Source organism: Xenopus tropicalis, chromosome 1 (genome assembly GCF_000004195.4).
Source record: "Xenopus tropicalis strain Nigerian chromosome 1, UCB_Xtro_10.0, whole genome shotgun sequence".
In the NCBI taxonomy this organism is placed as follows: Eukaryota; Metazoa; Chordata; class Amphibia; order Anura; family Pipidae; genus Xenopus; species Xenopus tropicalis.
In genome coordinates, this window is record NC_030677.2 from 174,061,392 (window position 1) to 174,205,570 (window position 144,179).

Below are 144,179 nucleotides of genomic sequence, written 5' to 3' on the forward strand. Positions count from 1 at the left end.
AGGGTTAAAATGACAGTATTATCAAAGAAATATATTCATCAAGTCTGTAAAGTCACATAAGTGATAAATATAATATAAATATTTATATTAAAAAAAAATAGATACGGCTACTTTTTCTAGTTGCATAGGTGATAATTGTATTCTTCCTTCTTCCGACTACAGGACATTACTGTCTATTACCAAAAAAAGAGGCTCAATCTCAAGAAATCCATTATAGCAATAGTCTGTAGTGTCTGCACCTTTATTACTTAAAGAAAACAGAATAATAATATTGAGAAAACTGGGCGCAATAAGAAATAATATGGAGCCAAGGCTGCCATCATCATAGTGTATTTTTCCTACTCTTATATTAAAGGGGTGGCTCACCTTTGAATTAACTTTTAGTATGTTATAGAATGGCTATTCTAAGCAACTTTTAATTGGCCTTCATTTGTTCTTTTTTATAGTTTTTGAATTATTTACCTTTTCTTCTGACTGTTTCCAGCTTTCAAATGGCGGTTTTACTATCACTTTCCCAGAGCAATTTGCCCAAGTCCCATATGTAATGATCCAACTTGTGTTTTCCACTGGGTGTCATTTTAACATCCCACTATTCCATACAAATAGCATATGGCACAGCATTTTTAACATCTTAAGTGCATGATATGTTATATCAATTATCGGCACATTTACCACCATAATTGCATTTCTTTTAGCGTGTTGCATGTCATTCATGTTAAACATTACATTGCCATTCTAGTCAAAAATTACAATTTCAATGTATATTTATGCAGGTTACATGTAATAAAGTACTTATATGATAAATGTATGTACCAGAAAAAATACTTCACGCAGTGCTGTCAGTCATGTAATGAGGACAGGCCTATAGAAGAGATACTGTCATACAATTCTGGGAAAGGTATTTTAATAAAGCTACTATCTCCACAAAATGTAACTGTTAAAGAGATAACCAGTTATTACAATCGTGCAGTAAAACATGTTAGTTATGTTCATTTATCACATGAATTAAATACCAATACATTGGGAAGAGAAGGAATCTGTGAGCAATGTCTGAGCCTGCACTGTCTTCCCGTGAAGTTCTCTAAAATGGTGCGGCCCAGTCAATGCACTCTCATGGTCTCTCTAACCTACAGCTTGCCCAATGAGGGTATATGCCTACTAGTGAGACAACACTGCTAGATCCAAAAAGGAAACAATGGCTGCCACTATGGCTTCTCATGGTAAAAATACTGCTGTGTTTATACCTCTTCATCCAGAACATGAAGGCAATTATTAGCCAAATAAACAGCTTGGGGAGTCCTGCCAGTCATTACACCCAGTTCCACACTAGAAATTAACAAGATTTAACCTGCAAATCAAGACATTTTGAGAAATGTCATGTTAGTACATCCACTTCTCAACATCTTCTTATGAACTAGGGAAATCTTCCCAGAAAATGAACAAATACAGAACAGTTTTTTTCTTACTTTTATTCTATGAAATACCATGTTAGTTGAGCTAGGAAGATCATTTTTAGATAAAAATCCATACTTCAAGAGAATTTCCCGAAGTTTCCTTATCTGAGCGAGAAAACTCTGAAGAGTTTTAATCAACCAAGCACACGGTAAAGAAAAAAATATAATAAAGATGAAAAAAAATATCAATTTCTCTTTTACACCACCTACCCTTTAATAAATCTGCCCCAAAGTCTTAATATACTAGAGTGTCATACAGTTATGCCCTAGTGCATATTCATTGGCCAAAACATGTGCTTCCTTTACAGAGGCCACTGGTGCCCTGACTTTTTATTACTACTTTAGTTCTTAAAGGACATGTAAAGCCTACATTTGCCTACAATGTATATCAGTTGGGCACGTCTCCCCCACCCAAATGGCATCATTTGTACTGTATATATACCCTCCGTTTGCCGGCACCATCACATTTTCCTAAAGCAAATAGCAGCTTTCACCATGTGGCCATTTTTCCTCTGATACATAATCAGATACATTTAAATCTGCAAACAGCCTACACACACACAGGCCCTTATTCAGCATACATTTCATCAAGAATACAGGCTCACACAGGCACAACTGTCCCTGATAAAAGTTCTGCTTTGTTTGAGCACTGTAATAGTATAGCTGAGCTCAGGAGAGGGGGTTAGGACAAAGAAAGTGAAGCAGACAGCTAGAGCTGAGTTTCTATGGAAACCAGCAATGCCATCTCTTCACTGGCTGCTAGACTGGGGGTGTGTTTAGTTATCTGAGCTTAGAACAACTGAGCATGCCCACAAGCCAACAGCCAAAGCAAATTCCTGAGGGAGGGGGCCAAGTGGGTTACAGGAAGGGAGGGAAATCTGAGTAATTAAGGGGATGCTGCAGCCTTACTATTAACAACCAGAGTGGCAGGTATTGAAAGATTTCAAAGAGACTGTTAACTGGAGTTTGGAATGGAGGTTCTTCCTGCTCTCCCTCCATTCACTCCAGGGACCTATTCATTTGGCTTTTCCCAAGCCAGTAACTTACACACAGCATCACCTGCTGCAAAACCAGCCATTTTGCTGGTGCTACTTGTATCCCACCTTCAACACTGGTGGAAAATACACCAAATAATGATCTTTTCCCATTGCATCTCTCACAATATACATTTGAATAATTTTAATTATTCTGTAATCCTAAACCAATCATTAAGTTTCAACCCCAACCCCTCAAAATAAGCACAGCAGTAATGTTAACAAGACTTTCCATATTGGTATAAATCACTTTTCACATTATTTTGAATTGGTAGTAATGCAGAAAATGATTTGTATGCAAAGATGCTTATTTTTTTTTTTTTCAAACAATCATAAATCTGCCTCCATGTTTCACCCACTACTCCTCGGCCCACTAACAGGACTCACTCAACTGTCTGAACTAGATCACTGTCAACTAAGATACAGACATGTATGTTATACATGCACCTTATTCTTATACAGGTATGGGATCCCTTATCCGGAAACCCGTTATCCAGAAAGTTCCGAATTACGGAAAGCCTGTCTCCCATAGACTCCATTTTAATCAAATAATTCAGAATTGTAAACGGATTTCCTTTTTCTCTGTAATAATAAAACAGTACCTTGTAATTGATCCCAACTAAGATATAATTAATCATTATTGGAGGCAAAACAATCCTGTTAGGTTTAATTAACTGTTTATTGATTTTTTAGTAGACTTAAGGTATGGAGATCCAAATTACGGAAAGACCCCTTATCCAGAATACTCTTGGTCCCGAGCATTCTGGATAATGGGTCCTATACCTGTACCTGCACAGGACCACTTAAACTAACTGCTTACAAGCAGAAGCAATTTATTATGTCCTTAGCAGAGCTTTCAACAAACCCCATGTCATGCAGGAGATAATGATCCACTCCAGGCCTTTTTGAGACCTTATTTTGTGTTATAATTTAATGTGAAGAGGAATACTGGCGTACAAAACCAGGACTGGATCATTATCTCCTTCATGACATGGGACTGGTTGATGGCTCTGCCTTAGTCAATGGCAAACACCGCTACTGTATTACTTTAAAATAACTACAGGTATAGGATCTTTTACCCAGAATTGTTTGGAAATACATAACAGAAATTTTCTGAAAAATGTATTTTCCAGGAAAAGATATTTTTGTAATATGAATGATCATACTTTACGTTTACTAAATACTAATGTAAACAGTAAACCCAGTAGGATTGTTTTGCCACCAATGTGGATTCATGCAGCTCAGTAACCATCAAGTACAGGGTACGGTTTTATTATTACAGAGAGAAAAGAATTGTTTAAAAAAAATTTGGATTATTTGCTTTAAACGGACTCATTAGGAGATTCCCATAATTTCGGGATAACGGGTTTCCAGATAAGGGAAAGGGATAAGGTTACTATTTTTAGGTGCTGGATGAATCTTTTTAATGTTACTAGGTTCTTTAAAAATTTGATTCTGAATTTTAATGGCAATAGCCTTTTTTTTCTACCATATAAAATGAATATTTTACATTTTGCTAGAAACATTTGTTGCTTTAATATATTGCTGTACATGGAAACTTTTAATTTCACTGCAGCTGGCATTTCGGCTTGATGCAGCGTCTCCCTTGCTTCAGGAAACATTCCCTCCTTTTGAGCATAATAAAAAGAAACCTATATTTGCTGGCCCAGCAGGATATTTGTTTGTCTGCTGAACACAAAATATCCATTACAAGGTAAATAGACTAATGTTCTACTTTTCTCTCAAACCGGGTTGTTTTACTCAAGAGAAATAGAGAAGAAGGAAGAAAACACATCAAACTAATTCTCAGTAAATACCATGAATGCTCTTTCAGGGGGAAGCTAAATTAAGGAGACCAGATAATCATTTCTCAAAGAAGATGAAGCCGAATCTGCAGAGGAACAGAGCAGCTTTGTTAGGATATGCATAGTGATCTTATTGCCTGCCTGTCTGCTTGGTATAAATGCTTTTAGCCCTTATCTATTGCTGGCTACTCACATTTTGCCCGGTATCACAGGAATCACAAACTAATGCTTACTTCTTGTAGCTCTTCCCATCTGGTGTAATGTGAGTAAAACCTTAGCTCAGGGTGTGTGCAGGATACATACCCTGAGCTTAATTAGCAATTAGTAAACTCAGTATGTTTGAGGCTCTTAGGCTGATGCCACACGTGGCGTTTTTACGCTGTGTTTTTTCTAATTCTCTCAGCGGCTGAAAAACGCCCGATATCATCATCCATAGAAATAACTTGAAAAGACTCGAGGCAAACCACACAAAGCGTAAATACGCTAGAAAACGCCTTAGCACGGATTTTTCAAGCGTTGGCTGAAATACGCCAGTATTTGCAAAGCAAGCTATTCCTATGTATACACAAAGGCAGCTGCCAGACCTAGCTGAAATACGCTGCATTTTTTACTATTTTGCACTATTAGCACCATGGAAACGGGATTTGCTACGTCACCAGTTCTAGGCTGAAAAACGCCATAGTCAGGGGCTGTGTGGCTTGTGCGGCGTTTTTAGGCTGAAAAAAACGCAGCGTAAAAACGCCACGTGTGGCATCAGCCTTAGGGCTCTCTCCAGTATTTAGGGATCTCTTCCGTAAGAGCCCTTAAACACGTATGCTTTTTTATTAACTTAGAACCGTGTTCTGTGCATAAGAAACACATATATTGTATCTATATGTAACTAAGTGCATTTTTTGTAATATTTTAAAGCAGCTTTTTATTCTATTTTATTTTAAACACATCAAGTGCAAGAAAGTGGAACACGTTGCTTTTAAACAACTGCAATGAAATGTGAATGCAATAGAACACAACTATTACTGCTCATGAGTACAACCAGGCAAAAGATAATGGAAACAATTAGCTGATGCTTTTTGGTGCACATAAACCTGCGCCTCAAACTCACATCAAATGTACAAAAAAAAATCCTGTGTGTGAAAACCTTTAAGGCTCTTGCACACATGCGCTTTGCCTTCGTTCTCCCACCTGGGAGCGCAGGATGAACTGCAGCCCATTCTTTCCTATCAGACTGTATTCAAAATAAGAGCTGTGTTTTGTCCTGCAGTAGAAACCCAGGAGATATCCACCGCTGAAATGCCCATGTATGAGAGTCCTTATAGTGTTGGTTTCCCTGTCTTTGTATGTTAAAGGAATACTGTCATGGGAAAAACGTTTTTTTTTTTTTTTTTTTTTTCCAAAACACATCAGTTTTTAGAGCTTCTCCAGCAGAATCCTGCATTGAAATCCATTTTTCAACATGAACAGATTTCTTTTATATTTAATTTGAAATTTCACATGGGGCTAGCCATATTCTTCATTTCCCAGGGTGCCTCAGCCATGTGACCTGTGCTCTGATAAACTTCAGTCACACGTTACTCTTCTATACAATTTTTAGTGAAGCAGCACCCTTAATCTAAACTGAAACAAGCCTAACTTTCATTTGGAGCATATGATATGGTTATGGTAAGATATTATGTTACAATATATGTTTATTCTATATGATGATAGGATTAAAAAACATGATTTTGGGTGGCCTATTCTAACAATGGTCTTCATTATTTATTTATTTTTTTTATAGTTTATGAACTACTTGCCTTCTTATAACTCTTTGCAGCTTTCACTGACCCCGACACCCAAAAATCTATTGCTTGATGAGGCTGCAGTTTTATTGTTACTTTTTATAATTTGCTTTTCTATGCAAGTCCTCTCCTGTTCATATACCAGCCTCTTGTTCAAATTGCTCCCTGGTTGCTAAGGTAATTTGGATCCTAACAACCAGATAGCTGCTGAAACTCCAAACAGGAAAGGCACAAAAAGTGAATAAAAAAAATAAAGACCAATTGCAGATTGTCTCAGAATATTACTTTCTACATACTAAAAGTTAACTCAAAACCCCTTTAATGATTTGATATCAAATGGTTAGGACATGATACAATTATGCCATGATTATATTATATGATCATTATGATACATTATATGATTAGGTTGAAATTATTATATATTTGATGATATAATAATGTACCATGATAAATGTATTTTATTATAGGATTATATTATATGATTATGATATGATTGATATATTATAAGTTGTTTTATGAATATGATTTGACAGATTTTTTTTTCTACCTGCATATGGATTTAATTGATTAACCATAATTTTAAAATCCTAACAAAAATTCTGGTAGGTAGACTAGCTGAAATCTCGTCTAATATTATTTAATCTTTTGCTAAAAAAATAAGATTCCTTGTTCCATAATTAGTTTAAATGCAGAATGTCTCCTTGGATTATGTTTTTGAACGTTGTTAAGGTATTGGGATAGAAGGTTCCATTATTGATTTGCAAAATGAAATGTATTCTACTCCACAGACCAAAATAATAAGGAGGAGAACAATATCCTGGTTTTAATCTTTCCAGAAGAAATAGGCAGGGTTGCCACTTGATATTTAACCATTTGTGACTTATTTCAAAGGAATTAAAATAAATGGGAAAACCCAAAAGTGTTTAGCTTTCGCAGATCTGCTTTTTATTGTTTCAAACCAAAGTATCGAGGGTATTTTTAGACTGTTCATTTTCTACAGCATATTTTCAGGCTATATTATTATTACTACTAAAAGAGAAGTTCTTTTTTTGACTCGATTTCTAAAAGTTGTTAATCGCTCTTAATATTAAGATGCCATCAGGGGTTTTAACAGGAAAGTTTAATAGGCCTGATAATGTTATCGTCGTTCTGTAAAAATCATTTCCTGCGCATTTTCATTTTAAGACTGGCATAAGTAAATTATAATTTTTGCAAAAGTTAAAAATCATGAACAAAATCTCTACAATCGGGATGGTACAAATGTGGTACATTTATTTCAAGGAATACAACATGAGTACTGCAGATATATTAGTGGTCCATTGTAGCAAAACAGCAATAATTGTACATAAGAAACAAATGACATTTTTATGAAAATACCAATATAAAGATATATGTTAGTTTAAAAATGACTGTGTAACTGCACCTTGGACAATAAATAAAACGCCTAATTGCAGGTGTATTTCATAGTATTGAAAGGCTGATACTCATTGCTTTCATGCTGCCTGTGAAACTATATGTAAGTTATTAAAATTATTAGTTATCTGCCATATATTTTCTGGAAGAAGCACCTATTTCCAGTGTAACAGTATGTTTTCAGTTTTAAAATATATTATTTTTATTAACAAAACAATATAGAGTTATAAAAAAAAAAAAAAAAAAAAAAATACATAAAAAAAATCTCTAACCATATAACGAAATTCTAACTCTTACTTTGGCAAAATGTAAAAGAAAAAGATGAAAGTGGGGGTGCGTGGAGAACACTGCCTGCTTGAAAACATACAGAATGTGTAGCAGTATTTGTAAAACTATTGCCAATAGAGCTAAACACTACACTCTTTCCCTTGACAACTCATTAGCTGCACCATCGCCATCCACAAACACTTAATATCTTAAGTAGGATCTCCCATGATTCGGCAGTCAGCCTTCCTATACAGAACTCTGCAGCTATTGCTTTGTGGCACTGATATGCTAACTAACCATAACCACTCTCCAGCTCACATGTGCAATACATATATCTCACTGTTTTGTGTGATTTTTCTATAACACAAGGGCCACACACCAACAATGGGTTGAATAGAATTCACAACTCAGGCCCATGGCACACCCATAGGGGCACATTTACTAATCCATGAATGTCCGAAAAGGGTCCGAATGCATTTTTTTTCGTAATGATCAGTACTTTGCGACTTTTTCGCGAATTGTTGCGACTTTTTCGAGCTCTCAATACGAAAGTTGCAACAATTCGCAAAAGTTGTAATGGCTATTAAAAAGTCGCAACAATTCCTGAAAGTCATAATGGCAATGAAAAAGTCGCGACAATTCCCGAAAGTCATAATGGCAATGAAAAAGTTGCGACAATTCACAAAAGTCATAATGGCAATGAAAAAGTCGCGACAATTCACAAAAGTCATAATGGCAATGAAAAAGTCGCGACAATTCACGAAATTTGTATTGGCTATGAAAAAGTTGCGACAATTCGGGCAAGTCGAAATGGTTACGAAAAAGTCGCAAAAAATACGAAAAAGTCGCAAAATGTTCGTTTTACAATCCAAATTTTTCTCATTCGGATTCGGATTCGTGGATTAGTAAATCAGCCCCATAGAGTAACTAATGTGCAACAAAAAAAATAGTAGGTGCAAACTGTGGCGAAAAAGGAAGATTCTGATTTCACAAAAGCCCAATAATATAGTCAGTCATACCAGAATTGTTTATACAATACAAAAATTTGCAACACTTACAGACCAAATGAAACATTGTCCCTCATATTTGCAAATACAGTCAAACCTGATTTAACATCCCCTCATTTTACTTTTTTTATTTGCAATTCCTACATTTTCTAATGCATTTCGATGGAAACATTTCCATCTAATTTTTTATCAATTTATATCAATTTTACAGGTAAAATGCTTTTACTTCCCCCCCATTCTATGGTTTCACACATTTTACACTTTCTGTCCGCAAAAAATGTAAAATAAAGGTTTAATTGTAAATGTCTGGACAGCTTGGCTACACCTGGGTGTGGAATATGCTTGAAATGGCTCATATATGGCTGGTCCGTAACATTTTTACCCTAATTGCTTGGGTCCAATATTTGTGTGAGTAAAATGCTCAAACGGAATGTGCCAGATTCTGCTTAAATATTTACATTTATATTTACAAATTCTCTGTTGGGGTTATGTAATAAAAGACACTTTGGGGGTTATCAATGTTTATCAACCTTTGAGTTGAGTCTTTTGAGCTACATTTCATGAACTTGAATTATGGTTTAAAAAACTCATAATTTTGATAACTATTAAGCAAACTTGAATGTAAATATTTGGCATCTGAAAGCTTGCAAGGTCACGTAGAAATCAATAGGTTGTCCTAGCTAAAAGTTAAACTATTTAGTCTATTCAAGTTATTTGAATTTTCAAGCTTTTCCACCCATTTTAAACGATGAGTAAAATACAAAAGGTATTCAAGTTCTTTTTCACAGTTTAATTTGATCATGGTTTTTTTTCAATCTGATTATACAATAAATAAGTTTATTCAAAGTAGAATTTTTTTTTTACACAAATATGAATGATAAATAACCCCCTAGGTTTGCCCAGGTGCAGTAACCTATAGCAACCAATCAGCAGGCCACCTGTTTAAAAGCAACCTTGATTTCTACAGGTTACTGCACCTGGGCAAACTTAGTGCCTTTTATTCCATTTGAATATATGTCATTTCAGAATTAAGTGCTATTCTAATCTACAGAGTGGGATCACTCTTTGTAACTTCAAATTTGAAATTTCTTAGAATGTTGTGGTTTGTTTAAACTAAATGTTGATGCAGAAGTAGGCTAGATGTTTACCAGCCCAAGGCAACCACAGGCCTTTAGCAGGGAAGATCTGTGCCCCCAAAGATGCCCCAGTAGCTCCCCATCTTCTTTTCTGCTGATTCCCTGCACATGCTCTGTACTGCTGTCACTTACTGAGCTTAGGGGCCCACTCACAATATACTGTATATATAGAATAGAAATGTCACAATATAAGGCTGATTAGTAATTAATTCAGATTCTCATTACATGGCAGCTCTGAAACCAGTGTAACTTTTATCAAAATATAACTATCAGCCCTGTAGCATCAGCTTCTTTAAAAGGCAAACCTCATTTTCTGCTTGTGAAGACCTCTTTAGGCTTAACCGTTGACCAGAGCAGATTGAGCATGTGCAGTGCCACAGACACTCCTAACAGAATCCAAAATGGGGAGCTCCTTTGTAGGCCTGGATCATTATAGACGTTGAACCTTTTGGCTGGTGCAGTTAGTTCAATATATAAAATACATTCATTTTTTTGAATTAAGTTCTGCTTTAACAGTGGCATTATCAGCCCAAAAGTACACATTTGTACTTAAAGTATTTAAATAACAAAGAGGAAATTCACTTTCAGCAATCCAAACTTTAAAATTATATATCATGATAGAACACATTCTATTATACTGTAAGAAAATCAGTCCCTATAGCCTAAAGCAAATTCTTTTTAAATATTTCTGCAGGGCACAGAAGCCACAAAGTATAATTCAAGTAGCAATTAATAGAGTGGCATGAAACGTAGGGATATAAAACTGTCAGAACTCCAAATGTTGCAGGGCTATACCTGTCAGTATTTGAACATCAGTGGAGCTGAAAATATGCTTGTGACATATGGCGAGTCAAGGTTTGCCTGTTCCTGGGCTATTATACTGGCAGCGTGGGACATACACAGAAGGCAGAAAAAAGTGTCATTTAGAAAGGTCATAAGTAGCTTGTGCCCTGATACAGGCTCTCTACATCCCAAAGGAAAGGTTTATACAAAGTAATAGGGCAATTTTCTAGTAATGGGCAGTTAAGGAAAAGATAATGTGTGCACAAAATACTCAAGTAATAGGTCTCTACCAACCCAGAGGGACCCCAATGCTGCTGTGGTGATTAAAAACTGAAGATGCTAAATGGGAAAAAAGCTAAAATACAGTCTCTGCTTGTATTAAAGAATATTATATAATATTCACATAAAATAAGCACTTTAATATATGCCAAGTGCTGTACAATTCAAATATTTAATAACCTCTACACTCAAGTAGAGGTGAGGTAACTAAGGGTTAATGTAACACCTGGGATAAGCCCCTTGACCAAAAATAAACAAACAAACCCCATACAAACTCCCCCAAACTATGATGTTTAAAATCATGTTTGTTATGTGAAAAAGTATGCTTGTGTTCAAGCAGATCTGCTTTTCATATTTGTAGTTCTTCCACTTCTTGCCTAGTCATTCATGTTTGGGCTTTTCCTGTATGTAACCCTTTTCTTACAAGTAATCTGGCCAGGATAACAGTGCTTTGGGAAAGGGTGCTTTTCCTGTAACATAAGTTTAAACCCCTAAATGAAGGTTCTATGTTGTGGCAGTAGGTCACTTCCCCTGCTGATGATGTAGCACCTATATTGTTGGCAGGAAAAGGGTTAAACTATTTTCTGAAACTGTCAGGAAATGGTAACAACTACTTTCCCCTGATTTCCTAATGCCAATCTATGTAACAATTAATAAAAAAGGCAAAAACAACATTTTTCTATTCAATACAGAGCAACATTCCATTGCTTGTGTTCTATGATGCAGGGCCGAAAATCGAAGCTATTTTGTAAATGGAAGTAATGGAAAAAACCTTTATAGCAAAAGCATTTATATAAAGATATATTGCGCAACAAAGCCAAGAATCAATATTTTTGCAACATCATCCTTTGGTGAAACAAAAAAAAGCATATGGCCTATCCCTAGCAGCATTATATTCACAAACCTAATTATACACGGAAGCATTTCATGGCAGACACTAACTATAACTCAGCATTTCCTCGTGGCAAATTATCTTCCTTGGGCTTGATAAAAAAAAAAAAATACACATTTGCTTTATAAAAAAAAAAAAAAAAATTACAAAAAGTGCACATCAGATCTGGGAATATCACAAATAGTTTTTTAAAATTAATTTACAAATAATGCATAGTACAGTACACACTGTGTCACAGGTTAATAAAGGCAATAAAACAAGGGCATTAAGTTGCTTTTATTTTGAGACTTTTGTGTTATTTGAAGTAATGCTTGTATTGATTTTTTTTTTCTTTTGTGACTGCAGAACCAGGAAGTCTCAGAGAAATTACTCAATTACGGAAATTACTGTTCAAGACTTCCCAAACTTAAAAAAATAAAACTTGCCTCCTAAAACCTGTCAAAATGCCAAGTCAATTGGAAGTATAATTTCAACATTTCATGCAAGTTTGATATTCAAAGGTTTAACAATGCAACAACATCACAAAGGATTTGTTGTCTTATTCTGTTACTTGAAAATACAAATATATATAAAATGCCCTTTAGACTCAAAAATGTGCATTAGAGTAAAATGTGTTGGTTTTACCATACTGCGCAAATGCAAGCCTAGGGCTCCAAGTCCAGTGATTACCACTGTCTGGTGAGAAAGGTATATTAAATATACAAAAGATATTAGAGAGAGAACACTAGAAAGGTATCTGTAACAGTTCAGGAGCACTACAGTGAACTTAAGCACTGGTAGGAAATCAATGACACAACCAGACACTGGTGCCAATGGAGTGCTACATAATTAGAACTACAGGACTAATAACATGTCATTTGGAATATCTGCACATGAAACAGAGTTTTAGCTGCTAACACCTAACACTACACAAAAACTAGAGTTGGGTTTTGGATTTGCCAAATCTGAGCACCTTGTGCAGATTTCAAGTAGCTTTCAAGTCTAACTGAATTGTGCGAAGAACCATATGCCAAACTGTCTGCGGCACTTGACTCTAGAAGGTGGCAATTTTTTTTTTTGAATGATTCAATTTTTTAGGGTATTTTGATCATATCTGAATATGCAAATCACAGTATTTGAGTGAATATTTTGTGGAGGATTTAGTATTGACCAAATCTTAAAATGATGGATTTGGCATATCCACATTAACAACATGTGTTTGCAGTAAAAAAAAGTCAGGTTGAATTCCATAAACAAAAAAAAAAACAAAAAAAACATAAGTAAATGTGAAGATGAATGATTAAACACTACAAACTCAGATGCATGTTTATGGTTTTGTGCACAAAAATGATTATTATAAAAATATATCTCTCTGTAAATCTGCTGATAACCAATGACACAATCAACAGGTCTTAGGGCAAAAGTGTAATTAGAAAAAATAAAAACGTCAGGTTTAAGCAGTGCCTAATCTACAGACGGAATGGGCATTAGAACAAGGACTGTAACATGCAACACTTGGCAAAACATTTCCATAATTAGGAATAAAATGGTTAGTTGTGGGCCAGATTCAGTACTAAGGTTTGCTCTACTGGCGTTAATGGCTTACCTTGAGCCACCCTCCCAATTCGAAAGCTTTTATTCCCATTCTGGTCTTTAACACTATCGACATGCACTTTCCTTATTCATTATATATAGCGGTTGTTGTTCTAAAGAGGGAGATACTACACTGCAGGTCTGTGACAGCATTCACAGATAAAAGGTCATAGATTAATATATACAATATGTTGCTGTTCTGGAGGCTGCGCACACTTACTAAGGTTTCCTTAATGGTTAGGCTATACTTTACTCCTCTGCTAAGAAGACAGTAAGGCAGGAGAGTACCGTATATACTCGAGTATAAGCCGATCCGAATATAAGCCGAGGTACCTAATTTTACCTAAGAAAACTGGAAAAGGAGAAGAGGGTCAACAAAAACAATATGAGTACTACCCCACGCTCATTGCACATTGGCAAACTGGCAGCAGACCCAGTCCCGGAAGACACGTAAGGGGAAATAAGTATTGCAAGTGGGAGCCTAGGCCAGGGCACTGGAGGGTCTGGTTGCGGGTGGCCTAATTTGCACACAAAGGAGAGAGGGTGCTAGTCTGGAGGGACCCATGGCACCCGACTCGAGTATAAGCCGAGGGTGACTTTTTCAGCACATTTTGGGTGCTGAAAAACTAGGCTTATACTCGAGTATATACAGTAAATGGAATGGGGGTTAACCAACCAGAGTTCCTTCTTTAGGCTCTTTCACACAAACAAGGCAGACTTCATGGATATATCTAGTGCTCATGGCATACCATGAAGTATAGATAACAGTGAAGCAGCCAGGCAGGAACAAGAGGAAAGAAGTACTAGGCCAACCTAATCATTAGATGTGTATATTCTATGTTCTCATGCCAGTGAAAGCTTTAATTGAAAAAAAAAAAAAAAAGTTTACTACAGTTTTGAAGTAGAATGTTGAAGTATCAGCTCATAAATATCTGTAGCACTACTCACGTGTTCATTTAATTATTGGTCACTGATATGTCTTCTTTTATTACTGCTGAAGGTATGATGTAGGGCTTGGTAGCAGAGCAAAGACTCAATAGGTTGGGGCACTAATGTATAACAGCTCCATCTTACTCGATCACTGCCCCTTCCCCTATTGTGACAACAGTATTGTAACAAAATCCTCTTACAATAAGACAGTTGTGCAAATATAGTAAACATTTCAGTTCTTTTTTGTGGGTTTGTTTGTTAGATTTAAAGTAGGACATACTGTAAACATTGTTATAGATAAAATATATAAGACCAATTAAAACTGTACCCCCAGAATGAATAATTAAACAACAGAGTTTAAATCATATTAAAACTAAGTGGCCTATTAAGTAATCTTGCCAAACTGGAATATATATCAGTAAATATTGCTCTTTTACACCTTTTCCCTTGAGCCACCATTTAGTGATGGGCTGTGTGCTCCCTCAGAGATCAGCTGACAGGAAATGATGCAGCTCTAACTGTAACAGGAAGTAGTGTGGGAGCAAAAGGCAGAACTCTGTCCATTAATTGGCTGATGTGACCTAACATGTATGTGTGCCCTTGGCTTGTTTGTGTGAATCATATGATCCCAGGGGGCGGCCCTTAGTACTTAAAATGGCAATTTTCTATTTAGGACACTGAAATGGTGATGTAAATATTCTTTACTACAAACACTAAAATGGAGAAACACTCTCTAAGTAAGTGTTCTGTAATCATTTTTGATTGGAACCAAATTAAATCTTGTCACCAGCTTTGCCAAGATTTTCTTTAGAAGAATGCTTTAAATACTAATGAATACTAATTTATACTATTAAACACATTCTGTCTTGTCTGCCTAAAGTTTTGACCCACTTAAAACAGCATAACACATTTTTTCTCTTAGAAATAGTAAATGACAGAAGATTACAATAAAAATGTAAAAAAAAAAAAAAAAAAAAAAAAAATCTTTTAGTTCCTTTTGTTAAAATGAATTCAAATAACATAACATGGGATATAAAGGCCACAAGCGCTGTCTGATGCCTTTAAAGAGGCAGTATGAGCCTTTCTTCAACAGTTTAATGAATAGGGCTTGGGCTGAACTTGGCACCTATTGTTCTAATCACAAAAAATCTATGGGTTCCATTATTTACTGAGCTAAACAGGGCAGAGAGGGAGGTCAATCTACTCCAAGTTTGGTCTTTACTTGTGATCTAATTATCTCATTTGCAAACAGATAATCCTCCTAGATAATGGACTTCTGTTTATCTGGTAATTATCTACCGTAAGGACCAAACATGAAAAAACCTCAGTTTGCCTGTTTAAAGAAATATCAAAACAAAATATTTTTCCTGATTAAAACAATAGGCAAAAAGCATGTTTAGCACAATATCTATTCCTTAAGCTGATCCTGAAAAGCCTTTAAAATGCCCTAAATTATTCATTTTTGACAATACACCATTTTCAATCCAATTTTAAAAAAAATAATGTGTTGAATAAATGGTTTCTAAGTCGATGTATACAGGTCGCAGGTACTGTATTTTAAAAGTGCATTAAAGGGAACACAAACTGATAAGAGGGTAATGTCTAGTCACAGTGGTATTGTGAAACTGAATCTTGAGAGTTCATTCTCTTATTACAAAAGCAGGCAGGAAACCACAGTAGTTACATTAGTCAACATCAAACTATGGTCCATACTTATAGGACGGTGCAAAGGTTAAGCTTTCTTTATCCCCATCTCTGGAAACGGAAGATGGACAATGATAAATAATAGCACAATGTGCAGTACTGTTAGTGAACTAGTAAGCGGTTAAATGTTTGAAAACGTTGGGGATTATAGTGCATTACTTTGAAGGTTAGGGTGATATGTACAAAGTTTTTATATTGACATTGTTTAGTGAAGTCTCACAAGACATAAAAATGCTGCCATATGGTGGGGCCTTTTATGATATTTAATAATCAAGGCATATGCAGAAAAACTAAATATGGCAGCAAACAGAGTATTTGGTTAAGTCCCTGGGTGTAGGGAAAAACACACCAGAATAGGCTACTAGGATAAAAAAAAAAAAACAACGAAAGTCCATGACCGGTTACCACTATGTTATTTTCTTTTTGATTAAAGAAAGTTCTTTCTGCATTTCACTGAACTTTGGACGATTCTCTGGTTTGTATTCCCAACACTTTTGCATTATTCTGAACACTTCCTCAGGACAATTCTGTGGAGCAGACATTCGGTATCCTAAAAAAGGCAAGAAACATTCAGATTATATGGCATAACATACATTTTATAAAAACAATCTTAGTTTTATAAATACCTAACTTAAAAACTTCTGCTGGGTTCAAAAAAGCAAAAGTAACGCTAAACAACAAACTTGTAATGTTGGGCCACAAAAGAAAAAACCAGAATAGTGAGTAGAATTTTTAGTTTACAAAGGATTAGCCCAAAAACAAACCAATGTGCGTAAACTGTTTAAAAAGATTGCTGACAAACAGACCAAAAACCTTTAGGGTGATGTCCCACGGGGACTGAAATGCGTTTCCAATGGCAATAAAGTGAATCGCCAGTAGAAGTTGTGTGAAGATTCCTGCAGGAGGTAGGAATGGGGGCAACTTATCTCCCTGTGGGACATCACCATTAAGATATTACTCTGTTATGTATTTATTTTTTGTGTAAAATGTGGTAATTTGACAAGACTGGAAAAGAAAGCCAAATCATGCCATATAGTGGCTACAACTTCTCGTAGCAGAAAAGAAAAATCCCCTTGGATTCAATTCTTCTAGGATATCTATTTCCCAGATATATCTGGTATCAGTGGGTTACCTCACTTTTATGAGCTTGTGGGAAGTGTAATACAAGCTAAGTGTTTTTTTTTTATCTTGCAGAGGCCAAAATATCATTTACAAAATGTAACAATGTATTTACATATCTCTACATGCCAAGCGGTTTAGGCAATCATGTGTATATGTAGTAAAAAACTACTCAGAAGAAAAGCATTTATGTTTATGATGCTTTGACTTTTATCACCAATTCTGTGTCAATTTCTCAGCTGGCTTAAAAAAAGGAACCACTGTTTGGTTGCTATGGGTTACTGCCCAGGTGCAAAAAAGCCCAGGTGTAGTAGCCTATAACAACCAATCAAAAATAGCATTTACTGTAAAAGTAAACATCTTATTGGCTACCATGGGTTACTTTACTTCTTAGTACATTTGCAGGCAGTGCATATTGTTTGCATGAGCCATGTCAGCCATATAAAATACTTTTGCACATTATTATACATATTTGGGCTGTCTGAATTTCACGTGGCCTGAGAAATCATAAGCATATTGGGTATCAAACTATTTTCCCTCATAAAATGCCCCTAAACTGAAAGAACACAAAATGCAAGTGCTACTCCTGCATTAAATTTTTATGCCAGAAAATTAGCAAATAATGTTGATATATAAAAGTTGATACTTGCATTTAAAAGTTTATGTGATTAGGCAGCTGCTAAACCAAAGGCTTAAACTCACTCATAAAATGCTTCCGATAATTAAAGTAAATGGCAAATCTCATACAGCTTTCTATCAGAAGACACTTCTCTCAAGTTAAAGACATAATTTACTACCTATTTAATTTTACAATGCCACTATGACCAATGTTATGCCAACCCCTTGGGCAAATGTATTGTATTATGCTTTTTCAATAGACAATAGAGCACCTGCATAATCACAATATTAGGCAAAAAACTTTCCAAGGCAGACCTTTACCAATATAAAACTATGCAAGTCATCCACTTATAGCTGGAGATTGCAATAATGTTGCAAACCTATTAACTGATAGCAACCACCCCTCCAAAACTCATAGACCTCTTTACTCTATTCCCAAAATGCAAAACATTTTACACCAATTTGTTTAGGCCCTTGGCACCTCCTGCACCCCTAAACTCCTGGTGGGCCCAGGTGTGGGCCTTCCTGCTCCTGACCATTTGGCCTGTTTCATGGTTATTTCCTATTTCTGAATGGGAATAAAGAGGAGAAATAGATGGAAGAATAGATGCTAGCATGTAAATAAAATAGACTAGGAGAATAAAGAGGTTGGGCGAGGAAAGAAGGAAAAATAGGTGGAAAGCGGGCCTAGGGTCTAAAGTTTTTGGTGGGCCCCTGGGGTCCCAGTCCTACGCTGCCCTTGTAAGTTATGAATGTTACTTAACCCTTTTCCACTTGTTCACGTGCTTGCTGATTGGTCATTCCTGGGTACGGGCACACTCCTAAGCTGAATGTTTCCCAGAGAAGTATTCCAAAACTCCATACATCACTCTCCGAACTGTACCGGCCTTGAGAGGATTAAAGAAATTAATTAAAAAAATAAATTAACAGGTTTTAAGGTAAGATAGAAGGATGAAAAATTGTCATTTCTTAAAATTGACTGCCACCTTTATTACATTCATTTCTGATTTCTCTTTATGCTACTGAGACTAAATTTTTATTCATCTGTATATTTTTAACCAAACCTATAAGTTAAATATTAATATATTCTGTAGAGAAACTAAAAACACGCTGAAAACAGCATTGCTACCTATGAAATAATTCCAAATCCTATTTATTAAGTTCAGCAAAATAAACTATACTTACACTATATAAATTATTGAAATCACATTTCCTTTGTTCTTTAGGAATCCACAATTAGAGCACACGGACTGCGTCATTTTGTGGAAACCTATGTATGTATGTATGTATAACTTTATTTATAAAGTGCTACTTATGTATGCAGCGCTGTACAGTAGAATAGATTAATACAAACAGGGGGTTATTAAGATAATAATAAATAAATACAAAGTATAACAATAAATACAAAAAAAATACAAGATACAGTTGCAATAAGTTGAAAGTCAGACACAAGAGGATGGAGGTCCCTGCCCCGTAGAGCTTACAATCTATATCAAGGCAAGCTTTGCTTTATGCCAAAATGAATGGTATTTGTCAGAAAGGGGTACCTGACTCCCACACTATGTAATTAGAGAGAGTGAGGAGGGAGGAGACATGTGAGAGGAGCAGAGACATCTATGAAGGGCCGAAGTGAAGTGATTGCAGTGTCTGAGGCATGGAGATTTGTAAATGAGTTTATAACAAGTATCAATCTTTTAATTAAAAAAATAAAATCAGTTTCTTGCTTAATTTGAAAGGGACTTTTATTACAGTTTCTGGGTGAAAGTTAAGTAGCCACAAAAGCATAATATTAAAGTGCCTTAAAGAGCTCGCCATTAAAATCTCTTTAGGGGCAACCAAGAATAAGGGCTAAGGCTACAACCTGCCCACGTGCCATTATTCATAGGGGTCAATACGTAAATCTGGACCTTCCTTGTGCATTTAATCACCCTATATTGTCACAGAGATTGAATTTAGCTTTCAGGTTTTTCTTTGGTTTACTAAACAAAATTGATAGCTAGTGCGACAGCTATTCGTATTTGCAGAATATTCCTTCCTTGCATGTTCTGCCTGTTACACGCATCCAACATTTTGTTTGCATGTAAATAACACTCACCACAGATATCTTCAAATGAAATATAGTAATTACATCTAGCTTTAAATCATTTGTATACCTGCTATTCATAGAGAAAAACCATTTTTAGCACTAAATAAAAAATGGTGCCATTTGTAAATATGTTTCACAAAATTAATTTACTTTTGTATTAAAGGATATGAATTTTAATTATGTTAAAATGTATGACTGTGGGGAAATATATAATGATCCCAACTGCAATTTAAAAACAAATAATTTGTCTGTTGGATTTGACTTTAAAGGGGAACTATCATGAAACTAAAAATGTAGGACCTGTTATCCAGAATGCTTGGGACCCAGGGATTTCCAGATAAGGGATCTTTCCACAATTTGGATCTCCTACCTTAAGTCTGCTAATAAAATTATTTAAACAGTAATTAAAGCCAATATGATTGTTTTGCCTCCAATAAGGATTATGTATATCTTAGTTGCGATCAAGTACAAGGTACTGTTTTATTATTACAGAGAAAAAGGGAATCATTTAACCATGAAATAAACCCAATATGACTGTTCTGCCCCCAATAAGGGGTAATTATATCTTAGTTGGGATCAAGTACAGGTACTGTTTTATTATTACAGAGAAAAGGGAATCATTTAACCATGAAATAAACCCAATAGGGCTGTTCTGCCCCCAATAAGGGGTAATTATATCTTAGTTGGGATCAAGTACAGGTACTTTTTTATTATTACAGAGAAAAGGGAATCATTTAACCATGAAATAAACCCAATAGGGCTGTTCTGCCCCCAATAAGGGGTAATTATATCTTAGTTGGGATCAAGTACAGGTACTGTTTTATTATTACAGAGAAAAAGGAAATCATTTAAAAAAAATTGAATTATTTCTTAATAATGGCGTCTATGGGAGATGGCCTTTCCGTAATTCAAAACTTTCTGGATAACGGGTTTCTGGATAAGGGATCCTACACCTGTATAGACTTCATCTCATGGAAATAAAGACTTGAATCCTGCATATTCAGGCAGATTGCTTAAATGGAATTTTGTCATGGGAATGTATATTCTTTACAAAACACATTAGTTAATAGAGCTTCTCGAACAGAATCCTGCATTGAAATCTTATTTTCAAAAGAACAAACATTTTTCAAAATTTAATTTTGAAATCTCACATAGGGCTAGATATATTCTTAGTTTTCTAGGTACCCTGTGCTCTGATAAACTTCAGTCACACTTTACTGCTGAGCTGGAGTGATAACATCCCCTCCCTTTCCCACAGCAGCCAATCAGCAGAACAATGGGAAGGAAGCAAGATAGCAGCTACCTGACACCCGCATTGCTAAAAATGCTTCCATGCCCCGCTAGTGGTATATAAGAGAATAGCACTCAATAGTAAAAATCCAAGTCTGGCTCAGCCAAGTCATGGCAGTTCTATTGTGTAGCACTGGCTACTACTGAAAGCTCAGAATCAAGTACTTTGCACTGAGATTGCGCCTACACACCAAAAATTTAGCTAAAAATACATTTATTGGTTCAAGAATACAATTTTTAATGTTTAAATTATTTCCAATGTGAACAGTGTAATATAGTAGTAAAAACTTCACCATAAAAATCATGACAGAATCCCTTTAAATGAAAACGATATAATGACTAGTTAACCAACAGATAATAAGATATAAAAGTGACCTATTAAAGTATCTTATCAAACTGCAATATATATCAGTAAATATTGCCCTTTTACATTGTTTCCCTTGAGCCGTCATTTAGTGATGGGCTGTGTGCTCCCTTAGAGATCACCTGACAGGAAATAATGCAGCTCTAACTGTAACAGGAAGAAGTGGGGGAGTACAGGACCATTTATGAAATTCTATTTATCATAATAGTTCCCAATTAATTGTAGGTGGGTCATACAGAGAAATCTCTTTTGTTAGAGGAGGTCACCAAAAGAGCAGCCTTTTGCCAGATTTTCACATACAGTTAGTAAGCCAAATGGGGTTTATCCAACTGTTTGGCCCCCATGCCCCTGGCCATTGCAAAGCCATAAGAAGGCAGCATAAACGGTCCAATGGAGTCCTTGCATAATAGGATTTTTTTTAAACCTGCCTGTTAAATATGTGGCTGATCCATGGGAACATATTGATTAAAAAAAGCAGTCATTTAGAACTGTGTATGGGAAAAACTTGGATAGGAGTGGCTAAGACAGGACCCATTGTTAGCCTGTGTATGGCTAGCTTAAAGGAACAGTAACACAAAAAAAAAAAAAAAAATGTTTTAAAATAATTAAAATATAATGTACTGTTGCAATGCACTGGTAAAAGTTGCGTGTTTGCTTCAGAAAGACTACTATAGTTAATAGAAATAGATGCTGTGTAGCCATGGGGGCAGCCATTTCAATTGAAAAAAGGAGAAAAGGCACAGGTTACATAAGAAGATACCAGATAAACTGTGTAGAATACAATGGGAATCTGCTACTTATCTGTTATCTGCTTAGTAACCTGTGCCTTTTCTCCTTTTTTCAATTTAAATAGCTGCCCCCATGGCTACACAGCAGGGTATTTATATAAACTGCTGTAGTGTTTATGAAGAAAACACACAACTCGCGAGTCTTTTTCGGCGATTTGCGCGAAATCGCGCCGCCGCGTCTGCCATCCCGCTGGCGACTTACATGTTCGCCGGTGGGATGGCAGGGGTAGGCAACTCGGGGAGATTAGTCGCCCGCGAACAGGGAGTTAATCGCGGGCGACTAATCTCCCCCGTGTGCCAGAGCCCTTACCAGTGCAGGGCAATAGTATATAATATATTAATTATTTTTATACACTTTCATTTTTTGGTGTTACTGTTCCTTTAAAGAACAGTAACACCAAAAAATGAAAATGTATAAAAGTAATTCCAATATTATGTACTGCTGCCCTGCACTGGTAAAACTGGTGTGTTTGCCTCAGAAACATTACTATAGTTTGTATTAAAAATGCAGCTGTGTAGCCATGGGGGCAGCCATTCAAAGGAGAAAAGGCACAGGCACAAACAGATAACAGATAAAACACTACTGTATTCTACAGAGTTTATCTGTTATCTGCTACGTAGATATTGTTTATTCTTTTTCCAGCTTGAATGTGTGAAAAGTAATAAATGTATAAATTACACTAGATATGCATTGTTTTCTAGAGTCACTTGTGGATAGGTGACTGAAAACAATCAGCTTCTTAAAAAAAATACCTAAGGTGAAGTCTGTTACATTTATTAGAAAACAGCAAAAATAGATGTTTAAATCATAGAGCACATTTGAAACAGAACAGAATAGACTTTAACTTTACTTTATCTTTGAAAATAGAAGAAATATATGCAAAGCAATAGAACTGTCAAAGTAAAACTCAATGATACACAACAGCCCACTTTATAGATGGTTGTTAAGATTTTTTTTACTTAGGCCCACATATAAAATGTTTTAAATATATCTGATCATAAACTTTACTGGTCTCTACTCCAAGTTTAATTAATGTTGAAATGCAAAGATTAAACTATGTTTACTATGGAAAGGGAATTCAGTGCAGTAAATATGGTCCTGGGCCATTGGTTTCTGTAATCAAATTTTGTATGTTAATGTTAGGTCAAAATTAGCACTCACCAAGAAGCTAGACTAGGTAGTTAACAAGACATATTGTTTATAGTCTTTGCATGTAATCAATGGGAAAAAACCCAACTCACTGCCAAACTATTTTAAATATAAACGACAAGTTCTCGTACATCAAGCGTTCTTAAATCCATGTATATCTTTACATTCAAACTATAGTAGTATCTGTAAGAAGCGGCTGACTTTAAGATAACAATTATAAATGCAATGCTCACAAAATATGCCCAAGAAATAAGGGACAATTGTTTAAGATTTCTCTAAGCTCTGTTGTAGGCAGTCTTTAATGGATTTATAGATTATTTTGTTTTCAGAGCTTATATATGATTTGAAGAATAACAATCTATATTTATAAAGGTCACTGAACTAAACCATTAGTTTACAATAAATATGAAAAATATTTGAGATTAGTGGATTTAGTGTGCACTTATACTGAGTGCATGTTCCAGCTGTGATAAATAGTTATTTAGACTAATTTAACCATAATTAAGCCTCTTTAAAGTGCCAGTGGAAGTCACACTGGCTTTCTTATCTACTTATCAATTTCCCTGAGAACCAGGCATGCTATAATTCTACACTTCATTCATTTCATAAGTATATGCAATACTTAACTGTATTCTTAACATTGAAAAAAAGTGGGCAAAGAACACTGGAATGGTTTATTAGAATAATATGTTATCACAGAGATCAAAAATGCCACTTATTTGAAAAAGCTGTGATTAACGTATTTTATGATTTAATACTATATTACACTATTTACATTCTACCATTTAAAATGTTGTTCTTAAATGCATAAATGGATATTTTTAGTTGTAATATTGGTGTGTAGGCAGCCATTGTGCCTGAGTCTGAGCTTTCAGAAGGAGCCAGCGCTACTCATTAGAACTGCTTTCTAATTTTTTTTTCTCCTACTCCCATGTAACTGGGTAAGGGCCATGGTAGACAGGGAGAATAGTCGCCCACGACAAATCTCCCTTGTTGCAGGCGACTAATCTCCCCAATATGCCATCCCACCGGCTTGAATGTAAATTGCCGATGGGATGGAATATGTGGTGCCGCGATTTCCCGAAATTCGTCAGATTTGGATTTTTACTATTGAGTGCTGTTATCATATCGACCACTAGGTGGGGCATGGAGCATTGTTAGTGATACAGGTGTCAGGAAACTGTTATCTTGCTACTTTCCCATTATTCTGCTGGGTGGAGGGAGGATATGATATCACTTCACCTTGCAGTGCAGCAGTAATGGGTGACTGAAGTGTATCACAAGTCACATGGCTGAGGGCACCTGGAAAACTAAGAATATGGTAGCCCCACATCACAAAATGGATTTTAATTCAAGATTCTGCTGGAGTAGCACTATTAATTAATGTAAATAAAAAAGTTAAATGGATGACAAAACATGTTGGAGAATTTGAATAGTGCCCATCGACAGAATATCAATGATCTCAGTCTTCAAAACCATCAACCTCTTCACTGGCAAATATCCCAGTGGAAACTACCATTCTGTCCTCCCTACTACTCTAGAGCAGAACTGGAGCAGACCAGAAATGTTTTTTCTGGATTGGGTCCATTATCTATATCACATCTGTGGGCGCAGGTATTATAGTTATGATGTCATACTCAAAAGACAATGCAACGTTTTAATGAACCATAAAAACATCTGACCCATGGGCTTCTTATTGGGCTGCCCTGTGACAGATATGCCTTCTACACATGCTTGCATCACAATTTATTAAATAAATGTTACCCTGAAACAAAATTATACATTTCTTGAATAAAAACCCAAAGTCCAAATAATGCATGAGTAATTGGTAAATTGCGTGTGTGTTCGGTTTATCAAATGTCTATCCGTGAAAATTTAGAATTCCCAAAACCAATGGCCTTTAATTTTAACACTAAAAGGCAGATATATTACATTGATATTTTCCCCCGTTTTTCTGAATTTAACTTTTTAGCGATAAAAATTGTATATTTAGTTAATTACTTTAAAACATTATTATTTATCAAGTGTAAAAGCCACAAAAACCCTATTATAAAACCTTGCCACCAAAACTGGCAATGTAATGTAGAAATCAATAGTAGCTGTCTTTATCAAACTGTAAAACCTTTAAGGTTTTAGGGAATTTCAAGGTTTTTGTATTCTTATTTGTTCCTTATCTTTATTGTTTGTCCTTTTTATATTTAGGTTTTTTAGTAAATGAGTAGGCAATTCATGCTTTTTTTTTTTTTTTTCTTTTTAAAGGAACAGTAACACTAAAAAATGAAAGAGCTTTAAAGCAATAAAAATATAATGCACTGTTGCCCTGCACTGGTAAAACTGGTGTGTTTGCTACAGTAACACTACTATAATTTATATAATAAGCTGCTGTGTAGCCACGGGGGCAGCCATTCAAGCTGGAAAAAAGGAGAAAAGGCACAGGTTACATAGCAGATAACAGATAAGTTCTGTAGAATACAATAGTGTTTTATCTGTTATCTGCTATGTGCCTGTGCCTTTTCTCCTTTGAATGGCTGCCTCCATGGCTACATAGCAGCTTATTTATATAAATTATAGTAGGCTTTCTGAAGTAAACACACAACTTTTACCAGTGCAGGGCAGCAGCACATTATATTTTAGTTACTTTTATACACTTTCATTTTTTGGTGTAACTGTTCCTTTAAAGAAATGAGTTTAGTTGTGGTAGAAAAAAAAACCATGAAAATTACACAAATACAAATTTTAATAAATACACCATGTATTGTTTATGCGGGCCTGTATCAAATACATCTGCATTCACTTTGCTGCTACCCCTTGCAGGCATATATTCAACAGGCTTCTTTTAAATCAGCCCATTCTGTTTCCATGGTTTGGTTTTTAGCACCATGTGGATAATACATTCAAATTCAGTACTCAGTGACTACTAATACCATTCAGTGGCCTTAAAAGAAAACATTCAGTATGCATTCTGAGAGCGTGCTGCTTGGAGTACTTTTAAAAGTATAATTTTAAATTCCTTACCATAGTTGAGAGCCTCTGGGGCAGTCCATTTAATTGGGATCTGCTTTAAACCAGAAGATGAATATATTCCATCATCCTCTTGACGAGACATGCCAAAGTCACTGATTTTCAAAACATTATTCTCACCTACCAGGCAGTTGCGTGCTGCTAGGTCCCTAGGAAAAACAGAAGAGTGCCAGGGAAGAATTGCATTTACTCTGATTAGCAGATGCACAGACACAAGTAATTCTACAGATTGTGATATTTACCCTGTAGCAAAAAGCATTTTGTTTCACAAAATACATATTATGTAGTAGAAGAAAAAAATATGCAAACTTTACATCTTGCCTCGAAGGAACTTCTACATTACCAGTAATTTTTATGTTTCACTTGTAAACATCTTTTACAGTAAAACAACTTTTTAGAGTGTCTAAAATATGAATCTAAGCAGCAGTAAGAAATGCTGCTATTTGGGGACATCTGTCTGTAAGTTATCATTAGATAAAGGAAAACTAAACCTCCACAATAAATACTTAACCAACAGATTGTTTATATTATATTAAGTGGCCTATTAAAGTATTTCACCAAACTGGAATATATATCTCAGTAAATATTGCCCTTGAGCCTTCTTTTTGTGATGGTCTGTGCGCTTCTTCAGAGATCACCTGACAGAAAATAAGCTTTAACTGTAACAGGAAGTAGCGCTGGAGTAAAAGACAGAACTTTGTCCATTAATTGGATTATGTGACCTAACATGTATGTGTGCCTTGGTTTCTTTATGTGCACTGTGAATCGTGTAATCCCAGGGGCAGCCCATAATACTTAAAATGGCAATTGTCTATTTAGGATCAGCCAATGGCACATAATACTATTTTACTCAGCATCCTGGAACACTGGACCTTTTTTTTTCTCAAACACAAATCATTTCATCAGTTTTCCTAAAAGCCCAGTGAGTGTAATTTATTACAGGGGCATTAGAATTTATAAGGAGTTTCAGTCCTGCTGCCAGTAAGTGGCTAACATATGGCTAATGTTGTGGATTAATTCCCCACATACATGCATATCCAAAACAACAAACCCAAGTATGATAAAATGATATGACCCAACATTTATTTGTGTGAATCGCAGGATTCTAAGAGGTGGCCCTTTATTCTTAAAATGGTTTTCTATTTAGGATTACCCAATGGCACATACTACAGGTATGGGACCCGTTATCCAGAAAGCTTGGGACCTGGGGTTTTTCTGTAATTTGGATTTCCTACCTTAAATCTGCTAAAAAAAATAATTTAAACATTAATTAAACCCAATATGATTGCTTTGCCTCCAATAAGGATTAATCATATCTTAGTTGGGATCAAGTACAAGGTACTGTTTTATTATTACAGGGAAAAAGGAAATAATTTTTAAAAATGTGAATTAGATTAAAATGGAGTCTATGGGAGATGACCTTCCTGTAATTTGGAACTTTCTGCATAATGGGTTTCCAGATAAGGAGTTCGATACCTGTACTAAAAAAAGCATATTTAAAAAAAAAACCAAAAAAAACAACAAAGTATATTTTCATGAAAATAGTTTAGCAGGGTTTTTCTTATGAGTTGTTTATACAATATATATATTTTTATAGAGACGTACGTTATTTAGGGCTATAGTTTTTCTTTATTATGTCATCATCTGAGAAAAAGGGCTGGGAGTGAGCAGTCTGTCTAGGTAGTAAGAAAAGGAACTGGTGCAGCCACAAGAACTTGGGGGGGAAAAAAAGGCTAAAAAGTGTTAAATATTTACTCATATTGGTTTGAGGTGCTGAGATACTTCAGAAAAAGCAGGTTTCTGTTCTGGTTTCAGAAGAATGAATGTTAATTTGTATATGATGTATAAAATGATAAAAAACAGGTCCTGTTTTGCTGAAACCTCCTGCAGTGAATAAATTACAGACACAGACCAAGTTACACCGGGTGTCACTGTCTTTTCCTATAGAAAAGTTATTGCCACTTCGGTCAGTCTCCTATATTAACATTTTTCCAATTATAAAATGCAATTATTTTGGCCTTTAACTAGAACTAGTCATTTGACAGATCTAAAATGTGTAAGAAACACAATATCCCCCTTTGAGATATTTTGAATGCAAAAATTTACTACTACTATTTCCAATACCAAACAATTTAAGTCATTTGCCTTTATAAAACAGAGAATAAGAGAGCTCATATCCACAGATGCAGGGGGACACTTCATTTATTTCCATGCTTTATTTATGATCTATGGGAATATAAAAATGATAAGCTTCTCCTACTTCACAATTTATGACTGCAAGCCTATTTCACCAATCAACATTTCTTGAAGGTAGAACGTATTTAATCTCACTTGTTTAATATGGTATTGCGCAGTGACTGAAATAATGCCTCTATGTATGGGAATACTTCAACTGTACAAATGATTATGAAGATTAGAGGCTCATCCTTTTTAAAATGGCAATAAGCAGAGCCAAAGAACCAAATGTAATTAGATATTTTAGTAGCCAGCATATATTTGAAAGGAAATGGATGGATTCTGTGCCATTTTTTTAATGAAAGTTCACACTAATTCACAGTATTACATAAAGATAATAGGCAATACATTTAAACTGCATTACAAGTTTGGAGAATATATTTACATTATTCTCTACTGCATTATACAGTATCTTATGCTCACAAGTCAGCCAGTTAAACAATAAAGCTATTTTTAGGTCCTGGGTTATATATGCTTTGTGATCATGTTTTCATCTCTGGCACTGCTACAGACTCCCTTCCATTTTCAGCACCATCATTAATTATTCTTAAGAATGCTTCTTGTTCTTTCTCTTCCAGGTTGTAAATATAAAATATGTCTCAGCGCCATCTGACTACTTATCACTTAGACATACTAATTACACATCGACTGCTTTCACTGAGAAACACAAAAACATACACTATACGCATTTTTAACACACACAGAAAGGATGCTTAATGGATAAATCAATTAAGGTTGACTGATGGCTGTCATAGAATATAATTTTTTAAAAATGTCCCAAAAATGCTAAACACCAAAGCTAATGATAATCCCCTGCAATAAGGGATTGTCTGCCTCGGTAACATGCCTGTAATTACAGTAAAGGCCTTCTTCCTAAAATGATGGTTAAAACCTTTCTCTCCACTTCCAGTGAGTGTTTTATTGGCACCTGTAAATTCTGGAGATTACATTTAGGCTAAAGACATATGGGGCGACTCCAAGTATTTTGTTAACCAAGTAAAGAATAGTCCTGTAGGCAGAGGAATTTGCCCCCATTCACTTGTTTGCCAGCCCCTTGTAAATGTGGCTGTTTTCATATAATTTTCAAGTTTCTCTGTGCTTTTTTTTTTTTTTTAAATAAGTTTTCTGCTTCTTACTCAGTGTAGTTCAACCAATACTTTTTTCGTATAAAACAAAATGCATCAGTCCCTTGAAAGGTTTATCCTTTTATGAATTTTTTTTTTTTTTGTAACTTGTATTTTATTAAGGTTCAATACACACAGAGCATAAAGTATTCGCAGTTTTGTACATTATGATGATGCATATAAAAGGGAAGAAATATCAGACATTTCAGGCACATACATTGCATTTGTTATACTTTCCTTATGAGCATTTTCTAGTTTATCAAAATTATTTAAGCCATGTTAAGCATAGTTTAACAATGATATGTATGTTTTCGCTAAGTTGCAACGTTACCTGAGAGTAGTTACTGGACGTTATCGTGTGCGAATTATGCGTGTGAAGGAGAATTATTCTCAATGAGAGTTGGTATTGATACACTAACTTACTTAACTTAAAAGTAAAAAAGAAAATGAAAATGAGTAATATAGGTCAAAAGGTTGTGACCATATGCCTTATTATGTGCACAGAGTTGGTTGGATGTACTTGTTTATTGGATTATACTTGAGCTGGTGGGAACAATTCCCATGGGGTCCAGACCTTGAATCTTTTTATGAATTTTAACATTGCATTCGCCATAACTGTAGGCAGCTGGAATTATATGGCAACCTTGATGAATGACTATGATTTATCCATGCTTAGGTCTAATATATTATGCAAAATAAAGTATAGCACAGCAGCTGCTTTGAGTTTACATTCTTAGAAAAGTTAAATTTGTCATTCATAAAACAAAGCTGTCTCTCTGTAAGTTGTGTGATTTAAAATTTTTATTCTTTAACCAATTTCACTTGTGATACATACTATGTACTATGTGTGTATGTATATGATCAAGTCCCTGCCCCCAGCCAACACAAATATACATTCTGTGATGGCAATAAAATATTTAGTGGCATACCCGAAATGTTTGGATACTGAATCAAAACCTCCAGAAAGACACCGTGGCAACACATCAAAAATTTTAAATTCCACTTGAGGCCCAGCGACTGGAAAGAGCCTGACCTACAGTATATTCATTCAACTACAACACAGTATTTTTTACATCTGGAATTCAATACAGGCACATTTTTATCAGGCAAGCCATTTAAATATATCTTTACTAAACTTTACTTTTAGCTTAGCAAATTCATGTTAATGGCAAAACAGTAGTAATTTATAATGTATTTTAGTAGCCTTAAAAAGTGCTGCTTCAGGTTTCAAGCCTTTTGATGACAGATTCCACAATTGTAGCTGTCTGGTGAGCATTCACTCACTTTGTGCCTATCTGAACATTGGGGACACAACCATTGCTTCCCAACAAGGCTAGCAGCATCCATTAGAACAGTACCAGGAAGATGCAACAAAGGCACTATTAGTGACCTACAGGGCTGTATTGGTTCCTGTATATTACTTGATTTTGTATACTTATTTAACTTATGAATACTCTTGCTAAAAACAGGACTATTCAAGTCCAACTATTAATAACAACAGTATTCGTATAAATAAAAAAAAAAAAAAAAGAGACATTAGATTTAACCAAAAGTATAATGTTGTCAACCACATCCCCCCTCGAGTATGTAATTTATGTTCCTGTCATACAACTGCCTCCACTGTATTGAGAAACACAAAACAAAACTGGGAATACAACACCTGATCATTTTATCTTTAAATAACCACAAGAAATTCAATTTCATTCCTGTCTCAGCAAATTTCCTTTCAGCAGCCAAGAAAGCTTGGCTTAGGAAAAGCAACTTTTAATATCCTTCAGAAATATATTTCACATACAAAACAATATTAGCCCATGTACTACTACTCCATATGACAAAGGCTTTGGACACTACAGTTACAAGGATATAACCCTACTTATTCATTTTAACTTAAAAAAAACTAAATAAAATAGTAATTTCAATAGGTATAGGAAAGCAGGCATTTTAATATGGTATAATCTGCACAGGTATGTGCTTAACGTTTTGAAAACAACAAATGCCCTTACTTTTTCAATAAAGGTTTGGTAAGATAACATTGGATCAAAGCCCAGGACTTGGTAGCCTTATAGGTTTAGACCAGTGATCCCCAACCAGTGGCTCGCAAACAACATGTTGCTCACCCATTTTCAAATCTTTGGCTCAGAGGCAAAATTTGGAAGCAATTTTACTTCCTCTTACAGGTTAGCAGTCCACATGGGGCTACCAAATAGCTAATCACAGCCCTTATTTGGTATCTCCAAAGAACTATTTTCATGCTTGTGAGAAAATTCATATTTATACGCAAGATAAACTAAAGAAATGTAAATTATATTAAATCCTTTGCTCATATCTAACTAGGGTACTAGTTGCACAGAAGTTGTGTGGGCAGCCTTGCTTTACTCCCCAAGTCCAAAATATAATTATACTTAAAGAAGAAGGAAAGGCTGTCACTTGGGGGTGCCAAAATGTTAGGCACCCCCAAGTGACTTAGATCGCTTACCTTCTACCCCGGGCTGGTGCCCCTGTATGGAGAAAACAGCACCAGCCCGGGGTAGCAGCGATCGCTTCCTCCTTCCTCTCTCGCTGCGCGCGAATGCGCAGTAGAGTGAAAAGCCGAACTTTAACAGAGAAGTCGGCTTTTTCACTCTACTGCGCATGCGCCGGACTCGGAGTCTAGGGGAAACGAAGGCGGAAGGAGGAAGCGAATCGCCCCAGGTGCCCCGGGCTGGTGCGGTTTTCTCCTAATAGGGGCACCAGCCCTGGGTACGAGGTAAGCGATTCAAGTCACTTGGGGGTGCTTAACATTTTAGCACCCCCAAGTGACTTAGCCTTTCCTTCCCCTTTAAAATACTGTATACTGCTGAGCTGTATGTGTGAGCTAGGGAAGAGATGGATGTAAATGACAATGTTAATTCTTGCATTATAAGTTGGAAATATTTAAACAATAAAATTATGAAACAGGTTTAATATTTGAGTCTACCATAAAGGAGAACAAAAGCTTAACTACAGAAGTAGGGAAGAAATGTTTTACATTATGTTTTGCGTTTCTGTACCAGCCCAAAGCAACCCCAGCCCTTTAGCAGGGAAGGTCTGTGCTTCCAAAGATGCCCCAGTAGCTCCCCATCTTCTTCCCTGCTGATTCCCTGCACATGCTCTGTGCTGCTGTCACTTACTCATCTTAGGGACCCACTCACAATATACTGTATATATAGAATTTAAATGTCACAGTATAAAGGTAATTATTAAGTGTTATAGATTGTTAGTACATGCCAGCTCTAAAAACCAGTGCAATTAGCATCAGAATTTAATAATTAACCCTGTAGCATCAGGTTCTATGACAGACAAGGCTTATTTTATGCGACAACCCATAAGCTTAGCTTCTCAACAGCTGCCCAATTGCACTAAGCATGAATGTCACTGACACTGCTAACAAAATACAGTACGGTGACCCCCTGTGACAATACTTAAAAGTCCTGGATCATTACCTATATAGCCTTTAGGCTGGTGCAATATGTTCAATATATAAAATATGGACTTTCTAGCCATATTCATCTTTAGGGTCTAGTTCTCCTTTAATCATACTCAGTGGCAGTGAGACTGTAGTACAGAGCTGTGGGATATGTTGGCGCTTTATAAATAAATGTTAATGTAATTAGTAAGGACTGAAATTTTAGGAATGGAGACAGTTATCTTTACACACACTCCTCCACTATAATGATAACAAGGCAATGCACTTGAAGTAAGCAAACTATGGTTTTATTAAAGTACCAACATTTCAGTCTCCTTTGAGGACTATAGAACTATATTTTCCTCATTTTTTAAGTCCTGTGAGTGCATTGCCTTTTTTTTCTTCTTCTGTACATGTTCTCTTGCAGTTTGTACCCAGGCAATGTATCCTGAAGTGAGAGTGCAACTAATTTTCATTTTATATACATACAGACATATAGCATTGCTAAATACCCTTCCCACACATATGGTAAAGACATTTTGGATAAAGGAGAGCTTAAAATGCTACCCAAATATGGGTGACTAGAGGAACAACTCAACTAGAGTTGAAGTGGGCATAAAAAGAACTGTGCAATCCTATATTCAAGCTCTGCCATTTTTTTCTGCAAAGCAGCACAGGCTTCAGGACACACGAGTCAAGCTGAATTATGTCTGAGATATATAATTTCATTAATTTTGCAATAAATATATCTACTTGGCCAGTTCTAGTTCTCTCTCTGCCACTTATTCATGCTTGGAGTTTCTTTGCTATTACTTCAGTATTCTCATTAAATAATAATTTACAATTGCTGTCAGCACAAATAAAAGATTATGTAATGACAGTCGCTATCAACTACAAATAATATAAGATGAATATTACACATTTATGAGTTTCCCATTATTATACTCAGGAAACATTGAGCGAGGAAGCACCAGGAGACAAAACACACTGTACTGGAATACAAATTAGCATTGCCATGGTGATAAAAAGATTTTCTTTCATCAAATTTTATTACACCCTTAATACTCATGAACTTATTCGTAGAAAAAAAAAGAAAAAAAACATAACAGGTTAACAAAACAAAAATGTTTTAACAGTTATGAAACACCATAAAAGTAAATCTGCCAAATACATAAGTAACAAATTGCATATAAAGAGACATCTTAAATCTTTGAGGCCTGGACTATATAACTAAAGTACTGATTGCATTACAACAAATACCAATGTAGTTTATCTTTTAAAAAAGTAATACTCAACTACAAAGTGGTGGACAAAATAAAAACCTAGTAAAGCACCCAACAAGAAGCAGAGTGACTGGGTTAAAGATGCTCTGAAGAGAAAGTCCTAACCTTTAGTAACAGGAAAATGACCTTTCTTCATAAAGAGGCTTCAGAGTTATTTGAGGGACGAACAAGGTGAAAGTTTCAAAACTATGAAATAATTTTTAATTTTGTGAGTGTAAAAGCTCTGTAGCAAGTTTATCCTGGTGTTAATCCCTGTTAATAAATTATATATATATATATATATGGTGACTCCTTTTCACATCCACACCGAGGGAAACGCTTCCAAATACGATACAGATTGACTTGCCTATCTGAGTACGTTGTTTATTGTATTTCTTGTCCATGTGGACTGTATTACATTGGGAAATGCATTACTCCATTTCGGCTGCGGATGAACAATCATAGATCGACTATACGGTCGGCACTCACCACGGGTAAAGCGGATACCCCTCTAGCGAGACATTTCATGTTGATGAAACATCCACTTCCCACACTCCGGGCGATTTTGATTGATCATGTACCAATAATGCCTAGGGGTGGTGATCGAGCCAAAAGATTGTTACAAAAAGAGGCAAGATGGATACATATGCTGGACACCATAGCCCCTCGGGGGCTAAATGAAATGCAATCATTATCATGTTTTTTGTGAGGCGTATCGGGTTCCTTAAGATTTCTCATGAATTATGTGATGGCTCAAATAAGAGCATCTTATTGAAATATATTTGCTTTGATCATGAGATGTTTTTGACCTTTAGAGATTGTCGTAACTATCAGGGTTTCCTTTTAGTAGGGGTTTGCGAATGGCAGATGGTTGCGAGGGGACTTTGAATACTATAGGTAATCCAGCGGGGATTTATAAGCTTAGATCCCTTGATATAAAATTATTTTTATCTTATTTTGGCTGGAAAGCTCTTTCTCCTCTGGGTAGCCCCTGACTAATTATGATGCTTATGTGATTGTGAAACTCTTGAATATTTACGTATAACCTCTCTTTGTTTTAATCACTATTTATCTTAATCACTATTTATTCACTTTTTAATCATGTTTTTTATTAATATGAGGGAAACACTATGATAGATAGGTATATAAATTAGCACTGTTATCTCCCCTTTAAATGGGAGGGCATGAATTTAGATATATTATCATGCTTAATTGGGTATGTATAATGATTGGTTGTATGCACTATTTAAACACCGTGGTCACTTCTGGGTACTATCCTGACGACGGTCACTTGTGGATCGAAACGCGTCGATGTGAGTGTGGAGCAATAAAACTATTTTGATATTTTTGAACAATTGGAGCCGTGAGTGCTTTCTGCTGCAGCAATGTGAATATTTTTGGTGAGCACCCGGCGCGTGGTTTGCGATTGGTGAGTGCCGTCATTGGAATAGATATATATAGATATATATATATATATATATATATATATGTTTTCCAACTGAGCCGCACTCCAAAAGCTTAAAACTTAGCTTTTATTAAAGCGTCATTAAAAAAATACAATGGCCATTCAAAGCAGTATAACAATTATACAGTCTGTTATGCCACATCTACGCGACGTTTCGAGGGTATCTCACCCCCTTTCTCAAGCGTACCTCGTGGCTAAGCATAATCAATCATTCGTACAATCTGTTACTTCCTTGTATAGCTGAATGCAGGAAGTGACGTGACGGGTCGCCATGGAGACAGAATACACAATGTATTCGATCTACACGGAAGCCGGCACATCAGTTCTGCATATTACACAGATAATGAAAACTTATCAATGTAAGGAACTGTCAAAATACCAAACAGTAGTACCTAGACACACATGTTATTAGAATAAAGCTTGGCAAAAACGATATATTAGAGGCTGGGCATAGAATTTAAATGCTACCTAATTATTCATTATTGGCCTAAACATTTTTATAAAGAAATAATAAGAAAAATAAAGAATGAAGCAATGAAACATTGGAAATATAAAGATGTTACAAAGATATTACAAAAATAAATGTAAATCAAAATCCCTATTTAACCCATTTGGGGCCAGTGTATTTAAACGGTGAATCCATTCTACTTCAGTTTTTTTAAGAAGTTTAACCCGATCTCCACCTCTCCTAGGAACAGGGACATGTTGTATGACCCAATACCTCAGATCATCAGATGTATGTCCTAATTCCAAACAGGGTCTAGATACTGGGAGAATCCTGTTACCAGTGTTTACCGTTGATCTGTGTTGTGAAAACCTATCCTTTACTTTTTGAATCGTTTCTCCAATATAAATTAAATTACATGGACAAACTAACATGTAGACCACAAAATTGGTGTCACATGTATGATGTCCACGTATCTTATATGATCTTCCTGTACAGGGGTCAGTGAATTGTGGTCCTATCAATACAAAACGACATTGAGTGCAACCTTTGCATCTATACATGCCTTCTCTAGGTGAACCTAGGAAAGTAAGTTTTCGTGGTACAGGAGGGACCTCAGCTCTTATCAATCTACCTCCTATAGAATTGCCCCTGCGATAAGACATCATAGGAGCGTGTTGAAATGTTTCAATGGAGGGATATGACTCCCTTAATAAATGCCAGTGCTTCTGCAAAATAGACTGTAACCGGCCACTTTATGCATGATATTGGGAAACAAATGTCATCCGTTGTATAGATTTGCATTTCTTTAATTGACCAATCCCCCCCATGTCCACTTACTTTAGATAGCCCTTCTTGAAGAATATGTTTAGGGTAACCCATATTTGTTAAATTTTTTATCCATTTTTCCTAGGTCCTCTGTAACAATATCTGGATCGTTAGCTATCCTACAAACCCGTGAAAATTGACTAATGGGAATAGATTTTTTAACAGATATAGGGTGAAAACTATCAAACCTTAACAACTGGTTACGGTCAGTGGGTTTTGTATATATGCGTGTAAAGAATTTTTGTTCACTCCTACTTATCTCTACATCCAAAAAGACTATTTTGTGGATATCAGTTGTCATTGTAAATTGAATATCTGGATGGGCCCCATTTATCTGATCACGGAAGACGGACAGGGACTCCAGGTCACCCCGCCATAGGAGAAACACGTCATCGATGTACCTCCACCATGCAACACAATGCATAGCGTAAAGTACATTATGATAGACGTGTTCCTCCTCAAACCAACTCATAAATGAGTTGGCATAGGCTGGGGCGACCTTAGAGCCCATGGCCGTCCCCCGTATCTGCAGATAAGACCTGTCCCGAAACTTCTCATCAAAAGCATCTTTACCGCCATAATCCCTTCAATATGAGGTATAGATGTATAGAGGCTGGTGACATCAAAGGTCACCAACCACACCTCCCCAGTCAGTTCACCTACATTAGACAATTTTTGTAGGAAATCATGAGTATCCCGTATATATGAACGTGTCTTCTGAACTAAAGGACTAAGTATTTTATCTAGGACCTCAGCCATATTACTGGTTAGTGAACCCACTCCAGCTACTATAGGTCTACCCGGTGGATTGACAGGGTCCTTATGTATTTTAGGTAGTACATATATAACAGGTATTATAGGGAAATCTATCCACATATATTGTGATGTAGACATAGTGATTACCTTAGATTGGACTGCATTTTTTAATAGGAGATCCAACTCCCGTTTAAAGGACTCAGTTGGATCACCTCTCAACGGAATATAAACTCCAACATCCCCCAATTGGCGTTCAATTTCAGTGACATATTTGTCCGTGTCCATAACAACTATCGCTCCCCCCTTATCAGAGGGCTTGATAGTTATATATATATATATATATATATATATATATATATATATATATATATATATATATATATATATATATATATAACTATTTATCCTGCCTGCTCTCAGATGTAGGGTAGAGCTCACTAAACCTTTCAGTTATTGGTTCTTTTTGCACGTAAAGCTTATATGTCCAACGTACATGCCCATTTATTTTTCAGCACTGCGGAATATAATGCCCCAATAATAATATATTATTAGCAGAAGCAAAGGGATGTTGTACAATGGCTGAAAAACCTGATTATGCACCTTAAAGGGATTTTGTCATGATTTTTAAGGTGTACGTTTTATTCCTAAATTACACTGTTTACATAGAAAATAATTCATACTACCATTTAAAATTTTATTCTTGAACCAACATTTTTTTTGTAATATTGGTGTGTAGGCAGCCGTCTGCCTGATAATTAGCTTTCAAAATGAGCCAGCACTACACAATAGAACTGCTTTCAGATCAGCTATTGTTTCTGCAGCTCAATATACTTTCAATAGTACCCAAGTCACATAATAGCAAAACAGGGATTGTCCTGCTTGGGTGCTATACTTGTGTCTACCACTAGCATGATTAACAATGCAATTTTTTAACAAAAAATCTTTATAATGCTGAAATCTTCCCCAGCCCTCAGGAAGCCTGCCTTTTTAAAGGAGACATATACAATAATTTTTAACTTTATCTTAAAATGCAGCTAACACTGTAAAATTGAATAAAACAAAGTTTATTTTCTACCTACTGTTCAAGAAGGCTGTTTAATCCCTGCAGAAACGCTGAAGCCCCTCCCATTCACAGGGCTTCCGGCCAGAAGAAAGTGTCTGTCTTTAGCTAGGGCCGCCGGCCCTAGCTTCTTTCCCATAGAGACACTGCAGCCACTGAGAGGAGTGGGCGTGAGACGTGGGCGGCGACTTTGGTGACATCATGTCGCCGCCCACGTCAGTCACGCTGGAGTCCTTCTCAGTTGTGCAGCTCCTGGCCCGCCCAGCCCTCCTGACTAGCAGCTCAGTTCACAGCGTCTGTGAAGCAGTTCAGTTCGCTGCGATCCTGCAAAGTAAGGTAGTCTTGTAATCTGTAATCTCTTCATTAAAAAAAAAAAAATTACCAAATAAAAAAAAATGTTATTTATATTAAAGGAGTCAAATCTGTTTATTCTATAAACTGTACCTAATGATAAAAAATATGTTTTTTGCTTGCAACTTGTACTTTGACACCTAAACTGGGTTTTTTGGCATTTTCTCCTGCAACAACTCCCTGCACCCAATCCTACAGTGTCCCTGCCCATCAATATTACGTTCTGCAATCGCCGAGTTTTTTACATGCAACTCCCTGCAACTTATACTTTGACACCTAAACTGGGTTTTTTTGGCATTTTCTCCTGCAACAACTCCCTGCCCATCAATATTACGTTCTGCAATCGCAGAGTTTTTTTACATGCAACTCCCTGCAACTTGTACTTTGACACCCAATCCTACAGTGTCCCTGCCCATCAATATTACGTTCTGCAATCGCTATGAGGGTTTTTTACACGCAACTCCCTGCAACTTGTACTTTGACACCTAAACTGGCTTTTTTTGGTATTTTCTCCTGCAACTCCTCCAAAAGTAAAGCTCAGGCAGCAGCACAGGACAGCTATGTGAAGACTGGTAACAGATACAGGCAGGGAGGTGGGAGGGGTTTCCCTGCTACAGCAGAGTTCAGCCTGTCAGTCAGTGCTGTGACCATTTCCTGTGGGAGAATGAAGAGACACTCCCACCTCTCATTTCAGCTTAGCTTCAGAAGAGTGAAGATCTCTCTGCAGCTCTGATATAAAAACGATTTTAGGAGATAAAATGCATTCAAATCGTTTTTTTTTCTGCAAGATTTCATTGATTGAAGAAAGATGTCCCTGCCCCGTAGATTGTAAGCTCTACGGGGCAGGGACCTCCTTCCTACTGTGTCTCATGGCACTTGAAATGTCTCCTTTAAAGGGTAAGGGGGTCTGGGGTGTCATAAATCATTGCCACTCATATTTAATGTATTTGGGACTGAAATTACCAATGCATCTTACCGTGTTTAATGTATTTGTGGTTTACCCACTCCCTAAAATTCAGGACAGTACCAGCAGTGCTATTAGCCAATGGAGGCACTATCAGTTCTGGCAGCTAAATCCTTCAGCAGAGGTGTCAGAGAGCTGCTACCTTGTTACCTGCCTATTGTTCAGCTGATCAGCAGTTGGGGTGGAAATGAAGGGGGTTGATATCACTCCAACCAGCAGTGCTGTGGTAAAGAGGGACTGAAGGTTAGCAGAGTACAAGTCATGGCGCCCTGGGAAATGAACAACATGGCTAGCCCCACGTAAAATTTTAAAATTAAATATAAAAAAAAATTTGTTTGCACTTTTAAAAATTGATTTCAATGCAGGATTTTGCTGGAGAAGCTCTATTAACTTATGCATTTGGAAAAAACAAACAAACCATGTTTTCTCATGACAGTATTCCTTTAAAAAGGTGCATAAGCATCATCTGAGCAACCACAACCACTGGGAGCCTTCCTGAACAGTGTGCAAAGCTGGTACAGGTATAGGACCCATTATCCAGATGCTTGGGACCAAGGGTATTTCGGATAAGGGGTCTTTCTGTAATTTGGATCTCCATACCTTAAGTCTACTAAAAAAATCAATAAACCATTAATTAAACCCAATAGGTTTGTTTTGCATCCAATAAGGATTATTTATATCTTAGTTGGGATCAATTACAAGGTACTGTTTTATTACTACAGAGAAAAAGGAAATCAGTTTTAAAATTCTGAATTATTTGATTAAAATGGAGTCTACGGGAGACAGGCTTTTCGTAATTCGGAGCTTTCTGGATAATGGGTTTCTGGATAAGGGATCCCATACCTGTACATATGCACATTTTTTTTTTAGATTTATCAAATACACATAAAACGGTGTAAATATACAAAAAATTGATAATAATGGGTTTCATTGCCTTGGAGTTAAATATATGAATAATTGTGCAATGCATTGCGTATCACACTTAAGAACCATAGTCATTATGCAAGGCGTAATTCCAAATTTTATCAAGTGGAAAGAAAAAACATATTCCAGCAACAGCCAGGTCTGCACACAGGTGTATTAAACAACGCTGCTTAAATGATCAGTCATTTTGGTATAAAGTAAGTAAATAGTGTTTAGCTACAATTTCTGCAGAAGCTGTTGTGAAGCGATTAGTTGGACATATGAGAAATGTACTACAAGCTAAAGGTCAAATTACAGAGGCAACCTAATTTTCTTCTTAGTGTTGGTCTATAGGATCAATCACACCACACAGTGACAGGAGTCAGAATTTAGCCACTGAAGAGAAAAATCCGCTTTCTGTCGATACAACTAAGCATGAAAAGAACTGATAGTGAAGATCAAAAGGGTCAAACATGTCCACAAGCTGCAAGTATAAGAGTATTTTTCAAAGCTGGAAAGGTATGTTATAAGTTGCTATTATGGGACAATTATGGGTAGGGGAAAATGAACTTAGTTTGAAAAAATTTACTATTCTCTGCCGCATCAGAAATAAGAAAATCTATTAAATTCCATAACACTGCTAACAGGCAACACCCTCATCTCTCCATTTATAACGCAATACATACAACACAATACAGAAATTCTATTTCTAATAAAAAGGAGTCATCCATAGTTGCAGTTTGTGAAAAATTAATCAAAGTTACATTTCTAATTAATTTAGTTCTTCAGCTCAAGGTAATATATTATGTATTAATTATTCTTTAATTATATAATGTGGACTTAAAGGAAAACTATACCCCCAAACAATGTGGGTCTCTATAAAAATATATTGCATAAACAGCTCATATGTAAACCCCTGCTTTATTTGAGCTAAATAAACTAAATAGAAAATTGTCATTTTAAGAATTAAGGGCCGTCTTCTGGGATCATAGGATTCACAGTGCACACAAACAAGCCAAGACACACATACACGCTAGGCCATATCAGCCAATTGATGGAGAGAGTTCTGTCTTTTGCTTCCACACTTCTTCCTGTTACAGTTAGAGCTGCATTATTTCTGGTCATGTGATCTCTGAGGGAGCACCCAGCCCATCACTAAATGGCGGCTCAAGGGAAAGGATGTAAAAAGGCAATATTTACGGATATATATGTTCCAGTTTGGCGAGATTCTTTAATAGGTCACTTAACATAATATAAACTCTGTTGATTAATTATTTATTCTGGGGGTATAGTTTTCCTTTAAAGGCTAAGTTAGCATTTTATTTTAAAATCCCCTAAACTTACTCTAAGCAGTCTCCAGAACAACATACCTTTTTCCCTGCATGTAGATTTATTTTGTCTACAAGCAGCTGAACTGCAGCTCTTTTACCAACTTCCTTGTCTAGCATGAAGCCCTGCCCTCTTTTGCTTTCTGAGCACTGCTTCCCTATTTCTGACTATAAAGACCTTAAAGAGGTGCCTACTGCGCATGCTCACTGCCTCTGCCCCATTTTCAGAAAGAAAAGAGGGTGGAGCTTCATGCTAGACAAGGAAGTAAGCAATAGAGCTGCAGTTCAGCCGCTTGTAAGAGAAACAAAATAAATCTATATGCAGGAAGAAAGGTATGTTATTCTGAGGACTGTACAGAGTAATTTTTTTATTATAAAAATGGGGACAATGCAGAAATTCCATGCAGATAAAACCCCAGCCAAAATCAAACCCAAGACTCCAGTGTTGTGATGAAAGAACATTTTGCCCGTATAGTTCTTCACTCTAAGCTTTTCAGCATATTAGACAAAAAGAATCACTAATTATGTTTATTGCCACAGTACCGAGCATACAACAATCACATATACTGCCAAATCTATCTGCTCACACTCCAATTTTAAACATTTCTGTAACAAATGTTATTCTAAAGGTACCTTTTACATACAAGACTGTGGTCTGAACAGGAGTTTATTATAAGAAGAAATGCCACTGGCACTCGACTGATTAAACTCAAAAGTATTAAAATTTCTCATACTGCTGTAAGAAATATGTTTAATTTAGAAACTCTGAATAAAATGTAGCTTAGCATAATCTCTGAATAACAGGAAAAAGACCCTTAAACATAGGTACACTATCAATTTTCCCTAAAGTAATAGCGTGTATAAGATTCCAGCATGGAGCAGAGGAAGAAAATGTTCTAGTGAAGTAGACTTGCAAGGTCAATTAAAGAGAGGATTCAAGAGATCTACTAGCAATTGTCAAAGAATATATCACATATACATGGGCAAGTATGAGATCAATAATCTGGAAATCCATTATCCAGAAAGCTCCAACTTACTGGAAGGTCACTTCCAACAAACTCTATTTTAAGCAAATAATATTAATTTAAAAATAATTTTCATTTTCTTTGTAATATTACATTAGTAGCTTGTACTAAATCCTAATTAAACTGCAAGAATCCATATTGGTGGCAAAAAATCCTATTGGGTTTATTTAATATTTAAATTGTTTTTAGCATAGTTTAGGTATTGTGATCCAAATTATGGAAACATTACTTGAAGGAAAAAAACCCAGATCCTAGGCATTCTGGATAATAGATTTTATAACTGTTTTATAGCCCCCATAATTTGAATACAGTTTGAGATTTTCGCTTGGTACTACAAATTATTTATTTCCATTAATATAAAAGAAGACAAAGTTAAAAAAAAAAGAAATTGCAACAGTAAAACAGATGTCAGTGGCACATTGTCAGACATATTGACAGGTGCTTCGGTGATAACAGTCTAACAGCCAGTAATCCAGAAGGAAAAAAAAAAATCATAGTTGTGCTCTATACAATTTAAGTTTAATATGTAAATCCATGTTGAATATTTTTTAAAAAATTATTTTACAAACAGAAGATTATATAATAGATACCCTTTCATGCACTGTAAGATAACACTGTAGGGCACATGTACGGCCACAAGTGCAGTGAGCAAAGTGCAATTTATTTTGAGTGCAAATGCCAAGTTTTTTTCCCCACAATGCAGTGCCCATTGATAATGGGTGCAAAGGGAACCCTGGGGCTACCTCCTGGTTTGGAACTGGATGGAAATCCAGGGCTCCCCTGCTTCAACAGACACAGCAGTGCTTGGTTCAGAATGGAAGACAGGAAGGACTCCAAGGCGCCAAGCACAAACATACAGAATAACAAGGAGCTCATTTTGATGCAAGTGCCATCAATAAAGGTGGTTTTATGTGCAACTGACTGTGGGGAAACTGTGGGGACTGCAACTCCTCTTGCAGACAGACACGAGCCTTTGTTACCCAGAGAGGAAAGTGATTGTGATTGTGATTCTGGGGAAACCACCAAAGGAACATTATAAAGGTAGTAATGTTTTCAGTCATAATCACGGTGAAAACAAATATCTGACAAATACATTTAGTGTCAAATAATCAACTTCAAACACAAGTGGCATTATAGATTATAAATAGGTTGGCAGAGGTAAAAAGGTAGCAGTAGTCTAGTCATTGCCGATGGCTTTATGTAATGTAAAGGAGAAGGAAAGTTAAAATCACTGAGCATGCCAAAGCTTATGGTCAAAAGACATTCTTATGTATTAAAATAGTATTGTTGATTCTGAAAGAAAAATGGGCCTGGCATGGCTGGCTAGATGCTGCCTGATATCTGTGTTTCAATACTGAACTAAGGACAGCACCCAGCACAAATAGATTAAGAAACAAATAAAAAGTGAAGACTGTATCCCTCCCTCCCTCCAACATACCTGTGAATGCAATTTTTAGATTCCAAGTAGGCCATCCCAGAAGCTGCATCAAAGGAAAATTTTGCAAGCTGCTTGGTTTTCATATCATCCTTCTTTTTTCTTAAGAAAGACAGGAAATCACCACCTAAAATACCAGAGATATAGGTTATAGGTTGGTAGGTTACATGGTGACTCAGAGGTTAGTGCTACAGTTCAGAATTTGATTACAACCAGAACACTCTTTGGATGGAGTCTGTTCTCTCTGGGTCTGGGTCCTTTCTCTGGTTGCTCCTGTTTACAAACTGCAAAGTACAACATTTCCTAATAAAATAGCTGCATTAATATAACTGAGACTTTATATTGTAAGTTCCACCCTGGCAGATACTTATGCAAATGAGGGCCACGGGGGAGGGGAATTTACATATAATTCTTTTTACATATGAAGTAGCTGCATTTTTTTTAAACCAACCCCTAAATTGTTAGTTAAATGTACATAAAATATTAGCTATAGCTTTCTGTTTAAAGCTAGAAGAAAGTAGGTTTGCTTTTAAAAAATACCCAAGATGATGATATAATAAATATCAGGTGTTGGGTGCCTGGTCCTTGTATGATTAAATATGAGTATATGATGGAAACCTCAGTGGTGTATTGATTGGTAATGAGTAAAGAGCAAATAGCAGTGGATGAGTTCGGAAGACATCAAGCAGTATAAAGCATCTGGTGAGCGAGGGAATGCATGCAGACTGTGCACGGATAACATAAAGGAACTAAGCACTGAAACTTTATGGAGCTGCGGGGGGGGGGGGGGGGGGGTTGAATTATAAAGTAGCACCAGCAACAATCTTCACCAAGACAAGTAGCATTACAAACAACCTTTTTTGAAGGTGGTCAGATTTAGGTGACTAATTGTTTGGGGTTGGGGGGGTAATAAAGGGTAAAACACTGACGGATTCTTGGACGCATCAAGTTTTATTAAAATCCATGGACTACTAGATGAATGACATTTATGGGCAGCTTTAAGCTTTATAAGGCCTTGAGGTTTAAGTTTCTCGATTTTAGAAACGGCGCGTACAAGCCAAAGCAATTGATTTCTACAAACCTAAACCTAAAGGGTAACATGTCTGCCCTTTACTATTAGTATAAACCAAAACAAATTTCACCAGCCGAAACCATATGTTCATCAAGGATCAAATGAACTCAACTGAGGAGCCCTTTATCATCTTTAATGGCGGCATTCTGCTTTCACAAACCAACAACATGCTCCTCTACAAGATTTGGGTGCTTCTCTGGCATCTGAAATATGTCACCGGAGCATATACCCCATATGCCATGAACATAAGGGTTTAGAGTGGGAATGAAATAATAAATTAGAAGGCAAAATATTGCTGGCTTTTCAAGCACAAGAAAGTAATATTATAAAGCTACAGTTTTACTTATCGTCACATTACAACATATTAATAGCTAAGAAGCTCTTATGCAATCGCTGTGCCTACATCATTAAGATTAGATATACTTTGTTACACGCTGTGTTAAATGAATGTTTGAAAGACTTTCTATAAGAAAGTTACATTAGGCTTCCCCTATAAAGGTATAGCTTATGTCTGACAATAAACAAGATAATGCGAGGTTATTAAACAGATTTAAGAGCAGGCTGGCTGAGCTTCAGCAGACCCGGCATATTAAGCTGGAGTGTTTATAAGAAGGATTTGCATTTTAATCGTCATCATCTCGACTTTTTATCCAATGTGCCAGCCCTAGAATTAAACTTCCTGAAGAAAACAGGCTCTCTGAGGTAATGACCTTAATGTGTTTCTTTGCTTAACGGCAGCTCCTGGAATGTTACACCTGCTTCTCCCCAAGCTATAGCTCAGAAGTTTTATAGTTGCTGTATTTCCTACAGTGGGCAGATAATTTAATGCGAAGATTAAAACACTGAATTCTTTTTTTTTTTTTTATTTTCCAGGTGCTTTAAAATACATCAAAAACAAAGTTGAACCCTTAGTGCTCTCACAAGATCTTAGCAATGTATTAAAGCAGTGGCTTCCCAAATGCTCATTACCATACGTCAATAATGGATTATTACATTGCAAATGCTCACGTATTTTATGGATTCTTTATCGTGTTCACGTGATGTTATATATAAGATACCGTAAATGAGTGGGATACGGGAAGGAGAAAGATCATTTAAAGCTTAATTAGCCTTCAGTAACACTTCACATGGGAATATAATCCACCAAAGTCAAAACCGTAATGGTGATAATATCCTAAAGGTTTACTAGAAATTACTTGTTGTCAGACCTTGCTTGACTGTTACAGACTACAGGTATAGGACCCATTATCCAGAATGCTCGGGACCAAGGGTATTCCGGATAAGGGGTCTTTCCGTAATTTGGATCTCAATACCTTAAATCTACTAAAAAATCAAAACATTAAACCCAATAGGATTGTTTTGCATCCAATAAGGATTATTTATATCTTAGTTGGGATCAATTACAAGGTACTGTTTTATTTCTACATAGAAAAAGGATATCAGTTTTAAAATTCTGAATTATTTGATTAAAATGGAGTCTATGGGAGACTGGCTTTCCGTAATTCGGAGCTTTCTGGATAACAGGTCCGATACCTGTACTAAGAGGTAACTCAGGTATAGCCCTTTTTACCCCTCCCTATTTGCTATGCATAAAGGAAAATAAAGAAATTAAAAAAACAAAAAAAAACAAATGGCGATAACATTTAAACCATAGTTATCCCAAACTTGACACCATACCTGTCACTTTCCTTCTTAATGAATGTAACATGTGATATCTATGACAGGGATAAACCTTTTAACAATACATGCCAAGATGGAAAGTTCAACAAAATGAATTAATACCTTATATATTCGAGTATAAGTCAAGGTACCTAATTTTACCTAAGAAAACTGGAAAAACTTATTGACTCGAGTATAAGCCTAGGGTGGGAAATGCAGCAGCTACTGCTAAGTTTTAATAATCAAACTAAATACCTATAAAATTACATTAATTGAGGCATCAGTGGGGTATATGTTTTTCAATATATATTTCAAAGAAAAACAGTAAACTAGCTCTGTAAGCAGAGAAGAGGGTCAACAAAAATAATATGAGTACTACCCCACGCTCATTGCACATTGGCAAACTGGCAGCTGACCCAGTCCCGGAGGAGATGTAAGGGGAAATAAGTATTGCTAGTGGAAGCCTAGGCCAGGGCACTGGAGGGTCTGGTTGCTGGTGGCCTAATTTGCACACAAAGGAGAGAGGGTGCTAGCCTAGAGGGACCCATGGCACCCGACTCGAGTATATGCCGAGGGTGACTTTTTCAGCACATTTTGGGTGCTGAAAAACTAGGCTTATACTCGAGTATATACAGTAATTGGTGGCTACTGGCACGATTGCAATGTAACAACTGTGTTAGTAAATAACCCCCCTCTTTTCTCAGTAGTACAATACTTGAGTCTCACAAAGCTGGTAGCTCATAGAAGAGCAGCTGGTCAGAAACATGACACTGAATTTTTACGAGTAATAATACAAGGTTCAGATGTAAAACATGGTTCCGAATAAGCTGTAGAAAAAATTTTTAGACCAAAGAAACATTTTTTTAGTTGCTATATTTTTTCTGCACATTTACCATGTCATTTTTGAAGATTTTATACTAGTACAAATAAAAAGAAAAGGGGATTTAACCTTACCTACATGCAACACAGGCCTAGCAGAAATAGCAAGACGCTGCTACAAGAATACAAAGTTCCTCCTTCAGAAAAGACAACAGGGGAAACCAAACCTCTAAACCTAAACTAAAATCTACTTTTATCATCTATAACATCAAAACATATGAAATCCTCTTCTAAGAGCTGTTTCATGAATAACATTTTTAGGTCAATATCAAAAAGGGGCATAATGACATTACTGTAATGTAGTGTATCATCTCAAGGGCAATGCAAAAAGCACAATTATTAGCTAGGTAATCTGCCAGAAGGCTCTAAACCCCTGTAACAGACAAATTAAAGAAAATAACTCTCGTTTTGCAGGATTAATGTGTGTTTGGCATCTGTATAAGTGGGCAGCTCAAGCTATTTCATCCTCATTTGTTGAGGGATATTAGGCACTAAATGAAACATCAGAACACCCAAACCACACTCGACACATTATTCCAGTGCTTGAAAAATACTTCTATAACTCCTATTGTTCTAGTTTAAATAACAAAGCAATAAAAAAAAGAAAGAAATGCTGCAAGTACATACAAACAATGTATGATTTTCTAGAGCTATGAAAAAAATAAGCAGTATGATTTATCTATTGGAGGTAACAGTATTGCTAAGATGGGGGTAGTTATACTGGATCACTGTAGTTATGTCGGGTTGAAAAACCCAACATACTGTTCTTCGACATAGTCTTCTGCTTTTTCTTCTTATTCTTAGCGCCCCCCATTTTCTAAAGCTACTCCTCCTACAGTTTTAGGGGTACAACGCCCAAACTCCCCACACTTCTTCGCCCTATAGCGGAGCAGGTTACTTGTGCTTATCTAAGTGATCCTGTCCCCTGTCTTTTTGTGGCGCTGCTCCCAACACCCCAATTTTCCCATTGACTTTGACAGGGAAGATTTTCAAACTGCTGCCACTCTTACAGCTTTCAAGCTACACCCCAAACTCACCTAACAATCATGGGGTCACCCCGAATTAAACAGCGACATTTGTTTGATGACCCCAAAGTGGGGGGGCCAAAACAGCCAAACAAATTTCACCCATTGACTTTAATGGGTGACTTTAAATTGAAACTGCTGCCAATCTTACAGCTTAGAGGCTACACTCCCCAAACTTGAATCACATCGTCACGGGGTCAGCCTGAATAAAAATATGATGATTATTGGATGCCCAAAAGTAGGCAGAGCTGTGAACAGCCAATCAGATTTTACCTATTTACATGGCGGAAATTCAACCTGCTGCCATTCTCACAGTAATAACACCGGGGTCCCCAAACTTTGCAGAGTTAGACACCAGGTAACTGCAGTTCAAGGTTAGAAAAAGTGGGTGGAGCTATCAACAGCCAATCAGATTTTACCTATTGACTTTCAATGGAGAACTTCAACCTGCTGCCATTCTCACAACACCAGGGTCACTAGGGGGACTGCATTTTTAGGTTTTGAAAAGTGAGTGGAGCCACCAACAGCCAATCAGACTTCACCTATTGAATTTTTTTGGTTTAAATTTAAAATGCTGCCTTTCTCACACTATTTATGTCAGGGTTCCCAACTTTGCACAGTCAGTCACTGGCTGACCATGTATTCAGGGTTAGAAAAAGTGGGTGGAGCCACAAACAGCCAATCCATTTCCACCCATTAAATTTCATTGGTTTATATTTAAACTGATGCCACTATTTAAGAATTAATTCCAGGGTTGTTAAACTTTCCAAAGTTAGTCACTCACTGGGTATTTGCGGTTCAAAGTTAGAAATAGTGGGCGGAGCCACCAGCAGTCAATCACATTTCATCTATTTACTTTCAATGGTAAAGTGTAAAATGCTGTCAGTCTGACAATTTTTATGCCCCCAAAAGTTGCAACGTTGGTCACTGGGGGACTGAAGTTCAAAAATAGGAAAAGTGGGTTGGGCCACTAACAGCCAATCAGATTTCATCAATTAACTATTACTCCTAGGGTCTCTAAACTTTGCAAAGTTAGTCACTTGGTAACTGCAGTTCCAGGTTGACTTTCAATGGGGAAATTTAAATTGCTGCCATTCAGACACTATTAAAACCAGGGCCCCCAAACTTTTCACAATGAGTTTTACTATATAACTGTGGTCCAAGGCTAGAAAAAGTGAGCCTAGCCAACAACAGATAATTCAGTTTTAATTCAGTATAGGTATAGGACCCATTATAATGCTCGGGACCAAGGGTATTCCGGATAAGGGGTCTTTCCGTAATTTGGATCTCCATACCTTAAGTCTACTAAAAAATCAATAAAACATTAATAAAACCCAACAGGATTGTTTTGCATCCAATAAGGATTAATTATATCTTGGTTGGAATGAGTTACAAGGTACTGTTTTATTATTACAGAGAAAAAGGATATCAGTTTTAAAATTCTGAATTATTTGATTAAAATGGAGTCTATGGGAGACGGGCTTTCCGTAATTCGGAGCTTTCTGGATGGGTTTCCGGATAAGGGATCCCATATCTGTATATAAATATGTAAAAAAAAAAATGCTGTTGCACACTAGGAAAATTTTATCAAAAAAAGATGCTCATTTTCTTTGGATCAACTTTTCGGTCATCACCCGGGATCTTTATCTTGATTAAGGTCCTGGGTGAGGATCCAAATAAAATGAGCATTTTTTTTTTTATAAAATTTTCCTAGTGTGCATCAGCATTTTTTTACATATTTACAGTATATTATCGCTCTGATTTGCATCCAGGTTGTAACTCCTATAAGTGTACAAAATGCAGTTTGTGGGGGAATTTATTTGAATTTACCATATGCTTTGGCCTTCCAGTTTAAAGCATGCTCCTTGCTTGTGTGTTGCTTGAAACTCACTTTTTTACTTTTGTGGGTTTTTGATCTAACAAGTCAAAAACTCTGGTATGATCAAGGGGTAGGATTTTTCTCTGTAATAATAAAATCTTGTACTTGAAGGTAACTAAACTACGTGAATCCATATTGGTGGAAAAAAACAATCCTAATGGGTTCAAAGATTTTTAGCAGCCTTGAGGTATTAACCAAATATCCCTTATCCAGAAAACATTTGGTCCTGAGCATTCTAAATAATAGATACAATACCCACCGAGGAATTAGATAAAAATAGACAACAGGGATGATTGACTTACTTGGTCAACTTGAATATACCGCTATATACAGACAACCAGGGTTTTATTTAAAGGAGAAAAAAGGTAGTATCACTGGGCTGTAGGAAATGTTAGGCACAGTGATTAGTCAGAGCTTCTGCTAGTAGAAAACTGCACCTGCTGTGGTACTTCTATGTGAGCACCACAGAGCTATGTTCGCTTCTTCCTTCTTGCCATTAGATGACCATGTGCAGTAGAGTGAATAGCCAAAAAGTCAGCCTTTTCACTTTACTACACATATGGCAGTAAATTTAAATTTCCTACTTCTTTAAATGAAAGGGGGTTTTCTCAGCTTTTTGTACAGAATGTACTTTATATTGTCAATGGGTGAGTAGACAATTTCTTCTTCTGTTGATATCCGACTGTCATAGAAAACCAGAAATTGATAGTACATATAACCATAGAAATTATTTGACACACTACACTTGCACAGGAACATCATGATATTTTTCCCCCCACAAACTGATATGCTGTAGAAATCTTTTATGTTATTAAAACAAGGAATTATTATTTCTGCAAGATTCTTTAAGTTATTGCAAATAAAACCTACGTAAAACAGGCTTAAACATTATTAGTTCCAGTACCAATTTGCACTAGCTTCAGGCAAATGCCATAGGTTGGCTACAGAACAAGTGTGATTTAGTATGGAATTTTTAATAAGGCATCTACCAGAAACAGCAGAAATCTTGTTAAAATCAACTACAAAATGTTCATTTTATAAATAATGTTACAACCCTTTTAAGTCCTCTAGTAGACGTAAGACAGAAAATGTGGTAACAGACTCAGATAAATCGGTAGAAGTACAGAATAAAGTGGAAAACACCCTTTTGCTTTACAACATTTCTGTCAGAAAGAATTCAGTTCAATTTCTTTTTTTTTTTATTTAAAGTTTTAATGAAGATTAAACCAATTCATTTTGAAGCACAGCTGAACAGCTGACACTGTTAACATTAATAATTTATCAATATAGGAAGCATCATCTGATAGATATAATCTATCACCTATATTGTGGAATATTGTAATAGCTACTCGTACTTATCTGCTATATGAATACTAAACTTAGAAAACAAGGACAATACATTCCATAGGAGTTGCAAATGCGATATTTACCTGGCACAAGTTCCATGACTATATAAATGGGTTGCCTTTGGGTACATACTCCAATAAGCTTAACAATATTCGCATGGTCATATTGCTTCAGTATTCTGCAAGGAAACAAACCCAATATGCAATTTGCGTTATTAAGGAAGATCTTAAGAGTATTGTCAATTTAAAAGTGCAAAACCAATATTTTTAAACAAAACCAAACAGAAGCATTTACTTTTAAACATATTTAAAAAGACAATCGCACTGTGTACATTGTATTTTTTAAAGTTGTAATATTGGTGAGTAGGCAGCTGTGCCGGATTCTTAGCTTCCACATTAGGCAAAGAGGACATTAAGTAGTATCCCATAGAAAATACTACCACTGGCCACAATTCCCTATATATAATTGCAGCTGCGGCCTATGTCTAAATTTGTCTGGAAGAAAACAAAATGTAATTTGTTTCACAGAACCTGAGATTTTGGGTGCTTTTCATCATTCCCCATCAGTTTGAAAAACATTACCATCAACATAAGTCTTATTGCTGGAAATGGTCAGGGTGTAGTACAAAAATCATTATGGAAGACCTTCAAATGCAGAATTCTACATGTAACACTTTTTGTTGCTGATGTCAGTGCCATAGATAAGTGTCCACTAATGCAACATCAATTAAAAGCAAGCAAACCATGCAATAATAATGGGGGGGAGGGGAAGCAAGTCAAACACTAGGCTGTATAAGAGCTATGGATTTGTAGTAGAAAGCAGATTTTGCATATATTAGTATTATTGCTTACCTTGCTTCAGATAAAAACTTTATTTTCAGTTCCTGAGGAAGATCTTCTTTACATGTTTTCACAGCAACTGGTGTTTTATCCTTCAGAGTACCCTTATACACTTCGCCAAAATTGCCCTACGTTACAAAAAAAGAAAGGTTTAAGAATTAATGAGCTCTAATATTATAATATTTGCTTGAATCTATAGGCTAAATGTGCAGATATCAGGTCCAGTAACCCACATTACATATAACTTACAGAGTATCATATCAATTAATGACTCCGTAAAATGGAAACCACCTGTTACCATTGGTAAAGGTAGTTTTTAAGTCATATTGAGAATTAACATCATATTGAGAATTCTAAGGTCAAAAACCACCTGTATCAGTGGTGACACACAACTGGAGGCTGCCAATTACATTTTGGGTATAAAACTGCTTCAAGTGGCATTACCCAAACTTTCATCTGATTTTGACTCTGTTGAACTCTACTTGTATAATATGAATGACAAGGATCCAAGCATGCAACAGCTCTTGATTTACAATACTGTGCTGGAGTTAGTTGTGCAGTTAGCAGTGTGAGGGTTCCCAGAGGATGGCTTATACAGCCTCAGGCTAAGAATTATGCTGGATACAAAATTCTACATTTTTAAATGACCTATAAAAGCATTTAGGAATTAATAAAAGCTGTGATTGCTGACTTAAAAGCTGTATGTATAGTAAGACTAATAATGTTCTTTTCCGTTTGGAATTGTGGCTTTAAATTCAACCAAGTCATTTTTCTTCTTGCTCCAAATATATTTTGTATCCCTTGGCAATAGCTGACCCACTGCTGAATTACATAACGACAGAACAAATGATACAAATTTGTTCTGCCTCGTCATACTCTATTACTTACTTTTCCTAACAATTCTCCAAGGGTAACATCTTCATGATTCAGAATCCACTTTTTATCCTAAAATAACAAACATTAAAATATGAGTTACTAAAAAAAAAAAATCACTTCTGAAAAGATACCATTCAAACAGATAACAAAATACATAAAGTTCCATTCCTGATATATTACTGAAATAGCATATAAAAGCTGCATAACACTGGGGCACAACAGGATATTAAATTCTACATCACTGCAATGCACAGTGAAGCACAGCTAAGCCTGAGATACGAGAGCATGTATTTCTTGGCAAAGCACAGCATGTATGGCTTTATAATGATCCAGATATGATATCTTTGCTTTTCGATTTGTAAAACTGCTTACATGATAATGAAAACAGGAGATGCATTTAAAAGTGTTGTACCTTTCATAAATCAAGTTTAAACATTATATTGAACACAATCTTCATTTTATGATAAAAGAAGCTAATATTAATTTTATTTTTAAGAAAAAAAAAAGGCATGGATGACTCCAATATATTAACTTGAACATGTAGGGGGTGCAAATTTACCAGTAACAGATATATTTTCTCATTTCCTAGACATCTACATAGAGTTTACCTATAGGGGAAATGAATAATGCATTAAGGATATCAGATAGAATTGGTATATCTTAGGGCAAAAAAAAAAATCATACAATATACATGCACTAATGAAACACAGTACAGGTAATACTGAGAGATGCTGCTTTTGTTCAGTGGATTGTGAATAACTGGAAATACTGACACAGTTTTAAATCTCACATGGCCTTTTAAAAAGGTGCCAAGTAACTAAAATGTTATATTTAAATGACTTGAAAATATGAATAGGACATGTCTATGCTTCTAAAGACCCAGATGGCAAATGAAACTGTCCATCTTTCTGCTTCAAGTCACTCAACTGCTCTTCCCTGCCTTCTCCCTTCAAGGTAACCATATATCCTGCCTCTCAGCTGCCCAGGGAGTGAGAGACTGGATCTTAACAATAGAAATAAAACAAGTACCCAAAATGATTCTATCCAACCTTTAAAAGCTGAAGGTGCTTTCTTAGTACAGTAAGTCCAGACAGCCATGGGTACAGAAAAACACAATACAGAATAACAGATCCTCTGAAGTAACAATTAGATAAAGTTATCATGTAAAGGTATCTTGACCAACTGGCAATCTGGGCAGCTAAGTGGCAGATGAGATTTAATGTGGATAAATGTAAGGTCATGCACCTGGGATGTAAAAATATGCAAGCCCCGTATACCCTTAATGGGACTGCACTAGGCAAATCCATAATGGAGAAGGACCTTGGAGTCCTTGTAGATAATAAACTTGGCTGTAGCAAGCAATGCCAGGCAGCAGCTGCAAGGGCAAACAAGGTTTAGAGCTGTATTAAAAGGGGTATAGATTCACGGGAGGAGGGGGTTATTCTTCCCCTTTACAGAGCGCTGGTAAGGCCCCATCTAGAATATGCTGTTCAGTTTTGGTCTCCAGTGCTCAAACGGGACATTATTGAGTTAGAGAGGGTCCAGAGAAGGGCAACTAAGTTGGTAAAGGGTATGGAAAGTCTCAGTTATGAAGAAAGACTGGCCAAGTTGGGTCTGTTTACACTGGAGAAGAGGCGCTTAAGAGGTGACATGATAACTATGTATAAATATATAAAGGGATCATATAATAACCTTTCTAATTTTTTATTTACCAGTAGGTCCTTCCAACCGACACGAGGGCACCCACTTCGTTTAGAAGAAGGGAGGTTCCATTTAAATATTCGGAAAGGATTTTTTACAGTGAGAGCTGTGAAGTTGTGGAATTCCCTCCCCGAATCAGTCGTACTGGCTGATACATTATATAACTTTAAGAAGGGGCTGGATGGATTCTTAGCAAGTGAGGGAATACAGGGTTATGGGAGATAGCTCTTAGTACTAGTTGATCCAGGGACTGGTCCGATTGCCATCTTGGAGTCAGGAAGGAATTTTTTCCCCTCTGCGGCAAATTAGAGAGGCTTCAGATGGGGTTTTTTGCCTTCCTCTGGATCAACTAGTAGTTAGGCAGGTTATATATAGGCATTATGGTTGAACTTGATGGACGTATGTCTTTTTTCAACCCAACTTACTATGCTACTTACTATGTTACTATGTATGGGACCCATTATCCAGAATGCTTGGGACCTGAGGTTTTCCAGATAAGGGATCTTTACGTAATTTGGATCTCATACCTTAAGTCTACTTAAAAAATTATTTAAACCATAATTTAACCCAATAAAATTGTTTGGCTATAGTAAGGATTAATTATATCTTAGTTGGGATCATGTACAAGGTACTGTTTTATTACTACAGAGAAGGAAACAATTTTTAAAAATGTGAATTATTTGATTAAAATGGAGTCTATTTGAGATGGCCTTTCAATAATTTGGAACTTTCTGGATAGTGGGTTTCCGGATAAGGGGTCCGATACCTGTATTATACATCAACGCAGGATAATCAGGGCCTACACCCTAAAAGATTATAAAAGAGATTATTGCCAATGTGACATTGATGTATTAGGGGATACAACCAGTGGGTGGGAAGGGAGTGCCTACTGTGCCCCCTTTCCTTATTTGGAAACCTGGTATCCAGAAAGTTCAGAATTATGTGAAGGCTACAACTCTATTTTAATTAAAATAACAATTCACATTCTTAATTTAAGTTTTTTGATCCCAACTAATGCCTTATTGAAGGAAAACCAATCCTATTGCAAAAATTACAGAAATGTCACCTTATGTGTGTGTGTATATATATATATATATATATATATATATATATATATATATATATATATATATATATATATATATATATATATATTATAATTTTTTTTTGTTACATTTAAAGATATGATGGAATACAGTTTAAAACACCCTGTTTTTGTAAGAGCTCAAATAAATTATATCTGGCCAAAAGTTTCTACAAATTTAAAACTACTTGTTTTTTTAGTTTAAAGACAGCAAACAGCTCCTTTAGAGAATTAGCCAGAATGTGCAAGGGAAAAGGGAAACGTTACACAAATTATTCCAAGTGAGGAACTGGCAACACTTTAAAGATATGTCCCAAAGAACATGCCTCGCAGGATCAGAATATAAAGTGCTGAGTTATCAGGGGCTAAATGGAAAGTGAGAGTAAAGCAAAGAAATGTCAGGCAAGGTTATTTTTAAAATTGTAACATTGAAAGAAGCAGCAGCAAAAAATGGTTTCTCTGAAGCTTGGCTGGTCGATTAAACTAGAAAATACCAAAAAAAAATGTCAAAAAATAAATAAATGAAATTTTTCAGACAAATTGCACATCATCCTTTCACCTCTGATACTTTATTAATGCATTTAATGGGAAATGTCCACTGGTGTTATCCAGCACATTAGAAATCTGGAACTGATATAACAAAAATATTTTCTGTGAACTAAAGAACATATACCAAAATGTTACCCTATAAGATGAAAGATAGAGTGGTGGCTGGTGTACCTTACAACATATTTGATGGATATTACTACTAAATAGCATTCATTCTCTTAAGGGGAAAACTGTGTAGATGGCTTCTTGCTTGACATTTAAAAGAAAATAAGAGCCATAGGGTAATTAGTATTAAGAATCCCAAAAGAGCTGCTAAGAATAAATTTGGGAAGCCGGACAAGTGCTAAATTGCACCAGTGCAGTAACCCACAGCAACCAATCTTTCACTTGTAGTAGTAGTTGTAGTAGACTGTTCACTGGTGCTGCTCAGCACTCCTTAGGATAGAAAGGCTTTCAACTCCTTAAAACTTCAATTTACTGGCACTGGTATCAGCTAAAAGCAGAGGGCAGTGTCAAAGGGTTAGTTCACCCTTACATAACTTTTAATATGATGTACACATTCATATTCTGGCACAAATTGCAATGGGTCTTCATGATCAGAGACACTAATTTGAACAGGAGAGGACCTACCTAATAAAAAAAAAAAATAATTAAAACTGTAGCCTCATAGGGTAATAGGCTGGCTGCAGGGATAAAAAAAAACACAAAACAAAAAAAATATACAATAATTTTGTGAGGATGTGTGTGTGACAAACTACTGGGGCAGCATAATATCGAGGAGCAGGCCGCAGGTTTGACAAGTACAGTCTGGATTTCTATCCCCCTATAAGAGGAATAAAAATAAAACAAAAAACCCACAGACGTAATTTGGCAGACTTGTAAAAAATACAACTAAATATTTTGTCAAAATTTTAAAAGAGTTCAAAGAAAATGCATCAATAGTCAGGAAAATAAAAAACCAAACAACTGAGACCGTTGATTAACACGGCTCACGTACCGCTAGCTCCATATCTGGCGTAGGTGGCATTGTGCTATGGGGTGGCATTTAAAAAAAAAAAAAGAAATTTACAAGCAAGCAAAGAAAAAAGTATTGTTTCCCTCAAATGAAGTGGGGAATTTTTTTTTGACAACAGGTGAATTTTAATCTTTTTATTGATTAGTTTTAATATTTTATGAATTTAAAACTATTTAGCTTTTCGTTTAGCATCTCTCTAGTTTGGAATTTCAGCAAATATCTGGTTACTAGGATCCAATTTCAGTGGTGTGCGGGAGAGACTGGAATACGAATTGGAGGAGAATAGAAAGACTTTAAAATTAACAAAATTGTAGCCTCACAGAGCAAAAGTTTTTGGTTGGAATAAATATGCACTTGTAACCGCTCTTTGATGCCAGTATTGTTTTCTGGAGAAGGGTGCCGATCAGGCCTGGACTGGCAATCTGTGGCTTCTGGCAGATGCCAGAGGGGCTGCTGTAAGATGCCATAGACAGTCACTATTTATTGGGCTGGTGGGGGCTGTTTGGGCCCATGTGTACTTGAAATTCCAGGGTCTATTTTGAACCCCAGTCCAGACCAGGTGCCGATCCCTCCTGCCACTGTAAACTGAGCCTGATTAGGTGTTTAACCAGCGTGTTCTGATGCAGTCTTCTTTAATATTAACTAACCTTTAAGCCATGACATATGACTCAACTGTTGGGAATACTTCTAAACTACAATATATCTGCCCCTCGCTGTAGCAGTCTCCTACAGAATACATGGACATCACATGGACATGTCATACATTTGACATGGCGCCAAGCATGGCTCACAGCAGCTGTTAACACACAACCTTACATATATAAATGGGTTACTAAAGGATGTGGACTTGACATGCCTTTGGTTTTAAACTGACAAAGATACAATACATTTGAAATAGTCCTCTTTACTTTCTAAAAAACAGAACATGTCACTCTGACAATATCAAAGGGCCCAGCAATAATCCCACATTTGTAAGGTGTCCCCTTAGCCTTCCAGTACTTTTGTAAGCTCTTTTGGGCAGGGCTCTCTTCACCTCTTGTATCGGTTATTGATTGCTTTATATGTTACTTTGTATGTCCAATGTATGAAACCCACTTATTGTACAGTGCTGCGGAATATGTTGGCGCTTTATAAATAAATGTTAATATTAAATAATAATATACCAATCCCCAATAGCTTCAGACTCAAGCAAGCTGTGATTGCCGTCAGCCTTGGAGGGTGGGGAAAAGAACTAATAGGCTGGAGGATGAACGTGAACAGTGCTGCAGCCTATCATTATACTGCCACACCCACAACCACGTGTGATGTCAATCACAGAGCTGTCAGAGATAAATAAGGGGATTAAGGAAGGCAGAGGACACCTTACTGGGCACGCTTAATGAAAACGGAAATGTGTTACTATCCCTTTAAAGGGATAGTGGTGGGTTCCAGATTTTAACCAGAACTATATCATATCCATATGCTATCTACATTAAATCATAATATGCTAAAACAAATCTCTGTCACTGCTGCGATTATATATACTTGCATATCTAGCTTCACTCACCATAATGATTTATCTGCATCACACATTAGTAAAACTAGAAATATTCTGGCATTCTGGCACGTGCAGCAAGAAAAAGCTTTAGGAACCGAAGCAACACAGCAAAAATTACCTGTAAGGCACCAGGGTAATGTACAATATTAGATGTACAATATTCCACTCACACAGGTATTTACAGGCTTAGAGCCCAGCCCACATAAATGGAAAGCAATATATGACAGATTGGGAGACAAGAATATAACAGTACACACTGGAAGCCAAGTCAAAATAAATGAAAGAGCAATGATGTTCTAAATTGTCTTGGCAGCAAGCAGCATGGGCATAAAATGCTATTTCTGACACAAGTAGGTTTTTTAGGCTTATTAAATTGCTATAAGTCAATCACGCAAACATTTTTCTTTAATTAAGCATTTAGTAATTTTGGCAGACATCAAAAAATGGACAGCACGGCAATTTCCCCTCATATAATTAACCACAAATCAAATTACTGTAGATGCTTAGTCACTGCAATAATTTTATCGCTCGTGACTGTTATTTTCTATGTTGCTGAGGCTTGCAGTCAGATTACTGATCTGCACAAATCCTTAAATTATCTTTATACACATTTCAGTGTAAGATGGAAGGCTGAAAAAGCCCATCAAGTTCAACCCCTCTATAACTCTTTAGAAGTTCACACTGAGGAAAGAAAAGCAAAAACCCCAGTCCATATGCACATTCATTTCCATAGGGGAAAAATATCATTGGTGACCCCAAAAAGGCAATGTAACAGCACCATCTATTAAAAAACGTTTGCTACCACTGATATAACTATAACTGAAGTATGCGTTCTGTGGCTAAGTGTCAATATACCTCTTCTTCACAGGCTTGTGACCGAGTTATGTGGCAACACTAATAAAGTAAGCAGCAGTAACCAGCTGTCCTGTGGGCTCCTTCCTATCAACACTGACTACATTAAACTACAAAAGGTAGAGGCAATTGTTATGATTTCTGCTGTTCTTCAAACACTGCTGCAACTCCAAGTTATTACATTATACCTGCTTTTCGATCTTTGTTCAATAAATAAGGTTTGTGCTGAACATACTTTTTGCTTATTGTTTTAATTATCTGGTCAATGCTGAAATGGAACATTACATTCTATTGCTTCTCATACAAGTTCTGTTCCTGTTCAAATAGAATCTAAACTACAGTATGTAAACAACCTTGATGGTGACTAATTATCTCACATAATTGTATATGAGTCTTTAGCAATAGTCCCTTCTAGATATCCAAAAATGCAGCAGTTCCCCAATGTCAGTCATGGGGCGCTGCCCTAAACCAAAGGCATTGCAGACAAAAATTAATCGGATGCAAGTCTCAGTAATGAAAGGGGTAGTTCACTATTAAACGGATATGGATGTCAGAGATTGTGTTTTTCTGAGAAAATTTGCTAATACAGGTATAGCATTTATCATACAGAATGCTAGGGACCTTAGGTTTTCTGGAGATCTTTCTGTAATTTGTATCACTAGACAAAGTCTGCTAAAATCATTTAAAACATTAAATAAACCCAATAGGATTGTTTTGCCACCAATAGGATTCATGTAGCTTAGTTACCAACAAGTACAAGGTACTGTTTTATCTATACAGAGATAGATGCCTTTTATATATTTTTAGTGTTTTGGTTTTTTTTTCCCCCTTTCTAGACTGATTCTGTAGACTGAAATGTAATGTAAGTATAAGATCAGTTATCCAGAAAACTCCAAATTATGGAAAGGTTATCTCCCATTTTAAGCAAATAATTCTAATTCTGTAAAAATTAAACAGTACCTTGTACTTGATCCCAACTAAGCTGCGTGAATCCATATTGGTGCATATTGGGTTTGTTTAACATTTAAATTATTTTTAGCAGACTTAAGGTATGGTGATCCAACATGCATAAAGATCCGTTATATGGAAAACCCCAGGTCCCGGGCATTCTGCATAATAGATCCAATACCTGTATGCAAATTCATGCCTCCCAACTGTCCAGATTTTAGAGGGACAGTTGCGATTTTTACAGCTCAGCGCGCAGTCGCAGTCCCAGATTCTTTCTGAAAAGTCCCTCCCTTCCCTTTGATCTCCTGCAGCGAACCTTCACTGAATGCTAAAAGATACAATGTTTCTCAAACTTAATTTAAAAAGTAGCTTTTGGCAGAGAGCCCAGAAAACATTACTTAGATACACTTAGATACAACTGTAACTAATAAGCTAACTAGGTCTCTTGGGAGAACTGAGACTTGCAGTTTAAAGGGCAATTTCACCTTTTTTTTAGCAAAACTGTTAACACATAAAACAAGACCTAAAAACCTATAACCTGCCAGCAAATTTTGTAAAATGGGAGTGGTATTTAGGGGGTGTGGTCGCAAAAATGGGTGTGGTCAAACAAATTCACCGTGCTACGTACACCATTTCTTTTTGTCCCTCTTTATATTTTTCAAGTGTTGGGAGGTATGCATATTGGGTGCTGTCTAAGCATCCGCTGTACAAAGTAATTTCAGTAAGATTTGGTGCCAGGGAAGGTAAAGAGCAACCAGGTTTTTATCTTGCAGAACAGTAGAAGATACAATAATATAATGATTCATAGTTTGTTGTCTTATATACACACTTATATACCCTGCTGAAGCACATGGCTGCATTCCAGCACTTAAAGGGTTTTCTCACAGAGAAAATAGCAGCAATTAAAGCACCCTATGTGAGGTTTTCCTAAACAAAATTGAATGCATCTCTTTGTCTGATATCCAGCATAATGTTTGTGGATGTATGGCACGGAGGATCAGCCCTGGTCAGCTCATGGCAGGTTCATGCCAAAAATTCTTACTGCCTTCAAACTTTCTCATAAGTAAAACACTAACTGCTGAGACTGAAGATTTTTCTAAAGATCTGTTCCAATGCCAAATCACATTCATTCAAATTAAAACAGCTGACTTGCTCTAGCGGCTTCTGAAATAATAAACAGTTATGCTTCTTTATACCTGTGAAGGCAAACTGTCATTTTTCTCTAGTCATCAAAATCTAAATCGAAGCTGAAAATTGGATTTTATTATTGCATCTGTTGTTTCAAGCGGGCCAGACAAAATATGGAAAAACACATTTCAGCTAATGCATTTTTACTGCCTTTTCTCCCTGAGCTTTTAATGAAATGATCATCCTGTAAAAACCATAGCAATTATAAAAACATTTGTTTCTTTTTTTTCTGCTTTTTAGAATAGAAATGATAAGATGTTGATCCCAATATATGGCTTTGTAACTTGGGAGGAAAGTTCGATTTCTTATTAAAATGCCTTTAAAAGTAGGTTTCTAAAAAATGTTTTGTGGGGTGGATGCATTTGGCCTCCTCACTATGTACATAACCGCTAAGCAGTACAGTTTACATAATATTTTGTAGGATATATGTATAAACAATAACATGTAAAAAACTAAACATTTTAAACATAGATGTGCAAAATCCAAACTTCAGCATAACTGGTCCCACCAAACCTTTCTTGCAGTCATGTCAAGCATAAACATGTAGCAAAAAAACCCAGTAGCACACTGAAATTGCAAGCCGTGTAAAAAAGTCTTTCATTTGCCCAAGTACATACAAAAAACAAGAGCAATGTTTCGGGCTCCTCTGGACCCTTTCTCAAGTAAAAACATGTAGTGAATAGCCACATTATTTGCCCCCATGCGAGTCCTCAAGAGAGTAAGGATTGACCTGGCCATATACGACCTGCTAATTCAGCCCCTTCAGACTTATGTCCATCGAGTTCAACCTTTTTATCTAAATGGTACCAGCTTAACTGCTAGTTGATCCGAAAAAAGAAAAAACCCCAACTGATGCCTTTACAATTTGCCTCAGAAAGGGGAAAAAATCCCTTCCTGACTCAGAGATGGCAGCTGGACATGTTCTTGGATAATGTTTGTACTAAACAGCTAACTTGTATTTCCTCACTTTCTAAAAAAAAAAAAACACCCAACCCTTTCTTGAAGCTATCTAATATGTCTGCCAGTATAAAAGGATTGAGGGAGAAAATTCCACACTCCACAACTTTACAGCTCTCACTGTATGATGGATCAGATTTTTTCTGAAATGCATATAAAAGCACTATACAGCAGAAACAGAAAAATGGTTGAAATCTACAGTATATACTCTGAAAGTGAAATGTTTATTAAAATTTTATAAAAGGCAAATAAGAGAATTTCAGCAATTCTTGACAATTCCTATGTTTTATAAATAGGGAGAGCCTTATCTCATCTGTTTGTATCTGTCTCTTAACTAAAGAAGGTCTACACTAGAGAACCTGGATATGAGTTAATGAATTCTGCCTTTAGCTTTTCTTTTTTAAATGAGGCTATACAACCAGAATCAACTTTAAATAATACATTTTTGACGTTTCAAAGACTCTATTGGGGCACTTATTAAAGTTGTCAGTATCCCTTTGATCACTAGGTATAGGATCTTTTATTCCATATCCAAAAAGCTTTGAATTACAGAAATACCATCTCCCAAAGAGTCTATTCAAAGCAAATAATAGTTTTTAAAACGTTTTCCTTTTTCTATGTAAAAATACAATAACATTGTAATCTACTTAAGGCTAAGCCCATCGGAATGATGGCATGTCCATCTATGTTCATTTTCATGAACTTGTTTCTACAATTACCACAAACATGCTACTGCATAAACCTACAGTTTAGGGACCTGTTGGCCAGAATGAGAATGTTGTGTCAATGTTTACTCAAGTAAATCTCAATTTTGGTTTAAGAGATATTAACACCAATGGGTAACAAATGCAGGACTGCAAGGCTGGTGTTGAAATACACACCCTTGTGGAAGGCAGTCTAGGGTTAATTACTGGGGAGGGCAACTTATAATCACATACCTCAGACCCTCCTGGGCTCCTTTAACGGAAAAGAGCACTGGTACAGGGTTCTATTCTGGTGAGCATTGTGGTGCCACCTTCTCACCTGTTCCAGGGATCCCTTGCAGCTGCCATGGGCTGTACGCAGCAGAGTAAAATCAAAACTTGGATCTTTGTGCAGGACAACATCAAATCTCCTAAGGACAGATAAGACCTCAACTAGAACAAGGCTAGTCCAAGATCTCAGGTAATCCAGTAAAATAATTTGGGGTGGGAGTAAAGGTGCCTAACAAATCAATCCCTGACCAGTGACCAACTCTTTCATTGCTCTGTAAGTTATGAAAAACATTGTTTTTGTGTCAATTCAGAATACATACCTTAACCACAGGATTCAGTAGAACGACCCCTGATTTTTTTGTTATGACTTGTTTAGTTGTGTAGTGATGTTCTATAAGTTGTGGGATTGTTGGAAATCCAGTTCCTTCAAATCTATATTGATTCTGTTAAATGAAAAAATATCATTTTAAACAAGCTGAGCTGACAAATATAATATCCTAACTAAATCATACTAAGCAACAGCACAATTGTTAAGGGAGCAAGATAGCAGCTCATTGACAGCTGTATTGCTAAAAGTTGGTAGATATTAGAATATCAAAGTACTGCTCATGACTCCTCCAGCTACACTGAGAAGGAGAAACAATAGCTTGTTTAATAGCTGCCTGAAAGCAGTTTTAATGTATAGCGCTGGCTCCTTCTGAAAGCTCAGACTCAGGCACAATGCACTAATATTACAGCTAAAAAATACATTTGTTGGTTCAAGAATAAAATTTTAAATGGTAGAGTGAATTATTTGCTATGTAAACAGTGTAATTTAGAAATAAAAAGTAAACCATAAAGGCTTTGATATAATGTAAATTAAAGTTTTGCAAAAATTATTTACTAGTATCTACAGTCTCTTACCAACCAGCTGGTGACTGGTTAAAGCAAAATAAAAAAGTATTTTTTAACTGTTATTTTAAAGTAATAGTTGTATATTTCACTATTGTTTTTAAAGGATTTTGCTGCATCAGGTACAGTAGGAACATCAGTATTACTGAAGACTTGTAGCACCTACATTCCAGTCTACTTCCTGACTGGGGAGGGAGCATGCAAATGCTGCCTCCTGATAGGTGGAAGGTGGGGAACCCGGACCAGATGTCAAAATTGTAACCTCATTCTATTATGCCCTGTCCACCTGTGGATGTGAAATTGCTAACCCCCTCCTTTCTTCCTTTCTGTACCCCCCAAAAACTTCCTAATAAAAACTGTAAATTACAAAAAAAAAGAAAGAAATGGCACAAAGATATAACCAATGGTATAAAATGCTTTATTGTGATTTGTTCATCTGTATAAGTGAAATTGCTAACCCCCCCCTTCTTTTCTGTACCCCCTAAACTTTTCAATAAAAATTGTAAGTTACAAAAAAAAAAAAAAATTGTAACCTCAGCGCAAGATGGAGGATACAGTTTTGATTTCTGCAACAGACTCCATGGCATCTCCTGAGGGGCTGTTCATTTGAAATGCAGCCTAACACACCTCAGGGATTAATTTTCTTTCTTTGAAGAAGAGATTTTGATACAGTTTAAGAGAAAGAGGATTGTGGACAGAGTTATATCCTCTCCCTCAGGGGACTTTTCCCCTCACAGTCGTAATCATGGTAATAAGCATGTTAGTTCTGCCACCAAATAGCACACAAATCTGTTAGTTTCTGTAGACTATAATACGACAGATGACAAAAATTGTCCAGTCTTGAATGTAAAGAAGGTGAGTCGCATCATAAAGGCGAAATGTTTCAGAATAGAAGGCTTAAAGGATCTTCCAACAATACTACATGCTGGTCAATGGGCTATAAAAATATATTTAAGAGATGCCTTCCACTCAGTACCCATTTACTCCCCACACCGAAGGCTTCTTCATTGTCGCTGGGGAGCACACCTGTTCCAATGGAATGTCATGGTGTTTGGCCTCCCAAATGCCCCTTATACCTTCTCCAGGATGAAGGTGGTATTAGGTCACCTATGCCTAAAGGGAATTTCCTGCTTAGTGTATCACGATGATTTACTAGTGGTACACAGAGACAGAGATTTCTTACTGTTCCCTTATAAAAGATATAAGGCTATAGCACAGGAATTTCATATCTGGCAAGCAAATAATCCTCCTACAACCCAATCTTCTGATACTATGCAGGCTGTATCAGATCTCTAGTCTTACAAGTTTAAGTTTAAGGGAAATATTCACAGAATGATGCAAAATCATACAATAATAAACCATCTTTTTGTATGTTTTTTTGCCCTAGGAGGATGCTTTATCCAGTGTCAGCATATATTAATCACAGCCCCCAATAAGAAATTATTTGCAATTCTACTGATAAATATATATTCTCACATTCATACTATGGATATGAAAACAAACAAAACAGCTTTACACACACGTACATCAGCAAACTGAATGATAAAGTGCCTCCGTTGTGAATCTGAAAACACAGAAAGGACATATTCACCAGGTTTCCCATGGCTTTCTCGCACCAAGAAGTCTCCTTGCTGCTTTAGTAGTTCTTGTGCCTCCACCCTTGGAATTGCACCATGGTACCAATCTTGCTCTGATAAAGGCTTCTCAATGGCTGATATTCCATCAAGCAACTGCAAGAGTATAGAGATAATTAACAGATGAGTTATTTCCTATGACAAGAGTGCAATAAATGAATCTTAAAAGAATTCAACCCAGAGAATTTAACAAAAAGATACATTTAATGCTGATGTCAAATGGGGAAACCTCTGCTACTACAGGCGACTATTCAGCCCAATATGCCTTCCCACCAGCAATATAGCCAATCACCAGTGGAAAGGCATATGTGTCACTTCATTTTTCCCCAAAATCGATATCTTTCCACTGGAGATTCACTTTATTGCTGGTGGAAAGGGAGAATAGTCACTCATAGTAGCAGAGATCAACCATGGGCGACTTACCTGCCTGTGGGCCATTGCCCTTAAGCACCAGTAAAAGTGCATACAGGCAGTCATTTCATAAATTTTAACTCACCCTACACTTTTAATTTACTATAAGGCAAACAAAAGACGTCTGTTTTGCTTTATAGTAGGTATTTCATAGGATCATTTTTAAAACACTGTTATCCATTCGCTGATTCTGGCTAGCAGTTTCCCAAAAATAAGTAATTGCATTCTAATGACAACTAAGATAAAAACCACAAGTGGGAAACCGAAACACTGATCTTGGTGTCAGGCTGCTGGGGTTAGCCTTTGCATGGGCTTAAATCAATCCTTTTCATAATTTATTACATATGATCAGTTTAGGATCACTTTGAGCTGACAGAGGTGTTGATCAAGAAAAGGATCCCCATCACTGACTGAAATCTGATCATGGCTTGAACAATGGGTTGGGGTAGCAAAACTTTTTGGTTCATGACTACGGCTAAAACTTTTATGAGCTAATTTATAAAATATCAAACTGGGGATGGATTTCTAGCAGTTCAAAAATTACCCATTTATCAAAACTTTCTGTCAGAAAAGTTTTTAGAAACATGACACGTTTATGAAGTCTCATACCGACGTCAATCTATAAGAAAGTGTCTGATTTACTATCTGCGGCAGCAACACAGAGTCACTTGTCTAAATCCTTGCAAAAACAATGGCCGACCCCTGGAAAGTCTGGGAAAACTGGGGACTGGGAAATAATTGTGTGTTTGAGTGGTGGGTCCCCAAAGTTGTGCCCCTGTTTTTTTTTTTAAACCATAAGCTGCTCAGTTCTATGCTGATATTATATTACGTTGTATAAGAGTAAGGAATAGGTTTTGTTAAATGAAGTTTTACAATCGAGTAAACAGACTACCTTGTTTTGCAGGTAGATCATCCAAATAATCCAGAAAATTGCATGCTTTTAAAATATATACTGACAAGGAACATTACGCATGTACTGGTGCGAAAGCCAGAAAAATGTTCAATGGGTAAATGTTAACCTGTCAAAATAAGGCAAACTTTAACGTTTTTGTTCCACTTTGGCTGCTAATTACCAGATTCAAGCTGAGCACAATTCAATCACTGCAGCTGTGAAACAGCCCACAGGCTTCATTTTATCTACAAAAGGGGTTTTTTATTCTTTAAATTTGCCTTTTTAACAAAAATATTTGTGCAGAGGAGGTTGGAGACGCAAAGAAAGCAAACAAAAGATTTGTGCCCATCCCCTTATTAACCATTAACACAGCTATTTCCATTTTAAATGCTACTGTTTGGTATTAATTATATTGCTTTGAAAGATGTTTGGAAAGATGTAAAAATGATTCAGATGAATAAAAAAAACCTCACACATTAATGCATAATTATCAATGAAATACAGACAGCATACACATGCAGTTGAGGTCTAATGTTTACATAAACAAATTCACCATACATTGCTTTTGTTATATCAGACAGGGTATGTACTTTATGTTATGTAATCTTCCATAAGCTTCTCATAATATGTTGTTTGAGTTTTTGCCTTTTCTTCCTGACTGACCTGGCACTTTTTTCCAGCTACACGCCACAAAGCATGATGTTGCTGACCCCATGCTTCACAGCTCCTTGCCTTAAAAGTCTAACCCTTTTTCATTTCTGACCAGAGAAGCCTCCTCCAGGCAGGTCTTTATCCTGGTGATCATCTACAGACTTTGGTCTGGCTTTCTTATGCTGGGCTAGGAGCAGAGGCGTATTACTTGCATGACAGCCTTTCAAGCCATGGTGATAAAGGACTCTCCTAATGGAGGATGTTGATACTTTAGTAGCTATTGTCTCCATCTAAGGTAAACCTTTGGAAGCAAAGTTTGTTCAGGCCTGGGAGTTATTTAGAGTGATCCACAATTTTGTTTCTGAGGTCTTGGCATAGATGCTTAGAATTTCTAAAGAAGAATCTTAAATACAGCCACAGATGCACTCCCATTTAACTAATAATTAAAGACAACCGGGCAGCCAAAAGCTTCTACAACTAATTACATCACAATCTGAAATATTCAAGACACAGTCAACTTGTTGTATGCAAACTTTTGCCCCACATAAATTCAGATATGGTAAATAAATAAATTGGATATAAAGTAGATACCCCTATTTGACTTTATACAGGCACAGGCTTATAGTGTTGACCCCAGTGTCAGATGCTTTTTCAGAACCTATTTTCTAGCCAAATTTTGACCAGATATTGGTGGGACAGTCCCAAAGGTGGGCCCCAAACACTGGGCAATAAACTTCCAAATGGCCAACAAGCTTCCATGTAAGCGGGACTAAAGTGAGCAGCTTTTATTGGCCCATGCATGGAGCAAGGTGTGGACCAAGACCCCAGAAAATGCAAATGCTATAAAAAAAATCATATAAAATGTTTGCAGTCTGCAATTTTAAAAATGTAGAGTCATTTCTGTTAACCGCTGTATTTTTACAGTGATGTGTTATCTAAAATCACTGGCACAAAATGCGTAATGCAAATAGAGAAAATCACAATCCTCTAGTCTGTTACCCACATGGGGCAGACTTTGGCAATTGTGTGAACAGACAGATGACATGCATGTCAGTCCATTTATAAATACAGGGTGGAAGGCAGCACACTGCATTTTGCCCACGCAAATAGAAAAACCACACTGAATAATACAAGCTTAAGGCGCCACTGAACATAAAGCAGATTCCACACAGGGCTAATTAAGAATCAGCCCATTTGCTAGAACCAGCCTCCTACTTTGCCTGCACCCGGAACCACTGTGTCAGCCAGGGTGCAGGCACACGTGACTAATATTGGTTTTCAAATGCAAACTCTCGTGTTTTTGTCGATAAACCATGAGTATGTATGTATAACTTTATTTATAAAGCGCTACTTATGTACGCAGCGCTGTACAGTAGAATACATTAATATAAACAGGGGGTAGTATAACAATAAATACAAATAAATACAAGATACAGTTGCAATAAGTTAAGAGTCAAAGACACAAGAGGATGGAGGTCCCTGCCCCGTAGAGCTTACAATCTATATGGGAGGGTAACTTACAGACACAAATAGGCAAATTTAAGTGCTGTAGGTCACAGTGGGTGACATTAGTAGCAGGTTACAATAGTCAAGTCGGGATAGGATGAGAGCATGCATGAGCAGCCTAGCTGTTGCAGTAGAGAGAAAGGGACGGATTTTGGCAATATTGCGCAGAAAAAAGGGACAGGTTTTGACAGTGGTGTTAATATGGTCAGAGAAGGAGAGACAGGAGTCAAAGATCACCCCCAAACAACGCGCCAAATCGACCGGGTTGATGAGGGTGCCATCAAAAGAGATAGAAAGGGGGGGGGGGGGGAGTAGGACCAGGCTTAGGCGAAAAGATCATTAGCCTGCACCAGCGCTGACACAATGCTTCTGGGTGTAGGCAAGGCAGGAGGCGGATTCTCTACCTTGCCTTTTTCCGCAGGCCGAGGATCAACCCCGTGTGGCATCAGGCAAATAAGAATAGACCAAAATAAAAGACTTTTCAGTACATTTTTTTTTTTAATTTCTAGATTAAATGGCACAAGCTCTTAACAAACGAATTCACTTATTGTGAACAATAACAATCAATAGCTTTCTTGTTGAGGCAGCACATTTGCTTTGGGGGAATTAAGTAACAAATAATACATAAACAAAAAATACATAAATTCCTACTGCATATGAAGATTCAGAGCTATTCCCTCTACTGAATTTACAGTTGCAATTTAGTAGGATACAAGATGGCCTACAAACTGGAGTTCAAAATGAAACAAAAGCAGTGTGGGTGTGTGTTGGTGAATGTCTGCTTGTATATCAAATTAAATGTAAGCATTTGCAAGGGCACTCGAACACCGCATCCACTGATTTCTATGGAGGCTGATTACAATTTCTGAGACCGTTACTGGCAACATGCCAAATCCCAGTGTCAGAAATGAACTATAAAACACAAGGTTAATTGAAGGGCACAAACCCCTTGGAATGCATAGGATGGCTGCTCTGTTCCTATAAAAGTAACTATAACTTGAATGAGGTTACATTCGTATCTGGACGCCAACCTGTGCAATGTTCACTGTAGGCAGATAAAGGTTGATGGTACAATTTCTAAATGGAAAAGGGAGTTCAGTAAAAAAAAAAAAAAAAAAAAAAAAAAAATTATAATAAAAACAATTTCCCCAAATCCCTAATGCTCATCCCTCATCCCCTTTATAAAAGGTTACCAATAAATAAAAATGCAAGAACTTACTGATGAGGAGCCAAGCATTGATTTTGGTGATCTGATAATTCCTGCTATTGAATGTCGGAAAGTATCAAATTTTGAAACCTTTTCCTTTTTATCCTGAAAGAAAGTAATACAATTGGTTTAGAGAAAATTCACAGCTATGATATAATTCTGCCAATAGCTGAAAAGCATCCCTAACACAGAATGGGTTCATTGCTCATTGACCTGCTATAAAACCCATACTTCTCATGCCATAAACCAAACAAGTAAAAACACTAACTATAAAGATGTTGCAGTGCAACACAGACACAAGACTAACACAACCCTTAACATGGAAAGGTGAAACATGACATTTATGTATAATTAAAACCCTTGGGGAAATAACTATGTTAAAGTACTTATCCTGCAATAAATTTGCTGCAGCAATTAATAGAAGTTCTCTACTAACTAACACTTAGAAAAGATCACTTCTTTCTCCCTCTACTGAATGAACATGGGCTTTGGCACATGTAAATGCAAAGAACGATTGTGTCCCAGTTAGTGCATGACTGCTCCAGTCTCCGCTGCGATCGTTGGGCGTGCATTTACTACATGGTAACATCACTGATGACATCGCAGAAACAAAATCATAAAGATGAATCTGATTTTTTGGAGAAGTGTGGAATTAATAATAAGTTATTTATTAAGATAAGAAATATGGCGAATTGGTAGGGGCAACTGTGCCTAATCAATTGGAAATGTTGGGGGTTTCAATGACAAAGATAAACTAAAGTGAAGAGTGGCAAGCTCAGGCAGAAGTTTGGGCATGTTAAGGTCTGGTGCCTAGGGTGGCACCGGATGGGCTCAGTGCAGTGTTTCATGTCACAGAGTTATAACAGAATGGAGTTTATGATCTAATTTCCTGTTAAGTGTTTTAGATAGATAGATTGCAAATGTTATTGCATAGCCTAGGATTATGCTCCTTCTGGACAAAACATGCCAGGCAGATTTTAATGCTCAATTTTGGAATACAGGATTTTTTAACTACAGCCCAGTGTGCAAGCCATTTTATTAAATAAAATCTTGATTTCCCCCCTTGCTATGGGTTTGGGGCATTGGCACCCAGACCACAAAAAATTGGGTGAGTTACTGCCGAATTTGAAGTGCTTTTTATGCCTGAGGGCTCTAGTACATGGCAAAATTTGTCACCCCGAAATGCCATCCCACCGGTGAAGTTTCCTCTCAAGGCCTTTCCGCTGGCGATTTCCTTTATTGCCAGTGAAAGACTTATCAGGGAGATTAGTCTCCCGCGATAGCAGAGATTTAACACAGACAGCTAATCTACCATGGGACATTAGCCTACAGTCACTGCCGATGCTGCGACAGACAAGCATATGGATTGGTGGAATGGTGTGGCTAAACGAAGAATGCTTGGTTAACTTGGCAGCAATATTTACTATGGATTGGAGTGGAGAAGTCTCAAAGGGAAGGCAAATCAATAGAGAGCTGCAGCAGTTAATATGTAATGTGATGAGACAGTGAAATTGAATTTTTTGTGGTATGTGATAAATGGTTGCATTTTAGAAATATTCCTTAGGTGAAAGCAGCATGATTTACTTATTGATTTGATAAGAGGAATGAAAGAGGACAGAATCAATTGTAACCCTGAGGCACTAGGGTCAGGGGAGGGCATGATACTGGAGTTATTTACCATATTTGATATTTCTAGAATGTTGTGGTTGGAGTGTTCTGATCAATATGTGAATACAGGTCAACATAATAACATGTTTTCTATTACAGTACAACAGGAGTTAAATGTGAAGCACACTTTTCCCCACATCTGTGTTTGCCAATTCTAAAGTTGTACTCTCAATCAGAAGTGAAAAAAGGTCTGTTGCAGCATAAATCAAACACTGGTAATTGCAAGAGCCACTTAAGTTAACAAGTCATTGTCAGCCAGCTGCTAGCATTAAACAAGCACTATGATTATATATATATATATATATATATTTTTTTTTTTTAAACACAACTGCATGCTACAAAAAACAGCAGTAAATAGATCAGCCTTCAGTATCTTTCTGATACACTGCCTATAAAAACTATTGCCCCTTGGAAGTTTCTATGTTTTGTCATAGAACATAGTTACAGCAATATGTAACGTATAATGTATTTCCCTAACTTAAAGGAACAGTAACACTAAAAAATGAGAGCTTTAAAGTAAAATATAATGCACTGTTGCCCTGCACTGGTAAAACTGGTGTGTTTGCTACAGTAACACTACTATAATTCATATAATAAGCTGCTGTGTAGCCACGGGGGCAGCCATTCAAGCTGGAAAAAAGGAGAAAAGGCACAGGTTACAAAGCAGATAACAGATAAGTTCTGTAGAATTCAATAGTGTTTTATATGTTATCTGCTATGTGCCTGTGCCTGTGCCTTTTCTCCTTTGAATGGCTGCCTCCATGGCTACATAGCAGCTTATTTATATAAATTATAGTAGACTTTCTGAAGTAAACACACAACTTTTACCAGTGCAGGGCAGCAGCACATTAAATTTTAGTTACTTTTATACACTTTCATTTTTTGGTGTTCCTTTAACATATTCCCAGCTTTTGTCCTTCCTGAGGAAGACAACCTTCTGTGGTGTTGACAGGGCCTGAATTAGGGGTAGGCAGAAGAGGCAACTGCCTAGGGTGCAACGATAGAGGGGCGCCAAACAGGTATCCCTCCTGCCTACCCCTAGGCCGGTCATTACGCAGATGGGACAATGCAGGGGCGAGGGGGCCAGCCAGATTACCTAGGGTGCCCGGTCAGCTTGACCCGCCCCTGGGTGTTGATACCCTGACTTGAATAAACTTAGGTTTTTTGTAATTTTGCTAAATTAGTCCAGAGTATGTCAGTATTTTTTTGTAATTCTCCCCATTTTTACTGTAGACTCTTTCATGTCAAGTGAATACAAAAAGATCTTGCTATTTTAAGTGAGTATTTAGATGCTGCACCTTTGGCAGCAATTTCAGTATTGAGTCTGTGTTATTAGGTCTCTATCAGATTTGCACATCTGGACATACATCAAAGCTGACAAAAATAATTCCAACTTAGCTCTGGTGTGAGTGCAGAGGGGCTTGGTCAGCCATAAGCAGATGAGAATAAAAATGAGCAGTGTGGGTCACTGGAACAGACAACCCTCTACTAATGAAACTATAACATCCATACTGGGCAATATTTCCTGTTTATTCAATGATACATTTTGTTTCCACTACATTTTTTTTATGCTCTCTGGTCACTGCATTACTTTGTGAGCTGTTAAAATACTGGCGCGGTATTTAATGGCAAACATTAATTCTGGCCAACATTTAGAAATACATTTGCTTTAGCAGCATTTTTATTAATGGTCTCCCTTTATATTTGTAGCACTCTGCCATTTATATAAAATGACAATAGAAATGTATAGTACATATAGAAGTGCAAGAAGGGAAAAGAATCCAATCAGACCACACTGACATATAAGCCTTCAAATACCATTTTGTTAAATTATCCGCAAAGTATTAACACGAAAATATCTTTTGCAAGACAAGCTTTTTGCTGCCTAAATATGAGAATGTTTGATTCACACTTTATTTACTAACAAAGAGCGCCATCTTTGGGTAATAGGCAAAACTACACACTAAGTAATCCTATACTCTGGTATGGAAGAACTGTTACTGAAAGAATAAAAATATAATTTAAAAACAAATGCATATGCCATATACATGTAACATAAAAAGATTAGTGTTCAGTGTGTTGGTCTACTACATAAACAATGTTTCTGTCTTCCGTGAGTAGAACAGAACAGTGCTGCCCAACTATGCCCTAGCAGTGGCTATCATGGCTAAACATATAATATTTTATGCTTTATAATATAATGATAAAGTCAGCGAATTCCCTTGACAACATCCAGTTCTACTTTAGACCAGCATAGGTGTGTAGACTTACTCTGCAGTTGCACTAAAGGGACAAGCCTTGCTTGCTGGTGCATTTAGCAAACTAGGAATTTAAGAATTAACAGATACATTTACAGTTCTGCATTTCGGTTCTGCTGAAGTTTCAGAAATATTCTGACAACCAGTACCCATAATGAGCATCAGCGTGAAGCTGTATCATTATAATCAATGAATTAATGTTCACAATATAATTATTTGGTCACCAATTTTAACAGGGCATTGAGGCATGCAGAAGCAATCAACATGCACCTTATTCACAAAGGAAGGAATACATTTGATACAGATCTCTTCTAACACTTTCTTTAGTTATACTGTCACCATGCATAGCATAAACAGACACTAAATAACACAAAAAATATAATGGGCTAAGGGCAATGCACAGGTACCTTATTTACTAAATACCTGTGAAATGAAATCAGTTTATACCTGTAATGAGAAAAAATATTTACCATGAGTATTTCTATGCATGCAAGCTGCAAATATTCTAAAAGTGTTTATGGCTGCACTTATATATAACAAGTTAGTCAATAATAGGACTTGTGTTAAAGCCCTCTCCAAGTTTCAGCCTGTTATGTTTCACAGTAAGGAGTAGCTTATTATGCATAGGGTCTTTCCAGCAGTCTTCTTGATTTGTTTTGGTTGTGCTTATATGAATCAGAATACAGTGGTGTGAAAAACCTGATTTATTATTCTTTTGCATGTTTGTCACACAAAATGTTTCTGATCATCAAACACATTTAAGTCAAAGATAACACAAGTAAACACAAAATGCAGTTTTTAAATGAGGGTTTTTATTATTTAGGGAGAAAAAAAATCCAAACCTACATGGCCCTGTGTGAAAAAGTAATTGCCCCCTGAACCTAATAACTGGTTGGGCCACCCTTAGCAGCAATAACTGCAATCGAGTCTTTTACAGCGCTCTGGAGGAATTTTGGCCCACTCATCTTTGCAGAATTGTTGTAATTCAGCTTTATTTGAGGGTTTTCTAGCATGAACCGCCTTTTTAAGGTCATGCCACAACATCTCAATATGATTCAGCTCAGGACTTTGACTAGGCCACTCCAAAGTCTTCATTTTGTTTTTCTTCAGCCATTCAGAGGTGGATTTGCTGGTGTGTTTTGGGTCATTGTCCTGCTGCAGCACCCAAGATCGCTTCAGCTTGAGTTGACGAACAGATGGCTGGACATTCTCCTTCAGGATTTTTTGGTAGACAGTAGAATTCATGGTTCCATCTATCACAGCAAGCCTTCCAGGTCCTGAAGCAGCAAAACCACCCCAGACCATCACACTACCACCACCATATTTTACTGTTGGTATGATGTTCTTTTTCTGAAATGCTGTGTTACTTTTACGCCAGATGTAACGGGACACGCACCTTCCAAAAAGTTCAACTTTTGTCTCGTCGGTCCACAAGGTATTTTCCCAAAAGTCTTGGCAATCATTGAGATGTTTTTTAGCAAAATTGAGACGAGCCATAATGTTCTTTTTGCTTAAAAGTGGTTTGCGCCTTGGAAATCTGCCATGCAGGCCGTTTTTGCCCAGTCTCTTTCTTATGGTGGAGTCGTGAACACTGACCTTAATTGAGGCAAGTGAGGCCTGCAGTTCTTTAGATGTTGTCCTGGGGTCTTTTGTGGCCTCTCGGATGAGTTGTCTCTGCGCTCTTGGGGTAATTTTGGTCGGCCGGCCACTCCTGGGAAGGTTCACCACTGTTCCATGTTTTTGCCATTTGTGGATAATGGCTCTCACTGTGGTTCGCTGGAGTCCCAAAGCTTTAGAAATGTCTTTATAACCTTTACCAGACTGATAGATCTCAATTACTTTTGTTCTCATTTGTTCCTCAATTTCTTTGGATCTTGGCACGATGTCTAGCTTTTGAGGTGCTTTTGGTCTACTTCTCTGTGTCAGGTAGCTCCTATTTAAGTGATTTCTTGATTGAAAAAGGTGTGGCAGTAATCAGGCCTGGGGGTGACTACAGAAATTGAACTCAGGTGTGATACACCACAGTTAAGTTATTTTTTAACAAGGGGGGCAATCACTTTTTCACACAGGGCCATGTAGATTTGGAGGTTTTTTTCTCCCTTAATAACGTAAACCTTCATTTAATAACTGCATTTTGTGTTCAATTATGTTATCTTTGACTAATAGTTAATGGTTTTTGATGATCAGAAACATTTAAGTGTGACAAACATGCAAAAGAATAAGAAATCAGGAAGGGGGCAAATAGTTTTTCACACCACTGTATAGATTATGATATAACTTGCAGTTTTAGATTTTGCCCTGTTAAGCTCAAGAAATCATAAAAACTGATCTGAACTGCCTATATATACACAGTAACTGTAAGTGTAATAATAATGCTGAAAGGCTTAGTGACCGCTCCACTTGTAATGCAGTTCCTGCACTCAGGCATTTCCCATTTCAATAAATGGGTGATGGCATGTCTTTACAGGCTTAAATAAGGTAGGAGAAAATTCACCTTGTGCCATAGCCCAATTACTCTTCACATCAACAGAAAGAGCACATTAAAGGGAAATATTCCCCTAAATTTTTTTTTAACAAAAGTTAATTGAATTGGACCTATGTAGAAACAGTACATATTCAATCAAATTAAAGGAATACGGTCATGAGAAAAACATTTTTTTTTTCAAAACACATCAGTTAATAGAGCTTCTTCAGCAGAATCCTGCATTGAAATCGGTTTTTCAAAAACAAAGATTTTTTTTATATTTAATTTATTTCCCAGGGTGCCACATCCATGTGACCTGTGCTCTGATAAACTTCAGTCACACTTTACTGCTGAGCTGCAAGTTGGAGTCATATCATCCCCCCAGCTCCAAGCAGATATCAGAATAGCACTCAATAGTAAGAAGTCCAAGTCTGGCTCCTCCAGTTACATGGGAGTAGGAGAAACAATAGGTTGTTATCTGAAAGCAGTCCTAATGTGTAGCGCTGGCTCTTTCTGAAAGCTCAGACTCACACAATGAGATGACACCTACACACCAATATTACTACAAAAAAGACATTTGTTGGTTCAAGAATAAAATTTTAAGTGGTAGAGAGATCTATTTCCAATGTAATTTAGAAATAAAAATGATACTATAAAAATCATCCCAGTATCCCTTTAATATAAATAAAATTCAATATTAATTTATTTAACATTTGACATACTAGATCACACAGATTGAAAACCTAGTCTGTGTGTTTGTCCCTTACCTTGTTCCACTGTGGTGTACCCCAGGACTTGAAGTCCCTTTGCTTTGCAGATAATCTATAAACTACTTACTATGGGAAGCAGAGGGACTTCTATAGTCCCAGAATACAGTGAGTGGGTTACATTACACTTTTCACATAAAAGGCCTTGGGAAATAGCTGGTTAGAGTTATCTTGCTTTCCTTCAGTCTGTGCAATCACATAAGGTTTTGTAGAAATTACCTTTATATTTATATCTGGAAGTTCAGAAAGTGTTTTTACACCTTTTCTAAATAAGTTCAACTAAATGAGCTAATGTCAAATAGGTAGGGGTGTATATCTTCTCTTTAACTTTAAGTGACTAGTAACAGAGCATAGTTTTTAATTTATGCACAGCCTAATACACACGTGTGTGTATATAACTATGTTTGATGCACCCGCTCTTTGTAATTGGCCTGTATCTGTTCCATTTGCACAGGTATATGCATTCAGAAGCCCTATAATACATTACCATCAAGCCAATAAAATGAAACTGATGTCGCTTTTGTAAGTAATTGTTACTTGGATTTCCTAAACCTGACTGTTTTGCCAACCTGACTGTCCCTTCTCAACCTGTCAGTTATAGATATTCTAATGCTAACGGACTCCTGCTGCACAAATATGGCAGATCCCTTATAGAGGAACTTGGGGGATCTAATGTGTAATGTAAAAGCATCAGAAAGTACTTTTATGGCAAAATTATAAACAGCATGCAAAGACAATGTTGATATATTTCATTTTAGGTGTCAGTATCTCCTAAAAGACTCAAGTGAGACTAACCAAAGATACAGTATGTTTTTTCAATAGGTTTTTTTTTTTCATAAAACAACATGTCTATAGAATAAAAGTTAGCTTGTAAAATGGTATCCAGAAAGAAAATGTGCTACTCACCACGGAACAAACAGATCTGGCATCCTCTTCATAATTAACCACTGGAGGAGGCTCCTTTCCTTCATTTTGCTGAATTTTCTGGTCCAGTAGCATCTTTTGGGCTGACAGTTTTGACTCTGCACACTTCAGTTGCTCAATTGACTGCTTTAGCTCTTCAATGGCTTGTTTTTGGCTTAGCAATAGCACAGCACTAACGCAGAAAGAGCAAAGAGGATTGTGTCATGTTCACTTTTCTATACATGTCTTTTCTCTCAGATCACATTTCTTTGGCCAGTGATATCTATGCTTTTACATGTTTCCTTTTAGCTCATTTTTTACATTTTGATTCATCAAAGAGGGTGCATATGCATACCTGAAATAAAACGTTCATATGCACTTTAAAAACACCACTACATTATAATTCTGCTTCTTATTTGGGTGGTCAATTGATTGGTCTTTCAATTATCTTTCTTCACCTCTTGTATCGGTTATTGATTGCTTTATATGTTACTCGGTATGTCCAGTGTATGAAACCCACTTATTGTACAGCGCTGCGGAATATGTTGGCGCTTTATAAATAAATGTTAATAGTAATAATAATCTTTCACCATGCAAATGGTTGGTACAGAATATAGTAAGAAATGGAAAATGTGTTGCAAAAAAAAAAATATTTCGGTCTATATGAAAAAGTTCTGTACAATACATTTTCAGGACAGAGGAATTGCTATGCAAATAAAAGTAACCATAAGAAACAAAAAAAAAGAACCAATAAATGTTCTTGTAGTCTGTAAAATTCTCATCCCCTGAAGTTGCTAAATGTCCCAGATACAGACCTGTAAGATGCAAATGACATTTCCAGAAAGATTTGTAAAAAAAAAACAAAAAAAACACTTACTCAGACTTTTTTTCACAAGTGCTAGCAGATTCTTCTAGGTTCACTTCTAGTTTAGACAGTTGTTCCTCTTTGGTTAAAAGGGATTGCTGTGTCTGAGATAGTTCTTCGGTTGCTGTTTTTAACCTACAAAATAAATTGTAGAATATGCCTCGGTGAGCCATAGAACAAGATGATGATTGCTAAATGCCATGCTGTAGTTAGATGGCAGATTTAGCGAATGCCAGTAGTTAGCAACTAAGCACCCTAGAAGAACATGACTTACATTGAATTTAAACTGTCTGCAGTGAGATTGTTCCACATGATTTCATTGGCTTGCAGATTTTCTATTTCCTCTAATAAAGACGTGTCAAATTCTATATCTGGTTCCCTGGTCTCTTCCGTCCTGTTAGAAACAAGAGTAGAAAATGCTAAAATTCACGTTTGGAATTCAGCTTTAACCTTACCCTTAATTTATTAAGATTTTTTAGCTTGGAATTTTAGCTTGGTTGACAGCATTTCTTCCCCTACATATTCTAACTGACCCGTAGCTCTGGGTACAATATTCCTAGTGCTTCTAGCTCACAAGTCCTTATGATAAACATCCTACAGGTACAACATCTACTCCCTGGCATGCCTGGGATCGGAGACCTGTATTATATAAAAAATTAACAAACACTGGCAAAAAATTTGTTTTTGTGAACTAAAGAAATAACTTAAGTTATAACTTATATATCCTTATATAACTTAATAACAAGTTATAACAAAGTCATATGCCAGTTTAATTTCATACATAAAAGGTGTATGCATAATCACAGATGGATCTTGATCCACTCAAAGTGCCCCTCAAGTTCATTAGATGTTTGCTGGCAGCCACACAGGAACAATGTGCCAAATGACCGTTTACCCATGTACAGACTTCAAATTTATTAAATGGCCCTAAATGCCAGTCCAATGGATTAGTGCAATGTGGTTATCCATATGTGTAGCCTGATTGCACCAACATACAACCAACTGGTCATAAAAGCTCCACTCAAACTTGTGCATAGGCAGCTTTGGCTTTCAAAGTGTTGCTTGCGCCACTGCGGAACTGGAGAATCTGCACATAGGAATACATATATCGGGTGCATAATCTGTGAACAGTTTTTAATATATTAAACAAGCACTTCGCTAGAGTCACAATTTAGCTTAAAGTGAAAGATTAAAATAAAACAGTCACCTGTGCTTTTCAATGAAGTTTTCATACTCTGTGCTTGGATTAATTTCCTCAACACAAGTCTCAAGCTCCTTATGAACAGCAACAATTTCCTCAGAAACAAGGCTGGTAATCTGGCAGTATTCAGCAAAAATGCCTTTACTGGATCAGAAATAATGAGAAAAATATCTTTAGTTTTCATTTTAATTAAGAAACAGAGAGGGATCATTTATGAATGACACATTATTATTATTATTATTATTATTATTATGAGATGCACTACGGCATAAAGAAAGAATATATATCTAGTTCCAATGCAATTATACATAATTTCTTCATTTCTTACTGTGCACAAATTTTGGTTTTATAACTAGAATGGATGTTTCTTACAGGGCTTGTATCATTTCCTCTTGCATCTTCTGCAGAGAATCCAACAGGAGGGGGAGAGTGGAGTCATAATATTGATGCTGATGAAGCTGAGCTCCTTTTACAGCAAGGACATATTGGTTATGAAGTATATGAAGCTTCATGTTTGCTTTATCATATCGGTCTCTGGCTTTCTCTGTCTCTTTTCCTGCACACACAAAAATAAAAAATATGTACATAAAAAAATGAAAGTCAATATAAATAACAGTGCTTCCTGTAGTGGCCATGTTGCAAGGGACAATTTTTGCATTATTAAATAAAACCACAGCCCCCAGCATGAAATGATAGTTTCATTAACACATGGTATTTCACTAGCAATGCAAAGATTAACACCTCTGATACTGTGAGAGCTGCTGAGCTGTCTGTGTAGCCAAGAATTAGCACAATTTTTGTATGGAATATAGGAACCTAGAACCCCAGTACTCTCTGCCCACTAAAAAAAAATGAATACACGTACCCTTTGTCGATGCATCTTTAAATTTCTCTTTAGCAGAATTTACTTCTTTTGTTAACTGTTTATAGCTTGACTTCAGCTTTTCCAGTTCTGTTTTTGAGACCTGATTGCAAAGATTAAATAAGTTACTTCAAGTGTGAAACCTCACAGCAACAAATGCAATGTGGCTAAAACGGTCTACAGACAGTTCTGACCAATATGAAAGGAGATCTTTAAAACAGCCCTTTGATAGAGTAATTGTCAGGCATTCCGAGCTTGGGGAAAAAAAGGTTGGCAAAATGCCCAAAGCCAAATAGTTTGTCATCAGCCCAAAGATAAAAAGCAATAAATACAGCTACCGACTGAAGATTATTAGCAGATAAGCTTGCACTTCCCACCTACCACAAAAGTAAAATATGTCAAAAGGTTTCCTTCTGGTTATGTAGACACAGTTATGACACAGTCAGCATTTTAATTTAAAGAAAAAAAACTAAAGTGAAAAAAAGGCCTAAAACTGTGTCAGTGGTTTATGAAACAACATGTACTGGATCTTGCTACTGACCATTATTTTACGAAAAATATTGATTCAGAGGCTTTTTAGTACGATACGATTTCCACAGTCAAAGGTCTTTAACTTACAGTAAATTGAATAAGTGGAGCAGAGAACAAGAAGCTGCAGCAGCAGCACTGTTGTTACAATGAAGGTTCTGCCTTAGCAAGTCAAAAAAGGGATAGTTTATATAACTAGCTTATACAGTATAACATGTAAATCACAAAAATGTTCTTATCACTTGCCCAATATTTTACAAAAGACAATTGCATAAAACTTGGGCAAAGCAAGCGCCCTTGAAGTATATATTCTGCCTATTCTTTAATTTAGATAAACACTTTTCACAAAACAAGAAATGAGAATTGAAATCTTTAAAACAACCTCCCTTACTTCACACATTTGTAGTGATTTTTTGATTAAGGGTAAAAACACAAAGCTACAGCATTTACTGATAACAGGCTCTACATGTGTTTTAGCAGAGGCAATTACCAGTATTTTCTATGGCAGGGTATTTTCTGGTGTTCAGTAGCTGTGAAAAAGTAGCTGCTACTAGTAGCTCTGAGTGTCTCCACCCTAAGGGCTCTGGCACACGGGGAGATTAGTCGCCCGCAACAAATCTCCCGTGTCTCGGGTGACTAATCTCCCCGGATTGCCATCCCACCGGCGAAAATGTAAATCGCTGGTGGGATGGCATACGCGGCGGCGCGATTTCAGTGAGATCGCGCAAGTTTCCTCTCGAGGCAACTTGCGCAATCTCACTGAAATCGTGCCGCTGCGTGTGCCATCCCACCGGCGACTTACACTTTCGCCGGTGGGATGGCAGGTGATGGCAACTCGGGGAGATTAGTCGCCTGAGACACTGGAGATTTATCGCGGCGACTAATCTCCCTGTGTGCCAGAGCCCTAAAGGTTCAATAGGCAGGGGGTTTATCTGTGAACGGGTACTGCTTCAAAAGAACCATAAGGATAGAGTAGTTTTAATTTCCCTGTTCAGCTCAATAAATTACGAAAAAGATTTTTCTAAAAACTACATGCAAAACGAATGAGCACAAGCCCTCTTTGATTAAGCCATGTTGAATAAGGGGGGTATACTAGCTTTTTAAGGCAGAAGATGACTCTAGATGCAAGGGAATCCTGCACTTACTGTCTGCCAAAGGCAGATGTTAAGTACAGGACCCTCATGTGCCTGTATGAGCTAAAAAGAGTGCAGTTTGCACTCCATGGATACAGGGGCCAACTGCTTTATATATGGGCACCTACTGCTTTCAGAGCAGCGCCCATAGTAAATTCGTGTGTGTCACTAGCCATGCCAAACACTGCGCTCCGAGCATATAGTGACTGCTATATGGCATGTTAGGGTGCCTTCCCCCATACCTGCACTACCCAGAATTGTTCCGTAGCAGCATGGGTTGACAGAACCTCTACACAGCTAGACCAAAACTCACAGATGCTTAAAGGTGAACTTAAATATCTGCCCCTTTAAGTTATAAATAGCATGTTCTCATTTTAGAACACACTATTTATAGCTGGTTCACTGACATCAAGATACATATATATCCTACCTTGTTCATTTCAGCCTCAATCTGCTGGTGGATATTGTTGTAACTCTTTTTTACATGTTGCTTGTCTTTAATCAAAGTGGTAAGGCGGTGGAGTGGCCCAGCATTGAGTTCCTCGGCATGCGTCTTCATAATTTTGCTTAGCTGTTCTGTCTGCTGCACCAAGTGCAACCATGACTGAAAAATAGCAGTAAAAAAAAAAAAAAAGCACCTTTTAAAAACAAGGGATGCCAAAAAAATACAGCACAAACTCTTAAACATAACATGTACATTAAAATGTTTTATAAACAGAATCATCTGAAGGAAACAAAAATGAGTGTCCTCTTTCAAAATGTATTAAAATATAAAGCATAACTGGAAAAACCCTAATCTCGAAGGCAATAATAAATACTATATGGTGCTGGTTTCAGTCTGGGCTAAAAAATGATCATTACAATAGCCTCGTTATTGGAGCTGTCCCTGTCAGTGTTACAAATGAGGGATGGGAATAATCATACCATATCAACCACAGTAGCTAATTACACAAGCAAAGACAGGCTTCAGTTCCCTATCAGGTCAGCCTAGCTGCGGATTAGTTCCTATCCTACAATGCAGTCTGCCGAGTGTGGCCGGCTCCCTTGCAGGGAAAGGAGGCAGCAGGAAGTAGAACATATGCAGGGTGGGACTAGTAGGGTTTTTGAAGGAATTTTTAATAAATCAACCCAAAACATCTTTTTTAAAGCACATTACTTCTATATTTAAAAGGCGTATAATGCACTGGGCACATTTGCTTTTTTGACAATATGTCTCTTAACACCCATAAACATTCTCTTATTTACCAAAAACTCTGAAATGTCATTCTCCATTGCATTTTTATTTCAAAGTACTGAAGCTCAAAATTACTTATAAAAAGAGAAGGAAATATTATAGATAGTGCAAGTGAAAGTTTATCTTTCAGTATGACAATGATGCAAAACACAAGGCCAAAGTAAAGGTGGCCATACACGCTAAGATCCGCTTGCTTGGCGAAGTTGCCACGACTAAAAATCAAACCTGCCCGATCGATTTCAGGCCAGATGTCGGTCGGGCAGGCCCATCGTTAGTGCCCATACACGGGCCGATAAGCTGCCGAATCGGTCTAAGGGACCAATATCGGCAGCTAGAATCAGCCCGTGTATGGCCACCTTAACATTGGCTCAAGAACAGAAAGGTGAATGGCCTACAAGCACTGTGAAAGCACTGGACTCACCCTACTGAGAATCTGTGGCAGGTACACAAGCATCAATTAAATGGGTGTATAGGTGTGTGGGTGTAGGTGTGTGTGGAGGGGGGGGTGAGGCATGGCTACTTATGAAAACAGCATTTCATTTTTTATGTTTCTTTTTATATTTTCTAACCTGAAACAGTGCTATATTACATACTTAAATAAGAGTTTTAGTGCTTTTAAATAAAAGCAATCAGTTAATTAAAGCAAACTCTGTGCATGAATTGTTAGGATCTGCAAAACACTGCTTATTTGTTGTGTTTTCCAAGACTACGTCTGAAAACATCCACTAATTATACTAGTTAAATAAGAAAGCAATACTATATCCTCATTGCTCCTCCCTATCACGCCCAGAAGTAAAACCAGTCCTCACACCAGTGACAGTACGTAATTCTTGCACGTTCCTCCTATACAACTTGATTTTCACTTCCTTGTTAAACAAAATAGTAACTAAATACTGTCACCTTAAGGGCTGGAGCACAGAGAGAATCCACCAATTTCCTTTGCTTGCATTTTCTATGTGCCAGTCAATGGGGCTACATGCCATGCTGCTATTAATGTTGGCATGCATGGCATTCAGCCACTAATTCAGGGGAGGTAAAACATTTCTATACATACAGTAGTCCCTGTTACATTAGCATAACTCATACTCAAACATGGAACTTTGCATTAACATTATCAACCACAAAAGGAAAGGTTTTTTTTTTTTTTTGTTTTTTTTTTAAATGGGAACTAAGAGAGAAAGTATTTCAAGGAAAGCAGACAGTCAAGTTCTGGACTAGCCCCAACAAGTAATAGTAATTGTAGGTAGGAAAAGCATCTACATTTTAAAACTAATCTCAGGCTTTTAAAATTGTGAAAGTTAAAAAGATATTAGAGGTAAAAACTTGCCCGTGGGTGGTAACCCATGGCAACCTATCAAATTGTTGCATTAATTGTTCTACCTACAGCTGGCTGAATAAAGTCAATCATTGATTGGTTGCTATGGGTTTACTGCCCACAGGCAGTGATGATAAATTAGCCCCACTACATTTTCTTCTCTTTTAATTTCATTTAATTTGAATGGCTTCAGCTTCACTTTATCGTTCTTTCATAGTTCATTTTCTGAAAGATATGTCAGATGCTTAACTAAGCATAACTGGCAGACGTGGACTATTCCCATAGTAGCATAAAATACATTTATTTAATTTCTGCTAACATTAACAATTTAATGTCCACAAAAGGCATCTGCAAGCTAAAGTAGGGAGCAGGAATGATTCAATCAAGTTGGCCATGTTTGCACTCCTATGGCAACACTTTGCAGCATTGAGCAATTTTCCCCACACACCAAACTTTATAATTATAGGTTTTACTGCACATGCACTCACTGTGAAAATAAAACCCTGTCTGCAGAGCTAAATATAAAAAGGACAAAGCTACAAAACAATGATTGAAACAGAGATTGCTCCTAAACGCCACTGGGCTGAAGCCCCTGACAAAGTAAATCACTAGGCATCAACAGCAACCTATACTTCAGGTCCAGCAGCTCAACTACCATAGGTTGCTTTAAACCTTGCTAATTTGGTTGATAGGTTTAACAAGCGAAATGTTAAATTCTTATTTCAAGATTTTAGAAAAAATAAAACATATATACTCATTGTTATTCCTAAAACCTTACATTGGATACATTGCTTATGTAATCAAGCGGGAGGGCGCTCTCCTTGTCCATCTGGTTGCAAAGGTTCTGTAAAGTCGAAGCATACTCCTTGTCGCTTTTAATTCTCAATGCCATAAATTTCTTCACAGTTTCCAACAGCCGCAGCTCCCAGTCTTGTAGTTTGAGCAGAGCATCATGAGAAGATCTGAGCTCTTTGCCAAAGCCCATCTTCCCCACGCCACTTGGAAGCTGTGATGATTATAGAAATTCTTTTTGGTCAACACATACCCAGACTTCTGAAAAAAAAAATTGAAGTTAAAATGGGAACGTGTTTAAGTATTCGTTCTGCATAACCACTACAAATTCATTGGTTGAACACTGAACTCTGAATTAGCTTAGACTATTTTTGCAACTAAAGGCAAACAGGGTTAGTAAGATACTAGGGCAAGAAACATGGGGCTACTTCAGGTCCTTAGCCAGCTACAGCGCCAAGAGTACAAAAAAAACTTTTATGACAATTGCCTAAAAGTGCTAGTTGTAGAAAAGACCATTCAGGACAAAATTTGGGCAGAACAGGTTTGGTTTACTAGAAAAACATATTGGGCAAAACATTTGATGCCTCATTGATTGAAAAATTTGGTGCCACTGTTGACAGTGTAACATTTCTTACAGCTGAATCCTGTTCTTATGGGCAAAGGAATACACAAAACATTTTCAGTAAACTAACAGTGGTCACAAGAACAGAAAATATTTGTATATATAGTAAGTGAAACCCAGTGCTTTTCAGTAGAAGGATCAGTACCCTCCCAGGCAGTATAAAGAAGAAAGTACACCGGAACACAGGGATAATGCCAGCAGGATGAACCAATCGTTGCTGCTCCAAATTAAGGAAAACCCCAGGTTACAAACAATCCAACTAATGGAGCCTTTACCTGTAATTTGTACAATTTTTTTTTTTTTTTTAAATATGCGTTAAGATAAAAGCTGTAACCACTGCACAGCATATTATTAAAAAGTTTTAGTTTTCAATCCCTTCTGCTTTGCAGAAAGGTATCATTGTACGATTCCACTAACACCCATTCAGGTTGAAGGCTCAGAAGAGAAGCAATATGTCAGACACACCTATCATCCACTTCTGAAGGGCCCAGTGCCAGCATCTCCCTTAAAGCAACACACATTTATGGTTCAAGTAGTTTACTCTTTTTTTCTTCAACCCAACTAATCATTTAGAAATATTAGATTCTGCCACTGGGTGATGCATGCTGGGACAACTTTAAAGAGAGAAGCTGTTGCTAAAACCCTTACCAAATGGCATTGCGGCAAAGGCTTTAAACATTAATGAAAACTCCTCCTCTGTATTCTTATCCCACCCTTCTTTATAACCAGCTTATCCATGGCGGGTTAAAAGCTTGTGCCAAAAAACTATACCATAGAGCACTGAGATCAATATAAGACATATGACTCAGAGAGATTTAAAGAGTGCTTTTCCTTAGCCATAATGCAGTGTCCAAGTTTAATGGTGCACAAAGTTTGTTTTGTGAACTTCAAATCTCGAATTAATGGGTAGTTTATTAAAATGGAATTAACACAGCCCACTATCAACAAACACAGCAACTGCCTGACAAGTAATCAAACCAGCAATGTTAGCCTATGGCAGGCTGTTTTGGGATTTATTTTTTTGAGCTATATCAAATTAAATGACCTACCTGATATTAACTACCATTGATTTGAAAGAGATATGTGTGAAACTGCAGATAAACATTTTCACAGTGATACCAACACGTGTTACAGGAAATGTTTTAACATTAACCCTTTTAAGGGAATGAAAGGTAACCTCAGGCTGGTTATGCTGTTTTGGTTATATTAACAACATAAGGGAATAAATTATCAAAGCATAAAAACCTTAGTTCACCACATGAAAACCCCTCAGCTCTCTATTCACTTGTATAGGATATTGCGGTGATATTTAGAAAAGGGTTAAAACAAAGCTTGCTTTATTTTTATCATTTCACGAAATATGGCCCTAAACGGGCTATGCAGATTCATCAGGGAAAAAGGACTACATCACCAGACCAATGAGATCCTTGCCCAGTGTTGCATTCTAACCTGCCCAATAGACATCTGACCAATTTGCAGCCAGCTTCCAACATACACAGGCCGACTACCTGAAGGAGCCAAATAATCAGCTTATATCAACCTGTGCCTGGTCAGTGTTAGACCTGGTGAGGCCTGAGGGACATATTTGTAAACATTTGTAAAAAGCAGTGCCATCCATTGAAATTCAAAGGACAGTGGGACAAGCACTGTCATCCTGAAGCCTGGAACAGACAGGCACTGCAAGTGTACAGCTGCAGATCACTTCATGAACGTACTGGAGGAGGAAGTGAATGGAGCTGCCCCTTTAACAAAAATATTAAAAAAAAAAAAAAATAGATGTGTAACAGAATATTTAATATTTCAATTTGCCAGCTTAAGTGGCTGCATAGGTTCTAATGTTCTAAAAAAAATACATTTCTTAAGTGTGTAATTATTTTTACATCACTGAAACTTAAAAACCAATTTCCCACCATGACGTCTATTTCCCTTTTCAAGTCATTGGGTCAATAGGGTACATAAATAGAACATAGTAAACATATGCAAGAAATGTTGCAAACTTAAAAAGTCATTTCAGTCTGCCTCAGGGGTTCCTATCATTAGTCCTCTTTCTGTTTAGCTGAAAAGAGAAAACACATCAGTTTGGGATATCCTTTGTCTTTTCATACACACTGTATCTTAATTATTCAATTATTTAAAGGGTCAGTAACACAAAGAAATTAAAATGCTCTAAACAGCAGCATCGTGGAGCAATGTTTAGTGCTGCTGCCTTGCAGCGCTTGGGTCCTTGGCTCAATCCCAGATTGGGCAATTTAATGTTCTCCCTAAAGCTGGCCATGCACGCACCAATGATATCAGACAATATTCGGTGCGTGTAAGGAAAGTAGGCAAGGCAACCAATATCGCAGAAGACTGCGGATATCGATCGACTCGCCGTTCGGGTGGGTTAAAAGACTTTGCTCGGACACTGAAGGCGCCTGAGCAAAATCTATCTTCAGGGCTGAATCAGCAGGAGGTAGAAATCCTCCATATCAGACGATTCAGCCATGAACCTCTGTGGAGGGTGGGAATGATCGAAAATCGCCACGTGTATGGCCACCTTAAGTCTTCATGGGTTTCCTCCGGGCACTCTGCTCTCTGCCCACAAAAACATACAGGTAGGTAAATTGGCTTCTGGGATGTATAATCTCTAAAGCGCTGAGGAATATGTCAGCACTATGTAAAATAAAGGATAATGATAATAATAAAGGCTTTAACATACAATTCACTTGGCCAGCACTTTCAAAAAAGTTATAAAGCATACTGTTGTGGGCATTGGGGAACAGGTCACCAATATGTGAAAGTATATGTGAAGTGCTAACATATGCGTGGACAGAGCAGCAAACAGGGGCAGCTTGTGACTTCATCGTCCTTGCTGTGGCTCTCTTTCGACATTTTATAGCCAATTATCTAATCATTGGTCCAGTGGGCAAAACTACTTTGAGTAGTTGTTTACAATGCTTAGGCTAGGGCTCAAGGAGTGTTGGCTCTGCCAAAAGCCAGCTCCTTTACATGTGCAAACAACATGCAAGTCAGGGCCATATTTGCTATACTGGCACCCAAGGGCCTGTTCCTAGGGCAGCAGAATAAGGAGAGAATTTACAGGTACATGCCACCGAATATTACGACAAAATCCAGTGCAACAAAAACGTTTTAGGCAGTTTTTTTCAAGGAAGGGCATGCATTAGTAAATGTGTAAAAAAAATGCCTGCAGAATACCCCCAAATCTTGCTGTGTTTGCTGGGGGCCAATGGGAAGTAAACCCCTATGAGGCTAGTGGCACACAGTTTCTCTGCTGCCATTTCTATGCCAGCAGAGAAAAGGCCAATATACTCCCATTCACACCTTGCATGGCATCAGCCTGTCAGTATGCACACAGGGTGGATGCATGAAAACTCATAGTTAATAATTTCCACCCTGAAATCCCGGCGATTTTGTTTGTTCCACTGGAACACATAGGAGTACAAATGCAAACATTTGGAAGTATGAATGTAAACAGTTCCCAAGCCTAAGCATTGTGTTGTGAAGGAGGGTCACGACTAACAACTGTCCATTAAGAGTAAAAATGTAACAAACAACATTTTCGGCTGTCATTGGCATGCTGGGAGTTGAACGAAACAATGTCAGAAAAGCTGCAAGTTGCCAATTGGTTATTAGACCTTGATGTGTACTAGAACCAACCACTGAGCTACCGCCATTATGTATATACCGCAATCACTGCAGTGATGACCAGTGGAATGTATATTTATAACACAACGCTGCTTCCTTCTCTGTTTTCACAGAAAACAATAGCCTTTTTCTGTTTCCTCTGTTTTTCTCCAAAATAACAATTACATCCTTCCCTCCTTTGAAATGCTCTTCTAGCTCCCATAGCTGCATACATGTTTAGTATCAATGTACAACGAACTGCTTCAAGCTTATTGCTAAACAATAATTATCGCATTGTGGAGTTCTTAAAAATGGCAGTACTCTTACCAAATGATTTCAGCAAGCTACAATACCGTTATCTTTTAAGAAGGGGACAAAGTAATTTTAGTAAAACATCAAGTGGACAACCTGGAGCTTGTATCCTGTAATCCGAGTGCAGGAGCTAGTTCATTTCCTTGCATGCCGGTGCTGGTCATTCAGGCCCAGGAGCAGCTTTAAGCTGCTGGACACAAAATCCGGTTTACGCTTAGGAATCCTGTTTCTGCAGAGGAATGCAAGTGTCTGTAACTTCCCTTCAAAAAGTCTTGCTCCAGGCCACAACTACTCAAGCTGAAACTGCAAATGAGCGTATCACAAACCCATGTTACTAAAGCTGAAACACAATGACCTAAACAAACATGAAGGCAGCGCTTAGAAAACACATTTTTTTCAGTAAATCTCTTGCCACCTTCATTTTTATACCATTCAAGTGGTTTGCTTTCTTTAAAAACAGTTGTTTGCAACAGTAGGGCAACAAAATGTCCAATGTGACATTACCCTACGAGGCATTTAGACGTAATGCCAAATGTTTAGGCAATAAGGCAAATTTTCAGGCGTCAATAAACCATAAAATAATATTATAAGCGTTATTTGAAAAAAAAACCAGTAGCCCACATTGCACGAAAATATATACTGTATGTTTAGTATACATATCAAAAACATGCTTATTAGCTATCCCCAATGTAAATTTAATAAGAACTTGGCTTTAAAAGCACATGAAAAGATGAATTCCCTGGTGGGTGCCAATAACCCCCCCCACCCAATAGATTCAATCCACCATTTGACGTTTACTTTCCAGACGCTCCTCACTAGACTTAAGGTGGCCATACATGGACACCGATTCGGCAGCTTATCTGCCCGTGTATAGACACTCGACAGTCCTTCCTATCGGATATCTGGCCTAAAATTGGGCAGATATTGATCGGGCAGGTTTGATTTTCCCATCGGATAGGGGATCACATTGGCTCATTGATGTGATCCTTGGTCCGATGGCCCATATATATATATATCCCATATATCCGCTGTTTTAGTTTGATTGCTTGGCCCTGGGGCAAAATAATCGAATTAGCCAGATATCGCGCACCTTAGGCGGGCAAACCGGCAGAAGACCTTGCCAAACAAAATGTATGGCTACTTTTAGACTTGTGTGTGCCCAGTAATTCACCTAGTGGTTAGCAATATATTGGCTCCCCGCAGCTTATTTTGTCCTTTAAATGCAACTATAACATTCCACTAAGTGCAGGGGTACATACAATGTATGTATGTATGTATGTATGTATGTATGTATGTATGTATGTATGTGTATATATATATATATATATATATATACACTATTTTTATTATTTTTTTTTTTAAAAGCCATATTAGCAGGTACACAACATTGCATGTTGAAGACACCCTTTGGTCTGGAGCTTAGATATAGTGGATAAGTAAAGGGTCTCATCCCTGTGAGAGGGGGTCATTGCAAATTATCAAGCAGAAAATTAGGTTTGTTTGTGACAGAAGTGGTTGCTACAGGGCTAAATATTAAATTCTGATACACTGATTTCTGAGTTGCCATGCAAAAATAATAAGGCATGTATCAAGACTTGTATATTCTGTATATACACTGTGGGGCAAACATCACAGGTGATATTGCCCATAGCAACCAATCAGCAATAAGATTTCAATAGTCACCTACAAGTTAGAAAACAAAAGCAAAGATATAATAAGTTACTATGGGTAACATCACCCATGATATTTGTCTCCAATGTTAATAAATACACCCCTATATTTTAAGTTAGTTACTAAGCTTAGGTAAATGTGAATCATCAGAAATGAAGACATCTTTAAACAGGTTGTTCAACTTGTAAAACCAAAAAAAACAGTATGCGTGTGAGCTACAAAAATGAAACAAAAAGTTAGGAAATGATAAATTAATCTCACATCTCAAACCTCAATCCAGGCCACAGGCCATAAACATTCAAATAGCAGATGGAGTAGGAACAATAAAAAAAATGACAGCAGCAGTGAATTAAAAAATATAAATGTTATTGGGACATATAAAGCCTAACGCGTTTCATGCCTAAAGGGCACTTACTCATAGGCTAAAATACAACAGCCAATACAAATAAATCTAAGAAATATGTCTATGAAGATTCTCATTCATCCAGGTCATGATATACAGTATCTAGAAGAATTAAGTCTAAAACAACTGGACTTTTCTGAGTTTCTTTCAAGAAAAACTCAGAAAAGTCCAGTTGTTTTAGACTTAATTCTTCTAGATACTGTAAATCTAAGAAAGTTTAACAAGTGAAAAACCAATGAAAACAGTGAACAAATTCTTTTGTTGTTGTTTTTTCTTATTTTTATTTTTGTTCTCACTCCTGACTCCATCTTGTATTTGTTCACCTTGTAATTAACTTTTAGTATGATGTAGAGGGTAGTATTCTGAGACAATTTGCAATTTGTCACCATTTTTTTTATTATTTGTAGTTTTTTTTTTTTTTATTATTTCACTTTTTGTTCAGCAGCTCTCCAGTTTGGTATTTCAGCAACTATCTGGTTGTTAGGGTAACATTTTCTTAGCAACCAGGGAGTGGTTTTCATGAGAGACAAATAGAAGAGAACCTGAATACAAAAATAAGTATTAAAAAGTAACAATAACAATAAAATGGTAGCTTCACAGAGCAATATTTTTTGGATGCTGGGGTCAGTGACCCCCATTTGAAAGGTGGAAAGAGGCAGAAGAGAAAGGCAAATAATTCAAAAAGTTGACTTCACTTCTCTAGTTAAAAGGACAACTAAAGACTAACTAAAGAAGTAGGCTAAAAATGTTGCTTCTGTACCAGCCCAAGGCAGCCACAGCCCTTTAGCAGGGAAGATCTGTGCCCCCAAAGATGCCCCAGTAGCTCCCCATCTTCTTTTCTGCCAATTCACTGCACATGCTCTGTGCTGCTGTCACTTACGGAGCTTAGGGGCCCACTCACAATATACTGTATATATAGAATAGAAATGTCACAATATAAGGCTGATTAGAAATCAGTATAGATACTACATTGAATAATTTAATAATCAGCCCTATAGCATTAGCTTATATGACAGGCAAACATCATTTTCTGCTTAATAATTTGCAACAACCCATAAGCTTAACTTCAAAACAGCTGCTCAGAGTACACTGGGACAGTTTTAACAGAATCCAAGATGGAGAGCTCCTGTCATTATTCCTGTATTACTACTATAGAGATGCTGAAACTTTAGGCTAGTGCAGTCAGTTTAGTGTATAAAATATGACATTTCTAGCCATATTCATCGTTTACTTCTCCTTTAAAGGGGTAGTCCACCTTTAAATAAACTTTTAGTATGATGTAGACAGTGATATTTTGAGACATTTGCAATTAACTAAAAGGTGAACCCCCCCCCTTCATTCTCCTTTAAAAAAACCTATTAATGACCTGCCTATAAAACGTCTAACACAGTACAGTTCTGTTTCATTATTTTTTTTAAAAATGTAAATTATGCAAATATACTTAAAAATGCGAATTCAGTTCAGATGTTGTAAAAAATATTTTGCAGCATTTTCATTACTGGGCCTCAAAATGAATAATTTGTAAGAGTTCTTAATAGTTTTGCATCCTTTTGTGATGCTATGCCTTGTGCTGAAACGACCGCTAACCTTCACAATGGAGCACAGAGACAGGAAGTTTCCTTACTATCTATATGAAAGGGAAAATGAGGGCTGTACATATTACAGATAGCTTGCAAAGAAAGAAATGTTTCCTTCTGATAACAAGAGAACTGTTAGGGAACTCCCTCACTACTATCACACTTACAGAAGACAACTTTTTTCTGCATTTTTGGTTATTGTTATTGCTTACACACACAATTATCTAATTTTCTAATTTCTCTTGGTCATGTTTAATATGAAGATCAACAAATAACTGCATTCACCTATCAACATGGTTAACCAATCACATTACATGCTTACATTTTATAACGTACTGGTTTCAAGTTGGATTGTGTTTTGTTCCTGCATCTATAGCTAACAGCCAATCTACTTCAATGAGAAAAAAAAGTTGGTCAGACACCATCAGATTTTATCTCGTCAGATGAAGATGCAGCATGCGGCTTCCCTTCCCACAGGCGCCCTGTGCGTGATGCCAAATCTTTCATTTAGTTTACTCATCAGATTTTTTTATTAATTCCTCTATAGTTTAGCCCAGTGCTGTCCAACTTCTGTGGTGCCGAGGGCCTAAATTTTTTTGCATACATGGTGGAGAGCTGCTAATGGAAGCCTGTTTTGACCACTCCCCTTTTTAAACCACACCCACGAGAGCTTTTAAGACCATGCCCACATTAATGATGGTAGCGCAGCAAAAACCCAAATGCTTGGTGCTCACTGCGGGGATATCAACCATCATTCATATGTGAAAGAATTATATTATGTCATAGTAAGACATACACTTAAATCCATATGCCGCCTCCTCCTCCTCCCCTGTGGAAAGCACAGCAATCCCCAGCATATAATTACACACCTTTGGGACCAATTAATGGCTATTTCCAACTGCTAACAAACTCCCAGAAAAAATCCCTGCCAGGATCACCTCCCACAGGCAGCATAGGGCAGGCAGAGTAAGACAAACACAGGCAGCATAGGGAAGGCAGAGTATGGCACACACAGGCAGGGTAGGGCAGGCAGAGTATGGCACAAACAGGCAGCATAGGGCAGGCAGAGTAAGAAACACAGGCAGCATAGGGCAGGCAAAGTATGGCTATACTTAGTATATACTGTCCAACTATCTTGGTAATGTATGTCAGTTCCAAGAGACCATCCTGAAATTGTGTCTGAATATAGATGATGTCATATTTTAAAATTTCACCTGCTGTATTTGAAAGTGTTTGGTGCATTGGCTGGTAAGGGAGTGAAGAGGAGCCACATCTCCCTCTTCAGTTTCTGCAGTTTCAATGATTTGGAAAGGAATCAGAAATGTGACCATAAATGTGTATGGCCAGTCTTATGGTATGTGTCCATTCAGCCCTATATCAACATACCATTGACCAAAGTATTTTTTGCGGTTATAAAAACTAACAATATATATTAAAAGGGCAACACATCTTTAAGCATAAGTTTAATGAACAGGCTAAACATACTCTTTACCTGTTGTCTTAATCACAAAAAATGTATGTTATACATTATTTCTTGAGCTAAACAGGGCAAACAGGGAGACTGGAGCTACTCCATGCTTGGTCTCTGCGAGGCAGATTATAAAATTACGAGTGCATAGACAACACACTGCATAACAGACTTGCAAGGATCAAACACAGGGTATTGTCAATTATGCCAGTTTTGCCTGCTTGGCTCAAGAAAAACAGATTTTTGTGTGATTAAAATAACAAGCAAAAAGTATTTTCAGCCCAAGTACTATTCATTGACTTAAGGAGGTGTCCTGCCCCTTAAAACATTATGTAAAAAGCACAACTTATGTTAAACTCATGGACAAAAGTACTCCCAGTCAACTGCATTCACTGACCTGTAAATCTGTACAAAGACTTTGCTTTTTTAAAGTGATGTTTATATAGACCATAATGCTAACAGCGCCAAATAAAAGCATGAACAGAAGGCAAAAATGACAAAGAGGAAAGCAGAATGGATGTTTGGGGAGAAATTGGGCATTTTTCTAAGAAACGAACAGAAGTATGCCTAATGACTCATGGGAACATACAACTGCTGAAATGCTTAGTTTAGGAGTTGTCAGAAATTATCAAGCACATAATTAAGTTCATCTGAAGGTGATGCTACATGGCTCGTGTAAATTCTGATCTAGAATAGTTTTTGACTTGCCATGTAATATGATAATTTTATGCTGTTTGCCGTGAGCTGGTCCTTAACCTCAGGTAACTTACAGAAGTCAAGAGCATGTGTTTTGAATTTGCAGAAAAGGAGATGGGGAGTATCTTCAGAGGTACAGATCTTAAATATGTAAGGGCTGTGGGTGCCTTGGGCCAGTAAAAAAGCCTAAAAACATAACGTAAAGCAATCCCTGCCTGTGTTAAACTTTCCTTAACTATTTTAAACTTAGTTATGGGGACCAACCAATGCTTTTTATTATCACGGAGTAATATCCTATACTTTGCGGGCGTGCATGGCAATAGGGACAAATAGAACATAAGATTACAGAGCTTGCACTGGCATTAGGCAGTGTTGGCTTGTCTCTTAACCACATGCTTCTTTTACAGAAGCTGACACAGGAAGCACAATATATTAAGCAAGCCCCAAGTCTAGGCTTTGGGTTTAGAATTTGTTGAAATCTTACATGGTAGCTACATTTTCTTTCACATCCTTAACTACTTGGCTAATGTTATTTAATGTAATGATAAAGGTAAATACAGACACTGCCCCCTTAAAATAAATCTTATCAGTTACAATTTCAATTTTACTGTAATACATACCAGAGGGTTATTAACAAGGAATGAGAAGGAATAAACCCATTATGTTTACTGGGAAAGGTACTAAACTACATCATGGTAGTTAATATTACAAAGCATTATTAATCAATAATTAGTTTTTGTAGATTACAAGTTACATAATAAAAGCAAAGATTTAACAGGTTGCTAACTGCTATGTTGCAATTAGACATTCATGTGAATCAGCCCCTCTGCTTCCCTTCACAGATGTAATATGCATCAAGAATATTTACCCTCCAAGAATATTTACCAGTCTTCCAAAAAGCTATATGTACCTGGCATACTCTCTGCCAGGTATACCATAAATCATATGTCACAATGTCATATGAAAAAGTCTAGCTGCAGCTACTATCTGCTTGAATTCCGCAACCCTTCCAAAAAGATTTAAAGGCTTTTGACGTTAACTAATACCCTTACACCTCATACATCAGCCTTATATTAGCTATTTGATCAGCCAAGCCTGGTAGGGCAAGTGAAACAACCACAGCTAGAGCAGGCAGGTGAGAGACAGGTCCTAGCGCTATACAGTGCAATTACTGACTTGTTTACAGTATGCATAATGTGTATATGTCATAACAAAATGGTTTCGCTGAGACACTGGAAGAACAGGTATTAATTTCTCGCTAAGTGTTAATACAATCTAAACACATCTGTACTAGCACAGAATAGTAAGACATTACAAACTCCAGCTTATTTCACAATTTAAAACACTAGCCGTATTTTAGAGGCCTCATTTTATATCTGAAAGGAAGACAAAAAAAAATCAGATGTCATTTTCACCCCCAATTGTGCCATGCCCTACCTAGGGCATGGCTCTTTCTACTACTAATTAGCCTTGTTAACATGGATATTTGGCCCGATACTGCATTTCTACAAGTGAATGTAACAATCTACAACACTGAATATACAATTAGCACTACATAAAGATATACATACTTTAATTATATGTTAACAATTTTACACCATTTTCACTAGCCCTTTATACTTGTCACAGGGTAGAATGTACACCCAGTGGTACCAAAAACGTCAGGCTGGGACAGAGGTAGGCAGTGCTTAGCTTGAACACTAAAGCTGGCCATACCTTGTTTCGTACGATATTCGGTGCGTGTTTAACCGATATCGCAAAAGGCTGTGGATATCGGTCGACTCCCCAATCGGGCGGGTTAAAAGATTTTGGCGCCCAATCAAAATCGACCTTCAGGGCTGAATCAGAAGAAGGAGGTAGAAATCCTATTGTTTCTACCTCCATATCTGACAATTCAGCCTTGAATGTCTGTGGAGGGTGGGAATTGGGGTGAAGAGTTATATGCTGTCCTTGATATTCTGTGAAGTCTGACTAAACAGCTAAAACATAAATGTTTTTCTATATCTGTAACCTTATTGTAAACTAAGAGCTGGGACCAAATGTTAGACTTCCGAAGGGACTTGAAGCAACAACGTCTGGCAACCACTGTTGACAATGGCATTTTTCGACTGTTACATTCACTTGTAGAAATGCAGTATCAGGCCAAATATTTGTATATTGGAACATATCTAGTTATTGTAGTGCCACTTACCCCTAAGCATTGTAATTACAGGTATAAAACAGTGGGCCTGAATGAAAAGAAAAAAATAAAAACTAGAAGTATAGCCTTAGAATGAATGTGGGCAATGTGTAACTAACCTCAGCAAACCATATGACCATGTTCAAGACAGAGAGGCGCAGAATAGTAAATAACAAAGAGGGAGAAAAGGCAGCAGAATATGTACAGCTGTATCACTTTGAATGTCACTTTTAGAAAGAAAGTAAATAAATACAAATTATTTCCAAATAGCAATATTTGCTGCTATTTTGGCTGCAGAAAACATCTCCCTATTTTGGGTTCACCCCCCCCCCCAAACTAATAATAAGGGAATAATACACACGGGCTTATTGACTTTATACAAGGTGTATACAAGCTGCACCCATCCCATTCCCAAGAGTTAGAAGGCACCGCCTCCTGCGCTAATGAACACCATGGACGCCAAAGCTGCCACAATGCCGGCGAGTCTGACTCCCAAGCCTGATAAGTACGGCACGCATTATCTGCCATCAATATGGGATCCCACTGCTAAGCAGCAAGCGAACCACAATGTTACAGCTAAGCCAGAAAGGCGTACAAAGTGCTACTAGCGCACAATAATAGCGACAGATTCCAAGGAAAGGGTAAATGTGGAGAGGCCCAGAGTGCCGCCCGATACGTACCGCCTGCCTATCCCGCTTTCCGCGGGACACTCCCGAATCTCATAACACAGCCCCCAGCCCCGGATAACTGTTTAAATGTCCATCATCTCGGCTCTGCCGGCCAGCGCTCCCACACTCCCGTCATACTCTCGCGAGATGAGACTACCGTTACGGACACTGTGAGTGGGAGCGCAGGCACGCCGACGTACCCGCCTGGGGGAGAATGAGAAGTGATGGAGCGAATGATTGCTGAGCGTGTAAGATGCTGAGTCTGTATAGGACACGGAAGCTGCTGCTTTTTTTGTGGAGCATAACTGAAAGGAATAAAAAAATGCCCCTGCCATCACCAAGTCCGCTCCTAAATGTAGGAATGAGGAAAACTGAGTCTTTTCTGGGCTCACTGGATGTCCTACTTGTACAAGGGACAAAATGCAACAAAGAAGTATTGTTCCTAGTGGTTGCAAGCAGTATGTGCCACTAGTCTCTGCTGCAGATATTTAGGCAGAAGTACATGTTATACCTAGAAAAGTAAGTTTGAGAACAAACTTCATGTTGGGTTGAAAAATATGAAGTCACTGAATGGGCTCCGCCCACTTTCTCTAACCTTGGATCACAGTTATACAGTAAAAACCACTGTGCAAAGTTTGGGGACCCTGGTTTTAATAGTGTCTGAATGGCCGCAATTTAAATTTCCCCACTGAAAGTCAACGAGTGACATCTGATTGGTGGTTGGTGGCTCCACCCCCTTTTTCTAACCTGGAACTGCAGTTACCCAGTGACTAACTCTGCAAAGTTTCGTGACCCTAGGATTAATAGTTAAAATTTAAACCAATAAAAGTCAATAGGTGAATTATGATTGGTGGTTGTGACCCCGCCCCCTTTTTTTAACCTTGAGTCGAAGTCACCCAGTGACAAACAGTGGGCACTCTGGCATAAATAGTGTGAGAATGGCAGCATTTTAAATTTAAACCAATAAAATTCAATGGATGAAATCTGATTGGCTGTTAGTGGCCCAACCCACTTTTCCTATTTTTTGAACTGCAGTCCCCCAGTGACCAACTTTGCAAATTTTGGGGACTTGGGCATAAAAATTGTGAGACTGACAGCATTTTACACTTCACCATTGAAATTATATAGGTGAAATGTGATTGCCTGTTGGTGGCTCCGCCCACTTTTTTCTAACTTTGAACGGCAAATACCCAGTGACTAACTCTGGAAAGTTTAACAACCCTGGAATTAATATTTAAATAATGGCATCAGTTTAAATATAAACCAAGGAAATCTAATGGGTGGAAATGGATTGGCTGTTGGTGGCTCCTCCCACTTGTTTGGGAACCCTGACATAAATAGTGTGAGCAAAGCAACATTTTAAATATAAACCAAAAAAAAATTCAATAGGTGAAGTCTGATTGGCTGTTGGTGGCTCCACCCACTTTTTAAAATCTAAAAATGCAGTTCCCTGGTGTTAATACTGTGAGAATGGCAGCAGGTTGCATTTCCCATTGAAAATCAATAGGTAAAATCTGATTGGCTGTTGTTGGCTCCACCCACTTTTTCTAACTCTGAACTGCAGTTACCAGGTGACTAGCTCTGCAAAGTTTGGAGACCTTAGTATTAATATTTAAAGAATGGTCGCAGTTTAAATTTAAACATATGAAGTCTATGGGTGAAATCTGATTGGCTGTTGGCGGCCCGCCCACTTTTTCAAAACTAAAACTGTAGTCCTCTAGTGACCAACTGTGAAAAGTTTGGGGACCCTGGTGTTAATACTGTCAGAATGGCAGCAGGTTGAATTTCCCCATTTAGAGTCAATAGGTAAAATCTGATTGGCTGTTGGTGGCTCCACCCACTTACAAAAATACAAAAAACCTTAAATGCGTAGTCACCCAGTGTCTGACTATGCAAAGTTTGGGAAGCCTGGCAACAAACCAATAAAAATCAATAGGTGAAATCTGATTGGTTGTTGGTGGCTCCCCCCACTTTTCAAAACTAAAATTGCAGTCCCCTAGTGACCAACTGTGAAAAGTTTGGGGACCCTGGTGTTAGTACTGTGAGAATGGCAGCAGGTTAGATTTCCCCATTGAAAGTCAATAGGTAAACTCTGATTGGCTGTTGGTGGCTCCGCCCACTTTTTCTTACCTTGAATGCGTAGTCACCCAGTGACTGACTGTGAAAAGTTTGGAAAATCTGGCATCAAACCAATAAAAATAGGTGAAATTTGATTGGCTGTTGGTGGCTCCGCCCACTTTTCAAAACTAAAATTGCAGTCCCCTAGTGACCAACTGTGAAAAGTTTGGGGACCCTGGTGTTAATTCTGTGAGAATGGCAGCAGGTTGATTTCCCCATTGAAAGTCAATAGGTAAACTCTGATTGGCTGTTGGTGGCTCCGCCCACTTTTTCTTACCTTGAATGCGTAGTCACCCAGTGACTGACTGTGAAAAGTTTGGAAAATCTGGCATCAAACCAATAAAAATAGGTGAAATTTGATTGGCTGTTGGTGGCTCCACCCACTTTTCAAAACTAAAATTGCAGTCCCCTAGTGACCAACTGTGAAAAGTTTGGGGACCCTGGTGTTAATTCTGTGAGAATGGCAGCAGGTTGAATTTCCCCATTGAAAGTCAATAGGTAAACTCTGATTGGCTGTTGGTGGCTCCGCCCACTTTTTCTTACCTTGAATGCGTAGTCACCCAGTGACTGACTGTGAAAAGTTTGGAAAATCTGGCATCAAACCAATAAAAATAGGTGAAATTTGATTGGCTGTTGGTGGCTCCGCCCACTTTTCAAAACTAAAATTGCAGTCCCCTAGTGACCAACTGTGAAAAGTTTGGGGACCCTGGTGTTAATTCTGTGAGAATGGCAGCAGGTTGATTTCCCCATTGAAAGTCAATAGGTAAACTCTGATTGGCTGTTGGTGGCTCCGCCCACTTTTTCTTACCTTGAATGCGTAGTCACCCAGTGACTGACTGTGAAAAGTTTGGAAAATCTGGCATCAAACCAATAAAAATAGGTGAAATTTGATTGGCTGTTGGTGGCTCCACCCACTTTTCAAAACTAAAATTGCAGTCCCCTAGTGACCAACTGTGAAAAGTTTGGGGACCCTGGTGTTAATTCTGTGAGAATGGCAGCAGGTTGAATTTCCCCATTGAAAGTCAATAGGTAAACTCTGATTGGCTGTTGGTGGCTCCGCCCACTTTTTCTTACCTTGAATGCGTAGTCACCCAGTGACTGACTGTGAAAAGTTTGGAAAATCTGGCATCAAACCAATAAAAATAGGTGAAATTTGATTGGCTGTTGGTGGCTCCGCCCACTTTTCAAAACTAAAATTGCAGTCCCCCAGTGACCAACTGTGAAAAGTTTGGGGACCCTGGTGTTAATTCTGTGAGAATGGCAGCAGGTTGAATTTCCCCATTGAAAGTCAATAGGTAAACTCTGATTGGCTGTTGGTGGCTCTGCCCACTTTTTCTTACTTGAATGCGTAGTCACCCAGTGACTGACTGTGCAAAGTTTGGAAAATCTGGCATCAAACCAATAAAAATCAATAGGTGAAATCTAATTGGTTGTTGTTGGCCCCACCCACTTTTCTAAACTTGGAACATGGTCACCTAGTGACAAACTGTGCAAAGTTTGGGGACCCTGACATTAAACATGTGAGAATGGCATCAGTTAAAATTTTCCACTGAAAACAATGAAAGAAATGTGATTGGCTTTTGGCGGCACCGCCCACTTTTTCTAACCTTGAGTACAAAGTCACGCAGTGACTGACTGTGCAAAGTTTGCGAACTCTGGCATCAAACCAATAAAATTCAGTAGGTGAAATCTGATTGGCTGTTGGTGGCCCCACCCACTTTTCCAAAACTAAAACTATAGTCCCCTAGTGACCAACTGTGAAAAGTTTGGGGACCCTGGTGTTAATACTGTCAGAATGGCAGCAGGTTGAATTTCCCCATTTAGAGTCAATAGGTAAAATCTGATTGGCTGTTGGTCGCTCCACCAACTTACAAAAAAAAAAAAAATCTTAAATGCGTAGTCACCCAGTGTCTGACTATGCAAAGTTTGGGAAGCCTGGCAACAAACCAATAAAAATCAATAGGTGAAATCTGATTGGTTGTTGGTGGCTCTGCCCACTTTTCAAAACTAAAATTGCAGTCCCCTAGTGACCAACTGTGAAAAGTTTGGGGACCCTGGTGTTAATACTGTCAGAATGGCAGCAGGTTAGATTTCCCCATTGAAAGTCAATAGATAAACTTTGATTGGCTGTTGGTGGCTCCGCCCACTTTTCAAAACTAAAATTGCAGTCCCCTAGTGACCAACTGTGAAAAGTTTGGGGACCCTGGTGTTAATTCTGTGAGACTGGCAGCAGGTTGGATTTCCCCATTAAAAATCATAAGGTAAACTCTGATTGGCTGTTGGTGGCTCCGCCTACTTTTTCTTACCTTGAACCACAGTTACCTGGTGCCTAACTCTGCAAAGTTTGGGGACCCCGACGTTATTACTGTGAGAATGGCAGCAGGTTGAATTTCCGCCAAATCAGTAGGTAAAATCTGATTGGTGGTTCACAGCTCCGCCCACTTTTGGGCATCCAATAATCATCCTATTTTCATTCAGGCTGACCCCATGACTATGTGATTCAAGTTTGGGGAGTGTAGCCTCAAAGCTGTAAGATTGGCAGCAGTTTCAATTTCCCCATTAAAGTCAATGGGTAAAATTTGATTGGCTGTTGTTGGCCCCTCCCACTTTGGGGTCATCCAACAAATGTTGCTGCTTCATTCGGGGTGACCCCATGATTATGTTATTCAAGTTTGGGGGGTGTAGCTTCAAAGCTGTAAGTGTGGCAGCAGGTTGAAAATCTTCCCTGTCAAAGTCAATGGGAAAATTGGGGGGTTCGGAGCGGCGCCACAAAAAGACGGGGGGGCGCAATCGCTTAGAAAAGCATATGCAACCTGCTCCGCTATAGGGCGAAGAAGTGTGGGGAGTTTGGATGTTGTACCCCTAAAACTGTAGGAGGAGTAGCGTTTAGAAAATGGGGGGCGCTAAGAAGAAGCGGAAGAATAAGCCAAAGTGGGGTTTTCAACCCAACACAATAACTATTAAAGCACTAATAATGTTTAACAAATTGATATTGGAAAGTTGCTTTGAATTATGTTTTCTTTTATGAGACAAAAAAATATTTTTGGGGTTGACATGTCCTTTATGAAAATATATGAATGTAAATTTTTCCAAAAAAGTATTATATGAACTCCAAAAATATAGATAAATTAGGTAAATTTTGTTGCATGTTGAAATTTCATATTGCAAAACAACCCATATGATAAAAAGGGCCCTTTGACTTCAATGTATCTTTTTGGGGGAAAACAAATGTTTTGCAAAACATTCACTCGAGCCAGTATAGTCCTCCACGACCATGGAGATTATTCATACTGGCTCCCATTCACACAAGCCAGTATAGTCCTCCACGACCATGGAGATTATTCATACTGGCTTATCACTCACTCACACATTCACACACTAAGGGAAGGGGGATCCTATCTGTATGTTTTTGGAGTGTGGGAGGAAACCGGAGAACCCGGAGGAAACCCACGCAGACACGGGGAGAACATACACTTAAACTCCTTACAGACGGTGCCCTGGCCAGGATTGAACTCGTGACCAGTGCTTCTGTAAGGCAGCAGTGCTACTCACTGCGCCACCGTGCTGCCCAGTTAACTGACTGCCCATATAGTAATCTTGTCTTTTACAGCTCATGATGTCATCAGTGCAGCTTTCAGATAGGGCTACTTGTTCAATGGAGCAACACTGGGCCTGACAGTACCCCAAAATGCAGCCTTTTCTCCTAGTATCATATTCCCCCTTACTTTAACTGTATAATGTCAAATATACAATTGGTTTACAATGTGTTTTACTGTTTTAATGAGGGCTGGGCAAGTCCTTTCCCTCCCCCACAAGAAACAGCCATAACTGTAAGTGACAAACAGAACTGTGCAGTAGCAGCAGCCCAAGTGTTTAGTGGCGCTGCCCCAAACTGGAAGGTTATATTGTGCCCCAATATCAGCAGTTGTCTCATTCCCAGCACTTTTATTTTCACGCAGCTATTACTGTGTAACAGTCTCCATTAAAGCACTAGCTGTTGGATACTATGGTACGGCCCTCCTCCTGCCAGCAACAACTCCCTTCAACCTTATATTATACATTGGGGGGGAAAAACATGACTATTCCTGTCCCAATGCATCTTGCCCTTTGCAAGATGCCCCCTAAGACCTGATAGTGCCAGACATGATGGGTCTCATCAAAGGCTATTATAATGTGCAAGTTATTTGATCAAATATCCTTGGGTGGTCAGACTGATGTTAGAGTGGTTTCAGCCTTTTCCAGATCTCTATAATAACTAAAAACACTGAGACTCTTTGCCAGTGATATGAAGGTGGAGGGAACAATTAAATCTCTTTAATTGTCACCTTGTGCCGAGTTAAGATGGGCAACATAGGTTCTGTTCACATGAGCAGGTGTAAAGGGGCTGCATCTGGGCAAACTGATGGGCTGTAGTTATGATTAAACTAAATAAGAGGAGTTTGTTCTGTTTGCCTCATTTTTTTTTGATTTGTCCACAACCAGCAGATGTGTTTCCTGCGACAAGCAAATATTTCATTCTGCGCTTATCTGCACTCTTGCACTTTTTTTGACAACTTTTCTACCCCCTACAGATCTGGCAAATGACTTTTCTTCTTGAAATCATTGGCTGGTCAATGTATGTTAAATACTTATCATACCCTGGACATCTGTGTACAATATAAAATAAATGGAAGGATGCCACATATGTAAAAAAATCACTGTTTGCCCAGTAGCAGTAACCCATAGCAACCACTAAGATGTCTGGTTTTAAATAGGTGACCAGCAAATTCTAAATGCTGATTCTAAATCATCTTCAGCTTCTAATCCATGCTGCGTGGTGCATTTGCTCTGAAGCATTACCTTGCAAACACTACTAATCTTTGTGGCATAGCAAGTTCTTAGTTGATTTATTGTAGAGGATTTAATAAGAAAATCAGGGACTCTAGTGCAATACTGTAGTAGGTAGAACGGTAGTTTTTAAGGGAATCTGGCATGGGAAAACACACAGATTTCAATGCAGGATTCTGCAGGAGAAGCTCTATTAACTGATGCTTTTTTGAAACACATATTAAGCATGTTTAACTGGCCAGTGGGTTAGTGTGTAACCAGATTAACACTTCTGTGGACTTTGCCAGTTGTTATTCATAAAGCATGGCCATCAAACTGGGGAAAGAGAGATAATAGGATCCATATTTTCTTTTCTGAAGCCAGAACTTAGAAGCAGATTCAAAAAGCAATGCAGCCTAGTTCTTCTCTTTTTGTAATGGCTGCTACATTGCTATTTGATACAAGTCTCTCTAGTTAGAAAGTATTTGCTGCCCTTTACCCTGACCCTTTGTCTCCACTGTACTTTGCGGACAATGTTTCTGGCTGTTGGGTTTGACATCTAGAAAACAGACATTACTTTTCATGGATTGTTACTAATGCACTTTAAAACACATTGTAGTGGGCACCCAGCAAGCTACAGTACAGGAGTATACATCTGTATTCAATAGATGCAATTAGAGACTAAGCTCTCCCCTGGCTTCCCCTACCTTATCACCACTTCCCCTACCATCCAGGATAAAATTCAAACTCATGACTCTTACATTCAAAGCAGTTCATAACTCTGCCCCACCCTACATCTTTGAACTTATCTCTAGATACCAACCGAACCGCTTGTTATGCTCCTCTACTGACCTACTCAGTGCCGGACTGACCACCAGGATACCAGGAAATCTCCCGGTGGGCCCAGGTGTCAGTGGGCCCTCCTGCCCTTTACCAAATGGCCTGCTATGTGGTCATTACCTATTTCTAAATGGAAATAAAGAGGAGAATTAGATGGAAGAATAGATGCTAGCATGTACAGTAAATAAAAGAGACTAGGAGAATAAAGAGGTTGGGTGAGGAAAGGAGGAAAAATAGTTTGGAGAGGGGGGCTATGATAATAAGGTTTTCTGGTGGGCCCCTGGGGTCCCAGTCCAACACTGCTAAGGTGCAAGGAGAGTAAAATCCTTCCTTGACTGACACTTACTGGCACACTAAGGGGAACCTGCAGTTGGTGCAGCCTTTCCTGCACTTTTTCCAACCATGCATCCCAGGGGGTCTCTCTCTCTCCCTTCTGCCAGATCTGTGCATGCTCTCTCCTTGCCTTATTGCCTTGACTTCCTCTTTCCCATCTCTCCTTGCAAAGTCACATGGTATCAGCCTTACTGTTTTCAGATTGTCTAAGGCTGCCCATCTGCAGGCTGGAGGTGACATTTGCACAGTTCTCATTTGCCTGCCTGTTACAGTATTATACATATATACCTCTAGTCTACTCCACTAATCGAATACACAGTTTTACAATTTTACCTTCAATGTTGCAGATAATGTATATATATATTAAGATAATACCCATATTTATAGTTTTATACAATTTTTCAACCCTTACTTGGCTCTCCATGGCTTCAATGACATTTTAGAGTTTAGGCCATACTCCCATGCTTGCTTTGTGCAACACCCCAAAAGCACTTTATAGGGGGATAAGAAAGGCTGAGGCAAGCCTGACAATAATGAATGTTTTGGCAAGACTGAAACTGCAGTCTAAGCCAGTTGGGAAATCACAGTAAGTTAAGACAAGTATACATTGGCTATCATTAATTAATGCAATGGGAAAATCAGAAGTGGTTTTCAAAGTTAATGTTTCAATGAAACATAACTGTATTTACAATTAAGCCTACATTATGTACATGAGCCTGCAATATATCCTGATAAAGATGGGAATTTCCTGTCTATGAATTAGACATTAAGGTTCATGTACTTTCAATTAAATTAGGGTATCTGTTAGCCCAAAAGAAATGAAATCTCTTGACCCATAGTTACATAGGGTTGAAAAAAGAGTCCATCAAGTTCAACCTTTCCAAGTAAACCCAGCACACACAAACCCATACTGACCTATCTATACACTCACATACAGACCCATACTGACCTATCTATCCACTCACATACAGACCCATACTGACCTATCTATCCACTCACACACAGACCCATACTGCCCTATCTATCCACTCACACACAGACCCATACTGACCTATCTATCCACTCACACACAGACCCATACTGACCTATCTATACACTCACACACAGACCCATACTGACCTATCTATACACTCACACACAGACCCATACTGACCTATCTATATACTCACACACAGACCCATACTGACCTATCTATACACTCACATACAGACCCATGCTGACCTATCTATCCACTCACATACAGACCCATACTGACCTATCTATCCACTCACATACAGACCCATACTGACCTATCTATCCACTCACATACATAAACCATATATACAACCACTAATACTAACTGTAAATATTAGTATCACTCTGCCCTGGGGGCTCTGGTGTTTGAAACAAGCAGCAGACTGACAGACCTGACTTGCTGGAGGAGCCTGGCACTTGCAACATTGTTTAAAAAGTAACAACCAGGAGTTCAGCAAATGCTGCTTTCAATAGCAATTACATATACAAACTAGAAAAGTAAGTTTGAGAACTGAATGGGGTCTGCCCACTTTTTCTAACCTTGGGCCACAGTTATATAGTAAAAACCACTGTGCAAAGTTTGGGGACCCTGGTTTTAATAGTGTCTGAATGGCACCAATTTAAATTTCCCCACTGAAAGCCAACGATTGGCGGTTGGTGGCTCCACCCCCTTTTTCTAACCTGGAACTGCAGTTACCCAGTGACTAACTCTGCAAAGTTTCGTGACCCTAGGATTAATAGTTAAAATTTAAACCAATAAAAGTCAATAGGTGAATTGTGATTGGTGGTTGTGACCCCGCCCCCTTTTTTTAACCTTGAGTTGAAGTCACCCAGTGACAAACAGTGGGCACTCTGGCATAAATAGTGTGATAATGACAGCATTTTAAATTTAAACCAATAAAATTCAATGGATGAAATCTGATTGGCTGTTAGTGGCCCAAGCTACTTTTCCTATTTTTGAACTGCAGTCCCCCAGTGACCAACTTTGCAAATTTTGGGGACTCAGGCATAAAAATTGTGAGACTGACAGCATTTTACACTTCACCGTTGAAATTAAATAGGTGAAATATGATTGGCTGTTGGTGGCTCCGCCCACTTTTTTCTAACTTTGAACAGCAAATACCCAGTTACAAACTCTGGAAAGTTTAACAAACCTGGAATTAATATTTAAATAATGGCATCAGTTTAAATATAAACCAATGAAATCTAATGGGTGGAAATGGATTGGCTGTTGGTGGCTCCATGCACTTGTTCTAACCCTGAATATGTAGTCACCCAGTGACTGACTGTGCATAAATAGTGTGAGCAAAGCAGCATTTTAAATTTAAACAAAAAATATTCAATAGGTGAAGTCTGATTAGCTGTTGGTGGCTCCACCCACTTTTTAAAACCTAAAAATGCAGTCCCCTAGTGGCCCTGGTGTTAATACTGTGAGAATGGCAGCAGGTTGAATTTCCCCATTGAAAGACAATAGGTAAACTCTGATTTGCTGTTGGTGGCTCCACCCACTTTAACCTTTAACAGCAGTTACCTGGTGCCTAAGTCTGCAAAGTTTGGGGACCCCGGTGTTATTACTGTGAGAATGGCAGCAGGTTGGTTTTCCACCAAGTGAATAGGTAAAATCTGATTGGCTGTTCACAGATCCGCCCACTTTTGGGCATTCAAAAATCATCATATTTTCATTCAGGCTGACCCCATGACTATGAGATTCAAGTTTGGGGGGAGCAGCCTCAAAGCTGTAAGATTGGCAGCAGTTTCAATTTCCCCATAAAAGTCAATTGGTAAAATTTGATTGGCTGTTGTTGGCCCTTCCCACTTTGGGGTCATCCAACAAATGTCGCTGTTTCATTCGGGGTGACCCCATGATTATGTTATTCAAGTTTGGGGGCTGTAGCTTCAAAGCTGTAAGAATGGCAACAGTTTGAAAATCTTCCCTGTCAAAGTCAATGGGAAAATTGGGGTTTCAGAGCGGCGCCACAAAAAGACGGGGGGGGCGGGATCGCTTAGAAAAGCACAAGCAACCTGCTCCGCTATAGGGTGAAGAAGTGTGGGGAGTTTGGGTGCTGTACCCCTAAAACTGTAGGAGGAGTAGCGTTTAGAAAATGGGGGGCGCTAAGAATAAGAAGATGCGGAAGAATAAGCCCCCCATAAACCCAACACAATAATCCTCCAACTAGAGCAGTATGTACAGCTGTCAATCCCCCTATTTTTTCAGTAGTTTTGAAGGATCTTCCCCATTCTCCTGTCCCACAGTAGCGTTCTCCCGTTTTTTCCGAAGTCCCACAAATTCTTTCGGGGAATTTTGGGTGTGCATGCATGTTAAGCGTTCAATGACATCATTTGATGCATTTGCACATGCTCAGGTAGAATTTGTTGTCTTTAGCGGGGATTTTGCACGTGTGATGTCACTTCTTAGGTGTGCGTGACATCCATGATGTCAATTTCAGGCATCGGGCGGGGGGAATTCTCAGCATTCTCAGGGAAATCCTCAGACTGACGCGCGCCATATTTCCCCCAACGCACAAAGCTGTAGATAGCTCTGAATATGAATATAATTGTAAACCCTATTTGGCTGTAAAAACAGGCAACACCAGCTAGAATGGCTTAAGAGCATGGAGTACATAGGACTTTACACATCAGATGGGCTTTAGCACACTTTTGCTGCGAAGTAAAGTAAAATAAACAATGGGCGCCAGAAGGTTCTTGCTCATGAAACAAACTGGAACTGATTTATTGTCCAAGACAATAAGTGCACAGGGTTGTAGATCACACTGTGAGGATAGAAAGAGAGGATGTCCACTGGTTTTTAATGAAATAAAGGCAGGGTAAAGACACCTGAATGACAGCACGGCACCACTATGGAGAGTCTGGACAAATACCTCAGGTCCTCAGGACCTTACCTTACCTATAACTCTCTGTCTCTCTTTCCTAGAAAGTGCTCTGAGGATGTTCTACTATCTAGCTATTCCTTGTTCAAGGGGTCCCTGTTCCCCGACTTTCTCTAGAGTAGGATGGGTTCTCTAGGGTAGATTGGCTTTACTGGGGCCCTGTTGATCCCAGGCTAAGTGGACCTTCCACCTGAGTCAACAGATGCAGCCAAAAAGAAGAAGCCACCCCTTTGCTAAACACTATAGTAGAGTCCAAAGGGAGTGGTCAACCTATGAACCAATAACACACATATGCTAATTGTAAACTAGATACATAAAGAAGGAAATGGAAGGGTTTAACTCGAAAAATATGCTCAGCCAAAGAAAATGAGAAAATCAGGATACCACTGCTATAGACCACAACACTAGACTGAAGAAAGTTGCGAAAGATAGTGTTAATGAAGTCCTGGAAAATAACAGAAGCATTGCACAGACCAAAGGGCATCTTCACCTGATATTCCCACCTACGGGTAGGCGATATCGGGGAGCGTGTAGGCTAATTCGATTGTTTGGCCCTGGGGCCAAGCAATCGAATTATATTGGCGGACCCCGATCCGTCTAGATTTTCTAACCTGCCCGATCAAGATCTGCCCGATTTCAGGCCAGATATCGGTCGGGCAGGCTTGTTGGTAGTCCCCATACACGGGCCAATCAGCTGCCGAATTGGTCTAAGGGACCCATATCGGCAGCTAGAATCAGGAAGAAAAAACGCTGAGCTGTGTAAAGAAGACTTCCAAAATGCATCACTCCTGCACGGACACTAAGACCAGCTACTGAGTAAGTGCATGCGCATTCATCATACCCTGTGAGCATGCTTTCAATCTCACAAGCAGGAGCGGCTCGGAGATCCAAACTATGGCAAGATCCCTTATCTCGAAGACTCCAGGTCCCGAGCATCTGGATAACAGATCCCATACCTGTACTGCAGGAGAAAGAAATCCAAATAATTAGCCACAGGAAAATAATGACATAGATTGGCTATTGCTCTCTCTGCATAGCAAAGGCGAATTAAATTTGTCTCTTAAAGTTACCAGACGTGTCCTTTTTCCTGTATAAGGCAAAGGTTCTCATCTTGACTGAAGGCAGGAGCAGCCCTGGTGAGCTCTATAAATCTTTTGCATTTCAGCACTCTATAAATCTTTAGCATTTCCTATATTTTTAAACAAATGGTTATAGGGTTAAAGCTTATAAAATTATTAAAAACAAAAACACTTACATAGAACTACTGGGCTGGATGGTAACATAGCAACATAGTAAGTTGGGTTGAAAAAAGACATACGTCCATCATGTTTAACCATAACGCCTATAAATAACCTGCCTAACTACTAGTTCATCCAGAGGAAGGCAAAAAACCCCATCTGAAGCCTCTCTAATTTGCCGCAGAGGGGAAAAAATTCCTTCCTGACTCCAAGATGGCAATCGGACCAGTCCCTGGATCAACTTGTACTAAGAGCTATCTCCCATAACCCTGTATTCCCTCACTTGTACTAAGAGCTATCTCCCATACCCCTGTATTCCCTCACTTGCTAAGAATCCATCCAGCCCCTTCTTAAAGTTACTGTATATAATGTATCAGCCAGCACGTCTGATTCGGGGAGGGAATTCCACAACTTCACAGCTCTCACAGTAAAAAATCCTTTCCGAATATTTAAATGGAACCTCGCTTCTTTTAAACGGAGTGGGTGCCCTCGTGTCTGTTGGAAGGACCTACTGGTAAATAAAACATTAAAAAGGTTATTATATGATCCCCTTATATATTTATACATAGTTATCATGTCACCTCTTAAGCGCCTCTTCTCCAGTGTAATCAGACCCAACTTGGCCAGTCTTTCCCCATAACTGAGACTTTCCATACCTTTTACCAGCTTAGTTGCCCTTCTCTGGACCCTCTCTAACTCAATAATGTCCCGTTTGAGCACTGGAGACCAAAACTGAACAGCATATTCTAGATGGGGCCTTACCAGCGCTCTGTAAAGGGGAAGAATAACCCCCTCCTCCCGTGAATCTATACCCCTTTTAATACAGCTCAAAACCTTGTTTACCCTTGCAGCTGCTGCCTGGCATTGCTTGCTACAGCCAAGTTTATTATCTACAAGGACTCCAAGGTCCTTCTCCATTATGGATTTGCCTAGTGCAGTCCCATTAAGGGTATACGGGCTTGCATATTTTTACATCCCAGGTGCATGACCTTACATTTATCCACATTAAATCTCATCTGCCACTTAGCCACCCAGATTTCCAGTTGGTCAAGATCCTGCTGCAAGGATGCCACATCCTGGATAGAATTGACTGGTCTGCAGAGTTTTGTGTCATCTGCAAATGTAAAGAGTTTCTGCAAATTATTATTTCTTTTTATCCAGTTAAACAACTTTTTATGTTTTCTTGACTTCCCCACATCTGTTATTAATCATATTAATGAAATATAGTTTCTGCACATTATTTATTTTTCCAATTAAAGAAAAATAGAACACTAAGATTAATAATAGATGCAGTAAGTTACTTAGCAACAAAAAATTTAATTGGATAAAAATAATGTGCAGAAAGTGTAAATCATTAATAAGATTAATTATAGATGCAAGGAGTTCTCTATTTGGGTAACATTAAATGCTAACATGCAGGGGGTTGCTAAGACTCAAATACCTATCCAGCATAACACAATAAGAAAGAGACTAAGACAAATAGTGAGGTGGTGCAAGGTCGCAGCTTGATTTTATTTAACCACATAGTATTTCTATTTGGCTCTTAGTTCTAACCACGTGATATAAGAATCATCTATAATCCACACAATCTTTAGAACTGGATCTGTGTAAAAGAAAATTAGTTAGTTGACTTGTCAATGAGTGATGGTGTAATATATGAACTCTGGAATATGGACTCCGAACGGGCAATTTTCTTGATATGCTCTTCACTAAATCCCAACAAGGAGACTTGAGCAGCTGCCCCTATTCTAAAAGAATGGGAGCTGAAGTTTGACTCATCTATTCTTAAAGAGCTGCAACATTTTGAAAACACTTGAAACCTTGAAACTGGTACACTAGTTTTGTGAAGGAAAAATGAGAATTCCTGCTTGGGTCTGACCTCTGTAAAAAAAAGGGAACACAGGGGACACAGGGAACTATTCTGTATAGGACTTAGCCAAATGATTCTCCCCAAACCCAGAATTTTCAACCTTTTCTTGTTCATGGAAAAATCGGACAAATGCAAGCCATTGTCTTAACATTTTGCTACTAGCGACCACTTTGCTTACTCTAAATGCCCTGAAATAGGTAAGAGAAAATAAGCAGCAGAAGAGCTTTACCTTAGATGTGTCAAAACAAACCAATTCTAGGCCATATATTAACTTTTCAAGCAATTACAGAGTTACTGGCTTTCGTCGATTTATAGTTTGTTTTTTCCTAGCCATGCCTTTTATCATTTGTTTAATTAAGTGAGACTTAGGGGCACATTTACTAATCCACGAAAGTCCGAAAAGCATCCGAATGCGTTTTTTTCGTAATGATCGGTATTTTGCGACTTTTTCGCGAACTGTCGCAAATTTTTCGAGCGCTCAATACGAAAAAGTCGCGATAATTCGCGAAAGTCGTAATGCTATGCAAAAGTCGCGACAATTCACGAAAGTCATAATGGCTATGCAAAAGTCGCGACAATTCACGAAAGTCATAATGGCTATGCAAAAGTCGCGACAATTCACGAAAGTCATAATGGCTATGCAAAAGTCGCAACAATTCACGAAAGTCATAATGGCTATGAAAAAGTCGCGACAATTCATGAAAGTCATAATGGCTATGGAAAAGTTGCGACAATTTGCGCAAGTCGTAACGGCTACGAAAAAGTCGCGACGGTGACGAAAAAATCGCAAAAAAAATACAAAAAAGTTGCAAAATGTTCGTTTCCAATCTGATTTTTTCCCATTCAGGATTCGGATTCATGGATTAGTAAATCAGCCCCTTAGTAAAGTCCACCTGGCCCTGTATTTTGAGAAAGAATGTAATTCCCACGAGTTTCCTCCTAATGTTGGCAACAGTTTCTTTCCTCATACCCTTCTGATTGACAGTTTTGACTTAAATGCTCCCATTCTTTCCATGCAGTGAAATAAGCCACCCATGTTTTTTCTGTTACAGATGGGTACACCAATTCCATCACTCTATCCAGATGATGTCCCAGATGAGGTGAGGGCACGGGGTATTCATGGAATCTGATTGAACTTGTAACTCTCGGAATACCTCCATCTAGAATCAGGAGAGCATAGCCTGATAAATGTTTGACTTTGAACCAAATATTCAACTTAAGTGTTTTTAAAATACAATATTTTAACAGCTTCCATAATGGTGGTGAATTTGTGGTAAGTTTGCTGACTACATGAACTACTTCTGCATTATTACAATTAAGGATAACTCTTGTTTACAAACCTGTCACCCCATAACTTGGTAGCAACTACTATCAGAAAAACTACTACATATAAATACTAAATTTTCCCTAAACTCTGATTGTCAAAACCCCCCATTATGTGCAAGTGTGCAAAAATTAATTACAAATGGCCAAAAGTTCTTTAACGGTTTTGGGATTCTGATGTGCCAGTTGGGATTTGTAACCCCTGCTGATAATGCTACAAGCCTTCTATTAAAAACCCTTCCTACTGGGATAACTTTAGAAGCAAAATTTGGAGCTGCTTTAGTTTGATTTTTTTGCAACATAATCCAAACTGAACTAGCAAGTTTGTCCTGTGGGAGTCTAACTTCTATTTTTTCAGAATGCACTTTAATGCCCAAAAATTAAATTAGTCTCCAAAGTGGGAACACCTTTTCTAAAAGAATCACAAATTTGCAACATAATCAAGGACCCACAAACAAAAAACTCATCAAGATTGTGAAGCATCATTTTTGAACCTGCTTCCACTGAAATTAAGAATGTGGAAAAAATCTCAAAATTAAAACAAGAGAGGGAGCATGCCCTATGGAGACATCTATCAAAATAATATTGATCCTTCAAATGAAATCCAAATAATCAACTCGGGTGAATGGGTAACAGCTTGAACGCAGATTGAATAACACTTTTAGCTAATAGGGCACCTTTCCCGCACTGGTTTAATAGTGAACATATGTTTACAGTATAGTTAGTATCTTTGGTGATATTGTCCCTATATTCATTGTAATATACAGGGGGTGTCTCTCACATTGTTTTGTAGTTGTATAAAAACATTTACTGTATTATTTAATGCCTTTTTAGAAAACTCTTCAAAAACTGCATTTATGAACATAAAAATACATAAAACAGGTCTTCTGTTGTGACAGGCGGAATTTTAGAATTTTTTAGATTTTAATGAGATACAGATTACAGACAGAGTTTTCAATCAGGACATCAAAAGAGAAATCATATAATACAAAGCATGTATCAGTCTTTCATGACACAAGAAGTAGTTATTGGTGATTCTCATTATATTATTACATACCCTGTGCATCTGTGTTTCACTATTTTTGTGCTTTAATGATCCTACCTTTAACTACTACATTAACTCAAACATAAACTGTGCATTGCCTCCACTTCTTTGTTAAAACTTCAAGGGTGATGGGATGGAAAGACCACTTTGTGGTAATGGCGGGGGGCAGTTCAGCCCTTGTTTTTTATTTCAGATATTAGGATGTGCTATAGTTGGGGTGGTGTCGCCCTTCCACATTGTGTTTGTCTAGCCATGGGGACCAGATTTTCCCAAGTTTTTTTGGACATCCTCTCCTGGCGTAAAGTAGTCTATATGTGGGCAATTGCTTGGTTAACTTGGTTTTCCCAGAACTGTATGGATGGGGCTGAATGAGCTTTCCATTTCATTGTTATAGATTTTCGAGCGTATGCAAGCAGGATAGAGATGAGAGCTCTTTCAGCAATTGTTGAGGCTAGATCGGTGATTTGGTTTAGTAGCATTCCTGAGGGAGTTACCGTAATGGGGGTATCGGTTAGATCGGATATATAGTCTGCCACTGCCGCTGTCCAGAAGTTTGCTATTTTGTTACAGGTCCAAACCATGTGAATGAAGTCTGCTGGGGATTGGTGGCAGCGGGGGCATTTGTCTACTTGGGATGGAGACATCTTTGCTAACAGGCGGAATTTTATTTATAAGTAAAAAAGTCTACGGTGAGACACCCAATACCCAGCGCTTCTTGGTGGTGACTCTTTGGGCGTGATCTTCAATGTCGTGAAGTAATGTGAATCGTGTGCTGCTCCCTCTCAAAGTCAACCCCTCTTTTGGACGGGCCTCAAATGTGCGTGCAATCAAGTAGATGGAAGCGCATGTAAAATAAAAAACAAAATCTAGTGCAAAATAATTTTTTGTTGTTGCTTCTTTTCCTTAAATTACTAAGTAGGACCAACACCAAATAGTGCTAAGTGGCTTAAGGGTGTAACCAAGTGAGATAACTGCACATATGATCCAATTTTTGTTCCTGAGGAAGCGTGCCGTCAGCACGTGAAATGCGTTGAGATTGACTACTTGATTTTATTCTTCTGTATACTGTAAGTAGCCTGCATTATAGCAGGGGATTTGTTATTAAACGTTTTTACACTATTTTCGATCTCCATTTTGCTTTTATATACAGTACATTGAGGATCCAGCTCTCACTACAATCAAAAACCTGTCCTGGGTTTCCTTTTGCCTCATTTCAAATTTGGTCTGGTGAGCATATATTGGATCATATGTGCAGTTATCACACTCCGTCCCTGGCTACATCCCCTGCCTGCCTCTTTCAATCTCTAGTTCCAGGACCGAAGGAAGGCCTGTGTCCCTCATTGTAGAAGAAGAGAAAATGATTTAACAGTGAGTACAAAACTTTCTCTTTTTCTTAGCTAGATTTGGGGTATAGTGTTCTTTATCTATCGCTAAAGTTATATTTCAGTCCTTATTTTCTGTTTCTAAAATGATATTACTGCCATGTGTTGGGTTTGTAATTCTTAAGCATTCTACAGTGATCTTACTGGTATGCCAAGGGTATGCAGTCCGCATTTTTTTATTTTTTACAATAATCTTTATGACAGTTTAAGGGCCTGATGTTTCTCTGCCTGCCTTGTCAGCTGCTTTGTTACTGTATTGGGCTACAAATCCCAGCTCAAAATTTATTCAACACCTTTAGTATTTTGGTGGGTTGTGGGACTTTAAGTTCAACAACAGCTAAAAGAGCCTTCAGATTGGTCATTACCGCAAAAAAACCTTTTATCTTTTATTAAGCATAGGTTTAATTCCCACCCATTGATGTAATAGGCTGTTTTTAATCCACGGCCTTTTGTCAAGCTTGAAAACATAAATAAACTGAACTGCAAGTTTATACTGACTTTTCACAACAAGTTAAAATCACATTGAGAAACAGCAACTTTGTGTGGTGGGAATAGTTACTGTGAACCCTGACTTGCATGTGATTCTGCTGAGACTTTTCCTATTCTTTGTTCTACATACATTTTGTTTCTATGAATTTTCCCTGAAACACATTGGTTGGTTGTTTTTTACAAGTGGTGGAACTTCACATTATAGGTCAATATTTGTCAGACCTTTCTGTGTTTTTTATGTATGTTTCCAGGATACTATTGTCTGACACTCCCTAACACTAATGCTGGTTAGGCAACATTTGGGTGCATTAGTGCTAATTTGGCCTTCCATTCTGACATGAGAAAGAAAGCAAGCAAGTGTTATGGGTAGGAAGATAAGCCCTCTTTCATCCCCCCACTTGTAATTTACAGCAGGCTGTACTTTTTTATATTTACAGTATATCCATAAAATAAATGGATTGGAGATTACATGGATATAAACTCAACAATCCTAGCCGCCTATGTACCATTCCTGATCTGAGTTAGCAAAGAACAACTAATAATTGGCATCAATTGTATTTTACTTGGGAACAATATACCGTACTTTGTTTACAATAATGTTTGGCTAAAAAAGCAGATACAATCATTCAGTGCATAAATACTATAACCACCCTACCACACCATTCTGTTTTACCATCAAATAATTAAGACAATTGGCACAGGTACAATCACAGGACCCCAATAATTAGCAAAAATGGGGGGTGCTCCACACCCAATGATTAAATACAATTAAAAAGTAGAACAGTGGTGTATTGTGGGGCATACTAATACCAACACCATATCATTGAAGTCCATTTATTATGTCCCTTCATTCGGCAATACTCAAAATAGCATTATAAGAAATGCACAAAATGTAAATAGAATAACAATACTAACAAGTTTAAAATACTAGGGGTATCCCCATAATTAAAATGTACCAACCAACAGGTATAATTTAGATTACCCTGTATCACAAAACTTCTTAACATGCTTTTAAACTATGAGCTATTACACAGTCATAGGAGGTTCAAATGAGTCCTCCTATGAGCCTTTATATTTTAAATTTGTAGTTGTAGTTGTAGTGCAACAATACACAGTAAAGGACTGCAAACTATTGCACAGTAATATCAACAATGTGTTCTCAACACTCCTCAGGGGTTTGAATAAGTCCTCCTCTATGCCTCTGTATGTTTTACCATGTTGTGATACATTAAACCCATTGAAAAGGAGCGTCAGCATAATACATTATCATACAATTTTTAAAAAAGATTCTTATAAATTATACAGATTTCAGAGCCTCCACTGCAACATATGCTACCTTGGGAAAAGGCTTCATGGTATAATCTGTTCATTTTGCTGTACAGAATAACATACCTCCCAACATTTGAAAAATGGAAAGGGGGACAAAAAGAAATGACGTGCATAGTGGGGCAATTTTTGGACCATGCCCATTTTGGGGACCACACCCCCTAAATACCACTCCCATTTTACTAAATTTGGCAGGTTGGTTAAAGTTTTAACACATTTCTGGGGTCATTTTATGTGTTATTACAGTTTTGCTAATGAAGGTAAAATTGCCCTTTAGGCTGATGCCACACGTGGCGTTTTTCCGCTGCGTTTTTTCTCAGCCTAAAAACGCCGCACAAGCCACACAGCCTGAGACTATGGCGTTTTTCAGCCTAGTACTGGTGACGTAAGCAAATCCCGTTTCCATGGTGCTAATAGTGCGAAATAGCAAAAAACGCAGCGTATTTCCGCTAGGTCTGGCAGCTGCCTTTGCGTATACATAGGAATAGCTTGCTTTGCAAATACTGACGTATTTCGGCCAACGCTTGAAAAATCCGTGCTAAGGCGTTTTCTAGCGTATTTCCGCATTGTGTGGTTTGCTTCGAGTCTTTTCAAGTTATTTCTATGGATGATGATATCGGGCGTTTTTCAGCCGCTGAGAGAATTAGAAATCAGCCTTACAAGTCTCAGTTCCCCCAAGAGATCTGTTTAGCTTATTAGTTACAATTGTATCTCAGTGCAGGTGTGGCTTGTTAACTTTCTGGGCTTTCTGCCAAAAGCTACTTATTTAATTAAGTCTGAAAAACAATGTATCTAAGTGCAGGCAAAGCTTGTTAAGATTTCTGGGCTGTCTGCCAAAAGCTACATGTTAATTAAGTTTGTATCTTTTTCAGTGTTCAGTGCAGGAGATCAAAGAGAAATGAAGGATTTTTAGTAAGAATCCGGAACTGTGGGTTCAGCTGTTAAAAGAGGGACTGGCCTGAGAAAATCAGGACAGTTGGGAGGCATGGAATAATAGTAATCATGTGACCTGCACAAGCTGTATATTTAGTTTAGTTAGCAAAAAAAGGTGCTGTTAGTTTGCTTTCCTTTTGCTAATTTTGCTAAATCATCTTCTCTACTCTGGTTTTTGCATAGTTTGCAGGACATCTTGTGGATACAGTGGGGTAATGCAGTCACTAAACCTATATAACCAACTTATAAGTAACACTCATTATACAAAGCCTTTGCATGGGATAAGCTACTAAAAGCTTAAGTTCACCTTTGAGTTAACTTTTAGCATGATGTAGAGATTGATATTCTGAGACATTATGCAATTGGTCTTCATTTTTTATTATTTGTAGTTTTTTAATTATTTCAGTTTTTTTTTTTAGCAGTTCTCCAGTTTAGTGTTTTAGCAGCTTTAGGAATGTCAAACTCACATAAGGGGGTCGAAATCTAAAACACATGCCAGGGGCCATATAAAACAGCCAGAAGGGCCGTATTCGGCCCGCGGGCCTTGTGTTTGACACATGTGAATCTGGTTGCTAGGGTCCAAATTAACTTACCAACCAGGGAGTGGTTAGAATGCGAGACTGGTACAGGTAAAGGATCTGTTATCTGGAAACCCATTATCCAGAAGGTTCCGAATTGCGGAAATGCCATAGACTCCATTTTAAACAAATGATTCTAATTTTTAGAAATTATTTTCTTTTTCTCTGTAATATTAAAACAGTACCTTATACTTGATACAAACTAAGATATAATTAATACTTACTGGGGCAAAACAATCCTATTGGGTTTATTTAATGTTTAAATGATTTTTAGTAAATTTAAAGCATGGAAATACAAAATACAGAAAGATCAAGAAGACCCCAGGTCCTGAGCATTCTGGATAATAGATCCCGTATCCTATATAAGAATAGGAGAGGACCTGAATGCAAAAATAAGTTATAAAAAGTAACAATAACAATAAAACTGCAGCCTCATGCAGCAATTGTTTACTGGCTGCTGGGGTCAGTGACCCCCATTTCCTTAACAAGGAGTTAGAAGAAGAAGGCAAATAATTAAAAACTATAATATATATATATATATATATATATATATATATATATATATATATAATATAAAAAGTCTACGCAACCCTGATAAAATGTCAGGTTCCTGTGCTGTACAAAAATGAGACAAAGATAAATCATTTCAGAACTTTTTCCACCTTTAAAGCAACAGTAACACCAAAAAATGAAAGTGCTTTAAAGTAATAAAAATATAATGCACTGTTGCCCTGCACTGGTAAAACTGGTGTGTTTGCTACAGTAACACTACTATAATTTATATAATAAGCTGCTGTGTAGCCATGGGGGCAGCCATTCAAGCTGGAAAAAAGGAGAAAAGGCACAGGTTACATAGCAGATAACAGATAAGTTCTGTAGAATACAATAGTGTTGTATCTGTTATCTGCTATGTGCCTGTGCCTTTTCTCCTTTGAATGGCTGCCTCCATGGCTACATAGCAGCTTATTTATATAAATTATAGTAGACTTTCTGAAGTAAACACACAACTTTTACCAGTGCAGGGCAGCAGCACATTATATTTTAGTTACTTTTATACACTTTCATTTTTTGGTGTTACTGTTCCTTTAATGTGACCTATAAACTGTACCACTCAATTGAAAAACAAACTGAAATCTTTTAGGTGGAGGGAAGAAAACCAAAAAAACTAAAATAATGTGGTTGCATAAGTGTGCACACCCTTAAACTAATACTTTGTTGAAGCACCTTTTGATTTTATTACAGCACTCAGTCTTTTTGGGTATGAGTCTATAAGCATGGCACATGCAAGACAGGGCAATATAACAGTACATATTTTTGGCAAGTGGAAATAATTCAGAATCACAACAGAGGAAAACTTTGACTTATGTGCTCCTATCAAGAAGTGTTTCTCAGGCATTTCAGAAGCTGCAATGTTTTGTGTAACGGTCTTGTTTCTGGAGGAACACTCATTTACCAGTTGTACAGCTTGTACTTATGTCATAGAGATGGTCATCTACACATTCTACATATATTGGTTTAGAGATCCAGGTTGCAAATTTTGGCCAGATAAACATCATGAAGAATTTTGAGTTAATTCAGCCATGATAGTCCTGGCACACATTGCATTAATTTTAAAGGGGTTGTTCACCTTTGAGTTAACCTTTAGTATGAAGTAGAGAGTAATATTCAGGGCTGTGGAGTCGGAGTCGAGGAGTCGGAGGCAATTTTGGGTACCTGGAGTCGGAGTCGGCAAAAAATATCCCGACTCCGACTACTAAATTTAAATGGGAATAAAAAAAAAAAATAAAGCAAGTTTAAATGTCCCAATTCACAAACAGTCATAATTAATTACTTCTCTGCTATAAGAATAAAGCCCAATGCTCACAGTGCATAAACGAACACGTTGAGTGACCATGAAGCTTTTCATTGACTGTATGAATGTATAAAATACATTAGCATATTAAAAACAGAGGAGTCGGAGTCGTGGAGTCGGATGTATCAGAAACTGAGGAGTCGGAGTACTCCACAGCCCTGGTAATATTCTGAGATAATTTGCAATTGGAGTTTCAGCAGCTATCTGGTTGCTAGGGTTGCACTACCAGAATAAAGAGTTTTCTATAGGTCTGTGACATTAACCCATGTCACAGGATATAAATGTTTTGAGCTCCTTCCTTCTTGTCATAGGACATTAAATCGCAATGAACTTGACAGTGAATATGTTTCCTAGCCACTATATGCAGGAGGAAATTATAATTTAGCTATAGCTATACATTTAATGTTAAAGATGAAACTGTGGGATAGGCCAGTTTGATTGTAGCTATGTTTATTTGTACAAATAGAGTATACAGATAGTTCTAAAGAGAACTGGCTCTGAGATGATACTCCATCTCTTCTTACAAGACATGTTCGTATTATAACTCTGTTGTTACAAGACATGTTCATATTATAACTAATCAGTAGTTAGCTCTGTTATCTCTAAAAGCAGAACAGGCAAAGAGGCCCCCATGGGCTTTTGGTGGATAGTCATTTTCAATATTTTTATAGAAAGGTTTACTTATTCTTTAAAACATATATATATATAGTACCAGTTAAGACGAGCTTAGCTTGTCAAAAGCTGCTCAGAGCACACTGAGCATGTGAGTGTAACAGACACTTTCCAAGATGGTGATCCCCTGTGACAAGTTTGAAGTCCTGGATTATTGCTGCTATTGAGATTCTGACACTTCAGGCTGGGGCTGTAAATTCACAATAGAAAATCTGCCATTTTTATCCATATACATTTTTAAGATTAAATTCTTCTTTAAGCAACCATGTCCCCTAATCCATAAAAGCAAACTAACACAAACAAAAAGAGCAGGTTTAAATGGGTAGTTCACTTTCAACTTAACTTTTGATATGTTATAGAATGACCTATTCTACAAACTTTTCACTTTTATTTTTTCTAGTTTTACAATAATCTTGCTTCTTTCCAACTTTCCAACTTTCCAATATGGCTTACTGACCCTGGCATAAAAAAAAGTATTGCTATATGAGGCTACAATTTTATAATTTTTATTACATATTTTTCCATTACGCCCCTCTCTGATCTTCCAGCCTCGGTGCTAACTTTAATTGAACCCTAGGGCCCACAAGATACCTTGTACGTGTGGGGTGCTGCCTTCTGAGGCAAGTTTTTTAACTTGCCTCATGGCTCAAGTGCCCCCAGCTATTGCATGCATCGTACAAGAAAAATAAACACAAAGGGGCACAAGCACCAGCTTCAGTGAGCTTTAGGGTCAGGTTAATGTCAGACCAGGCGCATGGCATATATTTTCGGCAAGCTGAAAAACGCTAACTGAAAATACCACCATACGCCTCCTACCTGTGCCTGCACCCGAATGAATGCAAAGAGAAAAAGGTAACCTCGCACAAGAGTAGTGGGTGCACAATATGTGTGTAATGCAATTACAAGTAAATTAGAAAAACACAAGTGTAATGGCACACCAAATGATAAATATAAAATCAATCTTAATTTAATCTAATTAAAATTCCATAGGTTAAAAAACAAGGAAAAGAATGGAAAATTCAAGAATTAAAAATATAAAGGGCAATCTTGGTACCTATAAGTTCAAACACAGTCAGAAACAGACCAAATTGGTGTTCTATCAAACGGCTGATGTTCCTTAGTGTGGTAACTGAACTAGCAAAATGTAGCAATTTGAGTAGGCTGCAGTCGGAAACTGCCTATGAGAATGCCACATTGATTCTAAATGTATCGATCGGTCTCATGTACTGTGCATGCAGCTGTGCGGTAATGTTACAACTCCAATCACAACAATTGTTGCTAATATAGTGATGTGTTTGGCAGCTGTCCCGGACTGCTCTCAATGCAGCTCAATTGGCGTGGTCACAAAGTGGGAGAATGGTTCCGTATTCTAGCAATTATAGACAGTGGGACCCCAATTCTTTCAAATGTTCAAACAGAAGGTAAGTATATCTCAAAAATCATATAGTAAAAGATATAGCTCAATTAATTTAAGAGAACTATATACGAAATTATGGGTTGCTTCAGTTTACTATTTTAAGCAAATATGTGCGTACACATTGGGCCTCAAACTCCCTCCGAGTCTTCCAAAGGTATTCAGCATCAATTGGCAAATAATACAGTGCCCTCACACTGGATTCCAATATGTGATTTATAGTTCAAATTATTCTGAATATTTGTCTATAGAATTGCTCGTCTTATTTCCATGTCACAATAGATTTGGTGGGACAGCGCAGGTGAGTCAAATGATCTGGGAGGTGAGTATACTGAACAAGTGGGGTAATTACGGGTGCATCTGTCCAACCAGGGGCCACCAGTAATCAGAACCCTACACTATTCCCAGTTGTGCCTACAATTGGCAAGACGATCTCTTTTCCCAATACACCTTTTTTCTAATGAACACCCGAATATATTAGCCCAGCCGGGGTGCCTTACGTGGTCGATACCATATTAGTAATTGTAAGTCACTATTTCAATGTTCTTACCCCCTCTGTCTCGCTCCCTCAAATATCTGATGGTCAGAATCAGGGAGACCAGATACAGGAAGAGAGAGCACACTTATTAATTCGCACACACAGTAAAGGAATTATAGAATCTAAGAATAATGGCTCAACCAATGTACCCTGAACGGCAAACCAGCCCCAAACTGTTGTTATAAAGATTCACCAGAAGCTTTCGCTCCCACGTTGACACCCACATGTGCGTTGTCTATTATTTACTAAATGAGTATAATTAGGACACGGCGACCATGCCTACTACTATAAATCTATATACCTCGGCATGGCTATGTTTGAATTAAATCTAACCATCAACAACCACAGACAGCCTACAAACCATTACGTCATCGTGCCTACCACTACACATTCAGGTCACCTTGGCACGACTACATAGAAAAGTGCACAGGATTGCTAGCGCCAAATCAGTTGAATCCACGAAACAACCTGAGAACCATTACCTCATCGTGCCTACCACCATGTATGCAAGTTACCTCGGCACAACTATACAAAAAGGTACACAAGATTTCGAACGCTGTTGTGCGTTTCGTTCATAGCTTTATCAAGGCGAATTAAACTTCTGCTTTCCTACCGGTCAATTTAAATTCTTCTCAACCAATCACAACGTTTCCTATTTTCCTTTCAACCCCCATGTGAAACATCATTAACCCTTATTTACATGGAGAGGATTTTCCAATTTGGAATTCAGATTACCGAAACAATAATTTATGAATATCGGGTTAACTCCTAACTTATCTTGTGATTAAATCAAATGGTGAGTCAGTGCAAGTAATACAAAAGGTGAAATAAGGAAAAATAATAATAATGCAATAATCTTGAGTTAATCTCTGTTTGTGTGGATGCTGCGGTGTTTACTCATTGATAACATCGCAATAAATGATCGATTAATATTGATCAGTGAAGGAGAAAATGGATATGATACTAAAATGTGCTAATTAAAATAATAACTCAACTTATCCTCATTGGTGATAATAGAGTTAGTGAATAGTGATCATAGTCACAGTGTGTGAATTTAATATTGATAAATCATAATAAGGTCTGTAGGAGGTCCCATAGTCAATATTTTCATTCATGCCTTCTGGTGACAGAGAGTTCATTAAGAATATCCATCGACTCTCTCTCTTTAAAAGGGACCTGTCACCCTAAGAAATAACTCCAAATTATTTTCTATATTGTTAGTTGAGCAAAATAATCTTTACTTACTCTAATATAAATAATATAAATCTTGTTTCCTTCTGTCTTGGAATTACTCAATCAAAGCAAGCAGTCAGGCACCATTTTGTGGATACTGTTATGAAGGCAAGCTTTGTATCACCCCAAAATCTTGTGTATGTGCCAGAATGGGGGGACCAGATGCCCATGCCCTTGCACTGGCTACACAGTTAGATGATGAGGAGGGGAAAAGTGAGATGTGCAGTGACATCTAGGTAATTCTGAATGGAAAGCTAAAGTTATTGTCTGCCCCGCCTCTATGCCTAAGGCATAGAGGCGGGGCAAGCAATATATGATTGACAGCTGGGATTTTTAAATGCCTTTATAATGGGTTTGGATGTGTTAATATAAAAATGAATTTGGGTTTCATGTTTAATTTGAAAAGGACTTTTATTTTACAGTTTTTTACGTCTGGGTGACAGGTCCGCTTTAACAGCGCTTCCATAATCTGACCGCCCTACATCTTAGTAGGGTTGGCTTCATGGTATTTTAAGAAGTGATTAGCTACCATCGTGTTTTCTTATTCTTAAAATCCTCCTTGGCATTATTAATAGTATTCACATGTTTTTGGATATGCTTACTTAAGGGTTGTGTTGTCATACCTATATATTTCTAGTCACATGGACATTGCAGACAATATATCACCCGTTTTGCAATTAATGTAATCATTGATAAAATGAAAGCAGTTAAAGCGATCTTTTTTACAATCATAGACTCACACGAGATGCAATTGCCACATTTGAAACTGCCCTTCACTACTGGTGAACGTTTCTTTCCCACAAAATGACTTCTGGTCAGATTATCTTTAAGATTTGCAGATCTCTTATAGCAGGAGACTTTCTCAGGTAAAAGGTGTTTTAAATCTGGATCTTGTAATACTATCGGCCAGAATTTATCAATCGCTTGTTGAATTTGAAAAGTACAGGGAATAAAAGTGGTAATAAATCTGATTTCTTCTTGACTATTTGAAATAGACTTTGGTTTAAGTAACTGGTCCTGATTGGTTTGCAATGCTCTATGATAGGCTTGTTTAACCCTTTCCCTGCCAACAACGTACGGCGCACGTTGTTGCAGGGAAAGAGCTTATCTGCCAACAACGTGCGCCGTACGTTGTTTGGCAGATAAGCATTCTCTCTGCAGAAGCGGCATGCGCCGCTTCGGCAGAGAGCTTTTAAGCATGACAGCCCCCTGGGCAACGAGCCAGGGGGGCTGTCAGGCCGGCCCTGCAACGCGATCGTCGCAGGGCCCCCCCCCCCCAAGCAGCAGACGCATCGCGTCTGCTGCTCTTACCTGCCGGCTCCCTTCTGCTTCCTGCTTCCTCTCACGCCCACGCGTGTTCACGCGAGATGGAGAACAGGACTGCAGCACCAGGACCAGGCAAGCATCAGGACAGGTAAGGGTGATTATTCTTTGCATTTATACACATTTATACACACTTATACACACTTACATACATTTACACACACATACAGCACACAATTTTTTTTGTTTTTTTTTTTTTGTTTTGCACACATATACACCTATATAGACTTTTATACACCTATACACACTAATATACACACTTACACACTGTCACACAACTTTTACACATGTACACACATGTATACACAAATATTTTTTATTTATTTATTTATTTTTTTAATTTTTTTTTTACCACTTTGTTTTTAGTTTCTTTTTATTAAAAACTGTTTATTATGACAGCGTGACTATTGGATCAGATATTCTGACCACTAATTACACTGTTGTGTGACTTATTTTGTTGTTTCACTAATTTGCACAATTTTTGTGGTTTTATTGCATTTTTATCCCTGTATTAGTATTCCTGATCTGTTTTTAGCGTAGCTTTGCCAGGTGTAACTTTGGTGTAGAAAAATAACTTTACCTATTTTGAATTCCTCAGAATGTGTACTTTCCAAAAATATATGGTTTCCTGGGGGTCTCTGTATAGTTTGGGGGTTTTACGACACATAATGCATTGACAGGGGGCTCTGTGTGCAAAAGCTGAGTTGGCAGGCGAGAAATGCATGTGCGCTATTTTCATTTTGGTGTCAGTGAATACCACAGACTTTGGTATATCTATGCATATTGGGCATCAAACTGTTCAGTAGACCTCTGGTGTTTCTATTGGGGGTGATTTGCCATTGTACTCAAGATATTGTGTGAGATAAATGTGGCAAACTGCAACATTTTTAGGCGATTTTCTGAAATATCATAAAAACCAATAAGTGTAGGAAAGCTTTGCAGATTGGTACTTTGGTGTAGAAAGGACTCTTTACCCATGTTGGATATATCAGAATGTGTACTTTCCAAAACTATATGGTTTCCTGGGGGTCTCTGTATAGTTTGGGGGTGTTACAGCAGATAATATGCTGAGAGGGGGCTCTTATGCAAAAGCTGAGTTGGCAGGCAAGAAATCCATATGCGCTATTTTCATTTTGGGGTCAGTACACACCACAGACTTTGGTATATCTATGCATATTGGGCATCAAACTGTTCAGTAGACCTCTGGTGTTTCTATTGGGGGTGATTTGCCATTGTACTCAAGATATTGTGTGAGATAAATGTGGCAAACTGCAACATTTTTAGGCGATTTTCTGAAATATCATAAAAACCACTAACTTTAGAAAAGCTTTGCGGCTTGGTACTTTGGTGTAGAAAGGACTCTTTATCCATGTTGGATTTTTCAGAATGTGTAATTTCCAAAAATATATGGTTTTCTGGATTTTTCTGTATAGTTTGGGGGTGTTACTGCACATAATACACTGACAGGGGGCTCTGTGTGCAAAAGCTGGGTTGGCAGGCGAGAAATCCATATACGCTATTTTCATTTTTGGGTCAGTACATACCACAGACTTTGGTATATCTATGCATATTGGGCATCAAACTGTTCAGTAGACCTCTGGTGTTCCTATTGGGGGTGATTTGCCATTGTACGCAAGATATTGTGTGAGATAAATGCGGCAAACTGCAACATTTTTAGGCGATTTTCTGAAATATCATAAAAACCACTAACTTTAGAAAAGCTTTGCGGCTTGGTATTTTGGTGTAGAAAGGACTCTTTACCCATGTTGGATTTGTCAGAATGTGTAATTTCCAAAAATATATGGTTTTCTGGGTTTTTCTGTATAGTTTGGGGGTGTTACTGCACATAATACACTGACAGGGGGCTCTGTGTGCAAAAGCTGAGCTGGCAGGCGAGAAATCCATATACTCTATTTTCATTTTGGGGTCAGTACATACCACAGACTTTGGTATATCTATGCATATTGGGCATCAAACTGTTCAGTAGACCTCTGGTGTTCCTATTGGGGGTGACTTGCCATTGTACGCAAGATATTGTGTGAGACAAATGCGGCAAACTGCAACATTTTTAGGCGATTTTCTGAAATATCATAAAAACCACTAACTTTAGAAAAGCTTTGCGGCTTGGTACTTTGGTGTAGAAAGGACTCTTTACCCATGTTGGATTTGTCAGAATGTGTAATTTCCAAAAATATATGGTTTTCTGGGTTTTTCTGTATAGTTTGGGGGTGTTACTGCACATAATACACTGACAGGGGGCTCTGTGTGCAAAAGCTGAGCTGGCAGGCGAGAAATCCATATACTCTATTTTCATTTTGGGGTCAGTACATACCACAGACTTTGGTATATCTATGCATATTGGGCATCAAACTGTTCAGTAGACCTCTGGTGTTCCTATTGGGGGTGATTTGCCATTGTACGCAAGATATTGTGTGAGATAAATGCGGCAAACTGCAACATTTTTAGGCGATTTTCTGAAATATCATAAAAACCACTAACTTTAGAAAAGCTTTGCGGCTTGGTACTTTGGTGTAGAAAGGACTCTTTACCCATGTTGGATTTGTCAGAATGTGTAATTTCCAAAAATATATGGTTTTCTGGGTTTTTCTGTATAGTTTGGGGGTGTTACTGCACATAATACACTGACAGGGGGCTCTGTGTGCAAAAGCTGAGCTGGCAGGCGAGAAATCCATATACTCTATTTTCATTTTGGGGGTCAGTACATACCACAGACTTTGGTATATCTATGCATATTGGGCATCAAACTGTTCAGTAGACCTCTGGTGTTCCTATTGGGGGTGATTTGCCATTGTACGCAAGATATTGTGTGAGATAAATGCGGCAAACTGCAACATTTTTAGGCGATTTTCTGAAATATCATAAAAACCACTAACTTTAGAAAAGCTTTGCGGCTTGGTACTTTGGTGTAGAAAGGACTCTTTACCCATGTTGGATTTGTCAGAATGTGTAATTTCCAAAATATATGGTTTTCTGGGTTTTTCTGTATAGTTTGGGGGTGTTACTGCACATAATACACTGACAGGGGGCTCTGTGTGCAAAAGCTGAGCTGGCAGGCGAGAAATCCATATACTCTATTTTCATTTTGGGGTCAGTACATACCACAGACTTTGGTATATCTATGCATATTGGGCATCAAACTGTTCAGTAGACCTCTGGTGTTCCTATTTGGGGTGATTTGCCATTGTACGCAAGATATTGTGTGAGATAAATGCGGCAAACTGCAACATTTTTAGGCGATTTTCTGAAATATCACAAAAATCAGCAAACTTAGGAAACCTTTGCGGCTTGGTACTTTGGAGTAGAAAGACATGGGTACCCATTATAGATTCGAGGGAATGTGTACTTTACAAAAATATATGGCTTTCTGGGGTGAGTGTACTTTTTTGTAGCATTATCCCACATAAAGGATGTAAATGTGTTGATTTTCTGAAATGACGCATCATATGGGGGTATGTTCCCATTGGGGCCCCTACATGCCACATACTTAGGTAAACCTATACAAACTGGGCATCAAACTGTTCAGTGGACCACTGGCATTCAAAATCAGGGTGTTTTATCTTGGTACCTAATGCTATGTGGGAGATAAGATGCTGCAAAGTGGAAGCTTTGAGCGGATTTTTGGAAATGTCATCAAAATTGCTAACTTTAGAAATGCTTTGCGGCTTGGTACTTTGGTGTAGAAAGACATGGGTACCCATTTTAGATTCGGGGGAATGTGCACTTTCCAAAAATATATGGCTTTCTGGGGTGAGCGTACTTTTTTGTAGCATTATCCCACATAAAGGATGTAAATGTGTTGATTTTACAGGAGCAGAAATGATAGATCATTATGGGGTATGTTCACATTGGGGCCCCTACATGCCACATACTTAGGTAAACCTATACATATTGGTTATCAAACTGTTCAATGGACCACTGGCATTCAAATTCAGGGTGTTTTATCTTGGTACCTAATGCTATGTGGGAGATAAAATGCTGCAAAGTGGAAGCTTTGAGCGGATTTTTGGAAATGTCATCAAAATTGCTAACTTTAGAAATGCTTTGCGTTTTGGTACTTTGGAGTGGAAAGACACGGGTACCCATTTTAGATTCGGGGGAATGTGTACTTTCCAAAAATATATGGCTTTCGGTGGTGAGGGTACTTTTTTGTAGCATTATCCCACATAAAGTATGTAAATGTGTTGATTTTGCAGGAGCTGAAATGACAGAAATGATAGATCATTATGGGGTATGTTCACATTGGGGCCCCTACATGCCACATACTTAGGTAAACCTATACATATTGGTCATCAAACTGTTCAGTGGACCCCTGGCATTCAAATTCAGGGTGTTTTATCTTGGTACCTAATGCTATGTGGGAGATAAGATGCTGCAAAGTGGAAGCTTTGAGCAGATTTTTGGAAATGTCATCAAAATTGCTAACTTTAGAAATGCTTTGCGGTTTGGTACTTTTTTTGGTACTTTTGCGGTTTTGGAGTGGAAAGACATGGGTACCCATTTTAGATTCGGGGGAATGTGTACTTTCCAAAAATATATGACTTTCTGGGGTGAGCGTACTTTTTACTAGCTTCATCCCACATATAATGATGTAAATGTGTTGATTTTGCAGGAGCTGAAATGACAGAAATGATAGATCATATGGGGGTATGTTCACATTGGGGCCCCTACATGCCACATACTTATGTCAGCCTATACATATTTGGCATCAAACTGTTCAGTGGACCCCTGGCATTCAAATTTAGGGTGTTTTATCTTGGTACCTAATGCTATGTGGGAGATAAGGTGCTGGAAACTGGAAGCTTTGAAGGGATTTTTGGAAATTTCATCAAAATTGCAAACTTTAGAAATGCTTTGCGGCTTGGTACTTTGGAGTAGAAAGACACGGGTACCCATTTTAGATTCGGGGGAATGTGCACTTTCCAAAAATATATGGCTTTCTGGGGTGAGCGTACTTTTTTGTAGCATTATCCCACATAAAGGATGTAAATGTGTTGATTTTACAGGAGCAGAAATGATAGATCATTATGGGGTATGTTCACATTGGGGCCCCTACATGCCACATACTTAGGTAAACCTATACATATTGGGCATCAAACTGTTCAGTGGACCCCTGGCGTTCATATTTAGGGTGTTTTATTTGGTTACTTTATGACCTGTAGGAGATAAGATACTATAGACTCGAAGCTTTGAAGCGATTTTTTAAAAACTTCAAAAATTTTGATAAAAACCTATAACTTTAGGAAAGCATTGTGACTTGATAGTTTGGAGTAGACAGACAATTGTGCCTATTCTGGATTCCCCAGAATCTGTTCTTTCCAGAAATGTGTAATTTTCTGGGATAAACCTTCTGTGAGTGGAAGTTTTGGCCTTGAAATCTAAAGTATGCAGCTATGTGAAGCAGTGCTTTGGAAATTTGGTAGTGTACTGCTGGGAGTTTTTGACCTATACAAGTGAGAAATCTCCATAAAACTATATATATTTGGTATTGGCACGTTCAGGAGACATGGGACATTCCAAATCAGTTGTATTTTTGTGCATAAAATAATTTTTGTTTCTGGTATATGTGTTTACATTATGGAAAATATGATTTTTAAAAAAAATTTAGACATTTAGAAGCCTATATCTTGTTACAGAATTGGAATTACACCAAAATTCTACCATATTTTGAAAGCTTAGTTTGTCCTGAAAAAAACAATATATTGTTTTCCTGGGTAAACTAAAAGTACCCCAGAGGAAAGGCCCCTAAAGTGAAACAGTGCAAAATGTTCAAAAACTGTCTGGCAATACAAGTTCCGCTTTGACCAAAACGGCTGGCAGTGAAAGGGTTAAGAGTTTATTCAGATACCCTCTTGTTTGTAGTCTCTCTTTCAGCTGTTTGGCCCTATCTTTGAAGGTTTCTAGAGACGTACAGTTCCGTCTAATTCTTAGAAACTCACCAATAGGTAGTGCTTTCCACTGCGACTTTTCTGAGTGGTTTGTTGTCCATGATATCAGAGATCTGTTTATAGCTGTTAATCTGTTAATATGCATAGAAACACGAGACTTTGCATTCTCTCACGTTTTTATGTGGATTTTGGCTACATATGCCTGCACCTGTGTGTATTCCATTCATTCGGGTGCAGGCACAGGTAGGAGTGTATGTTCAGCAAGCATTTACCGAAAATATACACCTGGGGGCTGATTTACTAAGACACGAATTCGAATTGGAAAAATTCCGATTGGAAAACGAACATTTTGCGACTTTTTCGTATTTTTTGCGATTTTTTCGGCGCCTTTCCGACTTTTCGGAAATTATCGCGACTTTTTCGTTACCAATACGATTTGCGCGAAAAAGCGCGCGTTTTTCGTAGCCATTACGACTTGCGCGAAAAAACGCGAGTTTTTCATAGCCATTCCGAAAGTTGCGCAAAATCTGGCGATTTTTTCGTAGCGTTAAAACTTGCGCGAAAAGTCGCGCCTTTTTCGTAGCGTTAAAACTTAAAAGGCGCAACGTTTCGCGCAAGTTTTAACTCTACGAAAAAATCGCGACTTTTCGCTCAAGTTTTAACGCTACGACAAAATCGACAGATTTTGCTCAACTTTCGGAATGGCTATGAAAAACTCGCGTTTTTTCGCGCAAATCGTATTGGTAACGAAAAAGTTGCGATAATTTCCGAAAAAATCGCAAAATACCGATCATTACGAAACAAACGCAATCGGACGCATTCGGCCCGTTCGTGGGTTAGTAAATGTGCCCCCTGCGGCGGGGCGATTTGCGGAAATCGCCGAAAAAGCCTCGCGAGTCTTTTTCGGCGATTTGCGCGAAATCGCGCCGCCGCGTCTGCCATCCCGCCGGCGACTTACATGTTCGCCGGTGGGATGGCAGGGGTAGGCAACTCGGGGAGATTAGTCGCCCGTGAACAGGGAGTTAATCGCGGGTGACTAATCTCCCCCGTGTGCCAGAGCCCTAACATTAGCCTAAGAACCCAGGAAAGTGTTTAGTTGCTAAACAGATCTCTGCTATCATGGACGACAAACCACTCAGAAAAGTCGCAGTGGAAAGCCCTTAGCATTGCTTCTGTAATGTGAAGTTTCCTCCTGCAGACAGCTTCCAGCAACTTCAAAAAACAAAGCCATGCAGAAGACTTCCCAGCAGAGACTTGGGGGGGGGGGGGGGGTTGCAGCCACTGGCAACCAATACAATAAAAACAAAGTTTTTTTTTTCCCTGACAAAAATAAGAGCTGCTAACAAAGAAGTTAAAAACCGCCCTCCAATCGTCCCACTTACAGTCCCCAATGCATACAGCCACATGACTTGCTGCCATATCTGCAGCGGAACTCAAACACTGCGCTGCGTGTGTGTGTGTATGTGTGTGTGTGTGTGTGTGTGTGTGTGTCGGTACCTCGGTGTGACGTCACAGCATCGCGATACGAGAGTTCGGAAGTCGGACCAAGCTGTCCGGAAGGAGTACTGAGTAGCTAGGACCTTAAAGGCACTGCGGGACTTTTGAACAGCGGTCCCGGACTGTGAGCTGCAAAATCGCGACCGTCCCGGGAAAGTGAGAGTATTGGGCGGTATGCGCTTTGCCCACGCTGGCTGAGCAGGAAATCAGGCGCAGTGTTGTGTGCAGCCCGTTAGAAAGGGAGCCTGGACTGCTCCGCTCAGCTGCCTCCAAACAAGCTGCAGACATGGTGTGCAAGCGCAAGAACACCGAGGGGTCTCAACAACCTCTCACACCTTGCAAGCAGCCTCGCTGCACATCAGCCGGGGAGGGAAACATGGAACAGCGAACAGCTGAGGAAGGACGAATGGCACCAGATGCAGCTGAGGAAGGACAAATGGCACCAGATGCAGCTGAGGAAGGACAAATGGCACCATATGCAGCTGAGGAAGGACAAATGGCACCAGATGCAGCTGAGGAAGGACAAATGCCACATCCTCAGGAGAAAGATGAAGGACACATTGGACACTGTACCACTGAGCCTCAAACAGCTGAGCAGGGACACACCTCTCATCATATGTCCCAGGAGGGGCACTTGGCACATCATCCAGCTGAAAAAGGGGACATGGCACACCCCCATTGTACAGCTGAACAGGCTAGTTCTTGTGCTGCAGGGGGAAGGCATGCACTCTCTGGCTGTACTGTATCTGGGCCAGTGATGGGCTTTTCTGCTGAGGCAAGGCAGTCTACTCCAGACTGGACTGTAGCAGGGCCGGAGATCCCCCCTGATGCTCTGCCAGGGTCCACAGGGCTCAATGCCGGGGAGACAAGGCAAACCTCTCATGAATGTACTATGACAGAGTCAGAAATCCCCTTTGCTAATGAGGATGAACCCTGCTGTAATGCTTCATCTCTTCCTTATAAAACTCTGTCTGCCAACAGAAAATATGCCCCATATAATCTACAAATACCTTTCCACTCTGAAAATGAGCCCCAGGCACGCAAGGGGTTAGCGTCTGAGACATTTGGGCCATGTGAGCCTCTGCATGTTAATCAATTACCATCATCTTTGCTGCTCAAGGTATAGTGGGACAAAGCGAAATGACCACATTGGTACCAGAGGATGCAGTGTTGTTGTTGCACTATCTGTTTCTACTTTTGGAGCTCTGTATTAGATAAACATGAAACAATTTGAACATCGAAAAATGATTAAAGAATTAATAAACCAATTTGTGCATTACAGTATTATGTTCAAGGGCTGTGAACATTTTGATGATATCTGGAATTGTTTGAAATTTTTGGATTTTATGTTTTCTCTTAGGAAGAAAAATATACATCCAGAAATATCAAGCATCATCCTTCCTATACATACCTATACACACCAGAGTTCCATGGTTATTGGATGTACTGTTGTTAGAAATATTTACATCAGACATACAACCAGATGGTGTCTACACCCTATGTTCCATAGAATATTAAAGAAACAGACTACACAGCAACGCTACCTAGTTAGACTTAAAAGAAGACATTGAAGGCCAGAGATGCAGCAATAAAGGATACATTATAACTTTCTACGTATAGATAGTATACGTAAAAGGATGCAGAAGAAATACAAATGATACATTGTTATTTCACAGAAAAAGATAACTTATTCCTGAAGGATAATGTATAAGGAGGTATAGTCTAGGCAAAGTTCTTTAGACTTTTTTGTATTTAGATTCCCTTTAGTTTTGTTGGGCACTACTTGGTTAAAAGAAAATGATATTTGGTAACTTGTAAAAGCCACTCTTGTATAGCAGCAGGTAGATAAAAAAAAGTAAATATGTCTTGACTGTCAAATGCATCTCTAACTGACCTTTAGCTTGGTCCATCCAGTGGGTATATGTTTCCCTGTGAGGGGTGGAGGTGGGTATGAATCCCGTAGTTTGGACCCAGTGAGTGGTCTTATGTTTAGACAAGGGAAGATTTCTCCATCTTTTATATCATCTTAATGTTCACAGATTTTTTCCTTCACATTCCTGAATGTACAGAACCTAAAATTTGGCACCCAAAGGAGTTGGGGTATTAAGTGATCTGCCCAAGAACAAGGTATTTCAAGGAAAGCTAAGAGTCAATTATGGGAACTGCCGGCAACTGCATATACTATAGCAAAATGTTGTGGAATCCATAATTTATGCAATTGGTAAGCAAAAGAAAAGTAACACTGGCCAGTCTTGGGTACATCTGCTTGTTAAGCAAGGTTGCAGAGCAAGCATCTTTTCCCTTGATTTTGCCACCAAGTGTGGGTGGTCAAAATTTGAGTATTCTCTAATGGAACAGTAACACCAAATAATTTTTTTTCAAGTATAAATGAAAAATATTATGACAATTCAATGCAGTGTTGCCCTGCACTGGTAAAACTGGCGTGTTTGCTTCAGCAACACTGCTGTAATTTATATAAAGAAGCTGCTATGTAGCAATGGAGGTAAATGAAAAAGGGCTAAATGGCACAGGTTAAATAGTGGATAACAGATAACACCATTATATTCTACAGAGCTTATCTGCAATGCAACTCGAGACTTTTCTCTTCTGAAGGGCTGCTCCCACAGCTACACAGCAGTAAATTTTTATACTACTATATAAACACACCTGTTTTACTGGTGCAGGGCAAGACTGCATTATATTTTCATTACTTGGTGCTACTGTTCCTTTAAGAACACATATTAATAAAGCACCATCATATTGCATGGTGCTGCACAATAAATAGGTGTAGTTCTTACAACATCTTTAAAATAGGATTTAGTGAGGCAGGTTTATAGGGGAGTCTGTAAAAGTTAATCTGGTATAATGCTTTGACTACAAAACAGCAATTTCATATACACAGTGAGGTTTAGGGTCAGTTACTTATTATAAAAACAGCATGAACACTCAGGAGCATTGATTTCCTTGAAAAAAAAAAGCATGCATGGTTTCTATGTAGACATACCTGCATGATATTTTTGTATACAAATTTCAATACAAGCTTTTTCAAAGTAGAACAAGTAAGCCTAATAAAAATCCAAATAGTTGTGTGGGAATCTGTTTGTTAACATTTGGTGCTATTTGGCCATACTCGGAAACTTATACCTTTTTAATAAGTTCATTAAATGGAAAAAATACCGACCTTTCTGACATGACCTTGTTTAGTTCGACTAGGGTGTAAATGGTATATAAATAATGTGTGTATATATATATATATATATATATATATATATATATATATATATTTGGGTATGGAATAAAGGACTATTTTGTACAGACTTGGTGCCGTGAGTTCTCTCTGTGGATATTGTGTATATATATGCACTTTCTACAAAAGCCCAACTGAATAAGCTCATGGCAAAAAGAGGTGTATAGTTTCTCTTTAAAGATATTGTCATTTTTTTATGGTGTACTTTTTATTTCTAAATTACAATGTATACCTAGCAAATAATTCACTCTAGCATTTGAAATTTTGTTCTTGAACAAACAAATGTATTTTTTTTTAGTTGTAATATTGGTGTGTAGGCAGCCATCTTCAGTGCATTGTGCCTTAGTCTGAGTTTTCAGAAAGAGCCAGCACTACACATTAGAACTGCTTTTAGATAATCTATTGTTTCTCCTACTCTACTCCCATGTAACTGGCAGAGTCCCAATCCAGACTTGGATTTCTTATTGTTGAGTGATGTTCTGATATCTACCACTTTTAGCAATACAGGTGTCAGGGAGCTGCTATCAGCTGCTGTGGGGAGAAAGGGAGGAGGATGATATCACTCCAACTTGCAGCTCAGCTGTAAAGAGTGACTGAAGTTTATCAGAGCACATGGCTGTGGCACCCTGGGAAATGAAGAATATGGACTAGCCCTATGTAAATTTGAAAATTAAAAAAATTATTTGAGCTTTTAAAAAAATGGATTTCAGTGCAGGATTCTGTTGGAGAAGCTCTAATAACTAATGTGTGATAAGAACATGTTTTTCCATGACAGTGGAAATCGGAATTAAGGATGGTATTTTCACGACGAGTAAGTGGAACTGTTCTGAAAAAGGCCCCATTTTTCATAAGCTAAGGAGACCGGCTTTAGTGGATACTGAGCTTTTTTCATGTTATTATGCCAAAGAAATTAAAATTAAAAGATCTATGTGTGCAAAACATGTATGTATGTGAGCACAGGAAAAATATAAGGAGCTACACCGAATTCCCAGGAATGCAGATGTATTGGTTACGTAGAATGTTAGGATATTTCAGCCTGGTTTCCTAATTTTCACCTTCTGTCTCACAGTAGAGGAATTCACAAATTTTTTAACTACAGTTCTGCATTCATTATATTTATTCAAACCACAAAGTTGAGTGAGCTGCATGCAAAGAATGAACCTTCATTTTGAGCCCACTTGCACATTGTCTTGGGCCCCTAGGGGCCATGCACACTAGTAACAGATTTGTGATGGCTTCAAAATGAGTACATGTAGGTTGCCTTCTTTAACTGTTCTTTTGCATTAGCATGTGTAGACTAATTAATTAGGGTTGCAATGCTTAGGTTACAAAGAAGGCTAATGGAAGGATTTCTCAGAATAATAGCTGGTAAATAAAGTTTTCATTTGGCAGAAGAAGCCACACCCATATATCATGGCAACACAAAGAAAGCACAGGAAAATTCAGTTTTAGGCCTCATTCATTACCTTGCGACTGAGCAAAGTAACAGTGAAAATTGTATACAGTTACATACAGATTTGGTTAGTTTAAATTAGCTCTTTTTTGCAGAATGTCTGTTTTCTCCAACAATTTAAAAAGCAACACCTTATGTCTTCCATTCCACCAAGTGTTAGAGACTTTCTTATAAATGTGTTTATAACATTATCTGTTCTCAATCTCATATATAGTATTAATTTGTATATAACATTATTATTATGATATATCTTCTCTTAGGTCTTTAGTGTTTTCTATATTTATAAAGCACATCTTTATATGTATATATTCTTTATTTTCTTAAAAACAGATTTTTTCTAACCTGACGTTAAATGAGCGCTGCATTTTGGCATCCCTTGTCTGCAAGTACTGGCGTGATCTATGTCTAGATTCTCAGTTCTGGAAGCAGCTGGATCTCAGTAATCGTCAGCAGGTATTGTGTAGTGAAATTAAAAAAAAACAAAAAGGTAGAGTACTGAGGTTAAGGGTAAGAGTATTATTTTTATTTTATTTTTAATATCTTAGGTGTCTTAACTACCTAGCCTTAAGGTTGCAATGAATCACCCATGTCAAATTCAATCTGAAACCCCTAGCTTTTTATTTGTCCATCAGTGCAGGCTAGTGTTGTGTGACAGGATTACATTTTGCATTAGAACTACTACATAGAAATGGTATCTGACTTAAAACTTCTATTGGCTAGCAAATTAATCAAGGGAATATTAATCCCAGTTAGGAACCAGCATGTTGCACTATCCTTTTTGCAAAATGAAGGGGGAAGTGTTCCAGTTAGCTATTGCTAAAAGTAATCTTTATCAAGCAAGTAAAATGGAATTGCATGGTTAAAAGTTACATTACAGGAATTCATTACTTGTAAATGACAACTTCACATAGGTAAGGGTATTCTGATCTTAAATAGAACATGACTCTAAATAAAGGTGACATAGGGAGGAATGAAAAAAAATCCCC

The 144,179-nt window shown here is 37.8% G+C and overlaps 2 protein-coding genes across 6 annotated transcripts; one reads left to right on the forward strand and one right to left on the reverse strand.

Moving 5' to 3' along the window:
• Positions 1-15,327: 15,327 nt before the first annotated feature.
• On the reverse strand, positions 15,328-102,110 carry fer (fer (fps/fes related) tyrosine kinase). 5 transcript variants are annotated; one of them, XM_012962975.3, is made up of 20 exons: positions 101,888-102,110; positions 93,310-93,516; positions 88,642-88,916; positions 85,745-85,918; positions 83,657-83,756; positions 83,164-83,347; positions 82,798-82,935; positions 81,865-81,984; positions 81,603-81,725; positions 80,729-80,918; positions 72,678-72,770; positions 67,891-68,094; positions 65,794-65,916; positions 54,681-54,737; positions 53,805-53,920; positions 53,037-53,131; positions 45,096-45,219; positions 26,482-26,636; positions 18,553-18,675; positions 15,328-16,601 (listed from the first exon to the last, which is right to left on the reverse strand). In XM_012962975.3, the coding sequence occupies exons 3-20, from the start codon at positions 88,846-88,848 to the stop codon at positions 16,459-16,461; spliced, it is 2,469 nt and encodes an 822-aa protein (XP_012818429.1). In that variant the 5' UTR covers positions 88,849-88,916; positions 93,310-93,516; positions 101,888-102,110; the 3' UTR covers positions 15,328-16,458.
• A 36,441-nt stretch (positions 102,111-138,551) lies between these two features.
• MGC147136 (uncharacterized protein mgc147136) lies at positions 138,552-139,761 on the forward strand. The gene is given in 1 exon segment (NM_001078922.1): positions 138,552-139,761. A coding segment is annotated over 1 exon segment (840 nt). The 5' UTR covers positions 138,552-138,779; the 3' UTR covers positions 139,620-139,761.
• Positions 139,762-144,179: the final 4,418 nt, after the last annotated feature.

Coding starts and splice junctions, on each gene's coding strand:
- fer (XM_012962969.3), bottom strand. CDS start 88,848: ATGGGCTTTGGCAAAGAGCTCAGATCTTCTCATGATGCTCTGCTCAAA. Junction 80,919..81,602: donor ACTTGTGAAAAAAAGTCTGA/GTAAGTGTTTTT, acceptor TTTCTGCGTTAG/TGCTGTGCTATTGCTAAGCC. Junction 53,132..53,804: donor AAGTTTTTATCTGAAGCAAG/GTAAGCAATAAT, acceptor GTTTCCTTGCAG/AATACTGAAGCAATATGACC.